The 144,179-nt window shown below is 40.6% G+C and overlaps 1 protein-coding gene and 1 pseudogene across 2 annotated transcripts; one reads left to right on the top strand and one right to left on the bottom strand.

The window, feature by feature from the left end:
• Positions 1-92,425: 92,425 nt before the first annotated feature.
• On the bottom strand, positions 92,426-142,272 carry HACE1 (HECT domain and ankyrin repeat containing E3 ubiquitin protein ligase 1). Of its 2 annotated transcripts, none has more exons than XM_072998370.2 (24): positions 142,080-142,272; positions 138,462-138,516; positions 137,192-137,281; positions 134,929-135,033; positions 133,288-133,363; positions 132,763-132,894; positions 132,058-132,140; positions 131,234-131,330; positions 130,093-130,194; positions 128,481-128,587; positions 127,359-127,509; positions 125,612-125,949; positions 122,342-122,410; positions 118,332-118,419; positions 116,993-117,104; positions 116,808-116,905; positions 115,898-115,985; positions 113,666-113,815; positions 112,894-113,090; positions 104,803-104,934; positions 101,558-101,656; positions 101,245-101,315; positions 94,106-94,219; positions 92,426-93,596 (listed from the first exon to the last, which is right to left on the bottom strand). In XM_072998370.2, the coding sequence occupies exons 1-24, from the start codon at positions 142,153-142,155 to the stop codon at positions 93,494-93,496; spliced, it is 2,733 nt and encodes a 910-aa protein (XP_072854471.1). In that variant the 5' UTR covers positions 142,156-142,272; the 3' UTR covers positions 92,426-93,493. The 2 variants fall into 2 exon arrangements, with proteins under 2 accessions (XP_072854471.1, XP_072854473.1); XM_072998372.2 differs by having other exon boundaries at positions 141,994-142,130.
• LOC140703399 (U1 spliceosomal RNA) lies at positions 103,841-103,995 on the top strand (annotated as a pseudogene).
• Positions 142,273-144,179: the final 1,907 nt, after the last annotated feature.

Below are 144,179 nucleotides of genomic sequence, written 5' to 3'. Positions count from 1 at the left end.
CAAAAGCCCGCACAAGAGGTGTTCCTCTGTTCACTAATTTCGAACACATATAGGAATGGTATACAGAGAATCATAAGGTATGAATCAATATTGTGGTAAGGCAAGAAATATTTGTGGACTAAATAATCTACTAATTGAGTTCTACTAACTCTCTCTCTCTCTCTCTGTGTATGTGTGTGTGTGTGTGCGCGTGTGTGTGTGTAATTTAAAGAGAGAGAAAGCGAGAAGGAACAATGAAAAAAATTCAAAACTGCTCTTGTAAATTCTGAGGACATTGCAATAAAATATATTCCAGATCCATAGTGCAGTATTACAAGATGAAAGAGTCAAAAGAACGGAAAGTCCAAGTTGCCTTGACAGGTACCTCGGGAACAAAAAGCAGCTCCATCCTGAAATGTGCCAGCCCTTCCAACAGCAAGGTGGATTTATGGGTTTGTTTGCACAGAGAGATTTACTGATCATGACTGGCTGAGACTCTGAGCTCACCTTAAGACATTTTGGGAATCCTTGCAACAAGGCAACAGAACTCAAGCATACAAAATTGTGAAAAATATTGTCAAGGGACTTGGAGACCCAGAAGACCTCAGTGGAGGAAAAAAACATTTAGTGTGAAAACACAGAAGCGAGAGAGATTAGACTTCATCTTGCTTCAACTGAAATCAATAGTATAACCTCCACTGACCTCCACTAAAACATATGGTTTTAGGCAGAACATTTCTGAGTCCCAATGGTGCAATCCATCCATGGTCCATTTTCAGTACAGTACTTTGATTTTGAACATTTTCCTGCATATATCTGCTTTTGAAGATAAGAAAGCAGGATCTTCTTAGAGCTTTTAATCACAGCTTACGCCCACTACCATTATTTTCTAAATAGATCTTAAAATATAAACAGGTAAATGCTGTGAAAACAAACAAAAAACCTTTATCAAATATACAGTTTTTGTGTATTACAGAGATTAAAACATAACATGCATAAATAATATAAATTATAGGTTGATTTCTAAATTTGTAACTAAATTTGTTGATTTCTAAATTTGTGAAATTATGGGCTTCATAAGATGTTTTACATTATACTAGTGAAAAATCTAACTGAATTAAATATGTTGTAAAGTGAGAAATAAGTAACAAGTTGATTCTGAATACTCTTGAGAGTGGAAGAGGAGACAGACTCAGTAGGTTCTTTTCCCAAAACACTAATGGAGCTTTTACTGAAACAGCAATGTCTACATTGACTTGAGCATGTCATGAGAATGGCTGACGGTCGGATTCCAAAAGATCTCCTGTATGGAGAATTAGTGCAGGGAACTTGCCCCAGAGGGAGACCACAGCTGTGATACAAGGATATCTGCAAGCGGGATCTGAAGGCCTTAGGAATGGACCTCAACAGATGGGAAACCTTGACATCTGAGCATTCAGCCTGGAGGCAGGCGGTGCAGCATGGCCTCTCCCAATTTGAAGAGACACTTGTTCAGCAGGCTGAGGCAAAGAGGCAGTCCCAAAACCAGCAAAAACTAATGGGACTTTCTGCAAATCCCATTTCCTTAGAATATAGACTTTACTGTAACTAAATATCTGGAAAATTGGTGTGCCTGCTAATACTAAGGTTCATACAACATGAAAGTAAATCTCTTTGAGATATGGCTGTCTATAAGAAAACATGTAAAGGTAAGGGTAAAGGTTCCCCTTGACAATTTGTCCAGTCGTGTCCGACTCTAGGGGGTGGTGCTCATCTCTGTTTCCAACCCATAAAGCTAGCGTTTGTCCGAAGACAATCTTCATGGTCATGTGGCCAGTGTGACTAGACATGGAACGTGGTAGTACCTATTTATCTACTCACATTTTGCATGCTTTCGAACCACTAGGTTGGCGGGAGCTGGGACAAGCCACGGGGGCTCATTCCGATGCGTGGATTCGATCTTACAATTTCAGGTCTTCTGGCCTTGTAGCACAGAGGCTTCTGCAGTTTAACCCACAGCGCCACCACCAGAAACATGTGGTTCCTAGGAAATTGGGGGCAAAATTCAGCATCAATAAATAGGAAATGATCCAGTCAATAGGTTATTTTATGTATTTCATCTATTTACTAGGGCTGTGAGGAATAATTCAAGAATTATGGTATGTCATACCATGCTGAGCTTTCTCACTGAGAAGTCCCTCTGTCAGTAAGATTTCCCAGCTTCCCGCAGAAACAAGAACTTTGGTTTTGATCTCATTGTCCTTTTGTTTTGCTTTGCTTTTCACCCGTCATGCTGTGCAGGAAATTGCCAAATTCTGTTCCACTTACTGCCCTTTCCAGTGAATCCTGCTCAGGAAAGACACCATTCTATGCAGGAATTGTGACAATCCTGCACAGTTTTGTGTTTCTTCGGCCCAAACCAGAAGAACCTTGTGTTGGAAAGATACCATTATGCACAGCTTGGTCATTCTTCCAGAAAAATAATGCCATGGAATTTTCAAGGCATCCCAAGAGATTTCCCATAAGATTTCTCAGAAAAACACACAAAGAGACAAACAAAACAAAACAAAACAGAAACCTACACAGAGAAATCTCACTGTGAAGAGAAAAGGTTTTGTTTCGTCACTTCTTCACAATCCTACTGTTCACAACAATATTTTTGTTCTTTTTTATGTACTGTTTGCAGACAAATCTACAAAACAAACCACATCCATCTTCAAAGAGGTTAGGCTTTCCAAAAACTGCCACCTTTAGCCCGGAAATGGGAGATAACACGTTTCTTTAGTTTATGAGTCATTCTATTTGAGAAGGCATTGAAAATGTCACTCAAAATGCCAATTACTTCACTCGTATGATTAAAATACTTTAAGGCAGTAGCAGGTTCATTTCTTGCAAAACAACTGGACAAAATAGTGGCTCAATATTTTCCTTCATAACTGAAGATTCTAAAAGGGTGAGAAAGTTTTTCAAAAAATAATAAAAGCAGGAAATCCATACCATGGACCAAACAGGCATCAACTGGCATTCCTTAAATCCAACTAAAATCCATCTTCATCCGAGTATTTCTGTCTGTTGCTACTAAATTCAGTTCAGCATCAAATTCATTTTACTCATTTGAAGAAAAAAAAAAACAAAGAGCTTATATTAAATGCAGTATATTCTGTCCAGGGATATAGATAAAAGGTTCAAAAATTATTGAGACAATTTGTCAGGACTGGACAAGACCCAATACAAAAAAAGACCTCTGTTCCTTACAGGGGAATAGCAATGAAAATGCAGATTCTCTGGTACTTCCCATCTTTTCTACAATTGCTAACAATAAAACCTCTACTTCTTCTTCAGCAAAGGTAAGCAGTGTCAGATGGTGGAAAACATAGCCCTGTATAATAATCAAATAATTAAAGAACTCTTGTTGTTTTTAAGAGCTCTGAAAGGCAACCATGGGTCATATTAGCAGCATTTTAGGGTCATTTAATTTCATTAGCCTGGGTTACAATAGCTTCAAGTGATTTTTAAGACACAATTCGTCCATAAAATGTATGTTTTCATTAAACGCGTCATTAGGTTTATGGTCTCGTCAGTCAATCTCCATTTCATCCTGCTTTAAAGGAAAAAGAAATTCAGAAATGGGTGCAAATGTTTCTGTTAACATGTTGGTTAATAAGTTTGAGTGTTTGCTGAAGGGCAAAGATTGAGATATTTCTTCTTGCCTTTATGTGATTTCCAAACTTGTGTCACTGGCTCCCCCTTCTATTGTGCAAAGAGGATCTTCTGTTGTAGCTAAAGTGAACCATTAAAGTTGTTTTGTGTCTACATATGAGCTTGGAATTCATATAGAAACTGGGAAACAGACTACTCTAAGTAAAATGTATAAAAGCAAGGAGACATAAAATCTCAGATCTTGCTGGAGAAAATAAATACAGTGGTGCCTCGCTTGACGACATTAATTCATTCCAGCAAAATTGCTGTAAAGCGAAAACGTTTTAAAGCAAAATAAAAAAGCCCATCGAAATGCATTGAAAACCGTTCAATGTGTTCCAATGGGCTGAATAACTCACCGTCCAGTGAAGATCCTCCATAGGGGTGGCCATTTTCGCTGCCTGTAAAGAGAGCAATCCATCCAAAAACACAGTGGGGAGCCATTTTGAGCAGCTGGCAGCCATTTTGAAAACCTGACGATCAGCTGTTTTGATCGTCATAATGTGAAGAATCGGTTCCTGAAGCAGGGAACCAATCACTGTAAAGTGAAAAAAAACCATTAAAACACCGTTTTGCAATCGCAATTGCGATCGCAAAAACATCGTCGTGAAGCAGATTTGTCATTATACAGGGTAATCGTTAAGTGGGGCATGACTGTAAAGCCTATATTTTTAAAGCACGTGGATCCCAGGGAAATTATTGCTGCTTTGAAATTACCACAAAAACTTCTGTTTATAGTGTTTTGTTTGTTTCTTGCTGTTTATAGCAAGAAACAAATAAGCCAGCCAACTATCAGTACTTGAATCACAATATAAGCTAAGCATGCTTGGACTTCTTACATGGGTTGAAATCCTGTTGCACAGCTCTGCATGCACAGAGATGATGATGTCATAGTTAAAGGCAAAGCAATGCTGATGAAAGGAAACTTTAGAGTGCAAGCAACTCATACACGGTGTGCCAAAGTCTCCTAAACTTTGAAATACAAAGGAAGGCATTAATCAGTGATGTATTTTTGGTGCTGCTGATGTCATCACTATTATGCACATGGAGTTGTGCAACAGGATTTCAGCTATTGTATGATACTTCCCATTGAAGTTTTTGCAAACTCACATGTTGCCTTTAGTAGTATGGCTGGAAGGGACTCCTCTGGTCTGGGGTGACTGTTACTCTGTCCAGCACTAACAATAATTTCTTCCATGCCTCTGAATTCAAAGTGAGCACTGCTTCTCAGATTCGTTCCCTTTCTCCCTCTTTTCTCTGCTGGCAGTTAGTAGTCTGTTAGAAGCAGTGAGTCTGTTGAGCCTGTTCCTGATAGCAGCCATGTTTTTAGCTCACTGTTATCTATTCAGTGTAAGTAAAAAAAAACATTATTCCTTCTCTAACTAATGTTTCAGAGTGAATTATTAAGACTGTAAATGAGAGCTCATAAGAAAGGGGGTATGCTAATCCCAGAATTTGAAGCTATTCTGCTTTGTGAATCCTTGCACTTCTGCTGTGCAGCCAGAGGAATTTAATCAAAATTCAGAACTCTGCAACACTTCCTTAAGTACTTCTGCTTGAAGGCTATGGAGATATACAGTGGTGCCTCACTTAACGAGCACACCGTAGAACGACGAATCCGCATAGCGAGGGGGTTTTTTCGATCGCAACTGCGATCGCAAAGCGATGGCCCCAATGGGTGAAACTCGCATAGCGAAGGACGGTAAGCTCCAAAATGGCCGCCGGAAGCCCTGAAATGGCCGCGCCCTTGGTAAGCGAGGGGAGGGCGCGAAAATGGCTTCCGGCCATAGGAAAACATCGCTGAACGGTGAGTTTTCAGCCCATTTGGAATGGGTTTTCTTGATCCGTTCAGCGATGTTTTCACATAGCTATGCGAGGCACCACTGTAATTTTAATACATTAGGGGAGAGTCAGGGGCAAGAAGTGTGAATTTAATTCAGGAAGTGAATTGGCCCCTGGTTTCAATGGGACAATTAGTATGATGGTGTGCCAGCCTCCTTCTTTCTTACAGACTACAGATGGGTCAAAGAGGACATACTTTGCATGCAAAGGGCCCCAGCTTCAGTACAGGATGTCTCCATGAAGGAATGGGATGATGATGATGATTTCTTTCTCCCCATAGAGGAACCATGATGGCTCACAACAAGTAAAACTATATTTAAAAGTTTTAAAATATTATATAAACACATTTTTTAAAAAATTAAAATATATTAAGATTAAAAGCCAAGATTAAAAACAAATTTAAAACATTTAAAATCTGTAAGTTGATGAACAAACATTCCTGAGACATTTACTGCTTAAAAGCCTGCCTGAAGAGGGAAGATATTTGCCTAACAATGAGTTCTTGGGACAGTGCACCTGAAAACCTGAGAGCTACCACTGAAAAGGCCCTATCTCATGCCTACACCATACCAGCTTGAGAAGGAGGTGGAAACAAGAGAAAGTTCTCCTCAGAAGAGATCAGAGGCCAAAATGCCTCTTAAAAGCCAAGAAGGCTCGTATGAGTTGAAAGAATCCTTCAAACACCCTGGAGCCAAGCTGTATAGGGCTTCAATAGACAATACTTGGAAAATGCTATTACAACCAAGGTAGAGAGATCAAAAGACTGATATATGGCAGTTTTCTGTGGCTGAACAGAAAACACACAGAGGCAAAGGGATAGGAAAAATGTGCAAATGCCTTTGTTCTTGATTAACTCACTGCTGAGGTCTTTGATTTATATGCTGTCTCTGGATTTTCTCCATTTGTTGCAATAATATATTTCCTTAGCTTTCATCTGAAGAAAACACCAAGTCTAATCAGTGCATAGTTTGGTACACTGTTCATTTGTCTCAGGAAAGCATGGTCAAATAGCAACAGGTTTGCACTGATATCTGAATAACACAACATAGGGGCATATAAAATCCTCCTCCCAATATACTCTGTCCTAGAACAAAAGGCATTCAGATCAGGTTCAACCAACACTGAATCCTTTAGAAGACATTCCAGCCTGCTCCAGCCTGAGGTTCATTATATCATCTCTGCATCTCCAGATCTCTGGTAAAATAAATAAAAAGTTGAGAAGAGTTGGCTAATTTTGGGAAGACTACGAAACACTATTTTTGTAACCATTGCATGTTAATCATTGAGGATGAGAGAGAATGAAGTTTAAGCAGAGAATTGTGGTCTGCTCGCTGCATAATACTCATTTAGGCAGCCCTACAAGAACACCCGGGATCTTCTCTGAATGTCTTCAAAAACTGCTCATCAGTCTTTGGTCGTATGCTGTACTTCAGAGTTCCATTTCAGCAGTGCTTGTCTCTTAGCAACCATAAAAGCTCTAATTAACAAAAGTACTTTGCATTCATACAGATTTCGCATTGGACATGGTATTTGTCAGACGTTTAGTTCTGCACTGAGGTTGGAGTTACACAGTCTTCTCAGGGAATGATTTACATATACACCAGCACTTGCTGAAAAAAAAAGAGTCCTCTTTGCATAAATACTGGCAACAGGCAAAACCAGCCTGTGGATGGCAGCTGAGTGTTCCAAGGTTGGTGCAAAGGGTGATAGTCACCATTCTTTATCTCAGGTTTTCTAAAGCAACACCCGTTCCATTGCAAACAGGAGCAGAGAATGGGTATAGAATGAATCTACACTCTGTATCTATAGTAGTTCAATATCATTTTAAATGGCATGGCTGCATCTGGAATCCTGGGAGTTTAACAGCATTGGCATGCCAGTACTGGAGAGCAGGGGGAGGTAGGTCTCACTGAGGGAGACAGAAGGGAAGGGTTGGCGTTTGGATCTTCACCTTCAAGTCCAGGAGATGGTCTCCAACTTTGTGGGGGATTTCTAATCTATTTTAAGATCCCTGGGATTTTAGGGTTGCGGTGTGATATAGTTGTTGAACAGAAGTCAGTTTTTGTATTACTGGAGCAAGATGATAATGTGGAAGGAAGGAAGGAAGTGCTCAATGAATGTAGAGTTTAAAACAACAGCTTCTTCTGTCTTCTTCTTTCAAAATCAATTTAGTAGTTAACCAACAATGGACAATAGATTCTAGCTTTCTGTCTAAGCCACATTTTACGTACTTTAATTAGAATAAAATTATTTTACATGGTTTTTGACAACTAATATCCAGTTGTATATGTAAAAGTATCCCTTATAGAAAACAATGGCCAAAATGCCAAAATACTGTTGCTCAGCTTAGTAAATCACAATAGAACAAACCCATTAAATCAATGTTAAGTCGTTCGTAAGTTACATTAACTCAAATCAGCCTATGCTAATTAGCATAGTAAGTCAAGAGACCTAGGTTCGAATCACCACTTAGCAATGGAAGTTCACTGGAGGAATGAATGGAAATATAAAACCACTCCTTAAATATCTCACTTGCCTTGAAAGTCCTCTAAGGGTCACTATAAGCCAGTTCTGACTTCATGGCACATAAACAAAAAATAATAGGGAATGCAGACAACTAATGAAGGAAAAGGTGACAGAAGCAGGGTCAGAACCCTAAACGTAATTTTTCAGTGAATGTTTCGTAGAGACAAAAGCTTTTATCTTACATGGAATGAGAAGTGCCTGATGTCCAAGCTGGACTTCCAAAAGGAAGAGGCACTCAAGATCACATTCCAAATATCTGCTGGCTACTGGAGAGCACTATAGAATTCCAGAAGAAGATCAGTCTATGTGTTCTAGACTACAGCAAAGCATTTGACTGTGTGGATCATGAGAAACTATAGGTTGTTCTCAAAGAAATGGGTGTGCTGCAGCACTTGATTATCCTGATGATGAACCTTGTATTGTGGATAGATATGGGGGTATTCTTATTCGCATGCATAGACAGTTAAGTCCAGCTGCATGAGGATATTCATATTCGTATACAAATATGAATATCCCCATATAGCTGGACTTTATGATGGTCCAGCTCCTGGGGCCAGACCATCCATGCATGCATCTGCCAGAAGTGGTGGATCTGCTCATCCTTCCAATCATGTCCAGAGCACCACTCTCTTCCTGCTTGGCTAGCCACTCCAGGCAGGGGGAGAGAGGATGAGTCTCCCTGCACAGCTGCTGAGTGCCAGCCAAGCAGGAAGAGATCAGCACTCCCGGCATGATTGGAAGGATGAGTGGGGGCACCGCCAGATGTGTGAGTAGACCATCCAGCCCCAGGGGCCAAACCCTCATTAAATCCAGCTGAGTTGGTGTATTCCTATTTGTATATGAATACTCCCATCTCTAATTGTGGACAAGAAGCTACCATTAGGACAGTATATAATGGCTTCTTATAGGCAAAGGTATCAGACAAGGGTGAATTTATCCCATTATCTGTTCAATCCATATCCAGAACATATAATACAGAAATATGGACAGGATTCAGATGAAGAAAGAGTGAAAATTTGGTGGAAGAAACATAGTAATTTAAGATATGCGGATGACAGCATCTTAATAGCAGCAATGACTTGAAACAAGTGTTAAGGAAAGTAAAAGAAGAGAATGTCAAAGCAGGACTGCAGCTGAATATTAAGACAAGAATCATGACTACAGAAGAACTATACAAATTTAATGTTGGCAATGAAGAAATTGAAATAGTTAGAGATTTTATCTACATTGGTTCAATCATCAATCCAAATGGATTCTTTTGAAATGTGGTGCTGGAGGGGAGCTTTGTGGAAATCCTAGACTGCCAGTAATACAAACAGGTGGGTCCTAGAGCAAATCAAGCCTGAATTCTCTCTGGAGGCAAAAATGTTGAACCTCACACTGCCCTATTTTGGGCACATCATGAGAAGACAGGATTCCCTGGAAAAGACAATAATGCTGGGAAAGTTCGAAGGCAGCAGGAAAAGATGAAGACCAAAAGTGCAATGAACAGACTCGCTAAAAGAGAACATGGGCTGCAAGAGCTGAGCTGAGCGACTGAGGATAGGACATTTTGAAGAATGCTCATTCATAGGGTTGTAATGAGTCAGAGGCGACTTCATGGTACAGAACAACAACAATGAAAGAAAATATAGTCAGGGTATGTGAAGCTACAGTTTACTGCTAAGCACACAGTGTTTCACTGAAATTAAGAAACTCTTTCACAGAACATAATTATCTAAGATACCAGTTTGAGGGAAAGGAAGCTCTGGCATGGACAGGGTAAAAGTTACAAGCACAAAATACTTCAAGGGGGGAGGTTTGACGGTTTAATTAAATTAAGGCCTTGTCTAATGGCACTAAAGAGTGGTGTCTGGGATTTTAAATACTGAAAGGTATAAAATGGTGCCTGCAACTACCTGAGGAGTGTGCGACCCAGGTAGTGACAAGGCCAGTGGAAAGGCCAGTGCCTCTTTGTGTACTACCATTGCAGTAAATGAACTACTTCACTGTTTAAAATTCAGTAGCTGATACACACTTTGGTATAGTGTCTTGTGGCGAGAAATTGGTAGCTTTGAGGAAATTGTTGATTTTCTTATGAGATTTGCTCGTTCAAGCAGCACCTTCTAATTAAAAACAAATTATTTAGGTATCGTGGAAAGTTTTGTAAAGAACCAGTGGAAAGTGTCATGAACCATGTCCCGTTTAGCATCATTTGTAATCAAATATCAATATTAAGTACTTTCACTCTAATGCACACTAGCTAAAGAGTGGTTCAAATATCTTGTGAGGCATGTGGTTAGACAGAATCTTTCTCTCCTTTGGTTGTCTTTGGGCCCATATCTTTGTGCCCATATCTCTAGTCAGTGTTCTTTAATCCTGAGACAAACAGATGTCTCTCGCAATCAGCAAGTTCCACTTTTAAACACAGGCTGTGTCCTCTAGTTTGGCTAGTAAATTCATGTTATTATTATAAGTAGGGTCATCTAACTGCTTGTTGTTATGATCAAACAGTGACATGAATAGGCACAGACCATGATCCAGGTTGCACCTTCTACTGACTACCTCAAAGAAGACTATTTGTTTCTCTTTGCCAGTGGCAAGACATGCTTAATATAATTTGCAAGCTTCTTACTGTTTGATGGATTCTGAAGTTTTGGGCTGGGACCGATTAACATCAATAAGTGTAAACGATGGTTACCTAAATTACAGAGAAACGATGGATTAACAAATCACCCTATATATGCAATAAAACCAGTTACTTCTTAAATCTTTTGGATACATTGATATATAGGCATGCCAAGCACAGCTGAAAGAGAATTGTTTGTGCCTGAACAAAGGCTACGCCGACATAAATATGCTCAGACAGTAATTAAAGGGTTTTTCTGCAATTGCAAATACAATAGCAGCATATAAACCAGCAGGAGAGAGAGAGACAAAAAGCTTTCTATAGTCAATAAATGAAGGGAGAGGGCTGAAGCCCGGACTGAAATTGCATTTAATCATTTTTTTATTTTATCTGTTGATTTGAAGTATGCATGAGTTTGAGAGAGCATCCTAGGCAACCACCAAGGTTATAGCAACACCAATAGTATTACCCCCAGATCAAATCTATATCACTGCCACACGGATGGGGGGAAAAGCCTGCTTCAATGTCCTGCAGATAATGGGTAAAATCCAGCTGATGCAAATGTGCAGGAGTGAACAGCTGTATCTGCCTGTGATGCTACTCTTTAATTTAATTTAAAGCTTCCTATCCTGCCACAGTGTGGTGTAGTGGATAGAGTGATGGACTAGGGCTCTGGAGAACAGGGTTCAGATCCCCACTTGGCCATGGAAAATCACTGGGGAAGTAGAACTGGTAAAATCACTCAAATATCTCACTTACCTTGAAAGCTCTGTTAGGGTTATCATGAGTTGGTTCTGTCTGGACAGGACAGAACACACACATCCTGCCACATCAGGTTATGAGGCTCCATGGGCATCCCTTTTGACCTGGGGAAACCTTTGGGACCTTCGTGACAGGGAAGGGAGGGAAGCTTTTCATATTATAAAATTGTCAGTGGATTGCCACGGGTGGTCACAATCCTACTAGCACCAATCCAGTAGCAGTTTTCTGATATTAGAGCCTCCTGTTCCAAGGCTTCCAAAGGCTTCTCAAGGTCATCAGACAGTGATGGCAAACCTTTTTGAGCCTGAGTGCCCAAACCTCCAATACCTTCATGGGACACTCCCCACTCTGCCTCCAGCTGCAATCCTTAAAGATGGAGGCAGCAGGAGGCGGGTATTTCCATGCCTGGTGTGTGTGTGTGTGTGTGTGTGTGTGTGTGTGTGTGTTGGCTGTTGCCATGCCTGGTGTGTGTGTGTGTGTGTGTGTGTGTGTGTGTTGGCTGTTGCCATCTTGGCTCTCCCTCCCTTCCCAAGAGTTCTATTCAAAATCTGGGATCAGAGGACAGGTATGTATTTCTCAATGGTGACTTATGGCTCATGTGCCCACAGAGAGGGCTCTGCGTGCCAGGTGTGGCACGCGTGCCATTGGTTCGCCATCACTGTCATAAGGGATCTTTAGGGAGCGTTAGAACCTGAAAGGGAGGGGCATAGACAGCTTTCAATTAAGTTAAACTAAATTAAATGTAATTTTTACATTAAAAAGTTACATCAGGTCTGATAACATCATCAGCCCTTTCACTCTTGTAGTTGCTCAACACATTTGAACAATATTTTTAAGAGAAAAACTAAGCCCAGCAGTCTCTGTGCAAAATGGAGCTGGAGTGACTTGCACGGCCTCTCCGCTAAAAGTCTTTGTGCAAAGAAAGACCCCCAACAACTATCGAAGGCTTGGATGAACCATCCATCCTGGGGGTACTTACAAAGATTCCTGTCGAACAAAACACACCGTGAAACAATTGATTAATAAACATGAAAAATAACAAAAACTCCTCCTTGGTGCAAGGAGGGCTCACTTTTCACTTGCAACTGACTGTGAGATGAGTAGAAAGAAGTGGATTTAAAATATAACGACTTAGCTGTCTGTGTTTGCCAGTTCAATAATACAGCCTCAGCTATAAGAAGAGGGGAAAACCCCTCCTTCCACCAATTATTTCATTTCACTGATCATTTCTGTGTTTCATTTTTGCACAGAGACAGCTGGATTCTGGTTTTGCTAGAATAACATTATCTTTCAAGCATTCTTCATGGAAGACTGAAGCCAGCATTCCCCCCCCACACACACACACACACTTTCTTTCTTTCTTTTCCTTTTTCCTTTTTTGTGGGGCAGTGCAAGTGGTCTGATTTGGATGTAAGGGGAATAGGATTGCTCTGACAGCTGTAGCTGTGTGTGATCAGATAAGCCAGCAGCTCTCCAGAGCACCTTTTAATGAGGCCTACACTCTCAAGCAAAGCTTCTTTTCCTCAGTACAGCTTCTTCTTACCATTTTATGCTAAAGAACTATGCTGGGGGTAGATTTTTAGAACAATAGTTCCCAACCCCTGGGCTCCTGATGACCTTAGACCTTAACTCCCAGAAACCCAAAGAAATAATGTTGATTGCTAACTGTTTTAATTTAGGTTTCTGGATATTGTTGTCTTAATTCTATTTGTAATTCCAAGGTTAGATTATCTCTTATAGGCCTAAACTCTTAAATGGAGGTGTAAGAGTTTTGCTCTTTGAGGAAACTGAATGTGAGTGACATGCACCTCTACAAAGAGCCCATTAATTTGTTTATTTATTATATATTTCTTTAAAATATTTCTACCCCACCTTTCTCCTTTAAAAGGACCCAAAGTGGCTTACATATTTAAAGCTAACTACAGTGACCAAACACTAAAAAAGATCAAAGACCACACTGAAAAAAAAACATTAAACAAAAGCAACACTGAAACACATTCAAAGCAGTAAGCTACGACTCTCTATTTAAAAAAAAAAAACACTCTGGCAGCCAGCTCAGTAAGGAAAAGCTTGCCTGACGAGAAAGGCCTTTACCCGCTTGTGGAAGTGCAGTAAAGACAGGGACAGCCAGGCCACCTGTGGGAGCGAGTTCCAAAATCTGGGAAAAGCAACTGAGAATTTAAGGAGAACATCTTCAGTTTTAAAAAAATTGAAACCAATGAGTTAATGCCCCAATGTGTAATTTTCTAATTCAATGAATTATTTTTAAACTATTTTTTAAAATTAATATTCCTATTTAGCTCTTCCTCGAGATGGTTGGAAATCACCCCCATACAACTGCAAACCAGGCTGGACCTTACATACCTTCTGAAATCAGATGATCACTCCCAATCAAAGAACCTGGTAAAACAAACCTTCCTTTCCCCTGTTCTTAGGCCTACAGATAGGTATGTTGTCCTTTGTTAGTTCTTTCACACCAGCGATTCCATAATAACAACTTTTTCACTAATGGCAGAAGAAGAGTTTTTTTTTTTTCAGGAAGAAGAGCTGTTAGCGATAACTCTGTTCTTAGGGTGTGAATTAGGATTTGTGGATTTTTTTCTGAGATACAGGTTAAAATCCTGTTGTGCAGCTCCTTGTGCACAGCAATGATGATGCCTTCAACAGCAGCCAATCACCACTGATTAAAGGCTTTGTTTTGCAATTTCAGAGGGCATGCAACTCCATAGCACTGTGTACAAGTCATGTACATCCAGAAAATGCCTTTCAGCAGTGATTTGCCACTGAGAATGAAATAATCTCTATTGTGTATGCAGCGCTGCACAACAGGATTTCAGCCTTAGTGGAAAATAAGTAGTAGTTTGGGAAGAGATTTAGATCAAGCTGTTGAACTGAGTCTATTGAACCACTGGCATAACCTGCTAAGACCAAAAATCTTCTTTGTACACATATAAAATGTAAGATATGAATACTAGGATCCATTAAACCAAACTTTTAGAAAGGCTGTTTAGAAAGGCTGCTGCAAGGCAAGAGTCAAAGTGAACATGTTGACAGAGAGAAGATGTTTGATGAAACTGGGCCAACAGAATGAGGAAAAAGGAAAACCTCTGGGAAAACATCAGTAATAGTCTCTTCACCATGAGAGTGGTTTCATTATCCATCTGCTTTTCCTTCACAACTCTGTTACCTGGCAGTCAGGAGGAGCATAGTTACTGTACAATAGAGGAATGCAAAAAACTAAGATTAATCCAGGATACCAAGTTAACCACAGTTAGTTCAAGCCCAGATTCAGTTCCTAGTTTCTTGAGCCCAAACGAACTACGGTCAGATTTAGGCATACAAACCAGCCAAAAGTAAGCTGACCTATGACTTTTTATATTTATGACTGGTGATCACAGTTAAGCACTAGTGTGTTCAAATTACAGATCACATTATAAATGCAAGTAGAGAAAGCAGATGATCCTGTCTGAATTTTGGTGTGAAAGAAAAGGCAGAAATTGTACAGCTAGAGCACAAAGTTGTATAGTTCAGTAAATTCCTAACCAGGTATTTTTTGCGGGGAGGGGAGAGTTGCTTTGCTGTTACCACAATTTCTGACTGTGACATAAAGAAAGTGCTACGCATCCATTAAATCTTCATCAAAGGTAATGGTAGCTAGCTTTCACAAACAAGGTTACTCCTTAATGGAAATCCATTTGCTCCTTGGCATAGCAATTTCTTCGTAATAAAACTCTGCACTGTACCAGAGCCAGCATTCTGTAAAACTTCCATAATCCTTTCTAAACAAAATTTGCTGTAACAAAAGGATTTACCTTGCTGTTTGGTGCATGTAGTCCTCTGGGACTGCCACAGCAATGGCATGGAGAGGAAAATTTCTTTGGCCAACTTTGCATCAAGCATGCAGGCGTTTTAAGAAGCGGAGCTAAAGATTCTGCTAGTGAGCTGTTAAGGATCGGAATCTTTTTGGAGTTCACCCATCTTCATTTAGAACGACAGGAATAAAAACTATTCTTTTCTTCCTAATTAGAGTTGGCTAGTGGATGAAGCTTGGGGAGATAAAGGCTAGAGCTTAAGAGTTCGCACAGAAGATGAAGCGGTTAGTGTGGAATGAATGCTTCAGTGAATAACAATCACAACCATATAATGAAATCTTTTTCTTCCTCTAATATGCTATAATGTGAGTGTATGCTGCACTAGAAGCTTTTTTCATATATAATTATACTCTCAAAAAGCCAATTTGTTTTTAGTAAACTCTGAAGGCCACAGAAGGACAGATAAATGAATGGCAAGTCCCACTGAGTGTTTTATCAGCTTCCTGCCATTCTCTGAACAGAGCCAGAGAAAAGAGTGAATAAACCACCCTGCAACTAGAGGTCCAGTGAAAGGCCATCTATAGACTTGGAAAAATAGGTTATTAATTCCATCCAGTGTCACATTATTTCCAATTCTGTGTCAACAGATGTCAGAGCGCTGATAGTCAATTTGAATGTAATGCTGTGTTTACCTATGGTTAATGAGGAGGAGTCAGAGTTTTCACATCTTATTATGAAACAGATTGGTCTCTGAAAATTTACTTATGAGGGAAGTATTATAATTTTGCAAAACTGTATAGTAATCTATCAGTGTTACTCTTCTGCAGACCTTGGTCATCCCTCTGTCTGCTTCTTTAAACAACCTTGTAATCCAAACAGAACAGAAACTATGTGTTTGTGTTAGACATTTACTGTTCACCATGATGGGGGTGCAATCTCCAGCAAATGCCACATACATAGAAATATTACATAAACTCCTGAGCACACGTTACCTATGTGACCCAAAAGCGGAAAAATCTTTTTCCATCTTTCAGTATTTAGCCTTAAAATGTATGAGGTAGCTGGGAAACCCAGAGCATGGGAGTGACTATTTCCAAATAATTCCTTTTGGCAATTATTAACATGCATAAATTATATTACAATCTTGAAGTTTTTAAAAAATTCCATTTCTACAGTGCAACTATTTTTGATTGCTTTTTACAAGTGGTGTGATCTTTCTACTTAGGTGTCTTTTCTACCCCAGGCCAGATGCTTGTAGTATTTTAAAATTATAACTGAAAATAACTATTCTAGTTCATAATGGATGCAGGCGAACCAGTCAATATTGTCTGCCTGGATTTTCAGAAGGCATTTGATGCGGTCCCTCACCAAAGGCTGCTGAGAAAACTCCACAGTCAGGGGATAAGAAGCCAGGTCCTCTTACGGAGTGAGAACTGGTTGAAAAGCAGGAAAGAGATGTGGTGATCGCAGAACAAAGGAAAGGCTACAGGGATAAGCAGTAAGGTAGCCAAGTTTGCAGATGCCAACATTATAACACCATTGTACAAAACGCTGGTAAGGCCACACCTGGAGTATTGCGTACAGTTCTGGCCGCTGCACCTCAAAAAAAACATAGTGGAACTGGAAAAGGTGCAGAACAAAGTGACTAAAATGAGGACTGGGCTGGGGCACCTCCCTTATGAAGAACGGCTAAAGCGTTTGGGGCTCTTTAGTCTAGAGAAAAGGCACCTGAGGGGGAACATGATTGAGACATATGAAATTATTCTGGGGATGAATAAAGTGGATAGAGGGAAGCTCTTTTCCCTGTCACGCAATATTAGAACCAGGGGACATCTACTCCAATTGAGTGTTGGGAGAGTGAAAACAGACAAAATAAAATATTTCTTGACCCAGCGTGTTGTTAGCCTGTGGAACTCCTTGCCATAGGATGTGGTGATGGCATCTGGCCTAGATGCCTTTAAAAGGAGATTGGACAGATTTCTGGAGGAAAAGTCCATCACAGGTTACAAGCCATGATGGGGATGTACAATCTCCAGGCTTAAAAGGAAGATACATCCAAATGCCAGATGCAGGGAAGGGGTATCAGGAGACAGGGATCTAGTTGTCTCGTGTGCTCCCAGAGGCATCTGATGGGTCCACTGTGAGATACAGGAAGCTGGACTAGATGGGCCCTTGGCCTGATCCAGCAGGGTTCTTCTTATGTCCTTATGTTCGTTTTGAGCAATGAGAAAACAAAGAGTTGTCTTTGCAAGCATAATGGCAATTACTTAGAGAAAATAATCAGACACTAGAACTGTTACCATAACTTTTCAAATACAGCATTTAAAGTTCTTCATAAAATTATTCACAGGAAATATCCCTTAGTCATCCCAGTTATCTACCTCAGCCCAGAGAGAATGGCTTATAGCTGTATTAATCAAATGCCGACATACCTCTGATCCAACCTCCAGGTTAAATTCTCCTCTGTAAGTACAATATTTGCCATTGGTTCATGTAGAACTACTGGATAGCTCAGTAGTTTAGATATCCAGCTGTGGAGCCAGATGTTGGGAGTTCAGTTCTACACTGTGTCTCCTTGACAGGGGCTGGACTTAATGATCCATGGGGTCCCTTCCAGCTCCAAAGTGCTAAGATTTTTATACAATATTTAAACCAAATAAGGCAATTCAATGAAAGATATCTCTATTAGGCTGCAGTGTGTACACAAGTATCTGGGAATACGTCCTAGTGAACATAGCCAAATTTATTTTTGAGTAGACGTGTTTAAGATTACGCTGTTAATTATTATTTACATGACAGCTACAAGGAACTCCACATTCAGATTCTGTCTGTCTGTAATCACTAAATACTGGGATAAAACAAGCAACCACTACCACATCCTGTTTGTTAGCTTTCTGGGCTATTTAGCTATGTTGCTTTTGGAAAGAGAATGCTGAAGTAAATGAATTTTTATTTCATGCAACCAAGATAGTTTTTAGTGTCTTGCCTCACCTGTCTTCTGGTCTTCCTGTCCCAGTGTCTCATGAATCTAAGCATACATAATACAAAATGGCTACCACATGACAACAAGCATATCACTGCCATAGTTTTTATTAACAGCTGCCAGTGTTATGAAAGTATATGGAGCAAAAACAGCTGGAGAGAATAAGAGGAAAAGGTTTTACAAAATGGTTAGAGGAGGCATACAGTGATATGGCCCACTGAGAAACAGAGACACGAGTGCTAGCTTTTGGGGGAAGGGATGCTTGGTTTGGTTTGGTTTCATTTTCCCCATAGCATTTAAAAACAGAAAATTGGTTTCCATTTTTGTAAAGTTTTTATTATTTATGCTGTTGTATGTATGTATACTTTTATTATCTGATTATGTTAGCCGCCTAGAGTGGTCCTGAGTTGGCTAGATAGGCAGGACATAAATAAAATAAATAAATAACATATAAAATTGGGTTAATCTTCAAAGTTCTGATTATCGACATAGAATCAACATATGTTGCAAAGTCTGTGAGGACTTTTGAAAAATGTTGTGATAGAATGATGGGCTGATGTCTTTCTAAAGTAGATTAAGATAGCCAGTGTCATTTCATATCTACACTATTCATGACGTCAGCACTCTGACCCACTCTGTTCTGGAAGACATATGATACTCACCTGATTTATAGGAAACGTATGTAGAGATAACAGCTGCTCAGTCTCATGTAAGGAGTTTCCTGAACAGAGGCATTAACTAAAGCTCTTCATCTGAGCAGGTGGCCAGCACACCTATCTCTGGCAGAGCTTACGTTCTCAGCTGTTTTTATGATAATTAATTTGCTTATATTTTAACACACACCTTTTCTTTTTGCACATTTAACATTTTGTTCTTTTCTTGGAAACTTTGCTGAGCTTCACTATTTCCATGTTTGAGGCTTTTAATATTGCACCAATTAATGATGGTGGAAATGCCTTGAAATTAAAAGGAGGAGAGTTTAATAAAGTACTCTCCCAGTCAAGAAGCCCCAAAACTATTATAATCTGAATTCAGTTTCTTCTCCTAACTTTAGACCAATTTTGGCCTTATTTGCAATCATTTGGCACCTGCCTTCTCAGCTCTTGCTTCCCCTTCTTCTCTCTTTCTCCATACATAAAAATTCTAGTCTACTAAGTCTCAAACAGTAGAGTCCTCCTTCACATAAAGATTTCCAGTAATGGACAGGATATGTTTTCTAGATGATTCAACATTTAGAAAGCATCACTTACCACAGTCTTCCATTGTCAAGACCAGTTGAAGATAAACCATATGAAAGTGCCATCACCTGAACCAGAGTCTCATTCTGCAGATATCTTATTCCTGAGACAGTGACTTTTCATAAGCAGAAAAAAAAGCATGATATAAATGTGCTTTCAGAGTAATCTCTTACTCACCTGAGATAGTGCTGGCCCTTGAGAGGCTGTATGGTCTTGCCTTTCAAAATATTTTTCAATTCTTACTATAGCAAGGGGTTCCTATGTGTACAGGCAAGTGCCCACATGTGCACTGGTATAGCAATTGTATGCCAAAGCATATGAATAAAGATAGCTTATTATTTCTAAGACTAAGTGTTATAAGGGACAAATACAGGCACAGCATTATCTATTTCAAATATAGTAACTTGAATATTTTTTCTCATGAACAGACTCCGGCAGAGTGTTTAATTTTATAGAATAGCAGAAAAGGAATCTTCATTGTCTAGAATGGGTCTGGACAACTGTTAATAACTGTGAAGGGAGGGTTACATCATTTGTTGGGAATTCTGCACTTGAGAATGGTGGGACTGACAGGTTGTGGAGTGTTGACTAACATCTCAGGGAACTGTTCTGCTTTTCCATGTCTTGGGAGGCAGGGGAGACAAATCTCAGGACCAGCAGCACTGGAGGAGGGAGAGGTTTGATCTTTGTTTGTGAGGGGCTTCAAAGAAAAGATGAACAGCATGTACCTCATGGGCTAAAAACAGCCCTCAGAGGTCTTTTTGCAGCCCCCAATGCCCCTCATTGACCCATATCTTTTTTTAAAAAATGGAAGACATCTTGATCAGAAAGTCCATGTTGTGCCCACTGGGAGATTGGGGACAATTTTTCCATGTTTTCCGGGCCCCTAGCAGCCCTACAGCCCCCTAATTTAAAAAAAAAATCACCACTAAAGAACACAAGAGGGCTTTAAAATGACTGTTTTTTAGTTATACTTAGTTTTCAGTTAACAAAAAACTTCCATAACAATCTTAACAACAACATATGCAGATTAACCTCTTTGGCCACACACCTCGCTTTAGCCCCTACCTCTTTGGAGTGCGGGTCTTTGGCTAGTCGCACGGTTTTTTAAAAAATGGCCCTGCTGAGATTATCCACTCCTGTTTTAAAGCCCAGACAGTCATCTCTAGCCATTCTTGCCTGGTGCCCTGGCTCACTAGTTCAATACCTCAGTGTTTTTATTTGAGTTGTGTTTGTTTACCTCCCAACCTTTGCCTGCCCTGCCTCTGTGACATCACGGGGATACACACCTATGACATCACAAAGGCCCACATTCTGGTTGTTTGGCTCTAAAATCTCAGGGAATGGGATGCTGCTGATCTGGCAAACCTAGAATGAAAGGCTGAGGGTCCTTCTAAATTTTTGTCCCTAACCATGTACTGTGTAGAGTAGACGATGTCTAGATGGGCAGGGTAATAATCGAATGAATGAATGAATGAATGAATGAATGAATGAATGAATGAATGAATAAATAAATAAATAAATAAATAAATAAATAAATAAATAAATAATTTTTAAAAACTGAGGTCTTGTTTTTAAGGTAGGTCTAAACATGAGAAGATCTGGACTTCTCATGTTTAAACCTACTTACAGCATTAGCAATTTTCCAGCAACAGATCCCTGCAAGTTGTCACTAGGCCTGTCATCTCTTTTTTTCTCATTGAGAGGTGAATGTCCTTTATAAACTGCTGCAAATGCATAAACCATTCAAGGTAAAGTGGAATATGATTTCCTAGAAAAACATGATATGATTTCCTGGTTTCTATTTATCATTCTGTTTATCAGATTGGGAAGAGTGATATAGTGAAAGCATGAAGCAATAAGTTTTAAGATACCTAAATCAAGATTATTCTCTGGTCTGTTTGATAAACTGGGCTGTGATTTGTGGCTAGGCTGAGATGTACCTCTTTTGAACTAAGAGACAGAAGAAATCTTGTCTGTAATTCAATAGCTTTTGTCTCAATAAACAAGAAGGTTGCGAGGGTACTGCTAAAATAGAAGTGAAAGTAAATTGCTGAAGTTTTAGCAGTCGCTGCCAATGACATTGTTACTGTATATTGTCTATATATACTTTGGATTGCATGATAAGATTTTTATGTCCATAATTTTGCTTCATCTGGGTTTTTAAAGTGTGCCCAAAGTTAAGCTCTGTGAGAACATTTTTTTTCACATTTTTTAGTAATTCTGGAAAATAATTCTGTAGTCTTGCAGTTTCAAGGAAAAAGTTTGGCTGCATGCTTGTGATATCTTAATAGTAAGGTCTTATGATATCACATGGGAATTAAGGTGGAACAGGAAAAGGAAGAGACTTAGAACTGCTTCTGGTCCAACTGATTGTGGAAATAGGCATGAAGAAACTCCTCTAACCAGGTAATATGGCAACCCGGCATCAGGAAAACATTTTTGGGAGCAAAATGAACCCAACAGTTGCAGTGCTTGCAGCCATTCTCACTCGCTCTGGCAACCTCGTCATTTAGTCGTTCAGTCATGTCCAACTCTTCATGACCCCATGAACCAGAGAACGCCAGGCCCTCCTATCTTCCACTGCCTCCCGGAGTTGGGTCAAATTCATCTTGGTTGCTTCGATGACACTGTCCAACCATCTCATCCTCTGTCATCCCCTTCTCCTCTTGGCAACCTAGAGGACATCATAATGGCCTATGGGTACTTTTTCCAGCACTTCTGCTCCTAGAGCTTACACTACCCCACCCACATAAACTATCTCTTTTGTTCTTCCAGCACTGCTGAGCCTGGGATTTGATGCAGAGCCATTCCCTAACACTCCATCCCATGCCTTGATAGGCAGCCATAGCTCTGGATGCAATATTCGGCTCAGAGCCCAATTAAATAAAAAGAATCTAAATTGGCTATGACCACTCAATGGGCACTCAGCTTAACTTGGCAAAAAATTCAAATCTCCAAACTTAGAAACCCAAAGGTTTATCTCCTCCCATTAAGGGAGGAAAATGAATTAAGTGAAATGAAAACTGAATTAAGGGAAAGTATATTAGTTACCGGTTGAGCTATTTAAAATCTTGAAAGATGATGCTGTCAAGGTGCTACATTCAATATGCCAGCATGTGTGGAAAACTCAACAGTGGCCAGAGGATTTGAAAAGATCAGTCTACATCCCAATCCCAAAGAAGGGCAGTGACAAAGAATGCTCCAACTACCATATAATTGCATTCATTTCACACGCTAGCAAGGTTATGCTCAAAATCCTACAAGGTAGGCTTCAGCAGCATGTGGACTGAGAACTCCCAGAAGTAGAAGCTGGACTTTGAAGAGGCAGAGGAACTAGAGACCAAAATGCTAACATGTGCTGGATTATGGAGAAAGCCAGAGAGTTCCAGAAAAACATCTACTTCTGCTTCATTGACTATGTAAAAGCCTTTGACTGTGTCGACCACAGCAAACAATGGCAAGTCCTTAAAGAAATGGGAGTGCCTGACCACCTTATCTATCTCCTGAGAAATCTGTATGTGGGACAGGAAGCAACAGTTAGAACTGGATATGGAACAACTGATTGGTTCAAAATTGGGAAAGGAGCACGACCAGGCTGTATATTGTCCCACTGACTATTTAACTTATATACAGAATACATCATGTGAAAGACTGGACTGGATGAATCCTAAACCGGACTTAAAATTGCCAGAAGAAATATCAACAACCTCAGATATGCAGATGATACCAGTCTGATGGCAGAAATTGAGGAGGAATTAAAGCAGGGGTCCCCAACCCCTGGTCCACAGCCCAGTGCCAGTCCGTGGGCTTCCTGGAACTGGGCCATGGAGATGGATCTCCGCCCTCTCCCGCACACACTCATGGTAAGTGTGTCACACTTGCGGGTGGGCATGTCATTCAAGAAATGGTCTGAAGCTCAACATCAAAAAAACTAAAAGCAAGGAGACTAAATATTTGCTCTCCTCAGCTGAAGCAAAGGTCTGGAACAGTTCTCCTGCTTCCTTTCACTTAGCTGGAAGGAACTAGAAATCCACTCCAGATCTTTGCTCTCTTTGGCTGAAGCAAAGATCTGGAGTGGATTTCTAGTTCCTTTCAGCTAAGTGAAAGGAAGCAGGAAAACTCTTCCAGATCTTTGATTCAGCTGAGGAGACCAAAGATCTCCTTCCTTTTGCAAATTCTGTAGGGGCCTCATCTGTCACTGCCTCCATGTCTTCCCCTACTATTTGCCAGGAGGTGATGGGACCAGTGGCCATGATCTTAGTTTTCTCTGCTTCAACAATGGAAAATAGCAACTAATGATGAAGAACCAGTTCCTGATCTCCCAAGTACATCTGCAAAAAAATGAGAGTAACATATCAAATCAAAATATTGAAGGTGATCGATCATCACATCCTACAGATATTCAAACATGGACAGTGAAATACCATCATGTGATCCAGACCCAGCCATGTGGTTTCTTGTCAGAGAAAAGCATGTGTCCTTTTGGTCAAAAGCGGCTACGATATGTCAAAACAAAAAATGACCCTGAGTCCTACCCAGCATCTGAACACGATTATCAATCAGGTCAAGGCAAACTGGATGGGCATTGTCATTATTTCACGAATTCCATGTTGTACACTACTCATCATGACACTGCAGAGCAGGATTTCAGAAAGTGGCTTCTGTACAGCCCATCAAAAAGTGCTGTTTATTGTTGGGGGAGGTAGGTAGGGAAAGGATAAAATTCCAGAGAGTGAGATAGTACATTTACATTAACTTAGACAATTATACTAGAAAAAAGAGATAAAAAGAGAAATTTTTTTACTAATATTTACTAATCTATCTTTTCCCTAATTGGGCATTGGTTTTATTGCACTTTGATGTCCAGATGAGGATGGCTTTAATGACTGGAAAAAAACAGGAAATTTTTTTTAAAAAGTTATGAACAAGGCCAAGGCCATAGAGATACTGTGCTGAAGTTCAATTCTCGATGTAAGAAATCTCGTGTTGACAGAGAGTTGGAAGAACAAGTAATACTGGACTCAAGTATTGTGCCATGTTGTGGCAGTGAATTTTTTTTTAGCTGAGAGAGGTCTGGCATTTAGGAATAGGAAAATAATCATAGAATCCAACTATAATGGGACTCTTTTAGGAATTATGGAAGCAATAATCCATTTGATCCATTTCTGATGTGTCACCTTAAAGAATTTGGCGATCCTACAGTGGTAAGTAGTCATACTTATCACCAACCATCTGTGAAGAAATTGTTCTGCTGATGGCAAAATATGTTAAGAATTAGATTGTGGCAGAACTGAAAACTGCAAACTACTTCTCAATTTCCATAGATAAAACACACTTCCCTGGCAAAGTAATCTGGATTTGCGTTTACATAATGGAGATACTCTTTTAAACATCAGTTCATTTGAAGGTAAATACGATTTAAATAATGTTTCTTTTGCCTTTATAATCAAGGCCTCAGATTGGGCATTTGACATGTAAATTGCCATTACAAATTCTATACAATCTTGCTTAAGCCTCTCATGCTTAAGGAACATTTATCAGTATTCATGTAAGACTTTACTCCTCTATTCTGTCCTGCTCAGCCTTGAGAGGAGGAGGGGTTTCCAGTCTACATTTCATTGTTTCCATTTAGCAAGGCATAATGATCGACTTCTGTGACATGCTAATAGCTCTGATACAGTACTTTGTTAGGACTTCTTTGAAAGAAGGTTACAGTACTGTTTAACCACTCATGGGGACTTGGTTCTTCCTCCATCTTCTTCACAAACAGAGGATAACTAACAGGATTTTTTGCACAATACTTGTTTCAAACAGAAAATATTAGGGAAACATAATAAACCAGGGATGGTCACTGAAATACAAAACAGTAGTATTTGCAATTCCATCACTGGCCATTTTTGTTATTCTGCAGATTTTTGAAGTGGATTTGGAAAACATTCAGAGTATGCCCACACAGGGGAATTTGGAGCGGTTTTCTTTGTCCTTAAAAGGTTCTTATATTTAGTGCAATCTGTTTTAACTGTCACTTGAGCAATCCTTCTGTTCACACTGATGGATGTTTTTTCCTCCCATGAGAAGGGTCCAGACAGGTCTTTGGATCACTGGCTTTACTCATGAGCAAGGTTTACCCAGTTTACTCATGAGGGGAAGGTTGGGGAGATGGAAGTGAAGTAATTCTCCCTTTTCCTACCTTTCTCCTGGGCTCTGCTGGACTGTGCTACATTGTGAGGGCAGAGCCCAGGGACTCAGTCAGTCCCAATCTCTGCCTCTGTGAGGTGACAATGAGGAAGCAACAGAGGCTGCACTGGTGGGCTTTAAAAACCTGAGCTGATGACCCAAAGACAGGTGCTTTATTCCTCAGGTGTGTGTGTGCATGTGCGTGATTGTTTTCAAGGAAAGCCAGTCTACAATCCAGCTGGTTTGCTTTTGTTTACTTTCCGTTCATCGCCCCCACCCAGCAACCACTAAGCCAAAAATAATGGGGGACAGGGAGAGATGTTGTCATCTTTAGATTAACTGGGGGAAGCAAAATAGCCCCACTTTACCACCTTTTCCCATGGCCATCATTCAGCAAGCTGTGGTGACTTTCCTTTTGTTGTTACAGTATTAAATTAAATCAGTGACACAGCAAAACAGCATTGCATCTACCTAGCATGCTACACATAATACTGCCAATGCAACTCATTTATCTAGAATAGCAATACATCAATAGGAAAATACATTTAAAAAAATTAAATGGTAAAGTACATGAATATAAGGGGGGGGGAGAGTCTCCATTGTCCTTCTCAATGCCACAACTCACTAAATCCATCACAGTGTTGTCTCCTCAGATAACACTGCCCACAGCTCTATTTTAGTGAGGTGAGGACTAACTATCTTCACAGACTACATAATAGGCTAATTAGGAGCACTCTGAATCATTCTCCCTCCCCCCCCCAAATGGAGCCCTACCACTGTAACAAAAAGAGGCAGGATACGTCAAGACACATGTGAACTCTATAAACCAAAGAAGCACCAAAAGCAATCCAAATAGTAAGTTTCTTTGCCACTGCAGATGTGCCTTAAGATGCAAAGCACTTTATGCCAGTTAACTGGCAAGGTCATTAAATTACAACAAGTGAGCAATAATTAGTGAGATTTGTTCTAATTATGTGGCATTTGCAGAAAAATCAGTATTTCGTATGGCATAGTAGAATACAGCATTATGGAGTAGCAATAAATAAATAAAATACATGTTTAGTTATACTTATTCCCTGAATGTGTAAATATAGTCACTAAGATCACACCATTATCCTGTATAAAAACTTGGAGCATAAAGCATTCATATCCATACCATTTCACATTTGCTCCAGTGATCTCTGGCTTGCAGTTATGCAAACCAGAGGTCACTCCATTGCTTTGAACATGGATTCTACTCACACAAGAGGTTGCTGGATTGCCCCCTGAATGAATGGAGCGAGAGATGAACCACACACAGGCTGTTCTGCAATGGATTTCCAGGCAAGAGGATTATTAGCCCTACTTTGAGTAGACCCATTTTAAGCAAAAAAACCTGAGTTAAATTATGACTGTCAAGATCTATTCATTTTAATATTTCTTCTCTAAGTAGGATTAATGTGATGTGTTTGTATCAAGCCTACCTATAACAATCACTTAACAATTATATTGTTTGATATTTTTAATTTAAAAAATGATAATTTAAAGATCTTCGCTAGTATGCAATTCAGGAAGCATAACAATATCATGACAGGACAATAATATAAAATAGTCCATACAATACTGTTGCTGTTGTTTAGTTGTTTAGTCGTGTCCAACTCTTCGCGACCCCATGGACCAGAGCACGCCAGGCCGTCCGGTCTTCCACTGCTTCCTGAAGTTGGGTCAAATTCATGTTGGTCAGCTTCAATGACACTGTACAACCATCTCACCCTCTGTTGTCCCCTTCTTCTCTTGACTTCACACCTTCCCAACATCAGGGTCTTTTCCAGGGAGTCTTCTCATGAGATGGCCAAAGTACTGGAGCCTCAGCTTCAGGATTTGTCCTTCCAGTCAGCACTCAGGGTTGATTTCCTTTAGAATGGATAGGTTTGTTCTCCTTGCAGTCCAGGGGACTCTCAAGAGTCTCCTCCAGCACCACAATTCAAAAGCATCAATTCTTTGGAGGTCAGCCTTCCTTATGGTCCAGCTCTCACTTCCATACATCATTACTGGAAAAAAACATAGCTTTGACTATGCGGACTTTTGTTGGCAAGGTGATGTCTCTGCTTTTTAAGATGCTGTCTAGGTTTGTCATCGCTTTCCTCCCAAGAAGCAGGTGTCTTTTAATTTCATGGCTGCTGTCACCATCTGCAGTGATCATGGAGCCCAGGAAAGTAAACTCTGTCACTGCCTCCATATCTTCCCCTTCTATTTGCCAAGAGGTGATCGGGCCATGATCATAGTTTTTTTGATGTTTGTGGGAGTTATTGAGCTTCAGACCATTTTTTGTGCTCTCCTCTTTCACCCTCATTAAGAGGTTCTTTAATTCCTCCTCACTTTGTGCCATCAGAGTGGTATCATCTGCATATCTGAGGTTGTTGATATTTCTTCCGGTAGTCTTTATTCCAGCTTGGGATTCCTCCAGTCCAGCCTTTCGCATGATGTATTCTGCATATGTTGAATAAGCAGGGAGAGAATATACAGCCTTGTCGTACTCCTTTTCCAGTTTTGAACCAATCAGTTGTTCCATATCCAGTTCTAACTGTTGCTTCTTGTCCCACATACAGATTTCTCAGGAGATGGACAAGGTGGTCAGGCACTCCCATTTCTTTAAGGACTTGCCAGCCTCCTCCCGAGGCACCTTAACCCTCTCACTTCTCCCTGTCCAGGGATCCTCTACCCAAATCCACTCCCATCCCCCCGGTATCTTGTCTCTCTCTTGCTCCACCTCTCCATGCCCCGCCTCCCTTAACAGTCTTCTCTCTCCTCCAATTCCCGCCTTTTCCAACTGGGTCTGTGTAGCAACAGACATCCTCTGTATCCCCTGTTCCAAGTCTCCCGTGTCTACCCCCTGGTGTCTGACCACGACGCGTGAAGTCAGAGATGCTGTCTGAGTCTCTCGTTCTCTTTTAACTGAGGACGACACTCCCGCTAGGACTTCTATTGCCTCGCTTCTGGTCTCACACTGTATTTTTAGTAATTGCTTAAGGATTCCCAGTGAAAGCACCAGGTGGATTTCGGGTGAGATACCATTCCACAATTGTGGGGCTACCTCCAAGAAGGCCCAGTTTCTGGTCACTGTTTTCTGAACCTCTCTCAGAGTCAAAACTCTCAACCACCCAGCCTGGGAAGATCTTACAGGACAGGGAGATCTGGTTGGAAGGAGAAGTTCTGCCAGATAATGAGGTCCCAAACCATTTAGGGCTTTGTATGTTAACACCATTACCTTGAAGCTGGCACGGAAATGAACAGGTAGCCAATGCAGGGCGGCCAGGGTGGGGGAGATATGTTGATGTCTTCTCAGTAATCTGCCAGCTGGGTTCTGGATCTGCTGAAGTCTCCATGACAACACCAAGGGCAGCTCCATGTAGAGAGCATTACAATAGTCTAATCTCAAGATTACCAGTGCATGGGCCAGCGTGGTGAGGGACCTGGTGTCAAGGACACAGCTGAGCAATTCACCTTAGATGGCAGTGGGCAGCTAATAGGTTGAAGGGGACCAACAAGGACATTTTGCCCTTGTTGGCCTCCCTCAAGAGGACATCTTGCAAGGCAGCCAATGATGTCTCCGTGCCATGACGTGGCCTGAACCCAGACTGGAATGGATCAAGGGCATTGGTCTCCTCCAGAAGAGCCTGAAGCTGATCAGCCACCTCTCTCTTCACCAGCTTGCCCACAAAAAGGACGTTGGCAACAGGTCTATAGTTGTTTATGTCATCCGCTGACAAGTTGGGCTTTTTTTGTATCGGTCTAATGAGTGTCTCCTTGAGGGCAAGGGGCACCCCGTCCTCCAGGAGAGACCCATTCATAATGGTAGTAGCCCACTCTACTGTTATAGGTCTGGCGGCATTCAGCAACCAGGCTGGGCAAGGGTCTAGTGATGAAGTTGTGGCCCTACAGTGTTCAAGTACTCTGTCAACCTCAACTGATGTCACAGGCTGAAATTGTGTCAAGAAAAGAAAGGAAAAGAAAAGAAAACAAGTCACAATGATGCAAAACAAAAGAGAAAAGCCGGCTCAAGTCACAAGGATAAAAAACAAAAGAGAAAAGCCCGCTCAAGTAAATGAGTAAATAAGCACAAAACAAAATGGGCAATGTTACTTATTGTGGGAAAGAAAGTATACTGTAATGAATTACAATTACTGTTGTTTCCAGACTAATGTGAAAACAATTTCTCAACCTTCTGTTGTTGATTAGACTAGTTGCCTTTCTTTATTATTATAATTATAGCATCTCTCAGGTGTGATGACTAAACCCATTAATATAAAATGTGAATTGGGAGTAAGTGCTTTTAAAAAGTGAAATAGGTTCGCACACCTTTAAAGAAGTTGATCTCTGCAAGAAAAGAGCTGCAGCCTGAAATGGTAGAGGCTATATGGAAATAAGGGATTAGGTATTTTGTTGGCATAGGAATATGGATGTCTGGTTTGTCATGTTATTGGAGTGGAGAGCTTGAAAATAGTTGTAGTTTAGAAGAGGTAAACATGTTAGTTTCTGCTAGCATATCAGGCCAAAAACAAAAGAAAGAAGACATTTTAAAAAGTGGCACCTTAAAGACTAACTGCTATATTTAATGTGAGCTTTCATGGAAAAGTCACCTGAGGAAGCAGTCTGTTCATGAAAGTTTTAACTGCATTAAAATATAGCAGTTAGTCTTTAAGATGCCACAACATTTTTTGTTTTTTTATTTTATTTTATTTTTTATGAAATAAAATGCTAGGAAAATAGTTGGTGATTTTTCCTAAACCAGACCTGGGAACAACTCCCTACGGGACTACAGTTCCCAGAATCCTCCAGGCAACATGGCCACCAGCCATGCTGTTGCTGAGAGGAGGATCCCAGGAGCTGCAATAAAAAAGGGAACTTTTTCCAAACTAAAGGAAACCCATCCAGAACCCATAGAAGCAGATGCATCCTATTATAACGCTAGCTGAGGATGAACACAGGAAAAGCCCTGCTGGAACAGAGCAAGACTGATCAAGTCCAGCATTGCATTCCCACGTTCCCCAGAGATGTCCACGGGAAACCCACAAGCAGGAGAGGAGTGCCACAGCTGGATGGGTATTTGGTAGAATAGCCACTTCCATATCAGTAGAAAACATGCCTCACTAAAAAGCAAGTGCTGATTTACATGGGCAGATGCAAAATTAGAAATGAGTTCTATAATTTAAACAGACTTTCAGTTCATCTCTCTGGAGTGAAGAAGATTATGGCCAGGTGATTTGTATGTCTGTTGAGTCTGCTTTGCAGGGCCTGCCACCTAGTAGTGGCCAATCTCAATATCCCTGGTCTCCCTTTCTTTTGGTTCTTTGTCTTTAATGAAATTTTCCTTCACATAGATGACACCATCAATAGGACAATTAGCCTCTAGTGACCCTTCAAATGGAGGATTCTCCTGCTTCAAAGAGGTCATATGATCACATGTGTGTGCATATGTATACATGTTCATGCACATTTGCATATTGGAACAATAGCAGTGCATTGGGGAGAGATACGGAGCTGAGACTGACAATGATCCTGGAGTGTCTCTCTGGGCAATTTTAGTGGCAGAGGAGTGAAGGAACTATTTGTGGGGATTGTATACTCTTACCACAATCTATGCTGTTCTTGTATATTGGTGAATAAATCAAATAAATAAGTCTTATATCTCTCCAGAATCTCACCTTCCAAATAAAACCGTATCTTAGCACTATCTCTACAATTTCTTATTGCTCAGGAAGTGAAGAATGAATCAAAGTAGGTCAATTTTGTGTTTAATGGAGTCCTTATATACATCAATTAAGCAAGCTACAAATGCATTTTCAATTACTGTGGACTGCTTCAGCAGTGGCTTATAACTCAGGCATTAACAGCAAGTCCTCTTGCTCAATTTACTAATATTGAATTATGAAGTGGATTTTTAGTGCTGTGCCTGCCTTACATCATTCAAACATAGTTGAAAATATTTTAAATAAACTGAAATGCTTTTTCCAATTTCCCTGACATTCCAAAAATATGACTAGGCCTTAATAAATAATGCTAAATACCTTTCTTTTCATCTCCTGTTCACTCTCAATGCCAGATATTACTTTTAGATCTCCTTGCATACTTAGGCACATGATCGGGGAACCATGGCACCACATTCAACCTCGCTTGGCTTTCTTGCCTTTTTCTATTCATCTTTCTTCTTTATTCGTATCGAAGCATTGCAGTATTCAGAATCACGGATGCACATGAAATGTTTAAATGTCAAGACAATCATGCTATTTTTGTCCAGAGCTTGAGATGTATGCAGGTACTTTTCTTTGACTTCTGTCGTCCATAGGGAGTCAGCGTCCATGAAATGGGTGGGTTTGGTGCTGTTCCAGTGGATACTTCTGGAAGTGGAGGATTTGCCAGCTGCATGCTGTTGTCCAGGGGCCACCCAAGTGTACTCACAATACTCTTCCACTCTTCGAAGAGACTCCTTCTATGTCTATCAATGTCCCTGTATTATCTGTGGATGTCTGAGCAGGGGAAGCCTATGAAGTCTTCTGTACAAGCTAAACCTTGCACACTTAGGGTTCCAGCTCTGTAGAAGCCTACACACACAGTGGACTATGGGGACTTGTCACAATGAACAGTTGCATTTCCAAATTTGGCACAACACCACCATATTTCTCAGATGTCCTCTAGTTTCTGCTATGCTTAAACATTAAATTATGAGGTTTTGTTTTGTGGAGCCCATTTGTTATTTGGAAATATGTTGGGGAGCACATTTAGTGTTGGTTCTAAAACAGTGGCTGAAATCCAGTTGGGCAACTAAACATGTGCAGTGGAGGTGACAGCAGCAGCAATAGCTGCAGATCACTGCTAATTAAGGGCAAATTAGATGTACACTCCTATCACCCGATCTAGCCAGGATGGGTGACTGAGGAGCCTAATGCTGAGGGAGGCCTGGAAAGAAAAGACAAGACACCGGGCCTTCTCAGCAGTGGCTCCCAGGCTCTGGAACAAGCTCCCCCCTCCCCGAGATTCGTCTGGCCCCCTCGCTGGGCACTTTCAAAAACCAACTCAAGATCTGGTTATACAGACAGGCCTTCCCCCTGGGCACTACGTGACTTTCTCTTTTTCTCTATCTTTCTCTACTTTGTTCTGTGTAAATGTTGTAAATTGTTGTTTGATATTAATTGTTTTTATTCTGCATTTTGTGAGCCGCCCAGAGTAGACTATGTCTAAATGGGCAGCATATAAGTTCAATAAATGGATGGATGGATGGATGGATGGATGGATGGATGGATGGATGGATGGATGGATGGATGGATGGATGAATGAATGAATGAATGAATAAATAAATAAATAAATAAATAAATAAATAAATAAATAAATAAATAAATAAATAAATAAATAAATAAATTGCAGCTGATTAAAGGTGATTTCAAGGTGCTTGAGACTCATACTCAAGGCAACAATGTTGCATACAGTCTGAAATCACCAAAGGAAGCCTTTAATCAACATAGTAAGTCTGCACCACTCCATAGGGAAAAAGTTAAATAAGGTCATCATATGAATCTTGATTCAAATTCACTAGAGGAAAAAATCATGACAACCAACCTACTGATCATCTCTGTGCAGCAAAGGTGTATTCTATGCACTGTCAAAACACATCTAATTTATGGCAACCCTAATAGGGTTTTCAAGGTGTATGAGATATTTAAGGTGTGGCTTTACTATTGTCACTACCTCCTCAGTGAATTTTCATGGCCAGGCAGAAATTAAAATCTAAGTCTCCTGATTCCTAATCCATCGCTCTATCTATTACACTACACTGGCTCACAATATAGGCAATGCACTGGTAGAAACGGCAAGTTGCAGCATCACATTGTTGGGGTACATCTAATGTTAGCCTGACCAAAATGAATAGAACTTGTTAGCAATAACTACCTTAAATCCCAGTCATTTCAAACAATCTAATAACGGGGGGGGGGGGGGAGAGAGATACTGTCATATTATTCTCTGTCCCACTTAATGCTCTCAGTCAAGTGACCTAGCAGCTAGAACAGTAATTTAATTACTCTAATCTTCTCCTGTTTTGCATCACTGGAAAATATTTAAATTAAGAAAAGAGTGCTAAAATAACATTTTTGTAAGAATGGAGGGGGGAGAGATGCTGTAACTCTTGCAACATTTTAAAATGGTCCTAATTTAGTTTTTCCATGGAAAATATATACATCCACTTCTTTTGTGGGGTTATTTTGCCACAGCAAGACCTTGGTGCCTTTCTTGGAGGGAAGGAGGGATGGCTGAGACTCCACCAGGCAGTTATGCTCCCATACAGTTTACAACATCCAAATTTATTTTGGCTTGAGGCAAATTTTAGTTTAAAGAGACATGGCTTGCATGACTCCAAACGCTCATAAAGCAGTAAACCATTCCCACAATAAAATGTAGAACTTAGGATTCAAGCCATCTAGTGTGTGTTACAACAGCCTTTTACTCATTTTAAAATTCTGCTTGTTACAGATCCATTCCCTATTTGCAGCTGAATAACCTTGAATCTTGGCAGCCCAAAGTATTCCTTATTTCTTTGATTAATTAATGACTTTACAAATTCATACACCAAGGGTACAAATTCACAAAGCCACCTCAGAATTTGCCCCTCTCTGATCTTGGTTTCTCACTCATGAAATGTATAACAAAAACCAAACAAAAATAAATATTGTGACATTTCACTGTTGCATTATTTTTTGTTTCAAACTTATATACCACCTCTTTAAGAGTTTACAACATAATCAGGGAAACAGCACTTTGCCTTCCCTCCCCCACCCCAGAGCTGGGTACTCATTTCACTGACCTCAGAAGGATAGAGGGCTGAGTCATCCTTGAACAAATCTAACTCAGGTCATGAGCGGAGACTTGACTACAGTACTGTAGTTTAACCACTGTGCCACAGGGCACTTCAAGGTTTAACAGATCTATTTCAGTCAGAACTTTCATGGAAAACAATCCACTACCTGAAACACAGTGAACATAATAGCTAGGCTACAGGGAAGGGCTGAGTGAGACTGGGGTGGAGGACACGATAATGTATTCAGGAATCTACTTGCTCGCAAAAAGCAATGAGGTATTTCAGAAATGTATAGCTTCATCTACATCTTTATTTACTTTTATGCTTATTTACGTAACTCTGCTAAAGGTTATATCCGCAGGTTGGAAAGAATGACTGATGTATTCATCCAGCAACATTTCAGATTTACGAGAGTATTATACAGATGGATACCTTGGCCTAGCTGCTGCTACTTTTCATTGTAATTAAGATTTCAAAGAGCTTATTTGCAACACTCAGCCATTTTAAAAGATGCCAAAGTGGAATTATTTTTCCACAGTTGCCAGTGTCTAAGGCCCACACAATAGTACAATTAAAGATAATGATGATGCTGAAAGATTCAACGTGTTATTCATTTGACAACAGGCAATTGAAGAAGTCTTATAAACCATGGACTACATGTCAGTAATTATATACCAAATCTTCCTGATGACTATTCAGAGATTTCTGTTGAAATACACTATTGAAAAATACGTAAGATTTATACAGCTGGCAATTTGAGTAGATAGATGGACATGTGTATTGAAAGATCACAGCCTTGAATGACTTGCTTCTCTGATCTTATGTTGAAATAGAGCATAGAAACATATATGATAATTCCAAATTTTAATAGGCAAATATATAGTCATAGAATAATTGTGTTAGAAGGGGCCTATGTGGCCATTGAGTCCAACCCCCTGCTTAATGCAGGAATCCAAATCAAAGCAGATCTGACAGATGGTTGTCCAATTTCCTCTTGAGTGCCTCCAGCATCGGAGTGCTCACCACCTCTTGAGGTTGTTACCTTTGAAATTAAAGTTTGGAATCTCCGGCAAGGAAAACAGGCTAAGACACACAGCTGATACTAAAGCCAATCTTTATTTAGAAAGTATAGCTGGACTCTTCGTCTTAAAAGCAGAGAAGAGCCCCGATTAGAAATTGCATAGGCATTTTATAGGGTTTTACACAAAGAGCAATAAAGCAAAACATTCCCTTAGTGGTTCCCTGAATCCCAAGTTTGGATCCTGCTTCCAATTGGACTAAAAATGCCAATTAACTCCAACCATTGGTTATGCATAAATATGCGTTGTGCCCCCGTGTTCCCTTGACCTAAAGTCAGAATGTACCCAGGGTGTGCAAAAATGTTGCCTGAATGTCTGAGGAGATATTTTCCCAGATGTTGATTTCTCTTATTGCTGGTCTGGCAAGGATCAAGGTAATTGTGGTATGCAGGAATGCAGGAAGATGTTCTAAGACTACAAGGGCATTATAACAGGAAATGTAATCTTATAGCATGGAAAGTTACACAAATTTGTTAGAGTTCTGTTACAAAGGTTACAAGGTATTTTGATTACAGACTACATAACCCATACAGTGCTTAAGACTCATTACTGAAAAATCTATCATAGAAAATATACATCAAGCATTAACTATGAATAAGAATAAAGCATAATATTGCTTGTTAAAATAAGGTTTCATCCTGGCCCCCTCACAAGGTAATTGGTTCCATTGTCGTATTACTCCTACAGTTAAGATATTTTTCCTGATATTCAACCTAAATCTGGCTCCCTGCAACTTGAGCCTATTCTTACGTGTCCCACACTCTTGGATAATTGAGAACTGATACTGCCCCTCCTCTTTATGACAAGTATTTTAAAAGTGCCACCAAATATGTCCGAATTTTTATCAACAGCAGTATACAGAATAGTTGATGAATAGAATTCTGATTAAATTAGCAGCCTTGCCTTTTCAGTTTGCCTTTCATTGACATATTTAAGGCTATAACTAAAGTATTCTACACAAACAGGTGACTAACTCATATCTCCAACCTCAACTCCTTGTTACCATGTAAACAAATTGTGAAATGTAATATCACCATGTTGCAGCCGTTCTTAATGCCATAATGAATCTGTAAGTCTTTATGATGCAACAAGATGCTTTGCAAACCCTCTGTTTGACCCTTTCATTTCAGTTCTAAAGACAAAATGAATATACTTCATGTGGTGAGACTGCACATCTTGCTTAATTAGGTACCATTCATGCATTTTATTGCCTATTATTTGTGTGCCACTTTTTGACCTTAAATGGGCCATTCAAAAAAGCCCAGTTAAAAACAACAGGGAAAGGACAATAAAAATAAGATAAAATACAATAAAACTCAGAACAGAATACAGCTAGCCTGATCAAGAGAGCAGTGTTTTACAGATCAAAATCTGTGCAACTTTAAATAAAATGCAATTGATTGCCTAAAATATAAAAGAAAAATAGTTAACCCCTCCCATTCCAAAGATGGGTTTCCAGATTTGGGTACTGCAAATGAAAAGGTGCAGTCTCATGTCTTGTACCTTTAAAGGAGGAGAGAGTGAGGAGTTTGATGTTTATTACAGTCAGAATTGTATATCAGGTACGAGTTATTTAAATATCCAGGCTTACCCATACTGTTTAAAGCTTTATGAGTAAGCATTGGTAGTTTAGATATTTATCAGAGGCATGGGGAATGCTTTGATTCATACAAAAAGATTTCAAGAGCTATATTCAACTCTCATCCATGTTTCGAATGAATTCCAAAAAATGAGCTTTTTATGTTTAACTGTGTCTTCAATCTTACAATTTAGATCCCATCATGTTTTTTTAAAAAAAGTTAGGCATGGCACAATCTCCCAAAGCCTACATGATTCCAAAGGTTTTATTCAGTTCTGAACAGAAGCAGCCAGGTATATTTAAAATGCAATACATTTTTATTTATTTATTTATTTATTTATTCAATTTCTACCCCGCCCCTCTAGACAACGTGTCCGACTCTAGGGCGCAGTGCCCTATTTCACATCAAATTAGCACGAGGTCATCTGAATCAATTCTTAATCATACAGATGTATTAAAGGTTTGCCAGAATAAATATACGATATTGAATTTGATTGATTAAATGCATTTTGATTGGTTGATTGATTAACAGATTGATCGATCACCCTGTCTAATTGGACAGTTTAGTCATCCTTCAGTCCCGAGAGACTATGGTAATGTGCTCTGTATGGAGGATTTGGAACAGCATCTAGTGTGGCTGAGAAGGCTGATTCGAGAATGACAATCCCTTCCACACTGAAGACAAATACAACCTGTCCCCTGTTATTCAAGTTATTCAACTTCATTTTATTTATCATGTTGTGTTGGTTTGTATTATTTTAAACCAATTTAGGATTTGCTATAAATTTAAATAATGTAAAGTGGGATAACAATTTCTAAGAAAAATAATAAATGAAGTTTTTTGTCTGTAATAAATACAGTGGTACCTCGGCTTACTAATTTAATGCATTCTCTGGAACATTTCGTATTGCAAAAAATTCACAAACCGAAAAGCGGTTTCCCACAGGAATGCATGCACAGGGGGGGTGCTATAAACCTCCCAGGTGCAATGCATCCTGGGGAAAGTTGCTTTATATTGAAAAAAAAAATATTGTAAACCAAGGCATTATTTTCAATGGATTTTTATTTGCAAACCAACAATTACGTTAACCAAGGGGTTTGCAAACTGAGGTACTAGTATACATGGTTCCTGCCATCACATCCTGTAGCTCACTGGTTCTTAACCTTGGGTTACTCAGGAGTTTTGGACTGCAACTCCCAGAAGCCTTCACCACCAGCTGTCCTGACTGGGGTTTCTGGGAGTTGCAGTTCAAAAGCATCTGAGTAACAAAGGTTAAGAACCACTGCTTGTAGCTGATCTCATAAGTGAAGCTGTATTTTCTCTAAAATATAGCAGTAATGAAAAAGTGGCATCCAAAGTATTAATATGGCAGCCTGCAGGCTAGTAACAAAATGTTGGAATACTGCAGAACTCTTTACATTAAACTCGTATTCAGAACTGTGACAAATTGTCTTGGAAATAACATTGACACATCATCTTATCCAAAATACCAGATTTCTGTGAACCATGGCATGAATTTATTTTACATTCAAATGAAAAAGATAGTGATCATCTACCTAAGCCTTCCTCAGATTATGGAGAAAGAATTAAATGCAAATTGTGATATAAAGAAACATAAAGAAAATCCCCAAAACATTCATGATTCCTCTTGCACTTGTAAATACAAGGTAAAATGAAAAATGTGTTAAATGCCAAGGCCTCTGTCAATGCAATTTTCAGTTTACGGTATGTATTTACTTGTTTTGTTCTCTCAGTCACTCAGTCTGTTTATTGTTACGGTCTTTAGATCAATCACACAGAAAATAAATATACTTTTACAAAATTCCAGACACTTCTTTAAAAGATTTGGTGTTAAACGACAATTTAAAATCTAGTATCTAGTTACCACAGAATTTCTGGGGCCTGACAGTCACTATACAAAAGCTGACTACTTGGTAAGTGATCTCGGGGTCTGTATCAGAAAGAAGAAACTGAAGTCTGATTTTTTCCAAACCGTCAGGAATTTTTTTTAATCGGTGGGGTGATTCTTTCCTTTTTTTCTTTTTTTTTCTTTTCTTTTTTTCTTTTTTCTTTTTTCTTTTTGTTCTCTTGCTCTCACTGTGTGTTTCAGTCTGTGTGTGTTTAATGGTTTTTCTCTGTTATTTCTGGGTTTTTTTGGTTATAATTCTGTGCTGGGGAAATTTAATATAATGTGTATGCCATTATACCAGAGAGAGTTGGCTGGATAGCTCGGTGGTTTATCTGGCTGCACAGCCAGAGGGTGGGAGTTCAATTTCCCACTGTACATCACAGAAGAACCAGCCTGTGTGGTCTCAGGATGCCCCCAGACAAAGTGAATGGTGAACCACTTCTGAGCATTCTTTACCCAGAAAACCCTGAAAACGGTCACCAGAAGTCAGAATTAATTTGATGGCACATAATTATTATTATATATACACAAAGAGAGAATAAGAGAGCAATGTCTTACTAGTTGGCAGTGCTATTGATTTAACAAAGCAAACTGTATAGTATTACAAAGAGAATAATGAAATTGGGCTACAGAATTACCAAACTGCCACTTAACCAGTTTTAGCCATTCAGCTTTCCTAGGCCATAACTGCACATATGGGACAATGTGAAGTGAATTCACAGCAACTTTGGTTAAATTGGTCGATTGCTAGTGCAATTTAAAAATTGTGCCATTGCATACTTTTGTAAACTGAATCATGGTTTCCATCAAAGTCAACCAGTAATAATATGGGTTGAGGTGCAATTGTTTATCTGATGATACTGAAACCCATGTCTCAGTTAATAAACAAAATCCAGTGCAGATGGACTGTAAAGATGTAGCAGGATCTGTTGACAATTCTTTAAAGTAAGCAGTTCATTGTTGCACACCATCAGTTGTCAGTTATATATTCATAATAAATAGAGATTACATATGAGCTGAATCTATCCAGAATCACAGTGTGGATTTCAAGCTAATAGATCCACTACCGACATGGTATTTTCCCTCAGACAGTTGCAGGAGAAATGCAGGGAACAACAACGGCCACTCTTTGTGGCCTTCATAGATCTCACAAAGGCCTTTGACTTGGTCAGCAGGGACGGACTTTTTAGAATACTTCCCAAGACTGGATGTCCACCTCAACTCCTGAACATCATCAGGTCCTTTCATGAGGATATGAAGGGCACTGTAGTTTTTGATGACTCAACATCAGATCCCTTTGACATACGAAGCGGAGTAAAACAAGACTGTGTCCTTGCGCCGACCCTGTTTGGGGTCTTCTTTGCTGTCATGCTGAAGCAGGCCTTTGGAACTGCAGCAGAAGGTGTCTATCTCCGGACTAGATCAGATGGAAAGCTCTTTAATCTCACTAGATTGAGAGCAAAGACCAAAGTCCAACTGAAATGCATGCGGGACTTCGTCTTCGCCGATGATGCAGCCATTGTTGCCCACTCTGCTGAAGACCTCCAACAACTCATGAACGTTTTAGCAAGGCCTGCCAAGACTTTGGACTAACAATCAGCCTGAAGAAAACACAAGTCATGGGCCAGGGCGTGGACTCAACTCCCTCTATTACTATCCCCACACAAGAATTGGAGGTTGTTCATGAATTTGTGTACCTTGGCTCAACAATCTCTGACACTCTCTCCCTAGATGTCAAGCTGGATAAATGAATTGGGAAAGCAGCTACCATGTTCTCTAGACTCACAAAGAGAGTATGGCTTAATAAGAGGCTGACTGCATACACCAAAATCCAGGTCTATAGAGCCTGTGTCTTGAGCACACTCCTGTACTGCAGCGAGTCCTGGACCCTTTGTGCACGGCAGGAGAGGAAGTTGAACACCTTCCATATGCGTTGTCTCCGACAGATTTTTGGTATCACCTGGCAGGACAAAGTTCCAAAGAGAGTAGTCCTAGAACGAGATGGAATTTTCAGCATGTATACATTATTGAAACAGCGCTGTCTACGTTGGCTTGGGCACGTCGTGAGAATGGCTGATGGGCGGATTCAAAAAGATCTCCTGTATGGAGAATTAGTGCAGGGAAGCCGCCCCCAAGGGAGACCACAGCTGCAATACAAGGACATCTGCAAGCGGGATCTGAAGGCCTTAGAAATGGACCTCAACAGATGGGAAACCTTGATGTCTGAGCATTCAGCCTGGAGGCAGGCGGTGCATCATGGCCTCTCCCAATTTGAAGAGACACTTGTACAGCAGGCCGAGGCAAAGAGGCAGGCCTGAAATGAACAAAACCAGGGAGCTGGGCAGGGGACAGATTGGATTTGTCTTCAGTGTGGAAGAGATTGTCACTCTCGAATTGGCCTCCTCAGCCACACAAGACACTGTTCCAAGACCTCCATACAGAGCACGTTACCATAGTCTCTCGAGACTGAAGGATGCCTACAACATATATGAGCTGATAAAGCTGCCATAATGCCCAAAATCCTGTTGCTTAGTGTAGAAAATCACAGTAGCATAGGTATCAAATCAATGGGAATTTGGTAAGTCAACTCCTCTAAGTTCCATTGATTCAAATGGGCCTACTCTAACCACAACTTACTTTACTTTATTAATTGTTAATCGTTAATTGAACCTAGCTGTAGCTGTTTGAATAAATATTACTGTTGTTGTTACGTGCTACCAACTTGCCCTTGACTTATGGAAAGTCTATAAATGAGATATCTCCAGAATGTCCTGTCCTTAACAGCTCTGCTTAGCCCTTTTAAATTCAAGCTTGTGGTCCCTTTAGGGAGTTAATCCATCTCACATTTGGTCCTGCTCTTTTCCTGCAGCTTTCAATCTTTACAAGCATTATTGTCTTTTCCAAAGAATCTTGTCTTCTCACGATGTGCCCAAACAGCTTGAGGTTGAGTTTCATAATTTTTGTCTTCAGAGATTGTTCAGGCTTGATTTGATCTAGGACTCATTAGTTTGTCTTTCTGGCAGTCTAGGATATCCATAAAGCTCTTCTGCAGCATCAAGCAAATCAGTTTTTTTCCCCTGTCAGCTTTCTTCACTCTCAAGCTTTCACACCTATACATGGCAATCAGAAATACAAGAGCATAGATGATCTTGGCCTTCGTATCCAGTGGTACATCCTTACACTTTATGATCTTTTCCAGTTCCTTCATTGCTGCCCTTCCAAGTCCCAGTCTGTTACATACAGCACTGATGTTACCTGTCTGTCATGGGTTTGGAGGGAAAGTTCCATCCTATGGGGAGTGGAAGGCGGGACATCAGGAGGAGGGGCTGTACTGTATATATATGTGAAGCCTGTGTGGTGAAGTGGAGACACTGGGATGTGACGAAGCAGCAGCTGGGAAGAAGAAGCTGGTGTGGGAGTCTGTGTGTCAGACAGGGTACTACTGTGTGTCAGAGTACCAACCTGATAGGTTCAGGTGTCTGTTGGTTAGCCAGAACTGATAGGTTCAGGGTCTGTGCTTCAAGTTAAGGGTTCTGTGTGAACCAAACTGTGTGTATGTATGAGTGAAACTAAGCCACGTTACTATATCTTATTCACATAATCCTTTTATTTTCCCTGTGTGTGTTTTAAATAAACCTTATTCTTTTATTTGTTGAAAATCCATCCCTGGTCTGTGTGACTTCTTAAAGGGAATGGTTGGTGGCAGCTTAGTGTAACGTGTGGCAGATCCCAGTAGGTCTGGGTTTGTCACATTGATTGGTGTCCAGCGTGTGGGATACGACTGGTCCAGTTGTCCAGCGGTCCAGCAAAGCCTTGGCAAGTGTGCCCAGAGCAAGGGGGGTCTAGTCAGGGACAATCTGAGGTGCGTAGGTAATCTTCTAGGTGTACCTCACGGGGAGGTGCGCTAGTAGAAGAACGTGCCAACTGGGGAGACTAGATTAGGGTGCTCTGGGGCAGCCTGTTTTTGGCGGGAAAAAAGCTGAGGCAAAACTGTAAAGTAACAGGGATCTAGCTTGTCTGCTGAGAGGCCCAGCAGAGGGGGGTAGACTCCGGCTGGCTACAGTTGCAAGTAGTGCTGAAGGACAGCAGCAATCTATAGGGAAAGCTGGTTCTGAGGCAAAAGAAAAAAAAAAGTGGTTGTTTTATTTTGAGGCTTGACTTTTTAAAGCAGCCTGTTCTGGGGGGGGGGGGGATTATGCCCTTGACTCGAAGCCAAATGGCAGAAATGGGTGAAGTGAAAGACCCCCAGGTAGACCAAGGTTCTGAGGATGAATTTGGCTCAGTGCAGGGTGACAGCACAGGAGAGCAGAACCCAGAACTCAGAAAGATACTCCTAGCCCAACAGCATGAACTGAGGGTGAGGGAAATGGAGGAAAGGGAAAGAGAGAAACAACGGCAATTTGAATTAGAGAGAGAGAGAGAGAGAATGGAAAAAGAAGAAAGATTAGAGAGACAGAGAATTGAATTGGAATTGGAGAGAGAGAAAATGGCGTTTGAATTAAGAAAATTGGAAATGATGAACCAGAACAATAATAACAATAGGGATTCTGAGGGAGGCCAATTGTCTAAAGCTGACCTGAAGAAATTCCCTGTGTACCACAAGGGAGATTGTCCTGAGGTGTTCTTTTCCTTAGTGGAAAGAGCGTTTGTGGACTTCTCAGTGAGGGAAACTGAGAAGATGACCATCATGCGATCTTTAATCAGTGGTAGCCTGGCCGAAGTCTATTCAGAGATGCCAGAGGGACTGATGAAAGATTTTGCAGAGTTTAAAAAACTGGTGTTTGCAAGACATGGGATAAATGCGGAACAGCTGAGGCAAAGATTCAGGTCCCTCACAAAGAAACCAGAGCAGACTTTTACCCAAGTGGGGGCCCAATTGGTGAGGCTGCTTGAGAAATGGCTATCTCAGGAGGGGACAGAGACCTTTCAGCAGCTCAAAGACTTGATAGCGCTGGAACAGTTCTATTCAGTCCTGCATGGGGAACTGAAATTCCAGGTGAGGGAAAGGAAACCAAAATCTGTGGCAGAAGCAGCCGAGATCGCAGATTTTATTTCCCAAATAAGAAAGCCCTTGGGTGAGGGGAAAGCGATGGGGAAACCTAAAGAAACCTACAGCAAGTACTCTCAGGGACCAGGGAAAAGCCAGCAAGGGGGAGGGGCCCATGGTGAAGGGAAGCCCTCAGACATGAAACCAAGACCTCAGATTTTGGAGGGAAAACCAAAACAAGATGAGAGAGAATCAAAATACACCAGAAAACGTTATTTCTGTCAGGGAAAGGGCCATCTAATCTCAGAGTGTGAGAAATTAAAGCAGCTAAAAGGAATTGTGCCTCAGGATTCGAGTGGGACCAAGCCAAAAGCTGTGTTCTGTGTCCAGAAAGAGCAAGGCTCATTGTCACTGAGGGAGCCTGTTGCCATGGCTACTCAATCTGGAACAGCTACATCTGCTGATCAGGCTGAGGAAAATGGTCCTCTTGTAGAGGTCAGGCGCTGCCTACTGGTGAGAACAGATTCCCAGTTGTTTGAAACAGCAGGGGTGGACATAGGAATACTTGACCGTCAGTATCGGGGGCTGCGGGACACTTGTTCTCAGGTGACCCTGTGCCATCCAGATATTATTCCTAGGGAGTATATAATCCCAAATGAGAGCATGAAGGTGGCAGGGATTGAGGGGCAGGTGATCTCTCTGCCAGTCGCGGAGGTACCTGTGAACTTTCAAGGCTGGAGGGGAGTTTGGCAGCTAGCGATTTCATCGACTCTGCCAGCAGCCGTGCTCGTGGGAAATGACCTGGCTGAACATGTGAAACGGGTGCTAGTGATTACACGTTCACAAGCCACCACGGGGACAGTTCAAGGGGGTAATGATGAGCCAGAGACGGAAGCAGGTGGGGGAAGTTCAGAAGCTGTGGTGGAAACCTTAACCACAGACAGCCGATTTGGACAGGAGCAAAAGGCAGACGCCACTCTCCAAAAGTGTTTTGAACAGGTGACTGACGCCCAGCTAACACCTGAAACCCCAGTGAGATTTCTGGAGAAGAAGGGGATTTTGTATAGAGAGACCCTGAGGAATATCTCAAAAGGGGGAGATGGGATCAGAAGTCAGCTGGTGGTACCTGAAAAGTATCGCCCCATGATCTTACAAAGGGGGCACTCTGACATGTTTGCTGCACACTTAGGGGTGAACAAAACACAGCAGAGAATCACACAGAATTTTTACTGGCCTGACATAGGGAAGCAGATCAGGGAGTTCTGTAAACAATGTGATGTGTGTCAAAGGCAGGGGAATAGCCGCGACAGGACCAAAGCAAAGTTGTGCCCTTTGCCTGTGATTGACACTCCGTTCAAATGCATAGGGGTGGATATTGTGGGACCTTTGCCCAAGGCCACAAAGAGGGGGAACAGGTTCATTCTCACCATTGTGGACCATGCCACGAGGTACCCTGAAGCCATACCCTTGACTAACATTGAAACTAACACAGTGGCAGATGCCTTGGTGGGGTATATGTCCAGGATGGGATTTGCCTCAGAAATAATCACAGATTTGGGCGCATCGTTCACATCAAAGCTCATGAAACGCTTATGGCAAATCTGTGGAATTAAGCACAAGGAAACCACTGCCTATCATCCTGAAAGTAATGGGTTAACTGAGAAGTTCAATGGGACTCTAATGCGCATGATTAGGGCTTACTTGGCAGAGAATCCAAACAATTGGGACCAGAAGCTGCAATCCCTTTTGTTTGCTTATCGATCAGTGCCACAAGCCAGTACCGGGTTCAGTCCATTTGAACTTTTATTTGGGAGGAGGGTGAAAGGGCCCCTTGATTTGATCAAACAAAATTGGGAGCAGATCACCCAGGATGACCCACAAGATGTTGTGACATACATAGACACCTTGATGAATGACCTAAAGAGAAACCTAGAACTGGCAGCAGAAAACCTGCAAGCTCAGAAGGTCAGACAGAAAACATGGTATGACCACAAAGCTAGAGAGAGGCACTTTGACCCAGGGGAGGAAGTGCTTTGGCTTAGGCCCTGCAGAGGGAATAAACTGCAGCTCAAATGGGCAGGACCATATAGGGTCATTTCCAAGATGTCAGACCTGAACTACCTTATAGAGCAGGAGGAGAACCAAGCAAGGAGGGTGGTTCATGTGAATGCCCTAAAACCCTACTACAGAGGGGAACAGAGGGTTTTATTTGCGATAAAAGCAGCTGAGAGTGAGGAAGCGGAATTACCCTTCTGGGAGGGTAGAGGGGAAGTAAAATACAACCCAGAGGAGGTAAAGATCAGTCCTGCACTCACCCAAGACCAGCAGCAAGAACTAAAAATGCTGCTTAGTAAATATCAACAGGTGTTTTCCAACAAGCCGGGGATAGTGAAGGGAGTGATGCATCGGATCCACACAGGGGATGCACCCCCGCAGGCAGTATCCCCATACCGAGTAACGGGACCCTATAGGGACAAGGTGCGGAAGGAGCTGGACGAGATGCTTAGGGAGAACATAATTGTCCCCTCTTCTAGTCCTTGGTCCTCTCCGATAGTCCTTGTGGACAAGCCTGATGGGAGCATTAGGTTTTGTGTTGATTACAGGAAATTAAACCGCGTAACCACTCCTGATGCCTACCCGATGCCCAGGCTAGACAACCTGATTGAAACCATAGGGGGTTGTCGGTTCATCTCATCATTGGACCTGGTAAAGGGATATTGGCAATTAAGAATTGATCCCAGGGATCAAGAAAAGACTGCCTTTTGCAGCCCTTTTGGTCTCTATGAGTTTCGAGTCCTGAGCTTTGGTCTCAGAAATGCACCAGCCACATTCCAAAGGCTGATGGACCAGACCTTGGCAGGGCTCAGTGACTTTACAGTGGCCTACATTGACGACATAGGGATCTTCAGTAATACCTGGGAAGATCACCTGATACACCTGGAATTAGTGCTGCAGAGGTTAAGTGCAGCAGGGCTAACAGTAAAGGCCAGCAAGTGTCAGCTGGGTAGCCCAGAAATAAAATACTTGGGTCACATGGTAGGGGGAGGAGTGATAAAACCCCTAGAGGCCAAAATAGAAGCAGTTCGTGATTGGCCCAGACCCAACACCAAGAAAAAAGTCAAGTCATTTCTTGGGTTGGTGGGCTACTACAGAAAGTTCATCCCAAGGTTTAGCGAGATTGCGGCTCCGCTGACCGATCTGACGAGGAAGAAGGCTGATGACCGCATCCCGTGGACCAGCGACTGTGAGGAGGCGTTCCAGAGGTTGAAGCAGGCGCTCATCAACTATCCAGTGCTGCGGGCTCCAGACTTCGACCGGGAGTTCATCATCTACACCGATGCGTCTAACAGCGGGGTAGGAGCAGTTCTGTGCCAGGAGGATGAGAATGGTGACCAGCATCCAGTGTCCTACCTGAGTAGGAAACTTCAAAAAGGTGAGAGACATTTGGCAACCGTGGAGAAGGAGTGTTTGGCCATAGTCTACGCGATCCAGAAGGCCAAGCCTTACATCTGGGGAAGACATTTTGTTCTGTGCACTGACCATTCACCACTGCAATGGTTAAAGACAATGAAAACCCACAATAGCAAACTTATGAGGTGGGCTTTAAACCTACAGGACTATGACTTTGAAGTGAAGGTGGTCAGAGGGTCAGTGAACTGTGTTGCTGACGCCTTGTCAAGAAGACCTGAAGAATGAAGACGGCGAAAGAACATGGACTATGTGTATATATGGATGACAAAAAGTTAAATGTACCTATTTTTTGAATTTGGTTTGTAAGAATAAAGGTAAATTGATGTAATGTATATGGTAAATGGTTAAATGCCTAATTGATATGGTTAACTTAGAATGTAAGTATAAGTAAGTATGATATTGTATGTATAACTGTTGTTGTGTGTTTTATCCAGGTTGTTTTTTGGGAAAAAGCACCTTAGCTTTCCCCCTACAAAACAACTTATAAAGAGGGGAGGTGTTACATACAGCACTGATGTTACCTGTCTGTCATGGGTTTGGAGGGAAAGTTCCATCCTATGGGGAGTGGAAGGCGGGACATCAGGAGGAGGGGCTGTACTGTATATATATGTGAAGCCTGTGTGGTGAAGTGGAGACACTGGGATGTGACGAAGCAGCAGCTGGGAAGAAGAAGCTGGTGTGGGAGTCTGTGTGTCAGACAGGGTACTACTGTGTGTCAGAGTACCAACCTGATAGGTTCAGGTGTCTGTTGGTTAGCCAGAACTGATAGGTTCAGGGTCTGTGCTTCAAGTTAAGGGTTCTGTGTGAACCAAACTGTGTGTATGTATGAGTGAAACTAAGCCACGTTACTATATCTTATTCACATAATCCTTTTATTTTCCCTGTGTGTGTTTTAAATAAACCTTATTCTTTTATTTGTTGAAAATCCATCCCTGGTCTGTGTGACTTCTTAAAGGGAATGGTTGGTGGCAGCTTAGTGTAACGTGTGGCAGATCCCAGTAGGTCTGGGTTTGTCACACAGTCTTCTTCTGATTTCTTGGCTGCAGTCTCCATTTGGATTGATGACTGAACCAATGTAGACAAAATGTTCTGTGTACAGATTGTACAAGGAGATAAAATAATTTCTTGTTTGACACATTAGCATATAGGAAACCATTCTTTGCCTCCATATTCTGTCCTAACAGTAGCTTCTTGTCCACAATGCAGATTGCACAACAGGACAATCAAGTGCTGAAGCACACCCATTTCTTTTAGAACCAATTTTATTTTTTCATGGGTCAGTGGCTTTGCTGCAATCTATAAAGCATAGATCGATCTGCTTCTGAGATTCTTTGATATGCTCACTAGCATAATGGATCCTTGTCCCATTCCCTAACCCTCACATGTTTTCCCAAAACTGGGTCTGATATGAGGTTTGCAGGTGGAAGAGCAAAATGAAGTAATCTTACATTGGATCTCATCCCAAAGCTTCAACACTAGATGTACCTCCTCTGAAGTGCACAACTAAAAACCATGGGACTTTGTTTTTACCCAGTTGGTTGAATCTCATGAATTTACTCATGTTTGCAGTAGTCACACTGAAATAGTTGATTATTTGATTTCATTGGATCTAATTTAAGCATGACTCATTCCAGATCCACCCAACCTGTTTAGGATTAGGATATACTTGTATCACTGCAAACCATTTATAAATGCAACTTGATTTCTTACCTTTCTCTCCAACAACTTTCACAAGTGCAGCTACAATAAACTCCATTGGTAGAAAGAAGAGTGGTGTTATTCCTTCCATTGAAATAATTAATCATTAAACATCATTAGTTCTGAGAGGTCTATTTAACCTATCAGTAGGAAAAGGTGAAATCGAAACTCACAATTTCTATGTTAATTTGCTTTTCACATTTCTCAGCTTAATGAGATATAATTGATATAGGCTTCTTTGACTGAGGTGGGGGGATCAGGGAGAAGCATTTACTTAATGATCCAACATGTGTTTTTTTATAAATCAACAGAGGAATTCAAGATTCAGTCCAAATTCAGTGGGAACAGACACATTATAATAAGTTTGTGAGCATCAAACTCCATTCTACTGTGAAAGCACATTAGTTTTAACCCATTATGAGGAAAGTAACTCTTCTCTTTGCATCCCTTTTCTCCATTAATTGAAGAAGACATGTCATATCATGATATTATTCTAAGATCTCTTCCCCTTTGCAAGTAGCATTTAAAGACATGGGAAGAGAACAATGAAAATCTGAAGACATTGTGATGCATTTTCAGAGAAGTGATGTTCACTTGTTTCAGCAGCAAGAATGAAAAGTATTTTGGCATCTTCAAGACTAACAGATTTGGTATTGAAGATGCCAAAATACTTTTCATTGGCATCTTCAAGACTAACAGATTTGGTCTTGAAGATGCCAAAATCTTCAAGACCAAATCTGTTAGTCTTGAAGATGCCAATGAAAGTATTTTCATTGGCATCTTCAAGACTAACAGATTTGTTTCAAATGCAAGAGCAGACAATATCTTCATAGGTTTTCTGTGTCATCTCCCCTCCCTGGCCAAGCAGGAACATGTCCGTTTCAAAGAAAGGTCAAATGGGAAGCATTGTGAGTACATGGCCTGTGCCTCTTTGTTTTGAAGAAATACAGTGCGTTGTCCAATCCACATCTGCCACAACTGCAATTTTAAAACAACTCTGCTGTTGCCTGCATCTTTCCTGACTTATACCTACGAACAATGTGCCTGGCAAAATCCATCTTGCCAAGAACTTTACATCTAAGAGTAACTTTCTTGACAAAATCCATCTTGCCATGAACTTTTGAACTTTAAGTTCTTCAGACTGGTACAAGCCTGCTGAAGTGGTCTTGATCCACAAAAGCCTGCAGATTGTATGACAATTTTTTAGTAGTCTATAAAGGTGTCACCTACTCTTAACGTTTGTATTTTTATTGACCACATGGCTCCCTTTTATTTCAACAGATTTATTTCAATATGAGATTTCATGAATCCATCTTGAATCCACTTCTTCAAACCCATTGTGTTTTTGGTTTTGTATCATGAAACTGCTTTAACTAAATGTTACAAAAAACCTGGGGGGGGTGGAAATAAGCAAAGGTTGGTAATGTAATTCGTTAGCACCTTGTAGGAAAAGCCATGTGCTTCAGGGTTGAGTTCACCTGGAAAGGATTTCCCTCAGTTCAGTGAAAGGAATCCCTAAGAAATTTATATGAAACAAAATAAAAGTATTAATTAGTAACAGACTCTGTTTTATTAGAAATACTTAAATGAGTCATTACTGGTTTCTGGTAGTTAGTCTTCTTATATCTGACAAGAGATAACACATTAATTGCCAATTTTATGAAAACTAATTTTTAACAATAATCTTGTCAAAGCTTCTAGGCGATTGTACGATATGCTTCATAGAATAGCAAACATGGAAGTGAGTGTATAATATTGTATTATAGCAGCTAATTTTTTTCTACTTAGGAAATTCCATTTAAGTTTATATTATCATTGCTTTTTACAATTTTGTTCACTACAATTTTCAACACTTGTTTCATAATATTTCCATCCCACTGGTTTTTTTTCCTACTATATTGTGAGTGCCACTGCTACAGGGGTGGAAGGCAGTCCCTCCTCAATCATGGTCTCCATAAGCTTCAAACTTTTGAGAGGATGACTTTATTAAAAGTAGGGGAATATGGTACAGTGAAAGAAGGGTACCAGCTGTACTCTGTTCTGCTGTCGGTGGGCTGAGGGCCTGGTCACACAGCCAAAAACCTGGGCTTTAACCCATGTTGAAAACCATACAGTGGGGTCTTGACTTGAGAACTTAATCCGTATTGGAAGGTGGTTCTCAAGTCAAAAAGTTCTCAAGTCAAATCTGCATTTCCCATAGGAATGCATTGAAAACCATTTAATCCGTATCTGCTCTTTTCCGTCCATAGAAACTAATGGGAAGCTGCTATTCCGCCTTCGACCACTAGAGGGGGATATTTTGTTTCTTTTTTTCTTAGGTCAAGAAAGGTTAAGGGAAGGCAGAGAAAATACAGTCCAGGCAGTACAGTACCAGGCAGTCCGAAGACTGTCTCCCAATCCACTCTCTAAACGCTAGGAGGAGTGAGGAAGCAGACAGGCACCCTTTTCACTGGTCAACAGTTAACTGAAAGTTCACTTTTTGCACTTTCCCTGCCTCCCACGTGGGTTTTTTTCAGTTCTTAACTCAAATCTAAGTACTTAAGTCAAGTCAATATTTTCCTATGAGAGCGGTTCTTAAGTCAAAATGTTCTTAACTCAAGCCGTTCTTAAGTCAAGACCCCACTGTACTGAGTTCTACATTCACACAATGAATGCCAAAGTGCGTATTTATTTTCCTCTGACTAATATTATTTTCTTAGGAAGTGAGTGAAAATAAATGGCCACCAGAGAGCTGTTTATTTTAGCTCACTGTTTTCTTAAGCCCCTTGTAAACCTTAGAGCTAGTTTTAAAAGGGAGCGTTGTCAAGATTTGGGATGTGAGAAATGGTTCTCAGACAAGTAGTCTTCCAGGTTCACAGCAAAGTGACTCACAGAGACAGTAGGTTCCTTCACCAGCTGTGTATTTACAGACTATGTACAATAGAACTATTTACATTAGCCAGCAGACTCAATAATACACTCCCACTAAATAAACAGACAGCACTTCGTGCAGCAACTCTCCAGTACAACACTCCACACATCACCATAGTGTATAGTACTTGTATCGTTTGAACAACCAATCACTGGGCACATCACATGATGTCTTCTCCCAGATATTACCTCATGTCCAATATACATTTCATGGATTGCATCAGCTTCATGTGGCTGCACACCTGTTTTAAGATGGATGCCTGTTAGCAAACTTTGGTTCATGTACAAAAGAGTAAATTCTATATTGTGGGTCATAATATCCTGACAAGCATTTCAATGACTCAGTAGGAATGCAGGAAACAACTTAAAAAACACATGACTTGCATCTGCGAAAATTAAAATGCTATATATTGTTGGTTTTTTGAGAAATGTAGACAGTTTCTGAGGCAGGTCCATTAGCCCCCACCTCCCATCAATTCCAGTCTCTTCTAATCTCCTCCACCACAGTCTAGTGGTGGTGTTAGATCTTCATCACAGCCCTAAGTGACCCTACCCCCTTCAATGAGGGTTTATATTACTGGCTTCTCACTAGTAGGCTTAACATAGTCTGTGTATGGCTGCCTTTGAAGACTGTTCAGAAACTTCAGCTGGTTCATAATGCTGTAGCCAGATTACTGACTGGCACTGGTTAAAGGGACCATATAACTCCCTTATTACAAGAGCTTCATTGGCTGCAGGCTATTTCCAGGCTCAATTCAATGACTTGTTTATTATGACTGGACAATAGCCCAATCATATATTGGTGCAACTTAAAAGAAACCTGTTCTACCAGGTATTGCTAACAAGGGTGGCAGGCCAAACAAAATGTTCTGACCTAAAAACTGGGCCTTGAAGCAGCACCAAATTTGCTAAAGATGCAGCAGAAGGTCTCCTCTTGCTCTGTACCAAACCTTTGGGAATGGGTTTATGACTTGTGAATTTTGTAAAAGTAACACTGTTTTTACCACACACAAATGAAAGTGACTTTCAGCTACAGCCCTTCGGGGTGGGGGAGTAAAAAAAGAAAACAAGATAAAATTTGCATACCTGAAAAAAGGTGGCTCTTTTTTACTCTTTTTTAAAATTATTTATGATTACTGAGGCACTCATGGCTCTAAATTAAAGTTCTTAATTAATTTGAGAGCCTCTGAAATTGCAACATAGCTTTCCAGTCTTCATTGAGGAGAGCAACCGTGACAATTGCTTTGTGTTTGGGTGAGAAGTGGTTAACTGGTTAAAAAAAGAGTCAGCTTGAAATTGCCCGGGTGGGGGGGAGGCTGGGTAACCACACACTGAGGCCTGGGAGACTGGGACAGGGGCCTCCTGGAAGATCTTAAAAAGCAGGTTGAGTTGGTTGTCATCAACACAATGGTGGTACCAGATCACAAAATTCTGGACAACCTCTGGCATGTTTTTTTTAATGTATATATGAATTAGTAAAGGGGAATCATGGAACCCTGAGACACTCCACAGGCTAATGGTCAAGTGGAGACCCCCAGCACTACTACAGTTCACAGAGTGACACCATACAAAGGAAAATTGCAGAAGCTGACTCCTTTTTTTCATCAGTTAACCACTTCTCACCCAAACATAAAGCAATTGTCAGGGCTGTTTTTCAACAAGTGTGAGTGGTAGTGAGCACAAAAGGATATTCTATAGACCATCTTGACTGCTGACACTGCTGTCGTCAACATTCAGGTGATGTAAAACATGGCATTCTTTTTCTTGCTGGCAACGTGGGCACGATATTGCCATATTGGCCCACTTCCTGGCTTTTTGAATTGTGGGTACAGAAGCACAATATCTCACATTCATAAACCTGAGGTTTTCTTGAAGAACTGAATTACCTATACAGCCTTATGTGGCTTAGGTCCATTTGAAGGAATTGTATCAGTCCATATGAGCCTGCTAGGCTTTTAAAATCTTCTCAGGATCAATTAGTGTGGACACAAGAGAGGGTTTTCTTAATGCTGCTTCCAGGCTTTTGAAAGTACTGCCCCGAGGAGCCAGTTTGGCCCCTCCCTCTTGTCCTTCTGTCCTCAGGCGAAGATCTTTCTTTTCAGGCAGACATTTAAACAATAAGTGAGGGTCTAGGGAATGTTCCATTAATGAAATTTAGATTGTTTTTTTTAAAAAATGGTTTTTGACATGTTTTAAACATTATTCTAATCTTGATCAACGGTTAATTGTTTTTAATATATAGTTTTAAATAGCATTTTAATTTGTTTTTATTGTACAGTTTTAGCTGCCGGGTCCATATGGGAAGAAAGGTGGCATATAAATAATTCAAACAAAATTACAAGCAAGCAAACAAGCAAACTAATATTTCTATCTTGCCTTGGGTCCTTTTGGGGATAAATGTTGGATGGAAATATTTTAAATAAATAAAAATATGTATATTTTTTAAAATTATGTGCTACTATTTTTATCTGCTCTCTCAGAATGCTGTACTGTTGGCAATATCCAGTAGGTTTATAGGCTGCCTTTCAACACAAAAAGTTGCAGTTGGGGAGCAACAATTCAGTGCACCCATGATATACAAAAATCATGGAAGCAATGGCCATTAAGTCAACACAATCAATCAATACAATCAATAACACACCATTAAAAAACCTGGTCAGACTAGTTCAAAAATATGCTGTAAGACCTGAACTAATAAACTCTTCACAATGTATCTTCAAGACTGGTGATGATGTGCAAGATATTTTGGGGAAAGCATTTAATAAATTGTGTTGTAACTAGGAGGGGGAAGAAACATCTCCATGGTCCCCAAAAGGCTATTTTAAAAATACTTTTTAAATGGTTGTGCTGGATTATGGCCAATTTAATCCAGCCAAAATGGTCAATCAGATGCTCCTGGAAAGGCCACAAGCCTGATATGAGGTAATAATTCTCTCTTACTGTATTATCCAGAACTTGTATTCAAGGTATATTGTAAAGATACTACACAAATGATGGCCTCTAAAGAAAAATGAACATTTGGGACAGAAAGGTTTACTATAGGAAAGTAGGAGACCCAGGAACCGATGAGAACTCCACTTTTTGGTGAGAATTTCCGAAATGTATTCATAAAAGGGGCATAAAGGATATAATATTCTTCAAAACTATTATTATGTTGCAGAATGAAAACTCTATCTCATTTGTCCAGCCACTCAAAGAACTTTGGGATTTAGTTTGTAAAATCTAGATTTAAATCCCTATGTATTCACCTCTGCCTACGGTTTATGGAATTGGCTTTGCTGTCTTCCCACCCCCACCCGCACCCTGAGTTCCAAAAGACTTTAAGAGCTCTGCAGTGGTGGACAGCATTGCTGAGCCAGGGAAGAAGAAAAGGAGTAAGAAGCAGAGTCCGAAAAAAATCTGACTAAATGGGTGAACGTTTACAGTCTGTCACTGAATGGAAGCTCTAAAATGGACCATGCAAATTTAATCTAAGGTGTGTTGGTGTTACCAGATTTCAGCTCAGTTGATGCTGAGTCATCCCATTACATTTATCTCTATTAAAAAAAAACCAGGATGCCAGTCACTCAATGAATTCTCCGCTATTCTACATCAAAGCACAAGGCTCCTGCTTTGGCTTGGAATAGAACAGTCAAAAATCAGAGATTAAATCTATGTTACTTTGGAGGATGGGGGTGGGGAACTGAGGAAGAGGTTTCTCAGTTCAATGCAGCCATCCTTGACTGATGGTTGATCTCCTTGGTGTTCGAAGCCCATTAAAGTTCTGGGGCTTCCCCAAAGGCAGATTTATTTATCTGGAATATTTATATGCAGCCTTTCTCCCATAGGGGACCCAAGGAAACTCATGACAGTTAACATGACAAATTTAAAAAGACTTTATAAATATCACAGTTACAAAACAATTAAACATACACTAGGATTAAAATAATTAAGTAAAAAAAAACCACAGTTTGAAAACTTTTAATACTTGTAACTTAAAAACCAGCATTTCAGAGATAACTTTCTGTTTAAAGGCCTGTCTGAAGAGGGTCTTCGTGTGAAAACAGAAGGACAAGAGGGAAGGGGCTGACCTGACTTCTCAAAGCAATGCATTCCAAAAACTGGGAGCAGCCACTGAGAAAACCCTCTATCATGTCCTCACCAAGAGAGCTTGGGAAGGTCAAGAAGGCTCATATGGGGTGATATGATTCTTCATATTGGCAGATCTTTTGTCTGTAGAAAGGGGAAGAGTTTTTAAATTGACATCTTTGTCTCCTTCCATTTGGTATGGAGCTAGTCTGGCATCAGAAGCCATGGGCATCCCATCTGGCCCAAAATTTGAACTATTTGCTTTAACTCCAAGTTTTGTACCATCTTCCTCTAATGAAGAATTCTGGACAACGTGAAAGTTCACCTTATTTGTGACTTCTTAGTCATCCATTACTAAGCCCAGAGCAAGAAAACAGATCATCAGTCATGACCATCCTCTATTGGAGCAAGGTCCTTGATACTTTCCATGGCCTTTTTTTCTGTGATTGCAGTTGTTTAAAATTACACTTCTGCAGTTAATCATGTTCTTTTTACCTCAATAAGCAAAGTAGCCCTTTGAATGCTTAATTATGCTACTAATCAATCTTTTCCATTAAAATCTGGTGAACCAGACAACAAAGATAATTACTGCAGAATCATCTTAATTAAAAAATTTAACTTCTAATTAAAAGTCATTGTTTACTTCACCACAGTGCTGTTAGGATTCAGAACACATCTGACCTGTTCTCATGGCCACTACTTGCTGCTACTATTGATAATGATGATGATGTATTGATTATGATGCTACTGTTACTATATCTGAAAAGGGAATTGTGTTTATTCTCTGGTCTAGATAACGGAGGAAGAGTTTTGCAAGTAAACAAGTAGTTTAGTACTCCTTGTGGATCTCTTAATGTTTCTTCTCACATTTTATTCCCCTCCCCACAGCTGCTTTGCGCACATGTGCAATGCCAGCGCTGGCATGGGCACTCCCTCACACCTTCATGCCTGTGCCCGCAGGTGCAAAGTAGTTGTGGGGAGGGGAGTGCGTGGGGGGGTGGGAGGTCTGTCTTCCTGGCTGGCAGTGCCAGCGGTGGGGGTGGCCCAGAGTCGGGAGGCTGAGCATGGCCAGGTGCTCCAGCTGCTCGTCTCCTGGCGGGCTCCAACAAGGCCAGGTCGGTGCTCCTTGCCGGCCCTCAGCCGGCTAATGCCGCTGCTGCTGCCACCAGCACCAGCGGCTGCTCACCGGGGCAGCCATGTCGGTCCTTGGCACTCTTCCCTGCCCTCCATCATTTGAATTTCCCACCGTTGAGGGTGGTGAGGAGCCCCGACCCCGACCTCGTTGGAGCCCGCCAGGAGGCGAGTTGCTGGAGGGAGGCCCCCGGCTATGCTCAGACTCCCAGACTGCTATCGCCGCCGCCACTGGCACTCTCTCCCTCGCCCCTTCAAGCATGTGCACGCGCACAGGGGTGGGTGCGTGGGTGGGCAGGCACTCCTGTGCATGCATGAAGTGGTGGGGGAATGCAACTCGGGCACCAAGCACTCCTCTAGGAAGTAAGCGTCCACCCGATGGGCACACAATGCTGCCAGCCAGAGCGGTGAGCCCAGCCAGAGCCACTGGGGCTTCATGGACAAGAAGGCGCTGCCACTGCTGCTGCTGCTCCTTTTTTGCTTAGCCCTCGGACAGGAAACCCTGCCTTCAAAGGGCCAGGCAAGCAACCCTTGCGACCCCTGCCCTCCAACAGAAATGAGAATGCTTCACATCAGGGAAGAGTGCCTGCGTGTGGCTTCCCTTTAAAGACAATCTTTATTCTGATTTTTATTTTACTTTTCTTGCTTGCTAGTAACAAAGTAGTGAGAGGCTGTCATCTGAGGCACCATCAAAAAGTGCCTGCCTTGCCCTCATTAATGAACCCTAAAGACATCCAGAACTTCTCAGCTTTTTCCAGATTCCTGCTGTCAAGCTTTTATTTATATGTAAATAATGCCCCATATCAGGCCAAAAGCCTTCTGAAACAACTTGTAGACAATAGTATGAAAGACTTCAGTGAGGTAGGGTGGGGGCACGGTTGTGCAGGCGCTCCTGCACATGTGTAAAGCAGTGGGGGAATGCGCTTGCGCACCTATGGCACACGCGCTCCCCAACCACTTCGTGCATGCATCAGAGAACGCAAGCACGAGGGGCCACCCCACCTCCCTCAGAGGCTCTGCCAGTCCGCATTACAAAAAAGGTTGATGACCTCTGCCTTAGAGAAATGTTTGGTAGGGCACAACAGAGAATTTTCTTTGTATCTGCTTCCAAAGTCTAGAGGCCGGCTACTATGTTTCCTTTTACTATTTTGTTCCATATTGCTTTTTTTAAAAAATTGTTTTCATCATACATATTTTAGAAAATGTGAACTCCATTTTTGGGGGGAAAGGGAGGACAGAGACCAAATAAATAACACATTTTCAAACAACAGGTAAGAACCATTGTTCCACTTTGAAACCTGCTGTGGAGCCTCCCTACCCTCCAAAATGAATGTCGTACGGTAGAGATGGACAACCTTTAGAGGGCCAAAGTCTGCATTCATCCATTCCTGGACCTTGGAGAGTTGCACATGCTCCCATGACACCTACCAACAGGAACGGAACTGCTTATGAAAATGTTTTTTTGTTAAGCTGAAAAGCCTCCTTGCGCACTCTAACAGCCCCAAGTCTTTACAAAACAATCTTGAAGTCTGGGAGATCTTGGGGTGATAGTGAGACCGTAAAACATAGCAGAATTGATCACTACATCATCTAGGGACCACAATGAAATTTAGTATGTAATTCTTCCTTCCTTCCTTCCTTCCTTCCTTCCTTCCTTCCTTCCTTCCTTCCTTCCTTCCTTCCTTCCTTCCTTCCTTCCTTCCTTCCTTCCTTCCTTCCTTCCTCCCTCCCTCCCTCCCTCCCCCTCTCTCTCTCTCTCTCTCTCTCTTTCTTTGAAAACCTTTAGGTGGCGAGATGCACGTGCTGGGGGTACATTGGGCCCCTGAGGGTCTGCATGTGAACTGTGGGCTGCCCACATATGGCATAGGGTCTCTATGGAGAACACGTTTACCACCATTTGGGCTCACTGACTTTTGGAACTGACTGCTTACTTGTTTACCTCAGTGGTTATAGTCCTGCTATATAAGATGTTCTCGGAGCACAGCTCCCTCCCAAATGAAGCCATCCCTGTGGTTCTTCCACTGCCAGGCAAAGGTCTTTCAAGGGAGCTATTGTACTTCTCAGCTTTTCTAATGTGCTTTTAATTGTTTCAAATTATTTTTATTCACTGGCTGTTTTTAACACATTCATACATTGAATTATTCTTTTTAATACCGGAATTGCTATGATTGGTTATATTTCTTAGCTGCATTTGTACTTTAAATATTTTGAATATTTTATAAGCCACCTTGAGACTCTTCATTTGGAGTAAGCTAGGATATAAATAGGATGGATGGATGGATGGATGGATGGATGGATGGATGGATGGATGGATGGATGGATGGATGGATGGATGGATGGATGGATGCATGGATGCATGGATGCATGGATGCATGGATGCATGGATGGATGCATGGATGGATGCATGGATGGATGCATGGATGGATGGATACTGTTGTATAATGTGTTGCAGCAATCAGAAGATGCAACATAAGAGCTAAAACATATTTTTGAAGGCTTTAGAAAACAGTAATGCCAAGGAAATTTTTTTTAAAAAAATCTCCTGATAATGAAAAGACAATGAAGTTGACTTAAGGTAACAGGGCATTGCATGGCAAGGGTCCTAGTTCCCCAAAGGCTCTTTCACACTTTCAGATTATTGATTCTTAGGGAATTGAAAACAGAATTTTTGTCTGAGTAACTATAGTATCCTTGGGATGGCAAGCATTCAAATCAGGAAGATTCAAGTTAACCATAATTCCCTGTTTTATCCAAATCAGGTCTTCAATAGATTTCAAGCCATGCACAAAGATCCTTGCTTATTTTGAAGCTGATAACCACAGTGAAAATATGATTAATTCAGTTATTTTAAAAACACAAACACAAAAAGATGGCAGGCTTCACATAGGAAAGGGAAGCTTGAATGTTGACAACACCAGTGTCAGCAGTCAAAATGGTCTACAGCAGTGGTCCCCAACCTTGGGCCTCCAGATGTTCTTGGACTTCAGCTCCCAGAAATCCTGACCAGCAGAGGTGGTGGTGAAGGCTTCTGGGAGTTGTAGTCCAAGAACATCCGGAGGCCCAAGGTTGGGGACCAATAGTCTACAGGATACCCCCTTGTGCTCACTACCATTCACAAAGAGACACCATGCAAAGGAAGATCTCAGAAGCTAACTTCTTTTTTCATCAATTAACTACTTCTCATCCAAAAACACAAAGCAATTGTCAGGGCTGTTTTTCAACAAATGTGAAAAACTGTGAAGAAAGACGGGACAAAAATCAGCTCACTTGAAAATTGGTGGTGGAGGACAACCAAAGACTTCCAGGAAAGTGGGTGCTCAATCAAGCCTGAATCTGAATTCTCCCTACAGCAAAAATGAGCCAACTGAGGCTATCCTATCATGCACATATAAAAAAAGATATATAATTGGCCAGAAAAGTCAATGTTGATGGGAAAAATGGGGGGAGGAAGTAGGAAAAGAGAAAGACCTAACACAAGACAGATTGTCTCAATAAAGGAAGCCACAGCTGTTAGTTTGCAAGACCTGAGCAGAGTTTACTAGAAAAGACAGTATTGCTAGGAAGATGGGCGGTACTAGGAAGAAAAAAGAGCTTAACATGAGATGATGCTGGTTTGCAAGCTCTGAGCAGAGCTGTTAATGATTTTGGAGGTCATTTATTCATATAGCCAATGAACATCAGAAGTGACTTAATGGTACATAACATCTTTGGAGTTTGTTTGCTTTTTAATTATCGAACAACTGTATAGTGACAAGATGGTTGGAATGGCTGGAACTATGACAAGATGTAGGTACCAAATCTCTGCTAACATTGAGTAAGACCATCCCCAGACACAAAGAACAAAAACTGCATTTTTACAGCTTAAATGAGTGAGATTCTGAATACAGTGGTGCCTCGACTTACGAACTTAATCCGTCCCAGAAGATGTTTGTAAGTGGAAATGCTTGTAAGTCGAAGCACCATTTTCCATTGAAATGCATGGGAACGGGATTAATCCGTTCCAGCATTTCAAAAATAAAAAAAACCAATAAATGAATAAATAAATAAAAATAAGCAGAGCAAGTCCCACGCTGGGACTGCAAAACACACACACACACACACACACACAAATAAACATTGGAGCAAGTCCCACGCTGGGATTGCAACAAAAAAATTACCAAGAAAAAACAACACAGAAACATAATCCCACCAGCCCAAACCCACCCTCCAAAACCCACCCAGAACATCAGCATCAGCCCACTGAGGGTGGCGAGGGGCGCCGACCCCGGCCTTGTTGAAGCCCACCGGGAGGAAAGCAGCCGGAGCACCCACTCATGCTTAGCCTCCTGGCTCTGGGCCACCTTCGCCGCCACTGCCGCTGGGAGGTGAGCAGCTGGAGCACCCACTCATGCTCAGCCTCTCGGCTCTGGGCCACCCCCAAATAGTAAGACTGTCCCACGTAGTTTATTAGAAAGTCACACTGTTTTACTTGTTTGAAAGGCCATCTGTGAGAATCAATATTTCGCCCCATGCAGCCTAGATTCCTTCCAAATTAAAAAATATGGCTTTCAAGGTAAAATAAGTCTCTTTCACAGTAAGCAAGATTGGTCTATTCAGTTTGTTTGATCTGTTTTAAATATGCAGACAAAAAAGGGTTGTTTGTTTTTGCAGAGGGGGGTGTAAAAATGTTTTACTTTTAAAAAATTGTAACTTGAAAACTGCCCAAATTTCTCCAAGGTCAGCACAGAGCAAGAGTGAGACTGTCAAATTTGTGCCAAAATTGGTGGTGATCTGAAGTCCACTTTCAAAGTTATGTTTTGTTTGTTTTGTTTTAGAATTGTCTTGTAGAATGTTGATTTGCTCTGCCAGACAATATCATTTCCTACACTCCAACACAGCAATAATTAATTGCAATTAATTTTTTTAATTGGGATTCAAGCTAAGGGAGGAGTAAAGGGACTACATGCACAGGGAACCAGCTGGATTTATAAAGTGAGATGCAATTATATAGACTGCAATATATTAATCCCGTATCAATTGACTTACTGTTTTTGATTTATAATCTTCAACCAGGGAGAGGAAAGGAAGAGGGGAGATTAAGGACCACGTAGTTTGTGCCAGCAGAGGACATTTACAGACAAAATTATTGTTATCACTGGAAATGAGAAGCATATGGCAATGTAGCTGGATGAAACCTAAACACAGTATAGTATCTCTCCAATGACACCCTATAAAATATCAGGCTTGCTTTTTTAATTGCCAGAACTAACTCAATTTATCACTTCATTATGTGTCATTTGTAGAGTGAAGTGGCTTCTGATTTGCTTAAAATTATACAATTACTGGAGGTCTGCTAAGTAATCTGTTAGAAGTATCAATGCACTGCACCCACTGCATTAAGAAAATACATGCTCATTTCTTAGCCTGTAGCTAACATTCTAAGTGAACTGCCAAGGATATTTTGTGTGATCAGTAAACAAGAGGAAAACTGATCTAATCTAAACTTTACAGGAGCTGTACAATATGCTGAACCTATTTGAGGGATAGGGTTCAGCACCATGGACAATTCTGCTAAAGTTCAGAGTAAAACCCAGAGCAGATTCTCTGCCACCACATCAGAATCATGGCCCTCAGCTATGTCACAGGAAGGTGCCCAACGTCTATTCAGAGCAACAGATCATCTAGTTCAGAACTGTCTATACAGAATGGCAAGAGCTCTTCCCAGATATTTTCCCAGAGATGCAAGCTGGTGCAACAGGGACCATTCCCAGGTTCTTCTTCTGAATTCCAGCCTGCTATCAGTCCTCATATGGTTTATTGAGGTTAACCGACACTAACTGCTAATCAACATCAATATGAAGCAGGACACTAAAAAGCAAATCTGAGACCCATGAGTAGTGTGTTTCATCAACTATATCTGAACATCTGACTGTGTATCAGGGCCTAAACAATACAAGTAAAGTATCCCTTTAGTGGGAAAAAAAAACCCAACCTCCTTAGGAAAAAAAAAAGATTGTCCTGAACTGAAATCATTTGCCATATTTGAAGGTGTTACTCTAATTTGACCTTAACATCTTTTTTTAATTAAAAGTTTTCACCTAGAGATTTATTTTGTACTTAACTGCACTACATTCAGTGGGATTCCTAATGGATAAGCTGGCATGGAGTTCTAGCTTCAGATTCCGAATTGTAAGAGGTACAAGTAAATCCAGCAGAGAGACAAAGCTTTGGTAATCTTACATAGTGTATTCATAATCCCTATGAAATGCTTTTATTTTAAAAAATTAACTTCACAAAAGTCATTTTAAAAAATTTGGAGTTAACATGTAATTATAATCCAACAGTAAAAAAAGAGGTCACGTTTAGTATAGAAAAAGCCAAATGAGCATCATTTTTAAAATTTATTTCAAAAACTGTTTCTGGGCATGTTCCCCATGTGATTACTGTAGTTGTGTATTTTTCTGACTCTGCCTTTTTAAAATTTAATTTAATTTAATTTTTTGGAGAAAATAGGCCTGGCTGCTTAGCCATATCTTAATAACAACCAAGCATCAAAAAAGCATCCAAAATGTGCAAAAAAAGCTTCCATTAGAGTCTTGGCTAGAAATGACTCAATTCAAGATTGATTGATTGATTGATTGATTGACTTGCATTTGTATACTGCCCTATTTAGTGCTGTGTTCTACTTAGGGTAGTTAACAGCAAGCATAAACAATACACCCATCCAGTTCATTACAATTCAGTGATAAAAGCTAGACACACTAAAATTTAAATAATAAATAACCTCAAAACACCCAAAACAATAATGATGGTGGTAGGGCAGAATAAGCCCAAATCACAGTCACCTCAGAGAAGAATGTCTCTAAAAGCTTCTTTGAGAAGCTCACTTTGACAACATTTTCAATATTATCAAAGCAGGGTCTGATGGATCTATCTCCAGGGGGAGCCTGTGCCATAAGGATGAGGCCACAGTGGAGAAGGTTCAATTAATGCCATGCCTCTCTAGGTATGGCCACTTGCAATAACAAGCTTTGAGAAGACCATGAGGAACAAGCAGAGGTTTTTAGGTGGTGGTGTTCTGAAAAACAACAAGTCCTCAAACCATTAAGGGCTTTGTACATAAGTACCAGTATCTTGAATCTGGCTCAGAGAGGCACAGGGCCGACGCAAACAAGCTAGAACTGGCACAATATGGTGAAACTTCTGAGAACCTGAAATAAGTCAATTATAAATGTGATATTTATATAGTTTTTAAAATTTCTTATTTTATCTGTTGTGAGCCACCTTAGGTCTCCTATGGGGAGAAAGGCAGCGTATAAATAATTTAAATAAAATAAATAATAAATAAATCAGTCTAGCTGCCGCATTCTGCATCTGCTGCAAATACTGGTTCTTGGTGGTAAGCAGCTGTGAAGTCAGGAACCAGACATTCTGCATTCCTTCATACATGTCCCAGAGCTGGGGAAATGTTACTTTATTGACTACGTATCTCAGAATCCCCAGTCAGTATGGCTAATGGTCATGTTATATGGGGAATCTGGTGAATTGTACTCCAACAATTTTAAGGTTGAGTAACACTGTTATTACATTACTAAAATGTTATTAACACTGCGAGCTTTCAGGTTCTGCTGGAACCCTTCATTAGGTCAGATGATACAAAATTAAAGGGAATGTGGTCATTAATTTTCTCAAGCAACAATATGCTTTGTGTGCATACCCTTCAACAACTGAGATCCTGCTACAAGTGACTCTTAGCAATTTGGCAAGAGTTCACTATGACTCATTGGTGGCTCTGGTGCTGTGGGACATCCTCCTGAGAGAATCCCACATGGCCCTGTCAATGTAACCCTGAAGTCTGAAGAAAGCAAGCTTCTGCTATCCATTCCACATGGACAGCCCCCACAGATAGCGGAGGCCCTCCCTCTGCACAGCCATTATCCTTCACATAGAGGACAACAACAAAACCAGAAATGGAGGGAACCTGTCTAGAGCGGGCTCCTCCCCACGTGACTAGTTCTGATAGTTTATAACATCCGAAGAGGACTTGCATGCCTTTAGGCAAAACCTGGCACCTTATTTTTTCCAGGGAGCTTTCCCATTTGGCTGTAGCAGGTTTGAGATGTGTTTTTCAGGAGCATGGTATTGATACTGTCTTGGTTTGTTTCCAATGCTTTTTGGAAGAAGAGACATTGTCCATGCCAATGACGCTATAATGTTGGTTTACACTTCAGGCAAGCCACTTTGAGTTTATTTATGAAGAAAGGCAGGATGAAGATTTTAAAGGAAGGAGCAAGTCAGTGGACTGTGCTTAAGTTTTGAGCAATGTCTCCTCCATCTATTTATACTCATGTTCACATTATCCTTCCCATGCTCACCAGCTTGGAGGAATCAGCTGCTGCCTATGGCTCAGTAGTTCACACATGTCTACAAACTTATGTGTGTACAGGCACACTTAATGAATCCTGACACAGAACATGAACAGGAATGGTTCTGGAAGAGCAGATGGACATGAACTCAAAGTATCCATACAAGATATCATACAGTATTATTATTTAATTATGGAGGAAGAAACAGTTTGTTTTCCTAGGCACCCCCCCCCAACAAACCCTTGATTAAAGTACCAGTAGTCATGCTGGAAGGTACATAAGCTGTCTCGACTGTAGTGTGGTAGCCAGCAGAGGAGAAAAGCGACTATAGCTTTCTACTGTGCAAGGTGTGTGTGTGTGTCTGTGTGCGCCCGCACAGGTAATTGGAAGGGTCAATGGCTGTATCAGTCGGGGAAATATCTTCCCCTGAGAAGGAGACTGATTGTCCTGCATTTATTCTGCAGCTAACCAACACTTAGCAAGCTTCCCTTTGCATATTATTGGTGCCAGCCCAATGAGGCAGAAAATTGGATTGTGTCATTTAATTTCCCAATCTTTGTTTTCATTGTATTAATCTTTTGGCTTTGCTTCACTTCATAATTTGAAGGCTCAGCTAGAAGCAAACCAAATGGAAATTCAGCTTACTTCCCTGTCTAGCTGAATGTGTTTGGTGCGGTTTGGGGAAGTTTAATTCTGCGTAATCCCACCCATGAATAATAATCATCCAGTTTTGTATGCAGACATATTAGTGTTTATTAAGCTTGCCTTAAAAGTCTTGGGAAATATGCCCAAAAGTCAGTCATCAAAACGTGATTAACAAATAGGTTACAGGAAGAGAGCTGATAGTTGTTTTTTTTTTAAAAAAACAGAAAGACATGCATGACAGGTACTGGGAATGGAATATGTTTTTAAAGCAAACTCAGGAAACTGACTTTTAGCTGTCAATTGTTGTTTTCAAAATCTGAGGTTATTTAAAGTGATATTAAGCTACCTAATATTCAAGATTTACCTTTATATAGGGATTATTTATACTTACTTGTTCAATTGAACAGTGGTAGATTTGTTCAGAGAGACCTCTGTGTAAGATTACACCAACATTCAAGCAGAAAGCCCAACATTGCCAAGTTCTTGCAACATTATCTCCTTCAATTATAGGTAACAGCTCTTCTTTTTGCACCTGTTACACCACGTAGAAGACAACGGTGGCTTATAGTTTAGAGGTTTCTTCTAAAAATAAACTGCTTTAACTCCATATCAAGATAGTGCTATCAGTTAGCTTTTGGAGGTTATATCTTGGCAGGTTCCAGCTGAGGGAAGGACTAATCTGGTAGATGAGAAATGTGGCATGCAACAGACTGCTGAATAGGTTAGATCAAATCCTTTTTTCATCCTCCTTTAAATGACTGGTTTAGGTCTGATACCACACATGTGCAACTTAGCCAGCGAGTGGACCTATGCTTTTCAGTCAGGGATATACCAACCTTTCTATAGAGTCATGGCTGGGGGGAGAGAGAGACTTTTGCCACATGTTTTCCTCCCTGTGAAAAGAGGCATCATTACTGGGGGGAGGGTTTCCCATTGCCTCATTCACAAGGAAAATTTCAGAGACCATTTGCCATTGGATAGTAGGAGCAGGAATATGTCTTCCTCGAGTCAGAGGTTCAGCCAACAGTTCTTCACAATCTTCAGATGACTCCTCGAAATACTGAGGAGGTCACATGAGCATCTCAAGAAGTGTTGCCAGGCTGAAACACTGTCCGTGAACAAGGCTTCTCTAAACTTCTCTCTCTCTTTTTTTCCTTTTTCTTTTTGTCATTCTGCAGTTCAGTCTTCAATGCATGCAAAATTAACCCTTAGACCCTTGCTGCAAATCTTGTTTTATCCGACTCCATGGAAACCACCTATGACTATGGAAATAATGTTAAGTTGAAATTGTTACTTCTCTGTTAAACAGGAGAACAAGCAAATTGATACATCTAATATTCTAACCATACTTTGAACGCTAACAGTTAGTACTCTCAAAACATTATTTTTAGACTAGATGTACCAGGTTATTTGTCCTTGTGTTCAATGCAAATGTATCCATTTCAATGCCAGTTCCTTATTTCAAAGTTCTGTGATAGTGATAGTTCCACATTATATTGATCATCAACTCTTCCATTGTGGTTGGCCTCCATACTACCGCAAAGCATGCCAGTTTGTGATGACACAGGTCACCGACATGACAAGCCAGTTCTCCAGGTTGCCTAGTGGAACAGCGATCCAGCAGTCTCCAGGAGCGAGCGATACTTGTCCTATAGTAAAGTTGTATTCAAGAAACATTATAAAGTAGCTGTCCAAATTAGGAGAAACAGAAAATGCTGCATCAAAATAATTAACAGGGATTCCTTGTTATGTACCATCAAGTCAGAGCCAAATTATAGCAACACTCGATATGCAAGATATTCAAGGAGTGGCTTTACCAGTTCCACATCCCCAGTGAGTTTCCGTGGCCAAATGGGGACTTGAACCTCAGAGTCCTAGTCTGTCAATCTATCCATTATACCACACTAGGTCCAGAAGGGCTTCACACATCACTTCTTTGGGATTTCAAATTAAATTGTTCAAATTATTTCTCTTGTATTTCAGGACCTTTAACTCTAGCAACAGAAATCGTTTCTAAAGTCTCTCTGTTACAATTGCCAGCTTAGCAGCTGCCCATGCTTTGCTGCTTCAGTCCCCAGATTTCAGGGCTAGAGTAGGGAGCTTTTTATGCCACAAAGATGCAACAGCACTAACAGAACAAAACAAAATATAAACCCATCAGCTCTGTCACGGATGCTCTGCTCTCTATCATGCTCCAAATGGCACCAATGCCCATCAGCCACCTCCCTATTCCCCTACCCTCAGCCCTGGCTTGTTGGTATGCCAACATTCAGCAAGTATAGCACATAAATACCTTTGTGCCAAGAAAGTGAGACCTGATGCCAGCAGGGGGTGAATACCCAGGATTGTTCTGAGATTTATCTCCCTGCCAATGGAACTGGGGAACTATAGTAATTCCCTTAGGCTTCATCTGGAATCCTGGGATCTGCTCTTTATTGTTACGATTTTATAGGCAATTTTTCACAGGGCATTGCCAAGCTCAGTTTTGATCCTCTGTTTCTCTATGTCACAAGTAGTTCTATATCACCAAATAACACTACGTCTGCAGTTCCTTGAAGGTTTTCTTGAAAACAGTACAATACAAGGATGCTGCAGATCGATTAACACAACCACTTTTATTTGGCTAAAATGTGTGGTCCTCCACCCACCCGAAAGTTTCTGCCATGTTGAATTTGTGGACTTCCTGCCATGAGTTTGGATGGCAAGTCAACATATCCTGGAACATCTTCCCACCAAAACAATTGTATAAATAAGACACTGAGTTCTACTTTTGAAAAGTTGATTTTAATCACTTATAAAGCATTCTAAAACTCTACCACACCTCCAGACCTGTGACTAATTGAAGCACAGCAAATACTCACGTACATCATCTTCCACAAGCTACTGAATCCTGCAAGTTATATAGGTATGCTGGAAAATCATATTTAGTAAAGGAACTGGAACTGTATACCTTTTACCTCTGGACTCCTCATTTAGAAATAGAGAACTTTTTTATCCGCTTCATTGTAAACCCATTCAGTGGATTAACTTTAGTCCTATATTCTGGCATGGCATAAATTTTAAAAGGTTCCCCCCAACACACAAAGGGTACAGGTGACTCTGAAAGTTAATTATTTGTGCTTTAGCCAGAATGACAGGTAAATTTCACAGCTAGAAACTGACATGAATATGCTCCTAACACTTCAGCACAGGGCTAATAGAGATAAGTGGGAACATATACATCATCAAGACAACCAAATTGCAAATAACAATTACGATTAGTGGAGTTAGAATTTGCATTTGCTTTCCTGGATGGCTTGGGAGTCTTTTTTTTTTGAAAAATCAATTCATGTAAAATAGACAGAATATTCCTGAATAGAGACTTTCCAATACTCTGACCAATAGTCCTCTGACGAGAGACAGGAGGTGAAAAATAATAGAAATACAGGAACAGGTGATACTTTAAATTGACAATTAAGAACATAAAATAAAAAGCAAACAGTGAGCTTTCAATGGCAAATGATCTTCAAGGCTGTGCATCAAGTTCTTGTGAGTAGCTGAGGGGATGGCTTGAGCGCAGATGGAGGAAATATTGCAGCAACTATGACCAAACACAGCTTAGAGCCTATTATCGGGCCTACTCAGTGGCAATACGGCTAGCAAAACGTCAACATTTCTCCAGTCATATTGCTTCCTCGGAATGTTGTCCAGCAGAGCTATTTCAAGTGGTCCGGGACCTTCTTCAGCCTGAGGGTTCAGTGGAGGTCCTGGGCTGCTCAGTGGCTCGCTATAACAGATTTGTTACCTCTCATTCTCTACCAATCCAGGTGTGGCAGTCACCGTTCTCAACTCGTGCCTGAACTCAATAATGGACTGGATGAGATTAAATAAACTGAGGCTCAATCCAGACAAGTCAGAAGTTCTGCTGGTAGGTGCTCTGCCAGATAGGTTAAAGGGCCATTTCCCTGCCCTAGACGGGGTTACACTCCCCCTAAAGGACAGGGTCCACAGCTTGGGGGTGCTCCTTGACCCGGGTCTGATCTTGGAAGCCCAGGTGGACTCAGTGTCCAGGGGTGCCTTCTTACAGCTGTAGAGAATATATCAACTTCACCCTTACCTGGATGAGCGGAGTCTGGCAACAGTCACACATGCAGTGGTAACAACCAGACTGAACTACTGCAATACGTGGGGCTGCCTTTGAAGATAGTCTGGCGACTGCAAGTGGCACAGAACTGGGCTGTGCAGCTGGTAAGTGGTGCTGTCTCACGGACTCATATCACGCCAGTTCTGAAAAATTTACACTGGCTGCTGGTTGCTGCTTAGGCCCAATTCAAAGTGCTTACTTTGACATATAAAGCCCTAAATGGCTTAGGACCTGCTTACCTAAAGGACCGCCTTCTTCCATACAAGCCTGCCTGCCTTCTAAGATCAGGCCAGGAGGCCCTTCTGAAGGTGCCATCCCTGAAAGAGGTGATGGGGATGGCATGTTGAAATAGGGCCTTCTCAGCTGTTGCCCCCCAACTTTGGAATGCGCTCCCTATAGAGATCTGCCTGGCTCCAACACTTTTGGCTTTTCGGCACCAGGCCTTTATGTTTTGTCAGCATTTTAATTAAATACTATCCTTTAGTATGAGCAGCAGGATTTATTAATGATAAATTGACTGTTTTAATATAGTGTATTATTATAGTATTGCCTATTTTTAATAGTTTTAATATTTTCTTAAGTTTTAATATTGTTGTACACTGCTCAGAGATCATTGGTAATGGTGTGGCTAAAAAATCTTGTAAATAAATAAAATAAATAGTTCCAACTTACATGTTAATAATGTCCCAAATTCATATGACTGATGATGTTGAAGCCAGGTTCGCACAGCATACAAGTTGTTTTCAAGCTCCTCCTGAACTAACAGTTTGGAATCTATGGCCCATCTCTTAAACGAGAGGAGAGTCAGGCAATCCCCCCCCCATTCCCCCTTCTCTGCCTTTTTGAAACTCAAATACAGTAATTCTTTTTTTGGCTAGTGGAGGAAAGAATGCCCAGGAGCATGACCTGCCTCTAACAGAGTTGGGATATAAATTTCATTAAACCACCAGCAACAGTCAATTTGAGACTAATTAAACCCAAATGACTAACTCCCTGAATGGTCATGGTGGCTATGGGGTTTTGATAGTTGTATCCCAAACAACTTTAAAATGAATTATGCCTTACCAAATGTGCACCTTTTAAAAAAAAAAAGCCAGCAGCTTTTAAGAGTCAGCAAGTTTAAATGCTAGCTGATCAGATGCAACACATTCAAGGAGATAAATTCAATATGATTTATTTTGTTGTTGTTACAAATAACATTAGAATAACAGAATTTATAATTTTCTTAAAAAATTAATTATAAATTATATATATGTTAATATCATGGCAATAATATATAATAGCTTCTGATTCCTCCTATAGTTCAAAATTGGTCCCAGAGTATGACAAATAACTCCACTGAAACACGCTGAGAAGAATGAACAGCTAGATTTTTCTTCCACGCATGATGTGATCTCTATCCCATCATGACTGGACAGTGCAGTTGTTTTATAAGCATGTGCGTATGAAATAGTCTTTAGTTGTTCAAATAACCTGCCTGATAGCTCAGGTTGCCTTCTAACAGTCTTCTCTCAGTGCCATCACCCAAAATCAAAGAACTATCTCCATAGTCCCCATTCCATTTTTAGGAATGCCCTCCCAAGGAATTTCTGCCTGTTATCTCCATTGCTAGCATTTAGTTGCCAAGCTAAGGCCTTTCTCTGCCTTGATGCATATTTCCATCTCTGTTAAAACGGATACAAAACAACAGCAAGAAGAAAGAGGAAAAATTTTAAAACAGGTTCCTTTGGGTGTGAGATTTGTGGCTTTAAATCAACTTTTTCAGAGACAGTAGCTAATATCCTACTGGCTGATAGAAGCTAAACGTAGAGAATGAGCAAATGGGGCTCAGACAGGGTTCAGGTTGAGGCACCAGCAATGTGAACATTTTGCAACATGTGACATATAGACCTATTTTCATGGGTGCCTACCAAAAAGTGACCACTAATTACTCCATCCAGTGGTACCAGAAGAAATTAAAGAACATCAGGGAGAACTGTAGGTCTTCAGGGCTGTTGACCAGGTGGCCTCTAGGAGACTTCTTACCCCAAAGGAACCTGCAATGTTGGTGGCTGCCCTCTGCCTCCCCCAACATACAGACAGAGAAGGCAGGAGAGACAGCGCTGGTTTGCTCACACTCTTGCTGACTACTCCCACTCTCCTGACGGAATGGGCAATGGCAACTAGGAGCAACAAACACCCGCTTTCTAGAGTTACCAAGAGCAGGAAGGATCAGGGCATAGGAAACACCCCTTTGCTTCTGCGGCTCTCCAGACAGGGAGATGCACCTCAAGGTGAGCATCACTGGAAGAGGAAAATGTTTGATTTTGCATTTGTGTGCATGTGTGTTGTTTTTAAATCCTGGGCATCCAAACCTACCATTTCCTAGCTAGCAGCAAGGTGTATTTTCCCTGCCTGGCTGGCCACCAGAAGAAAAAAAAAAGGCTTTTTCCCCTGGCTCTGGGTTCCCTGGATTTGGGGCCCATTTATCAGGATTCCACTGGCACACATTTCTGCAGTCAGGGAGATCAGAAGCAGCTCCAGCTTCGTCCCAACCTATGCTTACTTTGACCAGAACCCTGGTCTCAGAGTTTGATCAGGTAGGATAATGCTGCCCTAAAAACCCTACCAGGATGGCATGGAGACAAGAAGTAGATTCCATGTGCCGTCACTAGCCAGAACATGGAAGAAAGAGGAAGAGGAAATAGCACCAGCAGACATCTGCCCTCTGTCCTTGCCTGGAGAAGAGTCGATGCTCCCCATGTTGTTGGCCCAGTTCTAAGAAAGCAATTTTCCTGCTTATGCAAGAGTGTCCATGCTCGAGGGCAGCAGCTACTGCTCTACAGTGGTGCAGTGGTAAATCTGGAACTTTGGGCGCTCACCATAATAGTCCCCACCACTCTCCACTCATAAGAAGAGTCCGAAATAAAGGCAGCTAGACCAACCTATACAGTATCTACAAATGAGAAGTGGGGTTTTTTCGTAAAGTGAATGGCTTTTAATTGCTTCATCTAGGCCAAACTACTCTCAAATACTTCTCACTGTAACAGAGACAATTTGCAACAATTTATTGCCCCTAGTAAATTCTGTTCCTCTCCCAGCTACAGCAAGGACTGCAGCAACGTTCAGATAGAACAGGGAAGCTGGGGAAAGTGGATGGTGGCATAGTTTTTTGCTACACAGGAAGTCCCAGGACTTTGACCCTGGAAGGCCTGTCTCTACAGTAGTAGGTCAGTGAAAGACTTTGCAAAACACCCTCAGATTACTCTGATAAAACATAACAGAGGATCATAAGCACAGTCTAGAAATGTTACTTTCTAGACTTCAGTTCCCAGCATCCTCCAGCTGGCATGGACAATGGTCATGTGGGCTGGAAGAATCTGTGAAATGAAGTCCGAGAAGTAATGTCTCCAGGCTCTGATCATCACATACTTAAAAACGAGTACTCCATTTCGACTGACAACTACTTATGGAAGGAAGAAACAAAATGAAGTCATTAGGTGCTGCAGTTAGAATAAGTCAACAAAACTGTATAAATGTTGTTCTTGACTGATCTCATGTAGCTGTTAGCATGGTCTGAAAGGCAGGGGTGGTGAATAAACAGCAGGCAGCAGCCTGACAAATGAGTGCCTGGAACATTTTTTTTGTTTTTCTTCTCTGTAATGATGGTCTATTTTAAAATAAGTATCAGTAAGTCACTGCACCTGTCAATTCAGATAAATCTTGAGGTCATCATGAAAAAACTGTCACCATTAGCGAGCAAAAATCAAACTCTCTGTGATGGTCACAAATTTCACATTAGAAGTACAAAAATGGCTGTTTTCACATTTTAAAAGGTCACAAAGCACTGTAGCCCACTCCAAGCACAACTGTTTCGATACACAGTCAAGCAAAACGGTTATACTGAGTGCTCTTTTCACATAGGCCTTGACCCGGAGCAATAATCACCACAAAAACTGTCCACATCCTCATATTGCTAGATGATATAGCAGCATACATCTTTGTAAACAAATGTTCACTTTATGCATCAATACTTTCTACCTTCATTTCACTCTGTGCAAAATAGGTTTGGAAATAAGCACCAAGCCCAAGATAGCAGCGGTGGTTGTTTTTAGTTCTCTTTCCATCATCTAAGAAGTAGGATGGCTGTATCCAGATCTCAGTGTGGAAAATGATTCATATCTCCTCCCTGAGGTACAGATTCTTAACTGAGCCAATGAACCAGCATGAACTGTTGAATGAGTGGTTTGTGCTTTTATGAGCTTTCGAGGAACATTTATGAGCTTTCGAGAAAACATTTATGAGCATTTTGCTAATGATCAGAGAGCCAGGGTAGTATAGACTGGAACTCTGAAGAACTGGGTTCAAGTCCCTGCTCAGCCGTGAAACTTAGTGGGTGGGGATGGTACTGGTAAAATCACACCTCAAATATTTCACAAACCTTAGAAACCTAGCATTGCAATAAGTCAGAACTGATGTGATGCAAATAATTCATGCAGGTAATGATTGTCCTACCACAATTCCTAGGTAAGTATTGAAATTTGGGGAAAGCCTTCTTCTAGCTTGTTTACAGGCAAATGAGGTGGTTTTGCAGAGCTGCTGCAAACCTAGGAAGCAATGAACCCCAAGCAATAAATGTTTATGCAATAAAACAGAAATAACTGTGCAAAGTGGAATAAAAACTTGTAGTTTATACAGTGTTTTCAAGAGAGAGGGAAAGAAGAAAGATATAGACATACTGAGCTGGTTCTTGCTATGAACATTAGATTTCTGGAAAGACGTTTCAGATAATGACAAGAAAATAAAAACATTCATTTGGAAGGGCTAATTCTACTTATCTAGCAAATATGGTATGGCCTTTTGAACTATTTATCCAGACTTATGACTTATTAACTGTGTCTTATACCTACCTAACTGACTGTTTTGAACTGCTTATGCAACTTCATGTCTTACTCTAGTTAACTGTGTCTTATAACCAACTGAATATACATAGGTGAGTGGAATCCTTGAATTTATCAAGAATCAATTTATTTATTATTTATTTTAATTATTTATATTTCAACTTTCTCCCCACAGGGGACCCAAGGCAGCTCAAAATTAAATCTGTATAAGTTAAAAATGCCATGCAAAGCTATTTAAAAACAATTAAACATCTATCAGGATTAAAAATAATTTTGAATACATTTTAAAATATCTAAATTTCAAAATAATTGAGTGTTCCTAGACATACATGTGTTCCTGAAAAGAAGATCTTTGCCTGACAAGGAAGGATAGGGGAAGGAAGAAGGGGACCAATCTGGCTTCTCAGTGCAGTACATTCCAAAACCTGGATGCAGCCACTGAGAAGGCCCTCTCTTGTGTCCTCAGCAAACAAGCTGGCACCCTGCATTGTTGCAATGGGGTAGCTACATTCTTGGACTACAAATCCCAGAATCCTCCATGCCCATGCTGCTAGGGGTTTCTAGATCAGTGGAGGTATATCCTATAAAGTTATAAATTTCTCCCTTGTTCTATATTTCTGTGTGCGTGTTTCACACTTGTAACATGAGGCATTTTAAGTGATGATTCCTAAAGCCAGTCACACTCTCCAGCATTTATAGCATGGGATGTCTCTCTCTCCGTGTGCGTCTACATGTGCACACATAACTATTGTAAGCTGCCTTGGGTCCTTTTTAGGGTGAAAGGTGGGTTAAACACATTCTCAATAAATAAATAAACTAACAAATAAACAAACAAATGAAGGAACAGATGGATGGATGAACAAACAAATGTGTAACTGCTTCTGGATGCAGCAGAGCAGAAGTAATACATATAATGTATTTTCCCAGTTTATTTATATGCCACTTTCTCACAGGAAGTGAAACAATTGGTCAGGAGAAACAAAAGAAAAATCTAAATGAGTTCAGCAACATTTTCAGATGATACAAATAATAATTAGGATTTTAAAAGGGAGCCGGAGATCATGCTATGTATAGCATTTGCTAGAGAAATATATTTCCATGATATCAATACCACAACTGATCACGAGAGAGAGTGAGAGATCACGGTATGTATACTACTCACAATTACAATTGCATGTGCTATAATGCAAGTTTTTCAGCATATGCGGTGGGGGGGGACTTTCCTACTGTACAATCTTATGACACAGACATAACCCTTTTACTGTATACTCTTTCTCAACAGGGCCAGGAAAGCATTACCTAAGTCTACCAAGTCTACCAATTAACACGTGGGGTTCACACTGTAACCTAATAAGGACAAAGGACATTTTGAGCAATTTCAATCATGAGCAAGGCATTTGTTAATGGTCCACTGCGCATGTCATTCTGACTGCTGAGGAGCCAGAATTTATAGCTAATCTGCTATAATACAGGAATGCCCAGGCAAGCGTGCAACATCTATTTTCTGAGCAGATACAGCAAATTAACAAGTTTTAAGAAAGAAATCTTTAAAAGTGTATAAAAACTTTATTTTGATTTCCAGCAATGCTGATTAAAATATCAGTATTCCCAAGGAAGAAAGAGGTGTTTTTCAACAAGAAACTTTTCTGTGATTTTTTTAAAGTAAGATGAGCAGGAGAACACTCTTCATTGCTACATTGCATTTGACTGGAAAAGATACTTCAGTAATTTAAGCAGATTCCTGAAGGCTCTTGAAAATATATATGTATAAGTTTTCATTCCTGTAACAACCATGATTTATCTTTCTCTCTCCAAAACATATACTTGATATATGAAACTTTGAGGGAAAGGCTACTTCTAAGATGTGAGAGAAATTTAATAAATTATATCTTGTATGCAAATCTGTCTCACATGATAGCTCTCTCAGGTCTGCTGTATTCCTTGTCCTAATAACAAATGATATTTTACTCACTGTTAGGAAAATAAAAATACCCTCGAGTTTTTAAATCTCACTTTTCACCCTGACAGCAGCCTCTTGTTTGATTATGTTATTAGCCTCCCCACTACCATGGAAAACAATTACTTGTTATTGCAGTATCAAAGTCTTCTGTATTTCAGACAGTACTAAGACTGATACTTACAATGACAGGAAATATATCATAGAATTTTTCCTGCTGCAGCATGTACAAGCAAAAATGGTTCCTCAAGGCTGTTCAGACTCTGAGCTAAACAAGCTAGCATCTGCTGCAAGGACTCTTGAGTGGGATGTACTCAAAACAAAAAGGAAAAGCAATAGCCAAAAGTAAAATAATTTTGTGTGGTTTCTCAGTTGAACCAGAATTTTACTTTAGGCACATATTATTTACCCATTTTAAAATATTTTTCTCCCACCTTTCAGCCTTCCAAAGGCTCGCAACTAAAAACACAAACATACAGTAAAAATAACAATTAAATCACAGAAATCGCAGCACCAGGTACAAAACAACCGGGGTGGTTTCCATCAATATTTCTGTAGAAAAAAAATGTCCTGGCCCTACCGGCAGTCACAGTGAGAAGATACTTCTGGCAGTAGATTTTGGATTGTCATCAAAGGGTAGCAGTGTTGCTTTCTCAATTTATTGTATTTTTACTAACAGGAATGGCACTTGTGAATTTGTGTCTTAGCTATCAAAAAAACCAGGATCACTGAGTCACCGAATAAGTGCGGGCGGGAGGAGGTTGAGGAAAGATAGCAAGGACATCATTTGCTTTTTTACATGAAGTACCCTGTTTCCCCCCAAAATAAGACCTAGTAGGATTTTTCAGGATGCTTGTAATATAAGCCCTACCCCAAAAATAAGCTCTAGCTAAATGAAACCACACCAGCCACCATTGTGCAGCAACTAGAAGATGACATGACTGTATTTGAATAAATATAGATTGTTGTACATGAAAAAAAATCCCCTGAAAATAAGCCCTAATGCATTTTTGGAGCAAAAAATAATATAAGACCCAGTCTTATTTTCGAGGAACCAGGGTAGCAAAACACTTTCAACTGGAATGACAGCTCCCAGCTAGCAGCGGGGCAGGAACAGGAAGTTTGAACAGAGCTTGGCATAGCTGAGTCTCAAAGCCTTTATCCCAGGTGCATACAAATGACGTGTTTGTAAGGTGTTGATAAAGTAGGTAGAACTCCCAGAATTATGGTATCTGTAGTCCAGGAAATCTAAAAATCCAGAAAATCCAAAAATACCCTCTCTACTGGATGAATCTATAGGAGTCACAGCCAGGTTGTTGTTTACAGAGGATGATGTAAACTGAAACATTAACACCTTCCTCCATCACTGAATTGGCAACTTCTCTCTTGCAGACTGCTTACAAAGATGGTGGCTTTGACACCTGGTAATATTTTTTTAGTTTATTGCATCTTTTCCAGTTCCCCATAATTTTGCATTATCTTCAGAAGACACAAGTAGACCATATTTATAATGTTCTGGCAATCCAATAAAGATATTGCTGAGCTCAAAGTGTTTATACAACACTTTTCATACCCACAAGCCACACCAGTTGTGAAATTTTGTGAGGTAATCCATTACAATTTCCCCAAGCTCTGCAACACAATGGGCAAAATCTTGTTGCACAGTGTAACCCAGACTGCGCATTAGAAGCATTTAATTTAATAGTAAAAAAAAAAAATCACCACTGGAGTTCCAGCAGTGGTCCCAACCCCAACAGCAGTGATTCAACAGTGACTTTTTTTTTTACTGTTAAAGGCTTCCACCATCACCACCCCTGAGGCTCCCAAATCCTTCCCCAGGGCATTCCTCCTAGGGAGCCTTGGAACCTAAAAGGAGAGTCAAGCTATGAAACTTCTAATTATTTCAAATTAAATGTTTCTGGCACCTGATCTGGGTTATGCCAGCAGCGTCCCATTCTTGTGAGCAATGTATGTTTCCCTGCAGAAATCTTTTGACCTTCCCGACATATATTCATCCTGCAAACCTACAGAAAAAAAATATCTGCTTAAAACTACATTTTAGGAAAAGCTGCCTGTGAAGAATTTTAACCAATGCCAGCCTTCTTCAGCAGTCAATTATAAACGCAGAAATGTAATGCTCAGCAGATGTCTTTTAAAATGTTTAGACATGTGTCCTAACACTGAACTTCTCACTAACAGGTGTGATAAAACAAGAACTACTAAAGGGCATTGAAATTGCACTGGAAATGATAGTCATGAAGCCAAGGGAAAACAATTTCTTCCACAATTATGCTATGCTCTGCAGAAAGGCTGTCAACAAGACTGACCTCTTTAAGTTGTCATGCAAAAGAAAAATAATAATACAGTAATAGTAAGCTTGATTATGGCTGTTTCCCCTCTGTGGCATTGATGAGGAAGACAAAGCTGTCAAGGATCCTTTTTTATTCTTGTCACTTGATACAGATTCAACCATTTTGCAGAGTGAATAAAGATTAACAAACAGAAACAGCTGGCCTGCTCCATCACTCTCTTTTGAAGGTGAACAGAACGGCAACCTTGATAAAACCTTGTTTTGCAACTCAGAGGGAAGTGTGTCAGCTAACAACCGCTGTTAACTGATGCAGAAGCATTAACACCACCATTGCTTCTCCTTGAAAAGCTGTCACTGGCACCTACTGGCAAAAAACGCATGCCGTTACTAGAGAATTATGCTTCTTGCCACAATCCTTCTCAGAGTCTTCTAGGCATAAATTACTCAGGAATGATTTATCATTCTCTTCTCTTGGGCACTTTGGGACTTTGTGGCTTACCCGAGGCTACACAGGCTGGCTCTTTTCCTGAGAGGGGCAGTGGAAAATTGAACTCCCAACCCTGGTGAATAAACTAGTGTTCAGCCACAGTAAGACAAAAGCCCTATCCAAGCTACTCTTTCATGACAACCCATAGAGAACAATAACAAAGGCAAGCAGAGCTAGTATGCATCCCTCCTCATGCATTTGTTCCAACCCCTTTTTACCCTAGCACTGTTGGTAGATGGCTAGAGAGATAGAATTTTGGCTGGCATTACCACCAGTGGTGATTTTTGGTAATTACATCCTTCCTCCTCCCATCCCACAATTTCCATTGCTTCTATATGATGAAAGGGGATACAGAGAAGTTGTGGAAGCCACAGGACAGAAATAGAAAGTGTTTAATTTCTTAAAATTGCTACCACTGATGACATCATCAACTGTCCACAGACATAGTTATGCCAACAGGATTTCAGAAAGCATTTGAGAAGACTTCCACTTCGCTTGCAACACCAAGTTCAAAATTTCAGATACAGTTTTCATCAGCTGAGCTTCAGAATGCTCCAGGCTTAAATATGGTAGCCTTTCATAACAGGAACACAACCTATAGCTAAAAACACCCAGTATTACCAGCTTCTCCTTTCACTTCTGAATTATCATGATGCTTTAGCCACACAGACTTATTCTTTATTGTTTATAAACATGTATAAACATTTTAATTAAATAGTATTCTTTAGCTGGCCATATGAGCAGCAGGATTTATTAATATTAATGTTTAGTGATTATTTTTCATATAGGATATTATTATAATATTGCCTTTTAAAAATGTTTTAATGTTTTTAAAGTTTTAATGTTGTTGTACACCACTCAGAAACCACTGTTAATGGTGTGGCTAAAGAAAAATTCTTGTAAATAAATAAATAAATATCATTTTCAAGGAGCAACTTGTCAGCCAGCTTGAACAGGCACTTGCAACTCCACTGGATTTGACTCCTTATAAATGGAACATGTCATACATTGATTCATATTACTTGTATCAGAGTTGTATGTTTATCTTGTGTCTTTTCTATGTTGTCTGTACAAGAATAAACACTGAGATTTTAAATCATATCCATCCAAGGGAGGCAGGAAAAGAGATATTTCAGATATAATGATAAATACTCATTGGGTGCCCCTCTAGTTCTGTGAAGAATATAATGCTACTGTCAAAAATTCCCCAGTCCTCTGAATAATTACTTTATCTATTTCATCAAGAGCTTAGAGAGCTCAGCAACAAGGTGATCAGAAAACAGTTTAATAGGGTGCCATCCAGCATTGCACAAGCAAAAATCCATTTGTGCATCAAGGCTTAGGCCCTTGTATCCTAACCAACTGTGTCTGCTCTTTAGCATTTTCAAACCATTTTTTATCAATCCATTAGGTTGTTAAAGCCGCCAGAAAGTTTGAAGTACCTTAAGGCTGAGTCTGAAACAATATGTGGCAAACATGGGATGGTGTTAAGTGATCCTTTTAGTGTGTGTATATAGAAAACTACCAGAGACAATTATTTACTTATCTTTTAAGGATGATCCTATGAAAAACCACCTGCAACTCCATTGGATTTGACTCCAAATAGATGGTATAGATATTCCAACAGGGAGAGAGGTGTTGGACTATTACTATTCCTTTAAGAAAGTATCCTACTGCTTGGGAGAAAAAACATTTAGGAAGTCTTTTTAAAACACTAATGAAACTGGAAAATGACTGCTTCCTCTTATGCTCAAAGGGTGTTTATTGATAACTGCCTTTTGCTACTATAAATTAAGGAAGTCCTGTTTGTAGTGGTCTCAATCAAGCACAGAGCAGATGGTTGACAACACAACAACAAACAACAACAACAACAACAACAACAACCATCATCATCATCATCATCATCATCATCATCATCATCATCTTTTTTCCCTGATACTTTCCACTTTCACATCTTTTTCACTTTCCAGCTTTCACATCTTTACATCATCATCATAGGTAGGGCCTTCTTGGCGATGGCTCCAACTTTATAGAACCAGCTTCTGGAGGAGCTCTGCCCAGCCCCCTCCCTGTGGACTTTCAGGAAGCAAGTAAAGGCATTGCTTTTCAGGGAGGCTTTCTACACCAAGCCCAGCTGACCATCTTCCCCTCTTTTTCTTTCTCCTCCTCTTCTTTTCTCCCCTCTTTTCATCCACTCACTCTGGGATTAGTTGGTGCCATCTTGTTTTTGCTCTGGAAGAAATCACAAAGGTCACCTCACTGAAACCTTTTACTGCATAGCTAGAGAGCATCTGCCACTCCATATGATGCACTCCAGCTTCCTTAAGAGCCAGACACGTTAGTCAGTGGTTAAGTAACATGGGAGTTTTAGTTCAATAACTATCAAGCCATAGGTTCTCCCACCCTATTTTACTGTCTTTTAGCCTAGCGATATTGGCTGTATGTCTTTCTGTCTCAACTTATAATACGTAGCACTGAAAGCCGTTCTCAGGCATTTTTCATAAATAAGTTTTCCTCCTCCCCATCTTCAAAACTCGATAAAGAGAATATAGATTATGTTTGTGGAGCTTATTTGCCACTAAAATTAATAGGACTTTGCTTAGTTATAACTCTCACATTGATTCCAACAGAACCTAAGTGAAATTATCTTACTCTGCATCTAAGATGGATGGCATTCCATATTCTTCCCCGTGAGTACTATTCAGTTGTTCTCTTGAGCTAAATACATCAAGTAGAATATTGAGCTAGCCTTGCCCCTTCTGTCATTGCTTTGCTCAGATGAAGTGACAGGCCTGAAGAGGGGAAACCCATCAATCTAGGAAAGCTCCTCATGTGAGTCTGAACGTGAAAATCAAGGATTTGGATCATGTGAATAGCATTCAGAGATGGATAGATCTTCCCTCTTCTGACCTGTCACTTTGTGTGAGCAAAGGAATGACAGTGCCAGAAGCCCAGGTCATTCTCCTTCATTATACATTTAGACCACCTGGATGCTGTATTACTGAATAAGACTATGTTCTGCTTAACATCTAAGCCTTGCTCCAGATGTCACAGTTATGTAACAGTAGGACCTTTGTCTGTGACAGCTCCCACGCTGTCTAATTCCAGACGAACTGTCATCATTACGTTCTTTTATGTAATTTGTTATCACATGGCTATTTGAGAAGGCATTTAGACAAACGATTGCTTGGTCTTGGAAAGCAGCTGTCGAAATTTCAATAAGTGCTTAGGAATCTAGAGTATGGAAATTAGCATAGATGGGAAACCTCACTGCATGCTTACAATTAATGTACCAGAGTTCCAATAAAGAATCATTTTGCAAAACTTTGCTTCCTTTTATTCAGTACTGTAATAATTATACCGATTCCTTCAGTGATCCCACAACCTTTCATGTTGACCTATGGAGAGATGTATTAATTTAATTTAGTAATACCATCTGATGCTCTTGATGTGCATGTTATTTTAGAGAATTATGATTTTATTGCTTTTGTATAGCATTTTAAAATAATTTTTAAAAAAGCTTTTAGTTGAATAGTTCTTAGCTTATAATATTAATATTCTTTCCTTTATGACATCTTCTTTATATGCTGTAGATAATCTGATGATTTCTGTGTTCTTAGACAGCTATATTTTCAACTCACCTGCAAACTTCAAGCTTTAAGAAGCAAGATATAGGTTTAATGGGGAGGGGCTGGAATCTAATAAAAGCCTTGAGACACACATTCATACACAAAACAAGTCATGTCCCTTTTTTTGTAGACAGTGAACTCATTAACTTGTGTATTCAAAACAAGAATCACATACCTAGATATCATTGAAACCACATCACGGTTAAAACTTCTTGCTGTAGCTCATTTAGCTGATGTGTCCTTCAGACCCAGAAGTGAACATTTGCTGTATGTTTCCCAAGTATCTAGGGGTAAAAGCTTTTCCCTAATGCTAAGAAAAGCAGATGTGTGGTATAATTTCCACCTGGCTAACCTACTGTGTGATTCTGCTGGCTCTCAGCTGCAGGCAGTAGAGTTTGTTTCCTTAGGTAATTTGCTGCCTCCTATAACTTACATTTTCCCATGAATAAGCAAAAGTCTTCCTGACCTTGTCAACTTTTTGATGGCTCTAGAGAGAAAAGAAGCAAGGTACATTTGCAGCTGCTTGATAAGCCTGTAGTATCTCCCAAATAGCTCCGTGCTTTCTATAAATCTTTACAAAGTAACATTGATTCACTACTTCCTTACCTGCGGCAGTAATTCTTTGAGCGGTGATCTTGAACTTCTGCACATGAGTTTCTTCTGTACCTGTGTAAAGCACTTCACAAACCTGTAAAGCTGAGTACGGGCATTCTGGTGGTAGATTTGACCATCCCTAGTGCATATGACTAGGCATGCCTTCCATATTTTAGTTCATTTCCTTGGCCACCAAAAAGCAACAGTTGCAGCAGAAACAAGAACATGCAGCAGTGACAGCAAATGAAGGAAGAAGGTGAATCATGAGTTCACTGATAACTATTCAAAGAAACTTAGTTGGAGGCAAGCAACCTATTTTGATGTTTAGAAATTGCCAAAGGCTAAAAACTTTACCTTATCACTAATACTACTCTAAAAGAGCTTATGGTGATGCACAGTCAGTATCAATGCTCCTGTTGTTATATACCATCAAATTGCTTTGAACATTTAGTGATCTTATAAATTCCTGACCTCTAAATGTTTTCATCATTAATAGCTCTGCTCAGGTCTCATAGCCTCAAAACTAAAGCTTCTGTTATCAAATCAATCCATGTCATATTTGTTCTTCCTCTTTTCCTCCTGCCTTCAACTTTTCCTAGTATTACTGTTTCAGTGAGTCTCACGATGTGCCCAAAGTATGCTAGGTATTTTAGCTTCTAGAGGGAGTTTGGGATTGTTCTGATCTAGCACACACAAGCCCATCTATTTTTCTTATTGGTCCATGGCATCCATAAAACTCCCCTCCAACTCTATATTTTAAATGAGTTTTTCTGTTTTTTTTTCTTGTTTCTTTATGTCCAGCTTTCACAGCAATTAGAACAACCATAGTATAGATTATCTTGAGCTTGATATCCAGTGATACATATTTACTCCTGAGAATGTTTTCTAATTCCTTTATAGATACCCTACTCATTCGCAGTATTCTTCTGATGTCTTGGCTGCAGTCTGTTTTGATTGTTGATGAAACCAAATCATACAAAAATCTTTAACAAATTTGATTTCTTTATTGTGATGTAATTATTGTAGAGTTGTGATTTTTGTCTTCTTAATTTTCAACAATAATTCTGCTTTTACACTTTTTTACTTCAGGAAGAATAAGATTCAGGTCCACACTTCAAAGTCTTTTAAATATAACTTTTCATTATTGATTACAGAAATTGATAGTGATTCATGAATATCTTCTTTAGGTAAATTTATAATTCTATCTATTTGATAATATTTGATAATACACTTCTATTTGATAATACACTCCTAACTAATCACCTCTCAGATTTCCCCAAACTCCACACTCTATCCTCTTCTCCACTTTCTCACACTACTTGTACTCTCCCCCTTACTCTCTCTCAGGCTCCACCTCTTATCACATCTCTCCTGGCTCTGCCTCTCAGCAACATAAATATGCATGAACAATTAACATAACAAAAATGAACCATTGACATAATAAAGGGAAACACTACACCAGGCTTTCTTGAGATTTAGACATTCTTTTCTGTTGAAGCTGAGCTGATGTTTGTGGATTTCAATGGCTTCCTGTTTAGTCTAACATAATGATTGCTGGTGTTGTCCAGTACTTCTCTGTTTTGAGATAGGATTCCATGTCCAGCTTGTTTCAGGGCAGGTTCAGCTACTGCCAATTTTTACGGTTGTTTTAATGTGCAGTGTCTTTCATATTCTTTGATTCTGTTGCGGATGCTACATTTTGTGGTACCAATATATACCTGGCTACAACTGCAAGGTATCCAGTGTACTTGTGCAGGGGTCAGAGGTCCCTTTCATCCTTTGCTGACTGTAACATTTGTTATATTTTTATGGTGGGCCTGAATACTGTTTGTAGGTTGTGTTTTTTCAAAAGTTTCCCCATGTGGTCCATGACACCTTAGATGTATGGCAGAAATACTTTATTTGTGGCTGGCTGTTTTTCTTCTTCAGCTTGGTGTTGTTTTCTCAGTTTGATGGCTCGTGATTTCATTTTTGGAATAGCCATTTGCCTGTAGGGCTCAATTCAGATGGTTGAGTTCGATGCTGAGAAATTGAGCTTCACAGTTCTGATTTGCACAGTCTACCAGTGTTTGATTATGCCTCTTTTTGTCGTGGGTGAAGGTTGGAGTTTTTGTGTAGGTACTGGTCTGTGTGGGTGGGTTTTATGTAGACCTTGTGTCCCAATAGGAGGTCAGGTTTGCTTATTATCATGACATCTATTAAAGGGAATTTGCCCTCTATTTCTTTTTCCACGGTGAATTGTATATTTGGGTGGATGCTATCGAGATGGTTTAGAAATTCTTCCAGTTTTTCTTCACCATGGCTTATTAATGTCTTGCATCAATTTTCACTCTTTAAACAACTTCTCACATTGTCTATATAAGCAGCATATTTTGTTCTGCATACAGATTGAGTACATTGTGAGATAAAAACCTACCTTTGCCTGATACCTGCACACATGGGAAAACATCCTATTGCTGCATGTGCTACCATAGTGTCTTGTCCAGCATATAGGTGGTGCATTAGGACAATCAGATGTTGCAGCACTATTTCTTTTAGAACAATGCACAGGTGGATTTTCTTCTGGAATTGTTTGGTACATTCCAGTAATCAACATATATTCACAATATGATCTCTAGTGCCTCTTTGTTTTTAGAATCTAGCCTGAACATCTTCTATTTCTTACTTCATGTATGGTAAAAGTCTTTGCTTGCAACATCTTAAACATTACCTTTGCATGCATGGAGAATTTATGGAATTGTCTTATAGTTACTGCACTTTGATCTCTCCTTTCTTTGGGACTAGAATGTATATTAGGAAGAAACAGGGCCTTCTCGGCAGTGGCCCCTTGCCTTTGGAACAACTTACCAGTAGAGATCCACCTGGGTCCCTCTCTGGATGTTTTCAGGAATAAACTTAAAACCTGGCTATTTGAGCAATCTTTCCCTCCTGCCATATCTTAATTTCGTATACTTTGCCATCTTGCACCTAGAATATATGTTTTTGGTTTTATTTTTAAATTTGTAAACTGCCCGGAATAGACCTTTGCTCTAGATGGGCAGGATAGAAATCCAATCAATCAATCAATCGGTCGGTCGGTCGGTCGGTCGGTCGGTCGGTCGGTTAATCAATCAATCAATCAATCAATCAATCAATCAATCAATCAATCAATCAATCAATCAATCAATCAATCAGCATTGTGGCTATTATGGAGTAGATCATGGATATGACTATGAATATGCAGCTTCTCCAATACAGTAGGAAGAAGGGGGGGGGGCAAAAAGTGAAGCTGCTTGTTCCGAACAGCTCCAACCTCCATGGCCTACTGAGGTTTCCAAGGAAAATGGAGGTCCTTCTTCCTTTTCTGTTCCAATCATGCCAAAGAAGTTGATAACACTATAAAAAGTACATTAACAAAATATGTCCGTATGCACCTTGTGCTTGTGCCATTTCCACACACCCAAGAAGCTCAAACAAAGGAAGGGCACTACTTGGGAGACAGCTGGCGAGTCACACAGTTTGGCTGCTATTTGGAGCAAGACAGAAATGGAGCACCAGTATCAGAACTTTCACGTCTCCTTATGGCACGAGCCATGGCAGCTTGTGCCCTCAACTCTCCCATTTCGTAGAGCACGCTGCCTAACTGGTGCACAGATGGTGGCCCTAGCAGTAACTGGAGCATGGCTATTCAGCATCTAGCCATATGCTGACTAATGTTTGCTACCGTGATGCAGCTTCCTCTTAAATTCTTAAGCTTCAGCTTTAATGTACCAATTAAGATAAAGTCTATCAGATAATTTGTTTCATTTTTGCAGCTATTTGTACTAGAACTGGCCTAATCACTGTTGCTTACATGCATGAGTCTATAACTTCTGCCCTCTTAGATGTTCTCTAATTAGAAGCAAACACAGACATGTAAGTGATCCTTATGCTGTGGTTAAAGGACTGGGGTTCAATTAGTAGAAAACAGTGCCAAAGGTCTAGGTTGACAGGGTAAAGGGTAGCCTATTGTAATCACCTATTGTAATCCAGCAACTGAGGGCTGCACTCAGTTTGCCCATCCCGTCTCTGGGTAGCTTCAGCAATATGAAGAACAAAGCTAGTTGCTGTGCTGCTGCTGTTCACGGCAACACATTTGCATTTTGAGCAAGTTTTTTTTAAAAAAAAAAAAAACCAACCCAGAGCAAACGCTGATTATACTATAACTGAAGCAGGGATACAATCAGATGTTCTTGAGCCAGAATACACCATATGAAACTGTCCTGGAAACAGTTTCAAGAGTACTTGGTCTGTGAATTTGGATTTGCCTCTGCTTTAACCCCAAGCAATACAACAGATGCAGAAACTCAACCAAAAGCTTTCTTGTTTAAATGGGCTTTAAAGCTGGGGCCAAATAGAAATGGATGGTTTTTAAATCTAATCAGTCTAACCTTATGTGCTCTTTTTAAAAATCCTATGATGTTTTATCAGGGGTTTAAAGCACAGGGTTCTATCCAGTACTATATGTTCCCTTTGAATCCAGTGCTTGCTTTCACAGACAGTTTTCATTGATTTCCTGTTTCTCCACATGTACCCCCCACCATCATCCCAATCTGCTTCAGAGAAACAGTGCAAGAGATAGTATTGAGTTTGTAGGGGAACGGGGAGAATTAGAATCATAAAATAATTGAGTTGGAAGGAGCCTATAAGGCTATCAAGTCCGTCCCCCTGCTCAGTGCAGGAATTCAGATCTAAGCTTTTTGTAATCCAATTTGCACATGTCCAGTAGATCAAAGAGCCTGCCTACATCCCAATGTTCTCCATCCTGGACTAACTGAGATGATAAACTAAAATTATTAGTATATGTCCTTGAAAAGCAGCACCAAAGTATTTGAACAAATCTTACACACTCATCAAAAAAATTTTACTGAGTGATTAGCAGGTGTTACCATTAAATCAGTTCTCTTTCCAGCCATGTATAATGTGGTAGGGTGCTTTATATATGAAACTGTTTCTAGGGTTCTTTTTCCTCTCTCTGAAGTGTTTAAAATTCAACCAGACAGTAGCAATTTTCTTTTAATCTAAGCAAACTGATGTGTCAAAGGCAATCAGTACATTGAAGCTATCCCCAGAGAATCCTAATAATCCTGATGAATAGCTGTGCTCTCCAGAAAACTCAGCCACTGAACTCTTGGCATCAACAGTCACAAGTACTTAAAGAGGAGATGGGCAGAGCAGTGAGGTCTTATACCCACAACCTGTAGAGGCAACCAGGCTTCGATTAAAATACCACAGAATGTTGCCAGAGTTCTGTGCCCTGTAGATTTCAGATGGGAATTCTGGGAGTTCTGGCAGGAAGCAGTATTTGGCTGGCAGGAGATATAGAGGCCTAGAATTCCATATTCAGTTTTAAAACCAGATTAAGTGAGTCACACAGACCACAAAAAGGAGCCATCTGGTGCCCACGCTGATGTGCTGTATCTATGTCGATTAATACCCAAAGACATGAGCATGTATCACAAAACTGCCACCAGGGTGCCAACTGAAGTCTTACAGCATTTTTGTTCTTCCCCAGGTCTCCAGGTGAGGAAGCAAAACCTGAGTGTGCACTTTTGAAAAAGACAGTTGGATGATTGTGCTGTTATGTCCAAGCTCTCCCCACAATACCTTTTCCATGAATTGCACTGGTTTTAAATCTTCACAGCAATGGAAGGAACCACACTGTAGTTGCTTCTGTGCTCCACAGATAATAGACAGAATCCAGTGGTGGACATCAGCTGGATCTCACCGCTTCTGCCAGAATCATCCTCTGAAAGGCCCTCCCCCTCCCTCCTGCCATGGGGGGGTGGCCTGCCCCCAGCACCACTTTCAGATGTCCCCCGCCAGTCCTCCCATGGTGCTGGGAAGACTGGTGGGAGACCTTTGAAAGCAGCACTGAGTGTGTGAGGGGGCGGGTCTGCCCCCCGCCACCACCCCCTCCCCCCACAGCAAAGTGCCGCTTTCAGAAGCCTCCTGGGGCTTGCTCAGCAGGTAAAAAGACATTCATCTTGTGAAGCAGGGCCATAGGAACATTTGTCTTGCGAGGCACAAAAAACCCTAGCCAGACCCATTCGTCTAGCGGGTTTTTCGTGCCACAAGGCGTTCGTCTTGCGAGTTACCACTGTATACCAGTAGCTCTCGACCAGTACCATAAAAAGCCTATTTGGTTTCTTTGCCCTGCATCACTGCTGCCAAGGCTACTGCCACAAGAAAGCTTGTGAGTTTTGACACTGGTGCTCCACTTGCTATTTTGCTCCAAACAACAGCCTAAGTGTGTGCATCCACTAGTTCTTTCCCAGAGTATACAAGAGGATCAGACATTGTGCTACCACACAGTACATATTCCCCAAAGCCCTGCACCGGTTTGATGAATGAATCTATCCACTGACTAGTCATCTTTCTGTTCTTCCTAGGTTATTCCAACTAGTCAAAAAATAGCTTCACAAAGAATTTTATCAGGCAACAGATTATTTTATCCAAGCCTTGATTCTTTCTATTCTGGCTGTTGAAGGTTTTTCCGTGTTTGGCTATGTTCTGGAGGTTTTTCTTCTTAACGTTTCACAAGTCTCTGTGGCTGGCATCTTCAGAGGATAGGAGTTAGAATGCTGTCTGTGTTCTGGTGTAGTGTGTGGGATAGCTAAGTATTTGTAGCTGTGGGATCAGCTTTTTGTCCCTTTCAGAAGATTAGGTGATTATGGTGATCAGGGTGTTTTCTGTTATGGGTGTATTGTTGTGATAAGGGGGAGATGATCCGTCACTGTGATTGATGGGTATTGTTAGCTAGTCTATTGTGTGTAGTAATCACCAGTCCTTGTGGCTAGGTAGAGTTCACTGACCTTTTTGCAGACTGTATTTTTCAGTGCTGGGAGCCAGGCTTTCTTGAGATATAGACTTTCTTCTTTTTTGTTGAAGCTACGCTGATGTTTGTGGATTTCACTGGCTTCTGTGTAGTCTAACATAATGATTGCTTGTCCAGTACTTTTATATGTTGAAACAGGATTTCATGTCCAGCTTGTTTCAAAGCATGTTCAGCTACTGCCAATTTTTCCGGTTGTTTTAATGTGCAATGTTTTTCATGTTCTTTGATTCTGGTGTGGATGCTGTATTTTGTGGTCCCAATATATACCTGGCCACAACTGCAAGGTATCCAGTATACTCCTGCAGGGGTGAGGGGGTCCCTTTCGTCCTTTGGTGACCATAACATTTGTTGTATTTTTATGGTGGGCCTGAATACTGTTTGTATGTTGTCTTTTTTCAAATTCCTATAGAAGCAGTAAGGTTGTACTTAGTTTTCCCACACATGGTTTCTCCATTTTGGTTTCGGTTTTGTAAAATAAATCATGACACGGTATTCATTAGAGGTTGTATTTACCATATTTTTCCGTGTATAAGATGATACTTTTCTCTAAAATATTTAGAATAAAAAATTTTGGTCATCTTATACACAGAAGTAACAGGGAGGATGGATCAAAGCGCTTTGATACCTGCTTTCCCCCTCCACTTTCTTCACAAGAAAATGGAGGGGGAAAGCAGGAATCATCAAAGCACTTTGATTCCTGCTTTCCCCCTCCACTTTCGCAAAAAAGTGGAGAGGGCAAGCACTTTCCTCACAAAAAAAGTGCTTTCTTGCGAGGAAACTGCTTTCCCCCTCCACTTTCTTCTGAATAAAGTAGAGGGAGGAAGCACTTCCTTTGCAAGAAAGTGGGGGGGGGGGAAGCAGGAATAAAAGTGCTTTGATCCCTGTCTTCCTCCTCCACTTTCTTGCAAAAAAAGAAATTCTGGGTTAGAAAAGTGGGGGAGTGCATCTTATACGTGGGGGCGTATTACACACGCAAAAATACATTACCTAGTTTTCAGACCTGCTAAGGACCAGATGATTTTTATTATGTCCTGGTATATTAAAACCATAGAATTCAAAGATTTCTTTTTCACATGACTGTATGTGATGGGTTGTTTCTCAGTCTGACCCTAAGCTTTTCAGAAGAAACTTATTTGGGCTAAAACACTTCCTTGTAAGTATATTTTACTATAAAGTGAAAGGGGAAATGTCCAACAGCACTCACATCCTGGCCTTAACACATTCTCCACAGCACCAATGAAAACCACTATGCCTGCCCCGGTTCAAAAAGCAAATGTGTCTCCTCACATACTGCTAGAAGGAGCACTGAAAAAGGAATGACAAACACAGCTTATCAGTAGCATGTTAAAATAAAGTATTTGACTTTAATGTAAAGTTTCCATACAGCTTAGCATGAGAAAGTGCATTCCATAAACAAAAGGATTTATTCCTTTAAAAATAAACAAGTCTAGAAGGAATGTTGAATGACAAATACTTCAGAGATGTTCAACTATGATATACATTTGAAATTATTATGAGGAATTTCCCTCCCCATCAGAAGTTTACTTCTTTACCAATAAAGGAATAACCTTAAAAAAATGTTCGGATAGATATTAAAATACTACAAACCTAAAAAAATTCTTGCAATTTTTTTTCTTTTAAGAGAAGCAAGAAAAAATACATAATATTTTGTATTTTGCATACTTTCCCCCCCCCCCGTTTGTACAATGTTTTCCGAAGGATAAATAAATAAATAAATGGCACTTTTTTGCATGCAAGAAGACACATGGTCAAAGGCAGCAGCTGCACCTTTGCATCAGTTACCAGTGCTTGCTCTTCCTTCCTACCACTTCAGTGGAAGAGATACTTCTTCCATCTACCCAGTGGATTTCAAACTGTTGTTTAACCATGGCCATAGGCAAGGCCAAGGAATGTATAGACCCCAGTGGAGCAAACCAGTGATTCAATGGCAGTACTGAAAATTTCTGGTGGCCATGCCTAAAAAATCCTGATTTGACACATGGTACAGAGTACTGAACTGCAATCTCTGCTTGGAAAGGCAAACACAAAGACGTACAGCTGTTGAAATAACAACAGAATTACACTGGGAGAGAGGGGGAAAAAAATCTGATTTAGAGATGGAAGTGGGACACATGCCGGGTTTAATACAGAACCATCATTTAAAAACTGAAGGTACAATGCGTCTTGAATTTATACCATGAAACAGTGTCTTAGACATAGGATGACATAGAGAAAGAAGAAACACTGAATCCTTTCCATCTTGTGAAAGCTGACCACGCCTGCGGAATGCAAATCAAGACTATTTTCTAATCATCACCTCCGTCTATTGACAGGCTGCTAAATTACTTCTGCCACTCTGAATTGGAATTTCAGCAACCAGAGATGTTGTCCAACTTCATTATGCCATTGTATAACCATAGCTTCCGCAATGTAATGCCACAAGAAGCCTGTCCTTCAGGATTTCTTTCTTTGGATACTCTGGAAGCTTCAGCATGTTGATACTGAAAAGGGAGGGGGGGGAAGTCCCAATTTAAGATATGACTAGCTTTTTTTTTAAAAAAAACTGTTTTACTTGTACTTTCAAAATTGCACTTAGTTCCCAAATCTGCATTCAGATCCCTGGAAAACGAAGTATACTAGAAGAAAACACGCTGCTGCATTGCAGCTCCTTTTACTATTCAGAGAAATATATTCCTTCCAGCTTAAAATAAAAAGCAATATAGCAATTTAAGATGAAGTGTCCTTTAGCGATGCTACATTGCTGCACATTAAAACTAGACTGCAGTACTTCGATTTTTTTTTCAATGTCATCACTATGGAAGAAATAATTGAACTACATATAGTTTGTGACTGAAGGCCAGTTCTGTACTGGCTAATGATATTGACCAGAGGCATTTCATGATGAGATTATGCAAGAGTGTGCCTCTGTTCTTTGAAGAGCTCCTACCCTCTCTCACAAAGAAAAAAAACAATGAAAAGTTCTGTTCTTAAATGAAGCTGTTTCACTTACCATGTACTTGATGTGGGCAAGAGGTTTGGTGTATATGGCACAGCTGCAATGGTAAAATTTTGCAGCCCACTACCCCCCATTATATGGGCAAAGCCACCATGGGGTACCCTGGAACTGAAAAAATTTTAGAAATAAGACATAAATAAGAGGGGATACATGTGGTTTTAAGACATTAGCATGCACATTTAGACTTCCACCTAATGTTTAAAAGGAATTTCATCAATGTGTACCAATCTCTTTTATTAAAAAATCCTGCTGAGCCAGATCCTCTGCACTCAGACAAAAATCAAGCAGAGATTTTCAAATGGAATGTGCAAATAACTATAAAAGAATGCAATACCAATTGCCATTCAGCAAGCATTTATGCTTTCATTTTTACCTGTAATACTCAATTGTGTCAGCCTTTCTTTCCTATCTTAGATTCTGTAATCATTAATCTAGTTACACAGGAAAAGCTAGCCTTGCCCCTTCTTTCATTGCTTTGCTCAAATGACCACCAATGAACCATAAAGAGAGAAGTTTTGGCTTGGATGTAGGTTTTACGTGTGAGAAAAATCTTGGAAACATGAACATGTGCATAGCCTTTGTGTGACTAGAAACCTTTTCCAGGAGCATCACTGTTCATATAAGCAAAGCGACAAGTCAGGAGCGAAGCTAGCTGTTCCTCTCTAACCAACCTGGATTTTAGATTACAGAAAAACTGAGTAATACTTTTCTTTTTTTAAAAAAAAAAAAATTAAGTTCTGAATTTTGGACTGAAAACATACTTGAGTTGCCAAAACATACTTGAGTCACCAAATGAATCTGGACAAGTTTATCCTTGTCCCCTATTTATAGCTCATGATACAAGACCATGACCAGACCAAGGTCAAGACTGAATGGAGGTTTGAAACCAGTTCTCCTGAGTCCTATGCTTGCTGCTACTCTGCAATGGCCTAATAATACCTTAACACTGAGAACTGTGATGAAAAATGAATGGCAATAGGTATTTAAGTTACTTTCAAGCTGACTGGAGAGCTCAGCGGATTGGATGCCTGGCTGCAGAGTCAGGAGTCAGAAGTTCAATTCTTCACCCTACCTGCTGGGAGAAGAGCCAGCCTGTGTAACCCTGGGCAAGCTGCAGAGGAAGGAGCGATAGACCACCGGAAAGAGGCAATGGTAGACTACTTCCAAGGACTTTAGGGCTAGGAAACCCAGTGGCATCAGAATCAACTCCGTGGCATATAATTATTACTGTAAATTACTTTCAACCTAAAGAAGTGCTTCAATCCTCCTCACCATCTTCATCAAAATTTATTTTTCTGGAAGATTCACAATATGTAATATGGGGTTTTCTCAAAGGCAGCAAGTTAATGAATAGCATTCAGTTTAATGAATTAGATTATGGGGTAGAAGGGAGCAATATAGGGCCTCCAGCCTTCCTATTCCATTTTCCTGTGTAAGAACCAAACAGCTGAATGGAGCTTGTTTCCTTTCACAGTGTCTGGATGAAAGCAACCAGAGTTGCAGGCAAGAAAGGCAACCCCATCTCTAGTTTCCTCTTACCATCTCTACTATCTCTTTTTGACATCAGTGTTTGCTTCAAAAGATGAACATTGCTAACACTTTATTCCATGGTGTGTTTTCCCATCCCTCGCCACAGTATCACTGTTACTAATGCTGGTAGTGGGGAAACACACAGTTGACAGTTCATTTCTCATGGCAAGATGCCCCAGCCAAGAAAAAGAAGAAAATCAAAATGCAACTAATATTGCTGGCAATCCTGTATGTTCGTCATCACATGCAGGTACCCCATTTCCTCATTGCATAAAAGCTATTTAGTAGCCTACTAAGTTGTATAAATGTCAGAGAATCCGAGACTGGTAATTGCTATTAGGTGAAGATCTCCGTGGCAAAGCAACACATTCAGTTTTAGACATAGCTAACATACTCATTGCAGCATCTACTGAAACTATTAAAATGAATGAAACATACAGCTCACACATGAAAATACCACACAGGAAAAGGCATAACTACCAAGCTATACTCAATAGAAATGCTTTCTACACAATATAAAGAGCACCAGATTCCAAGTTTATATTGAACTGCTAAAACCCTGCAACATCAATATGTAACAACAACTTTGGAGTAAATATGGAACTCATTTTTAGTTCTGCTTGTTGAAATACTCTACCTTGCAAGATAAATTTAGGAAATGCTACTCATGGAACATCAATACTCATTACTGGTTTTGTTTGGAAGACATATGCAGAAATGCATCATCACTTTCGTGTGAAAGGAGAATACCATTAAGAAAAGAAACTGCATTAACTATCTTCCCATCCACGGTTAAGATGATCTATTAAGATTAGGAGTAGCAATAATTTCCCGTTTGTCTTTTAAAATTGGTTTCAGGTAAATGGCCACACTACATTTTGATGTAATAACAAAGGTTTTTATTTATTAATTTATTTCAAACAAGTTGTATGCTAACTGAAAGTAATTTGTTTTCACCAAAACACAGCACTAATTTTTCACTGATATCCTTGCCTACTCCAGGACTTTAGTCCATGTCTATTTCTGTTCCAGGGGGTTCCACAACCCTCTATAATAGCTTTTAGGGAAAAACTGGGTATCCCCACTTTAATAATAACAATATGTCATCAAATAATCACAAATTATTGTGAACTTTTCCAAGATTTTTCAAGTGTGAAGTAATCAGAAGTGGTTTATCATTCCCTTCTTCTGTGGGTAGCCTGCTTTGGGTTTCTGCCCAAGGCTGCACAGGGTGGCTCTTTCTCTCAGAAGGAACAATGGGTAATTGAACTCCCAATTTCTTACTCTGCAGCCAGGTGTTCAGATACTGAGCTATGCAGCTAGCTAGAGTAATAGTTTTTTACCAAAGATGAGAAAACTTGCAGTATGTTTCAGATGCCTTCCCTACTTGGACAGCAAGGAGACAGATCCTTCCTCGTCAAGGTGGAAAGACAAGATAAATAACATTTTGCAAGTCTGGTCCCAGATAGATTGGTGCTTCCAAAGTACAGGAAGAGACAACAGTTTGAAAACCTATGACCAGCCAGATAATCCTCTCTTTGTGTATGAGGGAGAGGAGGAGCATGGTGCATGTGTGTGCATGTCTGTGTGCGTGTTTGCACACACACAAGGGGAGGAAAGCAGGTGTTGGATTTTGAGAGGTGGTAGCTCTGTCCCCTGAAACCTGAGGCTCTCAGACATTCTCCTGAAGGGAAATCTGTACTCACTCCTGATCTGCACAAACAAAAGCCCAATAATAATCAAAGTGCCATCATTTATCTTCTGCTGATATTTTTCAGAACATAATAAAATGCACATAACGAATGTTTGAAAAATGAGTAATTTTAAAAAAAAAATTAAGCCACAATAACCAGGGAATTGACAGAAAATATACTCTGCAATATAAATATACAGCAAAATGAGTACAAAAGGAAGAGCATAAGATAGAGATAGAAGACTTCTGAAAAATAATACCTATACCAGTTATTTGTTTTACTGGATCAATAACATTAATTTGATGGTCTCTGGCTGAAAAATGAGTATTTGATTTTTCATTCCAAGTGGCACTAAACATTTACACAAGTTTTAGAAGAAGCTTATGATCCGAATTCTGCACACTATAGAGACATGTATATGAGGAGCTAATATCAGCCTGTGAGAGAATATCAAATATGAATAAAATTAATACAGCCACATGTACCTTTCAAAAAGCAGTGCAGCTGGGTTATGGAAATGCAAGCCTAAGAAGCGGTGAGCAGAATACTTTACACAGAAGTGATCATGATAACAATAACTTGCAAGTAAGACAAAACGCCATTTTTAATTACACATAACATAGAGAAAGTCTAACCTCTCTGCAGACAACTTTGAATCTCCTAGTTCATGAAGGTGCTTTTAGATACTAAGAGATTATAAATTCACTTCTAACTGATAAAGCCACAATGGTCAGAATCCTTTAACTGAATTACTTTTGTTTAAAGGAAGTCCCCAAAGCCCTGGCAGCAAATGACCCCTCATTCATGAAGTGCTGGTTGCATTCCCGAGGAAATACCTGACTACATCACACGTGTGCCCCAGATCACAAGTGGCACCTCTTTATTGAGGGACAAATGGATATTTGCCACCAAGACTTATGCAGCTTACCATAGGCAAGCATAAATCAGCAATATGATTCCGGGAAGTACAGTAATTGGTTCTCCTCAAGTGTAACAAACAGCCATTAGTATATAGCCGCAAGGGTAAATTTAACATGCAACTTTAATCCCTGAAACACAAAATGATAGCTATATATTTACTGAATAAGAAACTCTGATCCTGGTCAGTCCTTGGTTGGGAGACTTATTCTGCTACCTTCAGTTCCGTAACAGAAGAAAGGTAGGGTAGATCAACAGACGGCTGTAAGTTCCCCCATGCCTCCCTTCCATGTCAGGGACTGCAGGATTCATGTCCTTCTTCCCTGAGGGCTGTGTGTGCCAACAAGCCCTCACTCCACTGTTTCATTTGGGTTCATTTATGGCGTTTTAAGCTGCTCTCAGTTGTGAGCCACCTGAGGACTGAATTGAGAGGCAGCTACATCCCACAGCAAGGCACCCCCCCTTATTCTCTCTGGCAAAATCATTCTAGGGAGTTTTTCTCGGAGCTCACTTCTCTTGGATCAATAATGTTACAGAATTGGCGGGAGACTGGGGAATGACTAATTTACACAAGACTAAAGCACTTAATTATAGAAAAACCTTTCATAACAGAAGAGACAGAGGGGAGGAGAGAAAAAGGGATAGGCGCTTCAGATTTGACTAGTATTTTAAAATCTCTTTCCCTCTTCATTTACAATCTTCTACATACATGAGGGGCTGAGCAACCTATAAGCAGGCTTATGTTGTTATGATTTTGTTCTGTGTTACAGAGATTATATCAGGAATGGGTGATCTCAGTGGTACTGATATTTGCAGATCAGGCGGTAAGGAGCTGTGGCTTAAAGGGAGAAGTGTGAACAAATAAACTAACAGGTATTTAATTTTATTTTTCAATTTTTTTAAAAAAAATCATCACTTAGCGGCATAATGTGAAGGTTGTAACTTCAAAAAACTTTTAAAAATCATTTGTATTAGTATTTCCCCTCAAAACAATAATAAATCCTTTCCCCATGAAATACTTAATTTACTAATTTATAAATTCACATGTTGTTTGGCTGTTTTTAAATTAAAAACTCTCCTTGCATGTTCTAGTATCCAAAATACTTTCTACCTTAAAAAGCAGCTTGGGGTGGAACTGAGGTTCTCCAAGCCTTACAAACAATGCAACAAGGCCCAAGATAAGTTTTTAAATAAAAGAAAATCAGTATAAAAGTAAAATGGTGTCCTAGTAGTGCTGGGAGGTTCACAATAGGGCCACACGCAGCACAATGTTACAAAGGACAGGTTGATTACCTGTAACTGCAATACTTTGAGTGGTTATCCATAAACTCACACAAAAGCATCTTACATTTGTGCAGATGAATTCTGGCATCTATTGTTCACTATACAGTGGGGTCTTGACTTAAGAACGACTTGAGTTAAGAACATTTTGACTTAAGAACCGCTCTCATAGGAAAATATTGACTTGACTTACATACTTAGATTTGAGTTAAGAACTGAAAAAAACCCACGTGGGAGGCAGAGAAAGTGCAAAATTTGAACTTTCAGTTAACTGTTGGCCAGTGAAAAGGGTGCCTGTCTGCTTCCTCACTCCTCCCAGCGTTTAGAGAGTGGATTGGGAGACAGTCTTCGGACTGCCTGGTACTGCCTGGACTGTATTTTCCCTGCCTTCCCTGAACCTTTCTTGACCTAAGAAAAAAAGAAACAAAATATCCCCCTCTAGTGGTCGAAGGCGGAATAGCAGCTTCCCATTAGTTTCTATGGACGGAAAAGAGCAGATACGGATCAAATGGTTTTCAATGCATTCCTATGGGAAATGCAGATTTGACCTGAGAACTTTTTGACTTGAGAACCGCCTTCCAATACGGATTAAGTTCTCAAGTCAAGACCCCACTGTACAAGATTACAACAGATGACTTCTGGAATGACAAGCTGTTTTGAACTGGAATTGAGCCCACAATTATAACATCAACAGCCAGGATTGTAGGGCTCACAAGTGAAGGTGAACAAACGGATTGGTTGAGACTGTTGATGACCATCAAACTAAGAAGCCATTGGTCAGCTGGTATGAAAGAGACACGGCTAAAAGACACTTGAAATGCTAAAGATAAGAATATCTGCACCTTGAATCTGAGAACTATCCCTGTGTACTGTATGATACAAGCAGGATGAAACAGGGACTGACATGGAGACAGATTTTGCAGAAGGAAAGGGCGAGCTCCAGATCTTTTTGAGTATGCTACCAGCAACCATTGTTCAAAAATTAGTAATGCCTCATACATGAAAACAGACCACCACTGGAATTGAAAATATTTATATAGCTCTTTCGTGTAGTGGCTAACTAGAATGGGGGCACCTTAAACTCAGAAAATGGTAGCATTGAGGGCAAAATGGAGATAATAACAATGAGCCAGGTGGAAGAATATATCCTTGAGAACTGTCACCAGGAACCAATCACATTTGCACAGCAACACGGAACTGGAGCCCAGAGTTACCATGAAGAACTTTTGGTATCAATGTACTTGTTGACTCCTCTAAGATCTCAAATAGAGGATGATGGATCCTTATCTTGTTTTCTAGTTGATAGTGTTCGCTGTATTTTTCCGTGTATAAAATGACACTTTTTCCTAAAATAATTAAAGGAAAAATTGAGGGTTGTTTTATACACGGAAAAAAGGAGGGTGGAGGGATCGGGGGAAAGAAGCTTTTTGGCAAGAAAGTGGAGGGGGAAAGTACTTTCCTCAAAAGGAAGTGGAGCGGTTTAGACATTAATGGCTGTGTGTTGCGTTATTTTTAAGGGACAGCACATTTACACTGTTATACACGCTGTATACCCACTGCTTTTCATTGTAGCCAAGTGTCATTTCTTCAGTGTTGTCAGATGAAAAGATATACTCAATATTTATGAAATATGAGGGGTGTACTCACTTCTGTAATATACTGTATATACCTACTACAAAGCTCCCCACGATTTTTAAAAAGGATACTCACCTCCCAGTGACAAACTGCAACAGCAACACTCGTTCTTCCTGTGTTAGTTCTTCTACAACTTCCCAAAACCACTAGATAGAAAATAAATCAGCTTGCATTTTTGGTGAATATTAAATACTAATTAAAGATGAACACGTTTAAAAGAGGAACATGTGATTTAATTTATGGAGATTGTTTTCTATTTCATTCAAACTCTATTGTGCTTCATTCCCATGGTCCAAGAGTCTTAAAATATAACCAGTTTTGCTTCCATCTTAAAAGAAGAAGTCTCTGGCATACATAATTGTCTACATACATCCCATGGAAATATTACCTGAATAACTGGGTCATCTTTGTCATAACCACTTGTGTATTCTGTATTTTTTCTCCAGTCACTCACATCGATTTCTGGCATGCCTGAAAGCAGCAGTTCCTTGAAAATGAAGACACAAAACCAAGACATTAAAGATGACAGATAAACTCTTCAAATTTTTTATTTCAAACCAGTTGGGGGTTAATCTGACAGGTTCCCCCCCCTTTTAAATACGCTTCAGTGTTATTTCAAAGAATGTTATCACAATCTAAAATAGTAGGAATTTCACATCAAAATGGAACCTTCCCATCTGGATATAGAGAACTGGAAGTCACCTACAGTCATCCAACTCTTGGTCCCTGGTGAAGGGCCCCAGCTCACTGACAGACCATCCATTTGCTTTGTACCCAGAAGGTTCCATAAATATTCCTGCCTGAAATCCTGGAAAGCAGTAGTCTAAGATTAGCTGGATGAGTGGTCTGGTCTGGTGTAAGGCAACATCCTGAGTTCCTGGGTCTTTCCTCAGAAACAATTTATTCTACATTTTCACTTCTATCTTGCCTTTGTCTCAATTAAAGGACCCAATAAAATAGGAGTAAGTCATAAACACTAAGGGGGAGGAGAGCATGTAAAGCTACAAATTTTTGGATAAATGCTCTAAGAGTACCCATATTTTTTGCTCCATAAGACGCACCTGACCTTAAGACGCACCTAATTTTTAGAGGAGGAACACAGGGAAAATATATTCGGAACCAAATAGTGTAATAAAATATTTAATAAACTATAACAGAATAATATTTGAACCATGTAAAGTGAACAGCAGTCAACAGTGGCATTAAGAACCATTACCACTGTCATTAACAAATGGAGAGACTTAAAGGTTTGTGTACTCTAGTTTATGTACCATAAATTTGTGTACCATAAATTTTAGTCAAGTACATATAGACCATCATCAGCCAGTGATAAGACCTATACCACTCTACCTATATTTTACATTTCCTTTCATCCACCTCCTCCCCATGCTTATAAAAATGTCTCAGTGACAGATGAGATTGTTGTGCAACTCTGCCCAGCTACAGCTCAAGCCTACTGTATATTAAGTTAGAAATGGTTTGTCTGATTTGGCACTGCCTTGAGAGGTCCCTTTTAGTTGTGAAAAGGATAAATAGTGGAATTAAACTATTTAACAGCTGGTTTTCCTTATTTACTTTAGGTTATGCAAAAGAACAGCAACACAAAGCTTAACCTGATCCCATTCACCAGCAGTAGCACATGCTCAGCATAAGACCAAATCTCCATTTTCTGACATAATTGAACATTTATAGCATGCAAGGCACAACAGGTTAGGCCACACAAAGCCATGAACAATGTTCTTGATGAGCCAAAAAAAAACCTGAATACAATAGCAGCTGAAATCAGGAAGTAGGTGCTGTAATCCAGTTAGAAGTCACGAGGCACAGTTAGTTTCCTTGCTATAACACCCTTTGGAAATACATCCTCTATTAGATGCCCAGAACTAGTTGAAAACTTTGCAGGTTGAATCCAAATTGTCCATAGAAATGCACTGAAAATTAATTAATGCATTTTTATGGGGGGGGAGGTCAGAAATTTTTATAAACTTAAAAGAAAGTTATTTACCAGGTACTGTAGACTGAGCCTGGTTCTTCACAGTGCCTTGGTAGACCCCAGAACAGCCAAAAAAGAGCCCCAAACAGCTAAAAACCAGCAGGCAGACGGCAGCCATTTTGTGCTCTTCTCCACTCGTGCTTCTGCTCCTTTCCCCTCCCCTCTCCCCACCTAACAGCTGATCGGCACTGGTCTGAACAGCTTTCTAGGCAGCTTTTAAAGCAAGTATTGGTATGCATGTTTCTACACAAGCAGGTTTCAACTCAAACGGAGCACCTTTTCACTAACCCCACACAAACAGCTTTTAAACTAAAATTTAAATTTTAAAATGACAATTCCAGGCAGTCCCAGGTCTCTCTCCCAGCTCTCTAACTGCTTGGGCTAGCAAGGAAGCAGACAAGCAGCCTCTTCACTAACTGAAAGTTTGAATTTCCCCACTTTCCCTGCCTTCCCCGCATATTAGGTATGCTAATATCTGTGCACTGGAGGATTGTGGGAGGAACATCCAGCCCCTGATGGGGGTCCTGTGGGGCACCCCAAAACACTGAGTAGCTCTCTTGGCCTCTTTCAAAACTGGGGCTGTGCAACCCTGTTCTGATCAGGAGGTGCAGCCGGGGGGTCACCATGCCTTTGGGGGACAGGGCGCAGAAAAGGGCAGGAGGTTCAGGGGTCATTCTAACTCATACCTGGCAGGGGAGATACCATGATCATCAAAGTGGTTTTCCCAGGGTAAGGCTCATCTCTTGCACTTTGGATGTGCTGGCCCCTGTGATTTCCCCAAATGTGAGAAAATCAACTGCCTAAGTGGGGGACTGTGTTTGTGGTTTCCCCTGGTCTTTCTAGAATCACCCTTTCCCCTTTGGTCCTTGGCTGTTTTCACTGCCTGCTGCCAGAGGCCTGTTGGCCTTGCTGGTTTTCCAGGTGGGCTCCAGGAAGTAGATCCTGGAAAGCCAGCAGTGCAGAATGGTGAGGTACAAACAGCAAGCAGTCTCTGGTGCCAGTTCAGAGGCCTCCCAGCATGGCAGTGGGAGGCTTCTGGGTGGTGGTGGTTGAACCCTATTTTACTGTATTCGCTCCATAAGATGCACATACTTTCTCCCCCACTATTTGAGGGGGAAAAGTGCGTCTTATGGAGCGAAAAATATGGTAACTCTCCAGAATATTCATTTTAATGCTGCAGATTTGACAGATACAAATAAGATTACCAACAACTTAAAAGTAAAATGTAACATAAGAGTAACAAAAAAGAGAATATGACATAAAAAAGAAATATCAATAATTATGCACCCTAATTTTGCGTAATTAACACTATTTGTTCAATTCATCCAAACTATATGGATGGTTTGTTTGGGCATGAAATCCATGCAAAATGGGCAAAACTTTTGACCAAAATATCATTCTCACCAATGTGAGAAATATATTGGGACTGCCAGAATATTTCTAACCATCTTTGACAGCAAGGAAAATAACTCTCCATCTTTTCGTTCTCATGAGGAAAAATAATGCAGGAAAAGATGTTGGAACTAAACAGGATTTAGGCCATAGCCACGAGATGTTGTACCATCTAGTTACATGAATCAGTGGCAGTTCTATCATTCTTAATGCTGTCTGACCTAAATTAGGCAAATCAATTTACTTACCAGCTCATACTCATCAAATAGCTGAATCAGAGAAGGTGGAATGAACATATGGAAGCCTTGTAGAAAAGCATTTATCTGAGGCTGAATGGCTCTGGTCATTCGAAGCTCAGTCACAAGTTGGACATATTCTGCCTGAAAAGATATTATTTTAGCACATTCACAAATCCTGCTTAATTATTCAGCCTGAAAAAGATAATGTTTTAGCACATTTACAAATCTCACTTAATGAGTGTTCCAGTGCTTTATTCACACATTTAAAACTGTAACACAGAAACAGAAGAACAAAAACATGAGGCTTGGCATGAAACTTTTTAGGGGAGAAATGAAAAATATCTAAATAAAATCTTACTGGGTTTCTGATTTGCATTTAAAATACATTTTATATAGCTATTTTAAGGTAAACATTTAATAATACAATTAATAATGAAATAAAGGCAGGCGGTCATGCTATCACACAATCTGAACGGTAAAGTGGATGATTCTTTACTTGTGTTTCAAGAGAAGGGGAACAAAGCCCTCCAGATATCTGGGACTGTTAAGTCCACTCAGCATGGCCAGTAGTCAATGCCTCTAGGAGCTGTAGCCAAAAATACTGAGAAGGCACCAAATGGTGCTGTTTTTCTGTGTGTACCCGGACTCCTTCTCTGTTATCTCACACACAAAAGCTGGTCATACACACCAGTACATACACACAACCTTCAGCCCAATAGAACCCCAAATAAGTCTTCCCTAGGGGGCAGTTATTTCACACAGGAAAAAACTAGTGTCTAAGTAAGCAGCAGTTAAGCTTTTTTTTATATTTAGATATGAAACAAACAAACAAAGCTATAAGAGCCACCAACTGTTATAGGACTCTTTAGAGTGCTTAGAGTTTGAAGCATATTTTCTATTTCTCATATTGTGCTCTTGCATAAACATTTACAAAATGTGAAGAGGCAGTTAAGCTTGGGCACAGACCTTCCTGTTTGTATAGACAAGCATTCCCAACCTTACTCTCTCTTCAGACATGTTACACTACAACTTACAACATATTGTAGCAAGACTGCCTTGGGGGGATATCAGTTGCCCTTAAACCAGGGGTGGGCAATTAATTTCTATAGGGGGCCACATGAAAAATCTGAACTGTGTTCGGGGGCCGAACCAACTTTACTTAAAAATAAAAGATAAGCAACTGATCAACTTTAGACCAAAAGCCATAAATGGTTTTGATGTTCAACTTGTTCAGTGAGAGAAATCCAGTCTGTCTTGGGCTTGAACAAGTGCTTGAACACTGGACTGGAACGACGACCGTCGGGCCGGACAGGAGCAGCTTGCGGGCCATATGTGGCCCTTGGGCTGCATTTTGCCCAGGTCTGCCTTATACCCCTCTTGGGGGAGGGTGGGAATCTGACTGGGGAAAACTAGTAAGAGGCAACTTTCTCGTACAATGAAAGATGTCCAAATCAATGTAACAATGTACACGAGTCACTAATTGTCCCAATTTGTATAACAGCCACATTCAAAACCCAAATTATGGTTATTATTATTTATTATTATTATTTATTTAATTTATATGCCGCCCACACTATCCAGAGGTCTCTGGGCGGCTTACAACAATTAAAATTCAATACAGTAAAAGATAAAGTAATTAAAATACAATTAAAATACAATTAAAATTGCCATCGGGCCATGGTTGCAGCATATATAAACTGAATTATTACAGGAGAGAACTTATTGTGTTCCCCAATAACATATTTGCACAGGTGTTGATTTCATCTACAATTAGGATGAAACGATTTTCCCTAGAGCCCTGACCTCAAGATGTGCCTGCTGTGATTATCACCCGCTGGTACAACCCTGGCATGTAGCATTTATGGCATGTTCTCTGCAAATGTGTGAAGAACTGCCATACTGTGAAAATGGTTGGCTAGAATCAACTAAGATGAAAGTCTTTCACCTCTTCCCACTTGATAACCTGCCCCTTAAAAGCAGCACCAAACTGAAATGAGACTTTGCCGCCTTCTCTCAGGTACCAAGCAAAAAAAATAAATAAATAAAAATCTGTTTCCTACTTGACAAGAGATCACACAAATCACCTTGCTATCCACACTGCGGAAGATAAAATTGGCATATGCTTACACTGGTGCCAAGTATTTTCCTACTTCACCTGCTGCACACTGTACAGTATGCTAACACACAGTAGAGGCTTTCTACAGGGAGATCTGATCCACTGCCAAGATTTTCTGAATCTTAAAAAGCTGCAGATCTATTTCTTTATTTAAAATATTTTCACCCCATCCTTTTCCTTAAAAAAGGACCCATATGGATGACAAAAATTATGATGAGAAAAGAACTACACAACTTTAACACTGACAATGAAAAAACTGAAATTGTTAGAGACACTGTATACAAGAAACATCAACCCTAATGGAGACAGAACCCAAGAAATAAAATAATTGAGACTAGGAAGGGCAGCAATGAAGGAATTAGAAAATATCATCAAGTGTGACAATGTGTCACTGAAGACCAAGGCCAAGATCATCCACACCTTTGTATTCCCAGCCACTATGTACGAGTGTGAAAGTGGCATAGTAAAGAAAGCTGACGGGGGGGGTGGCGGTGGTGGATTTGTTTGAAATGTGGTGCTGGAGGAGAGTTTAGAGGATACCCTGGATTGCAGGAAAGACAAACAAGTGGCTCCTAAATCAAATCAAGCCTGAACTACGGTATATCTCTGGAGGAGAAAATGTTGAGGCTGAGGCTGTCCTACTTTGGGAACTTCATGAGAAGGTAGGATTTTCTAGAAAAAATAATAATGCTGGAAAAGGTGGAAGGAAAGAGGAGAACCAAATATGATACCAAGTACTAAGAGTACACTCAAAGCAACTCAGAATACATGAACATGGCCTTTTTCTTTTCACAGCAAGGGCCAAATCCAACTACTAGTCTAAATTAGAAAGGACTTGATGAAGTGCTACTGAATGATAGGTTAATATTAATATAAATCCCACTGATTCAGTAAGGCTGCTTTAGTTGAAAATTTCAGCACTTAGATAAATCACATTAGTTCTAGCTCAAATTAAAGTCAAAATGTCTTAAATTGAATTTTAATCCAAATGCCAATCTCTCCCTTCCACAGGATAGAAAGGCTAATAGCACAGACAGCATTGTTCTCTTCATGACTGAGCAGCTTTCTCTTTCTGAAAAGTCAATATCCCCAAATTCCTGAAAACAACAAGCATCCCACATTCTCACAAAGAAAATTATTTCAGTTTTCTTTCTTCCATGCACTAGCTCTCATTCACAGAAAAATTTCCCAACAATCCTCTTAATGTATTCTCGAAGGCTTTCATGGCTGGGATCTGATGGTTGTTATGGGTTTTTCGGACTCTTTGGCCGTGTTCTGAAGGTTGTTCTTCCTGACGTTTCGCCAGTCTCTGCGGCTGGCATCTTCAGAGGACAGGAGTCAGAACCAAAGCACAGAGTTCTGACTCCTGTCCTCTGAAGATGCCGGCCACAGAGACTGGCGAAACATTAGGAAGAACAACCTTCAGAACATGGCCAAAGAGCCTGAAAAAACCACAACAACCAATCCTCTTAACATTTGCCATTTAGGTACTTTTTTGTCACAGTCAATGCATTATGTACTGGAGCATACAATGCCCCATGCCTATTTTTGTCAAACCCATGAGACACAAAGAAGCAGAAATGATATATTCTGATTGTCAGTGGTTGGCCTTATTCAAGGGGAATCAACATTTCTGCCTCTTGGGGAGATAATGGTATTCATCTGGGTCAAAGAAATTCTCTAGAACACATGAAACTGCACACTTGCCTTTCCTTTTATTTCTTCTACATTTTCTGTTCTGGGTGGAACACACTTGATGGTGCCCACACAAAAAGTCATTTAGACACCTCTATGTAATTTTTGTATTCTACAAAGACCGGGGTTCTTATTGCCCCCAAGAAAGCATGTTTTTAACTTAGTGCATGAGGACCAATAAACCAGTCTCAATTTTTTTAAAATGTGAATCAACTGAAGACACACCTGAAAAGAACTTTAGTGTATTTTATTTACAAACCTAGAAAAGTATTGGGTCCTTCATGAGCATAAATATGTGCATGTCTATACATATGGATCAACATATTTGTAAAACTCAGTCACATCCCTTTGTTTTGACATAAAAACACTCCATATTCTGAAAGATATATGGAGAAATCCCAGGGGCCTACTTCCATAATCAACAGGATGTTCACATTTAAAGAACAACTATATCTAAAGATGCATGAAATGGGAGCAGTTTTAATACCCTAACAGATTAACTGGTACAGAGGTAAGCTATTTAAAGGTATGGAGGGCTTAATTTTAAAAAATACGGAAAAATCCCTGAGGTGGTACAACTGTGGCTTATGCTTTTGAAATATTTCTATTACTACTACCATGCCCCAAAGCATAAAAAATAAATTTTTAAAAAATCACAGAACAAAGAGCTCAGAAGCCCAATTAAAAGCTTGGGGGACTATCTCAAGTTTAGTTCTGAGGCATTGCTACACCTGACCTATATGTGATGAAGTTAAGTTTTATCAGAAGAAGGCAAATAATAAAGTAAGAGCAAATTGTTCTCCCAAGCTGCTATTCCCAGTGTTATACACAGTAACCTTGGTTCTTCATGTTTTGGTTATACATATAATTCTAACTGAAGCTGATGCGGAAACTTCAGGTGGTGCAGAATGCAGCGGCCAGACTCCTTACTGGAGTGAGAAAATACCAACATATCTCTCCTACTCTGGCCATGCTGCACTAGCTGCCCATCCATTTCCACATTGACTTCAAAGTGTTAATGCTTACATATAAGGCCCTAAACGGTTTAGGACCCCGATACTTGGCGGAATGCCTGCTCCCACCTAGATCTACTCGGATCACCTGCATGAGCCAGGAGGTGAGGCTGAGGAGCCTAACGCCAAGGGAGGCCCGGAAGGACAGGAGACGAAACCGGGCCTTCTCAGCGGTGGCTCCTCGTCTCTGGAATAACCTTCCTCTGGTGATTCGTGCGGCTCGTACGCTGGGCACTTTTAAGAGTCAACTAAAAACATGGTTGTATGTTCAGGCCTTTCCTCCTGTCAATATTTAATTCTTTATTTATTTTTTCTTTCATTTAATATTTGTTTTATTATTGTATGTGTTATGGACTGTTTGTAAAATCCTTATGTTTTATCGTATACACTTTATTGGAAGCCGCCCAGAGTGGTCGACCAGACCAGATGGGTGGGATATAAATCAAATAAATAAATAAAAATAAAAGCAATTAATGGAATTTATTCAAGCACTGTGAACATAGCTACTATGCTTTCCCATCACACAATGACACGGCAACAGGCATCACACCAGAGAAACTGAACAGTTTCAAACCCATAAACACACTAAAGCAGAGACTCATCCACCCAAAAGATCGGACGGCAAAACACGAGGCACATAGTATATGCGGCCCAATGCAAAGAGGAGTGTTCGGAGATCTGCACTGGAGAAAACAAATAGCCACTAAACAGGATAATTGCCCAGAACAGGAGGGGCAATGGCCTAGGACCACAATCAGCAGTGTTCCTTCATTTGAAGGACAAAAGGACACTCATTTGATGACCAAGATGTACTCATTTTGGACCCAGAAGATAGGTGGTTTGAGAGAGGGGTCGGGGGGGGGCATACATGTGCATATAGAAAATTCCTCACTCAACAGGGGTGGAGGCCTTAGATACAATCTGTCTCCTATTTATCATGCTTCTCATTCATCCGTCCCCAGAAAGATCAGGACCACACACCAGAAAGACCATTAACAACCAATGACAATGGGTGGAGAAGGACTGGAGAGGTAGGATTTTCACTCACCCCCAGTCCTTTGTCCTTCTAATGAGCCTGCCTGTTCAGACCATGGGGAAGTGAAACCAATGTGGAGGATATATCAGAGGTTTCCTACCAACTTTCCTCAGACTGAAGAAGCTAGTTGGATGACTAGCGAAACATTTCAACCTAATAAGAAGTCCATTTGCCATGACTCAACTTCCACATGTATAAATTGTCAAATGAACAGGCTGTTATAAAGCTCTAGCTAGACTACAATCACTACATCTGTTTCTTCAAATTTAAGCAGATTCCCCCAATCATTGGCCCTCAACTCTCTGTGTAGAACCAATAACCTGTGGAGACAATAGGGAGCCCTATACAGAAAACAAAGATGAATGCTAACAGTATAATGCAACTTCTCCAGAGCATGGGGAGCAGGGGGAGAGCTTTTATTTATACTATCTATATATTAACAAAGTATTTAATGAAAAGGACAATTGCTCTCTGATGCTGCAAGGAGGAGTTATTAATTCCAGGAGAAGAGCAAATAATATAAGAGTATGTCCTTTTTGTTTTACTTTCTCTGTAGCCCTTTTCTCATCAGTGTCTCAGACCTATGAAGAGCTAAAGATAAATTATCCAGTCCACAGTGGACACATCTTAAGAGCAATTCTGAATTCTGGCTGTTACATGATGCAACATCCACTTCACAAGCAATTGTATGAAATGGGAAGCAACTACATTTTTGTTAGAGGCAAACCAACATACACTTCTTTAATAACCTGGACTTCTCTGCATAATTGGATACTAACAACCACAAATCATTAGAAAGATCAAGAGTAAGTAACAGAATATCACAAGCAATTTCTTATTTGTAAAACACTTTCCATGTTGCAAAAGTGCAAAAAGGGAAGAAGCAAAATAAAGTGACATCAAGTGGCCACTACCTAGCATGGCAGGTTTTAATCTCCTAACAAGACCAATATATACAGGACAAAAAAGGGTCTCCTTATGTAATGATTGTCCTGAAAAGGACATGAACGCTGCAGTTCTACACATCTGCCCGGAGGTCAGGCATACTGATTTCAATGGTGCTTATTTGTCTTTATTATCATACCAGCACAAAATGCCCCTAGCCACACCAACGTAACTCTCTCTCTATACAGTCACCCCCTTCGTAACTTACACACTTTCTAAATATGAGTTTTTAAAACTTGTAAGATATTTACTAAGTAATTTACCCATGGAGACCGTAAAATTGAAAAAGGAACACTGGGTGGGATGCAGACTTACTGAAATGTACTGCAGATCTACTGGAATCAATGAGATTTTACATAACTCCTGAGTCTTACATACTTACATTTGTTTATTCTAAGCATTATATATACAGCCTTACTTTCATACTTTCATTGGCCCTTGCAGTACAGAAAAGCAGCAAAAGTACACACAATACAGAATCAGTGCAAAGCCCGACAACACTCCATTAGACACACAGTTGTTCTTCCTTATTGATGTCTAAAGTAAGGACACATCCTGGCTTATTTTGGGAGGAAGCAGTGAGTGATGGGACATATCAGGATCCATTTTCATGGTAATACTTGTTATCTAATGTGTTTTATCAGATTATAACCATATGCTTGAAGTCAACCTCAGTGCACAGAACACAAAACATTTAATGGCTGAAATCCAGGAGTAAACTAATCCCCACGGATCCAGTGAGAATATTCTAGTGGCACCTTAAGATTTCAGCCAATATGCAGCATGCATTTCTTTTTTTAAAAAAAATCAGTGCTATATTTCAGGACATATACTGTACATGTCAAATTGTATTTGAATTATACTTATACACTATACTTCCTAATAAAGCTTGAATCAAAATTTCAGAAAATTAAATACACAAGCTACCACACTTTAACATGTTTAAAAATATGGAAGTACACACACACACACACACACACACATATACCATAAGCAAACAACAAAGAGTCCCTCTTTTAGGCAGCGGGGGGGGGGGGGGGCAGTTTCACTATAAGGAAAGTTTGACCTGGTGTCATTGTAGACAATATTCTGTAGAGGTCTAATAAGATGTTCCAGATGTCACTTGATTTTGCTTTCATTTTTGGAGAGAAAGAGAGAGTTGGATGAGCAACAGAACCATTTTGATGGTGAGTGTTTTATTTTATGATAAAAAAAAGGATGCTGTGAGAGGTCTTGATTAAAAAGGGTTACTTCGCAAGGTGAAAAACATGCCAACGTAGTCTGAAACAACTCACTTTGTTTTCCTGTGTGACAAGTATACTTGCACCCCCTGGTTTCAAAGGCATTTCCTCCATTGCTCCAAATACATCAGTCTCAACAGAGAAAGTCAGTTCTAGCCCCAAGTCACTGATATCATTATCTAGAATCCACTGCAGGTTCTTGCCATACTCTGGATCAATAGATGCCACATCCTGATAGTTAACAGGAATACCTTGAAGAAGATACAGAGAAAGAGTCTTCACTCATATTAGTTCAGGACCCAGTTTGCCTTGCTCTATTTGTGGTAAACGACTGCCCTCTAGAGACACACTGAGACAATGCAGGGTGAAGTGGGGGAACTGGCAGTCCACAAAAAACTGTGACTGGCTAGGAGCCCTTCTGTTGCTTCAAAATTATGTGTGCCTTGCACACCAAAACTAATAAAAGCATGTGTGATGCTGTAGTTAAGACAGGTTTTCATTTCAAATCTTAACTAAACCTTCAACTTAGGGTAGCCTTATTAACATAGGCCTGTCGAGCGTTGCTGCAGTACCTTAAAAAGGAAGGAGAGCTGTATTTAGGCTTTACACTCCCCATAAAAACACTACTCTAATTCTAACGTGTAGTCTCTTATGCTTTCTCTGCAGACATACTACAAAGCAGAATCTTTTTGCTTTTAGAAAACTGTATTCTCACTTATGAGTGGCTGCAACTGGAAGAAATTCAAATCATATTTTTAGCTGCCCTGCATGATATATTCCTTGTATCCCTAACAGAAAAAAATTGTAACCATGAATAGAGCCCTACCAAGAATATGCTTGTAGAATGATCTTGTGAAGTAAATGTTGACCAGTTGTCTGTGATTCAGGGCTAAACCCAGGATCTGTCCAGCAAATCTAAAGTAGTTCAAGTGATCAGGATTTACAGAAGAGTTGCTATTTGGCTGGAATGTAGTTCCTGAAACAACAAGGAGTACTAGTTTCACTTACTTATTTTCAAAACTATTTATAACACTAACCCGTGGTTTGTTTTCTGTGATTCAGTATCACATTCAAGATCAAAGGCATCAACAATTCTTATTCCCAACATCAAAAACACAACGTTAAAAAGGAAACAAAATCCATTTCAGATATGCAATGCTAAAATTAAACTTTTAGGTTCCAAGAAACATTTTAATGTAAAGTGAGAGTTATTGCTAGCACAGAATTCTATTTCTACGTCTTCATTTGTCACAAGAACTAACTATAATGTCAGAGGCACTTATGAGGGGGAAAATCACTGTTCCAACATTCCCTATTGTTTGCTGGACCATTTGCGCCTCTTAAATATTATTAGACACAAAACAAGACAGAAAAAGGAACAAGAGGGCAAGCCCATTTTCTTAATTTATGTTCCTGGTTTGAAACTCCAATGACAGGAACCTTTGGCATCAGAATATTTAAATATTGATGGCTAAAAAGAAATGTTGATGGTCAAGGATCTTTACATAATTTAAATCTTTTTCAGAGTAGAACCAAAATATTAATAACATCGTTTTAACAAATGAACTGGCTAGCAAATCATACTCAGCAGAGTGGAACCTACATGTCCCAAGTAAACATGCTCAACATTTATCCATAGACGTTTGATAATGAAACATTTCTTATCACTTCCAAAAAGATAACCATCTAAATTTATATAAATGAAAAGGAAAAAAAAAACTCTCTTAACATATATGTAATGGCCTAAGCTTCCATGGGCCTGAGTTCATTTCATCAGAATTCTCCATGAAAAATGATCCCATTTTGGCATGCATATGCATATGCATAGGTGTAAGGAGAATAAAAATGTTTTGATAGCAAAGTCAGAGGAAAATGAGATGTAAGAAATTCTGACACCAAATAATTGTGAGAAAGCTTTGGTTTTCCCAGCAGCGGGGGGGGGGGGATGACAGTGACAACTCAGAAAGCAGTGTTGATAAACAGTGTGGCTTTGGCAAGCAAAGTCTTTTTTGGACTTTACAAAAACATGTCACCTAGCCCTGCAAGGAGGAACAGAACACTGGCGTACGTGTTTCTCACATTCTATATATACAGAGGAATGTGTTTTTAAAAGGGAAAGAGACTGCTAGATGAAAGAAGACTTTGAATTTCAAAACTTAGTCAAAGTCTGCTTTGTGAAAGCATACATAAAATCAACTCAAGAGGTCAGGTCAATCCATAATCTGTGCTAACATCATTTGGAAATGAAGCCATAGTTTGAGTTTTTTTTCTTTTGAAACTTCATTGAAAGAAAATGGAAAAAAACAGTAACAACATAATAGCACAGGTATTTCACTGGTACCGTCACACCATTGAAGTCTGTACCAGATTACAATATTGCACCAAAGGTGCAATACTTATTAACATAATTAATAAAAGGAAGCCACATGTTGAAAAAAAATACATCTTGGGAATGTGATTTAGTAATCTGATCTGGTGACTTAATTTTTCCTTTAGGGTAATATGCCATATTCTGTTTCTCCATGCATGTAAAGTTAATTTACAAGTTCCCTTTCAGTTTGCGTCAATTTCCAAATGTGCTGCCATACAGAAAAAGACAAACAACTGTTTATGAATTAGCTGTTCATTATTGCCTGAAAAGGAGGACAAAAGAGCTAGTGACCTAGACCAGCCTACTTTTTGAAGTGGTGAGCCTTATGTGATTTTCCTATATTCTGAATCACCCGGAGAACTTCCACAGAGAAAAAGGTCACTAGTCTTTCCCATGAGGAATGCTACCCAAACAGGACTTCAGTTGCCTGTCACAGAGCAATTAAAAAAAAATTAAAACTCTCAGTACAAGACATAAAGTAAAAGAATAACAGACTTTAAGGATTTAGAATTCCATAAGATTCTCTTTTTAAAAGCTTTTCTTGATCTGTTGCTTTGTAAATTACATGTAATTTAGGTTCAAATACAGAACCTTTAGAGTAGGAAAATATTTTGGGCATGGAAATCATTTTGTTCTTCCACATTAATTCTTAAGATTATTATAACACAAATGGAGATATCAACATACCATCAGCTGACTGAGTAAAAAGAGCATAGTCTGGATTCACTATCTCATTCGACAGGATATCAAACCACTCACGCACCACACCTTGACCCTAGATGCAAAAAAGGAAAGAAGGGAGGGAGGGAGAAAAAGCAGAGCAAGACAAGTTATAATTCCTTCAAGCATATATTCAATCCTTTCCAAATGACTGTACAACATACAGTGGACCCTTGACTTACAGACGGCTTGACTTACAGACTTTTTGAGTTACAGACTTCTCTGGCCGCAAAATTTAGGTTTGACTTGCAGCCTGAGAATTGACTTACAGACCAGAAAAAAAACAAAATGGAACAAAAACGGCCTGTTACAGGATTAATCGATTTTCAATGCACTGTAGGTCAATGGAGACTTGACCTACAGACTTTTTGACTTGAGAACCGCCTTCCAATACGGATTAAGTTCTCAAGTCAAGACCCCACTGTAATATGGAATGCGATTCCTACAAGGGAAAAAAGCCTCATGAAAACTGAAGTAAATTATTCTAAAGAAGCCAGGTTCACACATTACTTATAAACGGCTGTTCTCAGCTTTGCGTGTTTCTATAGTTCATTAGAGAAGAAACACGATATCAACAGGCACAGCATTTTGACAAAAGTCATATCCAAATGATGTTCACCATTAGCAAAAACAACTGTGCAGTCACCACATATTCTCTTAGGCTTTTGGCTCCACCATCGGTTTTGCCTCCTGAATGATTTAAGTTACGATCTTATTTGACTTTGCCAATGAACAAAGAGGCCCAGGTAGTTTTTTTGCTTGTTTACAAAGACTTGCTGCAACAGCTTCAAAACAACTGTTCTAAACAGACTATTTTTTTCCATGCATTTCATTTTTTAAAAAACTATGTGTCATGTATTATGCAATAGGTAATTACCATGCCTTCTTCACCATGGAAACGTACAGCAATGCCTTGTTTTAGTTTTGCACAGTTTGCCTTAGATACAACTTCACAACTGCTCCTAAAAATAGAATCTGAATAAGAAAACCAATTAATTTCTTAACTTTATCAGCACAGAATAACCATTAGGCAAAGAGGATGGCATAGGTGAAGTTTCATACCTCTGTGAACCAAGAGGATGTCATTTTCATTGACTGGTCTATGAACCATGTCTGAGTCTGGCTGCCCAGAATGCAGGTGCTCATAAAACCATTCACAGCGATCTTTAAAAGGCTAAAAAAAGGGGGGGGGGACATGCATGAGACCAAAGGTGTCATACATATTATTACCCAGAACAGAATCAATAGACAATATGAGAAACAATAATGTGGTGACTGATCGACTAAGACTCGGGAGATATGGGTTTGAATCCCCATTTCTCCATGGAAACTCACCAGAGGGTAGCAATGGCAAAACAGCTCCTTAAATGTCTCACATACCTTGAAAATGCTATGAGGTCACTATAGGTCAGACACACATAGCATGAAAAGACTTCCTAGAGAAAAACTCATATCAGGCCTAAGTATTAAAACACAGACAAATGACCATTTTATTTTTTTTTTATTTTTTAATTCTAAAGTTATGGCCTTCTCTTAAAATGAAGCCAAATGTTCCCTGCTAGAGGAACAAGAATGTATTTAAAGAGGTTTTGAGTGGCATTTTGGTCTACCAGTAATTGTCATGAACATGGACCACATTTTATCACATATATAATGATTATAGACAGAGCAGTAACCAAGCATGATGCTCAAAGACCTCAGTGTGGACCTGATAAGACAATGGGTTAATAAAAGGTTGTTTTCCCTAACTGAAACAGTTCATTCAGGTTTTGTACCTTTTTAAACTATGATTCCTCACTGCTTAGTTAAGATATGTGTATTAACCTAATAGGTCTTTATAAGTCATCTTTGAACTGTTTAGAAGAACTAAAAACAGAATCTATCAATAGTTTCAAATTTTTAAACCAGATGTTCTGGGAGTCTCACGATCAGGCAAATAATTTGGAAATAAATACAGACCTAGAACAGCTGTGTGTATTTGAGGAACACAGGGTACTAAGGATGTGTAAGCTGAGTCTAGCACAAACAGAGTGTTGTAGATAGGAATCAAGATGTAGGTTCTAATCTCTACTTCACAATAATTTGGATATATAATTTATTTGTACACCTAACTCACACCCAGTGGGTTGGGTATACAAATAAATCTAAATTATGGTGAAAAGTAAAGATGAGGAAGATGTGGCCTTCCAAATGCTGCTGGATTACAATTTACATAATCCCATGGGATTAGTTATGCTTGCAAGAGCTAATGTGTGTTGCAGTCCAACAGCATCTAGAAGATCACACATTTCCCATCTCTGGTGAACAACACCTTTACTAATGTTCCCAAATGATTTAGAATATACAATTTAGAAACCATGTGTGATTCAACCACATATCAGCTTGAAAACTGAACACTCACCTGTGCTTTTATGATGTGCATGAATCTAGACATCAACTCAGGACACTCAAGAAGAAAGTGGAAATGGTCAAATATAATTTTTGGATTTCTACGAAAAGTTTAAAAAAAACAACAGAATCTTAAAACACAAGCCAAATATTTGATTCAGAAGGCATATCATAACAAACTCTGAAGTATATTCTTTTATTTGTCATTCATTGACTGGTCTACCACAATTATTGTTGTCCTGTATACAACAAACTGAAGATGCAAGCAGAAAAATATAGGGTCCAAAATTTCCTAAGAGTAACACCTCACAAATTAAACAGGACTATACAAATAGAATGAATTGCTTGATTGCATGAAATGTTTCTGGCTGGATACAAACAACTGTTCAGATTACAAGTTAATACATTAATTAAAGCTGATTTGCCCAACTTAATGTTAGTATGCATACTACAAACATGACATTCAATGCCGCCATATTGTGAGCTATACTGTAAAAATAGCTGAGAAAGATGAAACATGTTTTATGCATCATGCCATTCATGTTATATTAATTTAAGTATGTCTAAATCTCTAGCAAAGGCCCCCCAAAGTGATTTACAATAAAGTCAGATTAAAAGTGCTAGAAGTAACTTCAGTGTTTCAAGAAGTAGGAGAGATTTTAAAGCACAAAAAGAGTGTAGAAAATAAGATGTCAATCAGTAGAAGACAAATGAAACATAAATGCTTTGACTACCTGCTTAAAACTATCAGGGATGGCTTAAGCCACAATATCTATTTTGAAAAGAGAACAGATTTTTTTAAAAAGGGAAAGAGACTGCTAGATGAAAGAAGACTTTGAATTTCAAAACTTCGTCAAAATCTGCTTTGTGAAAGCATACATAAAATCAACTCAAGAGGTCAGGTCAATCCATAATCTGTGCTAACATCATTTGGAAATGAAGCCATAGTTTGAGTTTTTCGAATGACAAGTTTAGACCTGCTTATCTGGTTTAAGTTTGTTTTATAATGAGCCTATTCTAGTTGTGACTAGCAGGATTTTAGCCAATGATTCAACTTCAAAAAGGGCAAATTAAGGTACTACAACAACAAACAGCACAACTAAAAGTGTATTCGAAGGTCTGAGGGTGGGGGGGGAAGGTGTTTTCTTGATGCTAAAGAAACATCATCACAAGCACAAAGCAAGGCTCCCTGCAGGGCAAATTCTACAAGTGGGACAAACTCCCAGAGGAGACTCTCGTGTCATTAAATCCTGCTCATCTCAGAGAGATTGAGCCACACCTTTTTTGAATCATTGAAAAACTATAAATGAAATGCGTTTTTGCATTCTACAGAACTTTTCAGGGGTAAAGAGTGTATAATCATTATTTAAATCATCTATACCAGATGAAGAGTTCTGGGCAATTTGAAAGCTCATTTTGTTACATTTTGGTGATGGCAGAAAGTGAGGAGGAATTAAAGAACCTTGTAATGAGGGTGAAAGAGGAGAGTGCAAAAAATGGTCTGAAACTCAACATCAAAAAAACTAAGATCATGGCCACTGGTCCCATCACCTCCTGGGAAATAGAAGGGGAAGATATGGAGGCAGTGTCAGATTTTACCGTATTTTTCGCTCCATAAGACGCACCTCTCCATAAGACGCACCAAATTTTTAGGAGAAGAAAACAGGAAAAAAATATGTTTTCTTCTCCTAAAAATTGGTGAGCCTTATGGAGAGGTCTGTCTTATGGAACACAACCTAGGACCCTTTGGAGGCTCACCCAGACCCCCTGAAGGCCAGAGGGGGCAAAATCACCACATTCTGGGGCTCTTTTGAGGTTTGGAAAGCTTCAGAAGAGCCCCAGAAGGTGGCAATTTCGCCCCCTCTAGCCTGGTGGGGGGGCAGGGTGAGCCTCCAAAGGGTCCTAGAGTGTGTTCCAGGACCCTTTAGAGACTCACCCTGCCCCCCCGGGGGTCAGAGGGGGCAAAATCACCACCTTCTGGGCTCTTTTAAGGCTTGGGAAGCTTCAAAAGAGCCCCAGAAGGTGGCGATTTTGCCCCCTCTGGACCCGTGGGGGGGTGGGGGTAGCGTGGCAAGGGTCCGAGGGGGCCTTCCAGACCCTTGCCATGCTACCCCCCCCACGGGGCCAGCATGGGCGAAATAGCGACCTTCCAGGACCTTTTGAGAAGCTTTCCAGCCTCTCAAAAGGTCCTGGGAGCTGGCGATTTCGCCTGTGCTGGCCCCGTGGGGGCTGGGTGGGGGTAGCGTGGCAAGAGTCTGAGGGGGCCTTCCAGACCCTTGCCACGCTACTCCCCCCCCACGGGGCCAGCATGGGCGAAATAGCGACCTTCCAGGACCTTTTGAGAAGCTTTCCAGCCTCTCAAAAGGTCCTGGAAGCTGGCGATTTCGCCAGGGCTGGCCCCGTGGGGGGGTGGGGGCAGTCTGGCAAGGGTCCTGGGAGGCTCCCTTGGACCCTTGCCATGCTACCCCACCCCCCCACGGGGCCGGGGGGGTAAAATCACCAGCTTCTGGGAGTGTTTGGAGGCTCCCAAAGCCTCCAAACACTCCCAGAATCTGGCGATTTCGCCAGGGCTGGCCCCATGGGGAGGTGGGGGCAGCCTGACAAGGGTCCTGGGAGGCTCCCTTGGACCCTTGCCACGCTACCCCCACCCCCCCATGGGGCCGGGGGGGGGTAAAATCGCCAGCTTCTGGGAGTGTTTGGAGGCTCCCCAAGCCTCCAAACTCTCCCAGAACCTGGCGATTTCGCCAGGGCTGGCCCAATGGGGAGGTGGGGGCAGCCTGGCAAGGGTCCTGGGAGGCTCCCTTGGACCCTTGCCACGCTACCCCCACCCCCCCACGGGGCCAGGGGGGGGTAAAATCGCCAGCTTCTGGGAGTGTTTTGAGGCTTGGGAAGCCTCAAAACACTCCCAGAAACTGGCGATTTTGCCAGTGGGAGGAGCGTCGCAAGGGTCTGAGTGAGCTTCCAGGACCCTTGCAACGTTCCCCCCAACTGGAAGCTGGCGATTTCGCCTGCGCTGGCCCCGTGGGGGGGTGGGGGAGCATCGCAAGGGTCCTGGAAGGCTCCCTCGGACCCTTGCGACGCTCCCCCCTACGGGGCCAGTGGGGGCGAAGTCACCACCTTCGCACCATAAGACGCACAGACTTTCTACCCCCCTTTTGGAGGGGAAGAAAGTGCATCTTATGGTGCAAAAAATACGGTATCTTCCTGGGCTCCATGATCACTGCAGATGGAGACAGCAGCCATGAAATTAAAAGACGCCTGCTTCTTGGGAGGAAAGTGATGACAAATCTTGACAGCATCTTAAAAAGCAGAGACATCACCTTGCCAGCAAAAGTCCGAATAGTCAAAGCTATGGTTTTTCCTGTTGTGATGTATGGAAGTGAGAGCTGGACCATAAAGAAAGCAGACCGCCGAAGAATTGATGCCTTTGAATTGTGGTGCTGGAGGAGGCTCTTGAGAATTCCCTGGACTGCAAGGAGAACAAACCTATCAATTCTAAAGGAAATCAACCCTGAGTGCTCACTGGAAGGACAGACCCTGAAGCTGAGGCTCCAGTACTTTGGCCATCTCATGAGAAGAGTCCTTGGAAAAAACCTTGATGTTAGGAAAGTGCGATGGCAAGGGGAGAAGGGGACGACCGAGGATGAGATGGTTGGACAGTGTCTGCGAAGCAACCAACATGAATTTGACCCAACTCCGGGAGGCAGTGAAAGACAGGAGGGCCTGGCGTGCTCTGGTCCATGGGGTCACGAAGAGTCGGACACGACTAAACGACTAAACGAACGGTGATCCAGTAAGGATATGTCTCAACCTTGAACTGTGCTTCTATTAATGCAGCACACAGATACTTTTTATAATTACTCCTAAACCAGACACTTATCATTCATTTTAATATTTACGGTATGTCTAATGAAGCCCCAGGTAAGCAGGTACTGTACCTTCATCTTTTACCATGTACTGTAAATTAAAGTTACCAGCATACCGAAAGCATTTAATGAAATATGTTAATACCCAAATACATACCTGTTTACAAAGCATTTAAGGACATTGTCATGCTTACAGACAAACTCTATGAAGCATGGAGATGTCATTCTGCAATAGAATGTTCAAACAGTTTAAGTCATACAGTACAAATCATCATGGTGCTTTCTTCATGGAAACAATTCACACAATTTATTCTGGAATTGCATCATTAAAATTTTTTATACCAGATTAAGCAATCTGTCTACTAGCATGCCTAGCATTTAAAACAGATTAGGTTTAACAAGTACAGTGGTGCCTCGTATAACGAGTGCACCGTTTAACGACGAATCCGCATACCGATGCGGATCTTGCGATCGCAAAAGCGATCGCATATCGATGGCCCCTATGGGGAAAAATCGCTTTGCGATTTTTCCCCATAGGCACCATTTCCCCCCAGCTGGGCGGTGCTTGCCTCCGAGCGCCAGTGGTGGACGCTTCCCTGGAGGTTACTCTGAAGGCAGCACCGCCCATCTGGGTGGTGCTGCCTTCAAAGCAACCTCCAGGGAAGCGTCCACCACCGGCGCTCGGTAGGGCTTGCCTCCGAGCCCCGGGGTGGACGCTGAGGTTGCTCTGAAGGCAGCGCCGCCCATCTGGGCGGTGCTGCCTTCAAAGCAACCTCCAGGGAAAGCGTCCACCGCCGGTGCTCGGAGGCAAGCCCCGCAGCTAGGCGGGGCTTGCTTCCAAGTGCCACCGGTGGAGGCTGAGGTTGCTCTGAAGGCAGCGCAGCCCAGCTGGGAGGCGCAGCCTTCAGAGCAACCTCTGGGAAAGCGTCCACCGCCGGTGCTCCGAGGCAAGCCCCGCAGCTAGGCGGGGCTTGCTTCTGAGTGCCACTGGTGGAGGCTGAGGTTGCTCTGAAGGCAGTGCAGCCCAGCTGGGAGGCGCAGCCTTCAGAGCAACCTCCGGGAAAGCGTCCACCGCCGGTGCTCGGAGGCAAGCCCCGCAGCTAGGCGGGGCTTGCTTCCAAGTGCCACCGGTGGAGGCTGAGGTTGCTCTGAAGGCAGCGCAGCCCAGCTGGGAGGCGCAGCCTTTAGAGCAACCTCCGGGAAAGCGTCCACCGCCGGTGCTCGGAGGCAAGCCCTGCCCAGCTGAGGGGAGAAGGCGGCGAAGGTTCAGGGCGCCCACGGTGGAGACTTTGCCGGAGGTTGCTCTGAAGCCTGGCTTCAGAGCAACCTCCAGGGAAGCGTCCACCACGAGGGCTCTGAACCTTCTCCCCCCAGCTGAGCGGCGCAACCTGCGGGGAGGCGTCCACAGCCGAAGCAAGCGCCGCCCAGCTGGGGGAAAATGGCCGCCCGCAGCATTTTCGCGCCTCGCTTATCGAGGCGGCGAAAATGGCGGCCAGATCGGGATTCTTCGCTTATCGGTGAGTTTTCCCCCAATAGGAACGCATTAAACAGAGTTTAATGTGTTCCTATGGGTTTTCCCCTCCCGCATAGCGAAGAATCCGGATAGCGACGTTAATCCTGGAACGGATTAACGTCGCTATGCGGGGCACCACTGTATCTTCATGGTAAAACATCACAATACAGAGAGAGAGAAGTCACAATATAAAGAGAAAAAAAAATATTCAGCTGTAAAATCTGTTTTTACAAGGAAAGCACAGAAATGAAGAGTTCAGGGAAACATGAAACCATGCCTTAATAACAAAGAGATCTGATAAAGATAATACTCAACCCACAATTTTGTTACCCCACAAACTGACAAAAGAGATAGCATAAAAATATTAAAATCTTGAGCCTGACACTATCTCAAAATTTTACCTATCACATATAGTTTTCAATAGCACATAATGGGAAAAAGTTTTAGTAAGTCGCCTTTAGACTGTTTAGAAGAATGTGATAAACATAATCTATCAATAGTTTCAAATTGTTAGACCAGATGCTCTAGGAGTCTTTCATATACTAGATTAGTCATTCATGGGAGGGAGGGAGCATAAAGCACCTGGGAGGTCCAGTTACATTTGAAGGGAGCCACAGACTGGAAACAATTCTTCACACACCACCTTATAAGGTTTGTTATGCGACTTACACAACCCTGATTCGGCTTGTATTTCTTTCATATTGTGTTTATGGCTCTGGCCACAGAAAGGCTGAGAATGGCATTACTACAAATTCATCGTCTTCCAAATTCTGCTCGCCTATTAAAATAATATTTATTATTTATTTATTTTTCTATTTATTGTATTTATACCCCGCCTATCTAAGTCATTTCGACCACTCTAGGCGGCTATGTGATGAAAACATTGCCAGAGGCTCTCCCAGTTTGGGAAGATGGAAAATTTCAAGCATGATGAAAGGCCTAGTGTATGATGCTAGCGGTTCTCTAAAACCAAACTGGAAAAAGTATGCAAGCAGCTAATAAAAACTGCAAATAATGTCCTGCTACATTATTGCTACTGGGCACTTAAGGTATCTTCCACCAGCAGTTTACTTCAAAACTTTCCAGCTTTTTTAAATAAAGTACGGTAAGTGTTCAGGACTGACAGCTCATTTGGCATTATAAATGATGTCTTCTGTACGACATGAATTCCATAATGCCATGCTATTACAGATAATTGTTTTTCAATAATCTTCAAACAACTAACAAGTTTTCCTTCCCATTCCATGCAATTACCCTATAATAAAATAGTCTTGATTCATTAGTTTAGCTTTACTGGTAGGACTGTCCTGAAACTCCCATTTCAAAATATGTATAGTTGTGCAGGAACGCAATTCTTTGGGCTAGTAGGCATTTTATCTGAGGGACAATTTTTCCCCATAGGATCCTTCTTGGCTCTTAAGATCCTGAGAGGAGGTCCCCCTCTCAGTCCCATTGCCACTGGAGGTAACCCTGATGGGGACATGGGAGAGGGCCTTCCCTCTGTAACAGGTCCCAGACTGTGGAATGCTTTCCCTTGGGAAATTAGGTTGGGTCCCTCCCTCTTATCCTTCCACTGACAGCTGAAAGGCTTTTAACTATAACAAATAACCTCTAAAGTGAGTCCCTTGATGCTGGTTTTAGCTTTTCAGCTTGTCAGTTTGCTTTTAAAGTTAATCCTTTTAATCACTTGACATATTTTGACTATTATGATAGTTTAATTTGTCCTTAATATGTTGTTTATTGTGTTTTAATTTCATTTGTTTTAACCTTGTGAGCTGCCTTGAGTCCTCTTATGGGGAGAAAGTCAGCTTATACATGAGACTTAATTAATTAATTAACTTCAAATTCTCATTAGTGACGGCAAGGATGATGCAAAATGAGGAAAAGGAAAGAATTCTGAGAGAATCTTCTTACCCCTGAGGCATCTGACAGGAACAGCACATATAAAATGCTTGAATCACAGCACTCAGTCGATTTGCAGTCACAGAAATAACATCCTGGCAATCTGCATATGCTTCCTGTGTGCTGCCAACTTCATAAATTTTAGACTCGCCTACATCTGCAGGTAGGGCCCTGCTGTTTCCAGATGGAGCAACATCGAAGATATGCATAGGAGTGCCATCTTCTTGATCTGGTCCTCTCTGTTTCAGCAAAATGGAAGTAATATCGGCAGAGCTCCTTTTGTTGTTCATCAGTTCTGCTGATATTAATGCGAGCCACTCATCTAACGAGTGCCAGAGTAATTCCAGAGGCTGCAGAAGACAACAAAGAATGAGAAGATGGCATCTAGCAGAACATTAGACACACTTTCAGGACTGAAACTACTACCATTCAAATGCTACCTTTAAAAAATCAAACAAAACAGGCATTTTCCTCCATTCACTATCATATATTGTAAAGGGCAATGGCCTACTTGATTAAAAACTTGAACGCAGAAGTACTGACATTACAGATCTTCCAAATTTCATTTCATTTTGTTGTGAGCTATGAAAGAACAGCACTGATCCTCAAAGGCTTAAAACAACCTGTTTAATGGCTTGCTATGTTTTTTTAGGTGAGGAACCCATCTTGCACAACAAGATACCAAAAATCCAGCCACTATTATGGATGGTGCAGAAACATATTAGTATACAGAATTATACAGTAGTGGTGTAAAAATGTCGAGGGAATGGAGTCTATGAAGTAGCAGTTTCAATTAGAACAAGGAAAAGAATGAGCACAGCTCTTTCTGACTGTGACCCTCAACCCAATGTAAGCACCTGGCATGTAATGACACATGAATTCAATGTTTCACTTTACTCTGTGAGTAGGTGTCAGGTTTCATATAAGGAAAACTGGATCAAAGTTTTAGAACCAGTTATCTTGAAAAACTAAAAGAAAAAGATAAGCTACTAATGAAATAAGAGCGATACATAAATAATTGTATATCAAATTTAATAGCACTTTCTTCCTAAATGAAATCTAAACTAATTGGCACTACTTTTATAAACTCTAGCACCTGACCAGTTAGCAGAAATTAGCTGCAGCAAGTTACAAACTTTACATGAACACGAACAGGATTCTATCCACTGACCCTTTGATCATCTATGTAATTGTGATAGCCATTACATCCTGACCAGCATGGGATCATACGAAAAAGAAGTAGTCCTCACATCTTTTGGCAAGAATGTTTGTAATCTGAACATGTATGGAAGAAGGATCTTGGCAAAAAATTATGTGGGATGAAAGTTCACAGTTCAAGAACTGATAGCTAGGCACCCAAGTTTCATCCCCAACAGACTGAATCCCTTAGCCTCTCTCTATGTACAACACAGAAGTGTTTTTTTTTTAAAAAAAAAAATCAAACACACAAGATTCTTACATTTCTGAAAGAATGCCTATCATGCCAGTTGCAATTAGGTGGAACTGAAAAACTACCTCTTTATGCAATGTTTAAAAACTCAGCTTTAAAGTACATGTGATGAACTTAAGATAAATAACATTTTGAAAGATACAATAATCACTTAAGATAGTGCTGATCATAAAGATTTTTAAAAGACACAGCTTAAAACGAGTATCAACCAAATTTACATCCCGTTCATGAAATGCCCGATTAATGAATGCATGTTTTGTGAAATTCATCCCATTAAGATCTTCTAATAATGTTGATTACTTTCCTGACCTTAAACACTTGACTTCTTGGAGTTTTATTTCCATTGTACCCCATGTCATTTCCATTATTTGGAGTGGATGGGCAAAGACGAAAAAGGTGACAAAAAATCCTCACGATCCTCAACAGACTTTTCATCTGAGCTTCATAATTACTTGACAAGCTAGAAAGGACAGAACATGAAACAGCTTAACATAACAGGGATCTGCCCTGCAATCTGAGTTACAGTTACAAAATTTGAAATTTCTGAAGTAGCCACAAGCCAAACCTCCATGCAGTCCACTCTCCCTTGATGTATTGGACAAAATGCTACTATGAAATACTGAATACATAACAGCATGGTTTATGCAGTTTGTTGGCTGACAATCACAAACCCCATTGCACAATTAGAATACCACAGGCCATGGGCAGACCGATGGCAAACTGCTACTGCTTGCCCAACTGCTGTTACGTAGTGCAATGATCTTTTTGACTGAACAATGAACACATTATCCCACACACTACACCAGAACACAGAGTTCTAACTCGTGTCCTCTGAAGATGCCAGCCACAGACACTGGCGAAATGTTAGGAAGAACCACCTTCAGAACACGACCAAAGAGCCTGAAAAACCTACGACAGCCATCGGATCCCAGTTGTGAATGCCTTCGAGAATACAATGAACACACTGATTGATTATAAAAAAAACAATGTTAAGGGATTGTGCAATGTAATATACTTCGACTATTATCACAGTTCTCCTCCCTAGCTGACTAAACCCATAACAAGACATTTAGTTTTGTCATCTCAATGTCAAACTACTTTCTTTTTGGTAGAGAATTTATGCCATGAAGGGATGTATCACAAGAGAGTAGAAGCAGGGACTGTGTGGGCAGAAATCAATGCATATTATTTACAGATAAACATAAATGTCAACATTCAATTCATATATTTACTGCTGCTTTGTTTCTTCTTGCAAAATGAAGCAAGGCTTCTTTTACAAATATTTAATTAAAAAACATACTGAGAAAACCAAGGTTACTGTTGTTCTCAATACAGTTTTATTATGACAACAGTCCGAATATTGAATTCCATGCAGAACAAAAAGAGAAAGGAAAACTACAAAATCATCATCAAAGGTGACTGACCATTTACCTGAGCAGTTTATGACCATTTGTTGTAGCCACCTCTGCAAGACTAGTTAGGATTTTAAGATACTGGTTTTCGTTCTGTTGAGACAGGTGTTCCAAGACTTGCCGCAACTACATGCAGGAAAGATAGTCACTAGAATTTTTATTACATCACAAACACATTTAAAATACTAAACTCAAGACTATTGATTTCTAAACATATGTTGGGTTATGATCCCTCTTTACTTTTCGTGAAGTCCAAAGTACATGCACACACTCATTCATGTTCATTCGGGTTGCTATCTCAGATCTCCCTATCTGATGGGAAAGATAACCAAAAAACACAAACACACAACCCCCCCCCCAAGCCAGCATTATTAAAACAATTACTTTGCTCCAATATTTCATGAACATTAAAAAAGAAGTTCTAGATGGTGCCCACACTCACTGGGGCTGCATGACAATGCACACACATACTGCAGGAGGTATCACCGTCAAATACATGTACTGTATTTGAGAATCAGGAATGCCTTGTCTACCAAGGTACCTACAATCCTTAAGTCTTTCTACATAATTTGACAATATTTAAATCTGCTACCCTTACTGATGGAAAGGGAGCATTCTTTAATATTTATTAACTAAATATTGAGCCCTAAAAATGTGGGGGGAGAGGTTATAGTGGCAGTTCTGGTATTTCATAGCACTTAAAACTACAGAGTGAATTCCTACAACACATTATTTACAAATTACATGAATTTTAAGCCCATTTGCAGTTGTAGGACTTTAAAAAAAGATGCCTCTGCCTAGCACCGAAGCAACACCAAAACTGATGACAGGGAAGCTTCTTTGGAGCAAACATTCCACATCCATAGCTTTCTGGGCAGAAGTGGAACCACTGAAACAGTCACTGAAATCCTGTTCATAGTATAAGACCAAGCATAACTTCCTACCTGTTCCTCTCTAGTAAACAAACCATCAATGCTTCAAGTCTCAGGGGTGCACGCGTTTGCCCCCTAAGAATAGCAGCACCAGTGCTTTGTTTACCAGGGAGAAACAGAGAGGAAGTTATACTTGGATTTGTGCTATGAACAGGATTCCAGCTAATGTTTTCTGTTTTATACTACATAGTCTCTCCAGAAGTATCTCATACTCCACTGTATCAAAAGCTGCCAAAAATAAGAAATACTACACAATCTATCCGCTTCTCCTGTCCTGGGTCATCTTTTAGGGTGACCAAGGTAGTTTCCATACATAAAACCTGAAACCAGAATGAAAATCAGAAAATCAGTTTTGGAAATCAGATTCAGAAAATCAGTTTTCCCCCTGGATGTCTGAAGTTGCAAAGCAAATACAAACTCAGACACTCCTATCTGACCACCCAGAAGTCAGTCCCAATGAGTTCACTGAGTTTAGTGGGACTTGAATTCAGCCATACTGTAGAAGACTGCAAATAGTCAAAAATCATGCACTCTTACAAGGCAGTAGGTTTTATTGTAATGCACTTTCAAATAAGCATGCATAGGATCAGACTATAAATGTAGAGATGATCTATTTTTGAGCTTTTTGGAATTAGAAGAAGAATCTATTTAAATGGTCAGTATTAGTCTGGAGATTTGAAATATAGTAACTAAATTTACCATATTTTCTCGGAGATCTTCATTTTGTGTCATTTGAATAATTGTTTGGAAAAGCCTAGGATGATGCTGTATTAGGACTTCACAAGTCTCTCCATAGCCACCCTGAAAAAAATATATTTTGGTAAGCAACTATTCCAAACATACCCTTTGTAAACTTCCTTGAAAGCTGGAAGTATACTGAGTAGGTGAAGCATACATAAATGCAATTTTTAAAACAGAAACAATGGTAGCAGGAAAGAGCAATTAAAAACCCTAACAAGTCAGCCTGATTGTCAGCTACTTCAGCCGTCAACAGGTGTTTTTTTTCAATTGTAAAAGTTGGGTTAAGTTAATACTTGTAAAGAATGCTTAGTAGAAAGCAAAGTAGGAAGAGGGATGCCCCATTATGCTCCCAATTGCTCTAGTCTTCCACCATAGAAAGAATCTCCATGTCATATTACTTTGTAAATATGAAGCTTGTTTTGTTGAAGGAAGGAGGGAGGGAGGGAAACTTCATGCATGTACACTAAATTCAAATCCCACTATGGCATTTTACAAGGAGCTACTACTTTTGCAATTGAAGAGTAGATAGGTTTGGTGGTGGTTTAGCTCTTCTGAAGACAAACTAATACAGATTTAACAATTTATTTTGTAGAGTAGAGAAAATTACATTGAGACAGAACACTACTTACAGAAAATAGTTATCAATAACTGTCCAGATTCAACCTCTAAAAGTTCCTACTTCCAATATTCATAATCTGTTTAGCCTTAGTCATACCTCAGGTGCTGCATTGAACACAAGACACTCCTACACAAAGACATCTAACGCAACTGCAGCTTTGTGTATTATGCTGAAAGGTGATGCATAAGTGACTCATGTGTGACTCATGAACTTGCCAGACTAAAATAAGAAAGACGACACTGTGGACCTTCTTATAGAACAAGTAGTACACTTTTTCTGGATCAGTAGCACTGCACACTTTGTCTAGGCACACAGGAAATTAAAAAAATCCTTTGCACCAAGAGATGATACAGTATGACTTATGCATCCTCCATCAGCATCTTTGTACAATATAAGGTGACACCTGTAGTCACAAATATAATATTGGCTCTCCAGACCAAGGTTTTAAGCAACTCATTTGACCTAGAAACAAGTCTGTACCTGTACACAGAGATCAAGTGGAGTGATTCCATTCTTATCTGGCAAGTATTTGGCTCCTCTCATCAAAAGGATCTGTGCAGTGTCTCTTTGGCCATGACTATATGAAACATAGGGAAGTTAGCATGAGCTATTTGATACACTTTCTGCCACCAGTTAGTTCTTTCCTGAATTAATACATTTCATAGGCAAAACCCTTTCTGTTCAGAGCAATCAACCAAGCTCATGATGTTCTTAATGCTGCAGCAGCAGCAAGAAGACATCATGTACAGTGGTGCCTCGCTAGACAATGATAATCCGTTCCACTGAAATCGCTGTTTAGCGAAATCATCGTCTAGCAAAAAGTGTTTCCCCATTGGAATGCACTGAAACCTGTTGAATGTGTTCCAATGGGGAAGAAGAGTCGTCATCTAGCGAAGATCGGCCACAGGAAAGCCGCTTTGCAAATTGCTGATCAGCTGTTTAAATAGCTGTCTTGCGAAGCTTAGGTCCCGAAAACACTCGTTTTGTGAGCACGGAAGGAGCTGTCAAAATCGTTGTCTAGCGAAAATTGGTTTGCGAAGCAGGGACCAAACATTGTCCAGCGAAATTCCCCCATAGGAATCACTGTTTTGCGAATCGCTACAGCGATCGCAAAAGTCAATGTCTAGCGAAAAAACTGTCATGCAGGGTAATTGTCTAGCGAGGCACCACTGTAGAAAGATTCTTGTGCATCCAATGAATGGATTTTGAAAAGCTAAGTCAACACTCTCCCCGCTATAAATTTAATATGGGTAAATTTAATACATAATATTCATATAACAGTTTAAAAATGAAATAAACCAAACCTGCAAGCAAAGTAGAGTGGAGTTGCTCCTGAGACATTGGGCCTGTTAATATCAGCACCACTGTCTAAAAGACACTGAACTGTCTTTGGGGAAGAAAAAAAATGAATAAAATAAATCTACAATCACATACAACTTAGGCTGCAATTTTATAGGCACTTGACTGGGACTAAATCTCCCTGCATACTTTTGGCTATATATTTACATATAGGACAGTACTGTGAGCCTCAGTCTAGCTAGCAGAAAATATGGCCACCAATAAAGAGTTTCACATGTGGACAATACTTTACACACACACCCAATAAATCACTGAAGCTTAACAACTTAATTTGCCAATGTCCTACATTCTAAAATTTAAAACTACATACCCTTGCTACTATGTAAACCCAAGTGAAGTCAACAGAAGGGAAAATCAAAGAATGCCTTCATTTTTTGCTAGGCTTTTTGTAGGTTTTATACAGTTAAATACAAACAAATATGGATCTCTGATTAACTATTGTGAAAACATGCATAAAAAACATGTTGTCCTCTATAAGTCACTGAACTACTACAGAATCAGCAACTCTGCAGTGTTGGGACATTCCTATAAATGCACTATCCCTTGAGAATATGGTCAGTTATGATTCATAATACAATGACAGTTTTGATGTTTTCCAGAAATAGGCTTCCTTCTCATTATATGCTTACACTTCCTCATAAAATGTTTACCGTTTTGTGTCCATTTTGGCAGGCCACGTGAAGTGCTGTCTGGCCCATTGCATCTTCAACATCCACGTTAGTCACATGCTGTACAAGATCATGGAGCAATTCGGTTCGCCCATTAACAGCAAGCCAGTGGATCTGGATACAAAAAAAAAATTACTAAGAAGCAAAGCAAAACCAGTAATAAAAACAGTAACATTTACTATGACACACAAATATTAGAATTCATCTTACTTCAACATCACCAATATACTACAGCAATTAAGAATCACCAGCCAGGAAAATAAGTTTCCTGCCATTCTGTACTATTTTATTTTATTTTATTTTATTTATTTTTATTTATTTATTTATTCATTCATTCATTAGATTTCTACCCCACCCCCGTAAACAGCGTCTACTCGGGGCAGCTTACAAATATCATAAAAACATCATGAACATTAAACAATTAATGACCACAAATAAAAGATCAAGAGACAAAGAGATGTTTATAAAACACAACCCTTTAAGTGATAGTTGAGAAACAGAACATACTGCTGTTAAGCCTTCGTTATTGCAAATGTTGACGTCAGCGCTATATTCTAGGAGCTTGCTCATACATTTCTTCTGGCTGGGCAAGAAATGAAATGGGTATTAGCCACAGGCACAATAAAACAAGTCTTCCTGCACATCATTTGGCTGGATCACACACTCAGCAACAAATTCTCTCACGACAGTAGAGCTGACAAGTGTTCCTCCAACACAGACATGTAGTCGTGTGCATGTTAGGTACCCCACGTGGTGCTCTTTGCAAGCTTCGCTCTAAATCCAATCCCCCTCCCCAAGGTGCCTACTTCTGTTTTCAAAAAGACAAGGTTCTCAGAATACAGTATTGAGTTCTACATTCTCAGTTTCATGACATTCACATGTTTCAGTCCAGAAAGCTACACCAATTTCTGTGAATACAGACCCCTACTAATTTCCATAAAAAGAGAGAAAGGAACATTTACCAGAGAAAAGTAAGTTGTCTACTCAGAGACTCATGTGTCTGGGGCCATGATTTCCAATGGCTGCAACTGGTTCTATGACAGCAGTCATATTTCTTTATTATTCCAGCACATCACTGCGGCCACCACCCACCCTCTTCATTCCTGTCAGCCAGCGGTGCATCGCAGCAGGCTTCATACTGGCCTGTGCTACCTGGCACCACACCCCAACAGTAAGGGGACATGACACATTGGTGCCTGTCTGAGGAGTAACACCTGCCCATGGACAACAGTAGAATTCCCAGCTTCAGAGTCTGCAACATGGTTAAAGAACAAGGAGTGAAAGATGCTTTCTGAACCATGGTTAAGACCTCTGCAAAGTTCAGCTAGATGTTAATGAACCTGACTGCATTATTTAAGGGTTGTTACTACAGTTAATGACGAGGAAAGGAACAACACCAGAACATCCTGGGCCTGCCTCCATTTGTTGGCTCTGGCTCAACCTGCCATTTTCTTTGTTTGTGGCCAAGAGGTCCACTGTCACTATGCTTACTGACCAACCCCAGAAGTACAAAGGCTAGCTCTGTGCACTAACTAGAAATATATAATTTTTGCAAGCAGAGAAGAAGCTGTACACACCCTAGAGCTCCGGTGCCTGGACAGATGTCTGGACTGAGACAAAGGACTGGTAGCCCTACTGAAGTTTTTAGCAGTTCACCAGCACTGCTTTGTTTCGCAGAAGTGTTCAACAGAACGCTGGACTTATATTAACAAGTACACAATATGGAAGCACTTTGGGCCAATGTTGGAGCTGGAATAGACCAAATGAGATGCTACAGTTCTAAAAGCTTGCTCCTGAAGAAGGCCAGTTGAAACACGTCAAGCCTGAGCTTTTTAGATAAGAATAACGTCTGTGTTGTAAATATTTTTATACATCTTGAGACTCAGTTTCCCATTTTTATTTCTCTACTTGGAAATGACAGGGACTGAACCTAGGACCTTTTGCATGCTTGTAGTAGCACTGTTCTGTCTGAAAAGCAAAGAATCAAGGACGTTTCAATTCAAAAAAAGCATCTGCAGGGTTCCCTAAGCACCCTCCCCTCACCAAATAACTAGGCACTGCATCTATCATTATTTGTGATAGGTTAGTGAAGTTACCAAATCTTTCAGGAACGAAACACTTGAATGTACTAATAGCAAATCTACTTACCCATTTCTAGCAGCCAAATGAAGTGGGGTACATCCTGAAATATCTTGATAATTGGGGTTTGCACCTTTCTTTAGCAGCAGAACTAGACATTCAACTGACCCACAACTGTGGGGGAAAATTAGAAACAACAAGGTCAACAAAGTCTGAACCTTGCTCCTGCAATCTTCCTATACCCCGTTCACCTTCTCTCTTTACAGCTTTCCTTGCTCTAGCCTCGGTCTCACCACGAAACGGTGCCTTGACTGGTAGCTGCCTTCTCCTACATCTCTCAGCTTCCTCAGGGGGAATCTTTAGTCTCTCCGATTCCTCCAGTCCAGGGATTCTCCATTGCCAACCTTCAGGCAACACTCTCTCCTTCTGCTTCCCCTTTTTCCTTCCTTTTATTCCCTCCTGCCCCTCCTTCTCTTTTTCTCCTCCTCCCGGTCTTTCTTCCTGCTCTTTTTCAAACTGTTCTCCTCTAGTTGCTCTAACTCTCTCATTTGAAGTTGCTTCATCTTCTGTTACGGACATTTCTCCCAACCCCCTCCCCCATCCACAATTGAATTGCTGGCTTCAAACTCCACGAGAGATGACAGCACACTGTCAATAGGAAGACTGCTTTCTTCCTTGTTTTCAAATGGTTTAAGATACTTCCAGTGGCTTCATCCTGGAGTTCTATGGTCAACAATGGAGTCTTCTCTAATTAAAAAGGAACCACTGCTTCCAGGCGGTATCCAAATAGCCAGCTCAAATGCCATGTGCACTTGCAGCTTCAAGAAGATTCAAGCTAATTCAACTTATGAGTGGGCCATGAGTTAAATGGCTTTATAATATAAAAGGTCAACGAGGGAGGGATGTGCCTCATGTCTGTTTTGAATTTTATTTCCAAACTCACACACCATCTATTGTTTGTGTAACTAGGAGGGAGTTTTCTGGGCTGAGGTTACTGTATATCTATCAAGAACTAACTAATCATTCTTACAGCCTTTAATTTCAAAGAGAGCCCCTCCTCTCTGCTGAGTGTTCTCACTCCCTCTCTTTCTTTCTTTGGTTGGTTCAGGTTATTCGCTTGCTGTTGATTTATTCAGCTGGTTGGTTGCTAAGTATGTGTGCAATAAAGAAAGCTGTATACACAAGTCTGTAATTCCAAGCAACTGTAAGTAAAGGAAATGGTTTATTCTTTCTCTTACAAACGTCCCAGAATAAGTTACTGGGACTTTCAAGTGACCATTAATGAGAAAGGCGTGGACTCTGGAGAAGTTGTAGCTATACTCCTCTGTACTTCTGCTGTCAAAAAGAGAATTATATCAGAAATTCAATAGACTGCAACAATGCCAGCACTCCAACTGCCAGTGTAGAAGTGGTTGCATCCATTCTGTTTTGTTAGTTTGTGTCTGCTTCACATATTTTGTGCTACTCCCAACTTCATGATTGGACTACTGGTTTTGTCACATGCTGCATAGTCCAGGCTTATGCTTTCATGGAGCAGGACGCTTTTGCCCCAGAACAGGTGCTAAATAACTGTTTTCATAAGGTTTCTACCTACTACTATGTTTGCATTTGCTTTCTTATTTTACGTCTGTTTAAAATGTCCACATTGCTACTTTGTTTGTTTAATAAGCTTTTATGTTCTCCTATTCCAGCCTCCTTGTAAATAAACCCAACTCAGTATAAATTCTGGGATGCTTCTTTCACACAACCTCAAAACAAAGTCCAGTAACTCCTTCTAGTTCAGGGGTGGGCAATTAATTTCTATAGGGGGGGCACATGAAAAATCTGTACTGTGTTCAGGGGACGAACCAACTTTATTAAAAATAAAATGAAACAGTGATGTTATGATTGTTTTTATTTTAAGCTTGTTAATCTTCACAAATACTAAAGAGGTTTTTTGCGGTATGTTAAAGATAAGCAACTGATAAACTTTAGACAAAAAGCTATAAATGGTTCTGATGTTCAAAACTGTCCGCAGGCCAGACAAAAGCGGCTCGCAAGCCGTATGTGGCCCGCGGGCTGCACTTTGCTCAGGTCTGTTCTAGTTGCTGGTTATTAGTTTTCAGCCATTTTGTTCTTTGCAATACTGCTGTGGATTACTTGGGTTTGCAAAAGCTAACAATTTGAGTTTGTTTTATTTTTATTTTTTTAAAACAACTGACTAATGGTAGGACACCATTAGCCCCCCACCATCTGAGGGATAAGGATAATGAGCTGAAAACAACCTTCTTCAAGGAATATTTGGAAAGTTAATCTACATCTTTCATCACAAAACTTTCAAGGGTTCTCTTACTTAGCTGCAATATGAAGCAAACTCCTCTTCACACGTCCAAATGCATAATTGACATCAAACTTTGAATTTGACAGCAACTCTGAAACAGATCTAAAACAAAACAAATGTAAGTTATCAAGCAAGATGTGTATTCAAATACTTTTTATTGTGGGAAGTTGCCAGCTGTGTACGTTGTATTACCAGAAAAAAAAAAGAAAAAAGAAAATTCCAACTTACCAAAAAGTTTAAACAGACTTTAGTTTAATCCTAGCCACTTCAGTGGAAACTTTTCAAACAGGACGAAAAAATGAAGAGGAAGATGGTGCTTTTTTGTGCTTTATACATGCTCAGAAGAGGATGTTTCAGCAGCCAGATATGGTTGCTGAAACATCTTCTACAACCTACACCACTACGAAAGATGTAGCAGCATTGTTCTTTTTTAAAAAAACTGCACATACAAACAATAGGCAGAGGAACAGGATTTAAGCCTCCAATTATCTTAAAAGTAACAGATCATCTGAAGATTTGAAACAATTGTAAAAGAGACATAAATTGTATGCCTGCACAATCCAAAGGGTACTTCTATTCTAATGTGACCTTTGTTCATTTATTTTATTTTTAGCCTCTGTCCAAGAAGTCGGGAATGTATTATTCTGAAAAGAATTTTAATTTGACCTAGTTTGGAATGACATCCTCTTCTAAGTGCCGGGAAACAGCAAAATAACTCTTGACCTAGAAACTACTCAAAGTTATCTGTAGTTGTGAGCAACAATTTCTTTATTTTACACTAATGTCACAAAACATGGATATTTAACATGTATGTTTCTTCCAAAACAAACTTGGCCTAAAGGCTTTTTGGCTGCTTTGCAGATATTGAGCAAGAGGTCTGCCATCATTCTGAGTGCAAGGGGGGGAGGAACCTAATTTTAAAATAAACTCTAAGCAACACAGAACAGGGATGGGCAACTTTCAGAATTTGGGGGAGGGCAGGCATGTACCTTATTTACGGGTAGAATCTTGGTTCTCTGTCTATGGGTCAACTTCTATTAAAAGGTGTATATAAAGCACATGTCTTGTTCTAAGAGAAAGTGGTACTTTTTTTACTACACCCTGGGGCTGTATATCCCTCTTCTCATCACAGAAAATCAACATCTGCCTGCAGACCAAGCAAAGGGCCCTAAAAATAAACTTTGCACATCACTGTGTTGTACAACACTAAAAGCAGTACTTCTTTAGATCCATACTTAGATGTACTGGTCTAGCTGTAAATGGAATAACAGTGCATGCTCACCTGTGATGGTCAGCCATAACCATTGGCATTAAGGTATACACAGCAGTTTCATTATCTGTACAGAAATCAAATAATAGTTATTGCACAATTGGAGAGAAACAGAGCCTGATATTCTACCACTGTCATCACAGCTGAAGGTACAGACTTTTTTACACAAATAAATGACAAGATTCATTGGGGCAAGGAATGCTCATGCCAAATAAGTTACAGTTGACTGGATTAATCTGATTGATAGACAGATAGACAGACAGATAGACAAACAGACGGACAGACAGACAGATGGACGGACGGGCAGATGTTATATTGTTTTGCATTTTTTAAAACAAACAGAACTGCCTTGCAACTATTATTTCAAAGGACACATTCACTCGAGTCTTTCCAATTCTGCAGCTAAACACAATTCTCAACTCCAGAAAAGTGGCTCTTGAATGAGGTTTTTTAATATTAAGAGAATGGAAGTAAAAGTAGTGTAATTATTTAGTTACAATCTGAATAGAGAGAGATGCTGTGCAGATGAGTCACTTCTGAAAGCTATCAGAACACCTCTTCCCCTGCCCCTCAGCACATGGGGGGGGGGTGTCCACAGGAGGCCTTGGTGTCACTAAAACAGCTGTGGGGTGCACATATGACCCCAGGACCACTCTGTGGCCTTTCCCATAATATATCCCTAACAAACATAGATGCTCTCTCTCTCTCTCTCTCCCCTCTCCTGGTCAACTTTCAATTACATCCCCCTCTTGCCTGTTTTTACAACCAGGATTTACAACCGATTAAAAAAAAACAATAGCCATTCTACATGTTGTGTTAGAAGAAATCTGAACCATATACAGTAATTTCAGTCTCTCATTTTTGGAAATGGGGGGGGTGGAATGATAGCACTTGTTTTCTCAATGGGAAATGCTATGATCAAGCATTTCCTACAGCTGATAAGGAACTCTTTCCTCCCAAAACCAAATTAGTCATTACCTGGTGCTGGGGGGAAAAGGAATCTGCATATTACCAAAGCACCTTTTTAATATTTTTCCGCCTGACAATAAATCAGACCATCAATTTCAATGTACTTTATAGTAAACAAATATGTGGACCAATATTGCCTTATTTACTGACACCTAGGTATGAGCCATTTGGGTTTGGGGACTCCAACTCCCAGAACTTTCCAAGAATTCCCCAGGCAGAATTCTAGGAGCTCCAGTCCATAGGCCCACATTTCTAGAAAACTCTATTTTGCTCACCTTGAGAAGGGCCTATTCCCTCCAAGGCAGCATTCTAGGCCAACACTTTCTGTTGCAATGCTCCTTAGGAGGATACTTCCTGGGTGTCACAGTTCTTCGGGTGGTGCCCTCTAAAGAACCTAAGCTTCAGGAACCACTGTGGCAATTTCCTATCAGGAAGAACTGTAGGAGGAAATAAAGGCCTAGAATACGGCCTTTGAGGATAAGATGCTGCTCCAGGTGAGCAAAGTACAGGTATCTATAGATGTGGGTCTGTGAATTGAAACTCCCAGAATTCTGCCTGGGAGAATAGGCGGGATATAAATTCAATAAATAAATAAATAAATAAATAAGTAAAAAAAACAACAACACATCCCCATTCCTATTGACATGAGCCTGCTCTCCACAGTCCTTGTCAGAATTTCATCCCTCCACCCTTAATTTCAAAGGCAATCAATTCCAGGTATCCAGCAACTATACTCTGCCCCCAACACCACCACTTCACTTTATAAGGAAGAAAATAAAAGGTGTCAGAAAAAGAGACAGGGAATATGTATTTGGAAAAAGTGAACAGAAAAAGAAAAAAGTGAGGCTCTAGTCCTAATAATCATTGGCTTGAGTTCTGTCCCCCACCAAAACATAATAGTCCCATATGGATTATTTCCAATTAAATGTCACTCTTGTTGCATGGGGCAAAGGTCGAGAGTTTCACCATCACCAGCCTAAAGCATAATGGATTAAACCATTATATCATACCCTATATGAGATCTATCACTCAGCCATACGTATACATCACTAAACCTTGGCAAAAAGAGAGCATGTATCTTTTGTTATTACTGTAGCAAAAGAGGTGGGAAAACACATCTCCAGTCTAAATCCCAACCACCCTTACCCAACCTCAACCCTGAACCTGGATGCCCAGGTCTCGGTGGAGGCCAGGAGTGCATTTGCACAATGAAAAGTAATGTGCTAGCTACGTCCATTTCTTGAGAGACCTCATTTGGCCACTGTGATACACATCCTAGTTACTTCCTAGCTAGATTACTGCAATGCACTCTATATGGGGCTGCCAATGGAAAGTTTCAGGAAACTTCAACAGGTCCAAAAAGCAGCAGCCAGATTGCTGACTGGGACCAGTTATAAGGATCACATAACCCACCCCCACCTTGTTATAGCTCCTCCACTGGCTGCTGATCAGTTTCCAGGCACAATTTAAAGTGCTGGTTTTAACCTATAAAAACCCTAAATGGCCTGGGTCTAAGCTATCTCAAAGACCTATCCCCCCCCCCCCCCTTATTAGCTGACTTGGGTGTTAAGGCCTTTCTCTTGGTCCCACCACCTTCTCAGGTGTGGGACACAGGAGAGAGCCTTCTCTGTGGCTGCTCCCAGACTTTGGAACTCCCTCCCACAGGAGGCCAGACTGGCCCCATCTTTGCTATCCTTTTGCAAGCAGGCAAGACCTTCCTATTCTGGCAAGCGTTCCCTCAGTAACCAGCTATCGGTGTGTCTTTTAGATAGATTGTTTTGTATTACTGCTTTGACTGAATTTTTAGTACAGTACTAGTGTTTTCTATTTTTTGTGTGTTTTCCATTTCTCAGAGTGATGTTTTCAAAATGTTGGTATACTTATTGATCTTTGCCTTAATGTTGCCTGTTAATTATGCAAGATGCGTCCTTATTCATTCTTCATAATATTAAACATCACACTGTATTTTTAACCACCATGGTGTACTCATTGTTTTCAACTTTAAATATTGTCTTTCATTATTGTAAGCTGCCTGGGGTCCTTTCCAAGGAGAAAGGCAGGGTAAAAATACCATTAAATACAGTAAATAAACCCATTCAAAGGCATACATACACAATGACTTCAGCTCTGCTCCTATTTAATGCCCATGCCTCTTCCAGGCAGACTCAGTCACAGAAGTACCTCTGATCATGTCTAGAGTGCATTATTTTAACAGAAAGCAATGCCACTCCCACTTCTTTGTAGAGTCAGACACCAGAATAGAGGGAAAGAAAAATTCCCAGGAAAGAAGACCACACAACTTCCAGGAAGGCTGGAACACCAGCGACACTTCAGTTCCTTAATTTTAGAAACCGGACACGGCTGCCCCTACTTGCTGGTGATCGTTTGACGGGTGCCCCCCCCCCCCGCCTCTCATCCCACCCGGGAGGCTAACCTGGTCTTGCCAGCACCGGCAACCCGAAAGCCTTCCCGCAGGCTGACCCCCCCCCCCCGTCTGCCGCCGCCGCCCGCTTCCCTCCCTCCCTCGCTCCCTCCCCCGGCCCTTGCTGGCCAATGGCCTCTTCTTCCTACACACCTGTCGGGGAGGCAAGCGAGGCGGTCTCTGAGCAAGCACGCCTTCCTCGCCCACCGTCCCCTTTCGCGCTCGGACTGCCCGCTTACCCTCGGGCAGCTCGACCGTGCGGGCACGACGCAGGGACCGAGTAAGCCGGTTGAGCTGCTCCATGGCTCTCTCCATCCTCGGGGAGGGGGCGGGGGGGGAAGAGGGGGCGAAAGGGAAGGAAGGACGGAGACGACGCCTCTCCGGCTGCCCGTTGCCCGCCCGCCACGACGGGCTTCCGCCCGCTCAGCCCATGGCCACTTGATCCTCTCCTGCACATGCGTCAACCTCCGAACACCATAGAGCCGATAGGTACTCTACGGAAGGCTGCGCGGCTAGAGAAGGCAGAGACGCTGGAAAGGAACTTCCGCCCTTAGATGTGCCCGTCCTCTGCAAGCTTTCATATTTGAAAAATAGGGAGGTACGTTCTTGCAGATCACGGTCTGCAACGCCAGCCTGGCAGCCAACTGAAGGAAAGCTCTTTTCTAAATTCACTGTAGTTGTTTCTCAGTGCATGGCTTTGCAGTGGCGCAAAAACACGGATCTGAGGCACTGGCCCTCATGATTTCATAAGATTTTTAAATAGAATCCTTCCTAAACCACTGTCAGATCATAGATTCCATCTGTGTTCAAAGACTACAGTACAAAAACCATGAGTTCTTTTGGTGCATGACAGCAATGGCTCAAAAGTAGGCCTTGGAGGCAGGGATCCTTGTGTATCCACGCGATTTTTACATAGGATCCTCCCCAAGTCAATGAACAATTATAGGTCCCATGTATGCCACAGACTCCAACACAGAAATCATGGATATATCCGCTCATGGCTTTGTTGTGATGGAAAAGCAACAATTCAAGGTATGGATCATCATGAATCCAAATGATTTTTATTTGGGATCTCCAAACCCAGGAATCCCAAACCGGAATTAAGATTGCCGGAAGAAATAACCTCCGATATGCAGATGATACCACTCTGATGGCAGAAAGTGAGGAGGAATTAAAGAACCTTGTAATGAGGGTGAAAGAGGAGAGTGCAAAAAACAGCCTGAAACTCAACATCAAAAAAAAAAAAACTAATATCATGGCCACTGATCCCATCACCTCCTGGCAAATAGAAGGGGAAGATATGGAGGCAGTGACAGATTTTTGTTTCTTGGGCTCCATGATCACTGCAGATGGAGACAGCAGCCACGAAATTAAAAGACACCTGCTTCTTGCGAGGAAAGCGATTGACAAACCTCAACAGCATCTTAAAAAGCAGAGACATCATCTTGCCAACAAAAGTCCAAATAGTCAAACCTATGGTTTTTCCTGTCGTGATGTATGGAAGTGAGAGCTGGACCATAAAGAAAGCAGACCGCCGAAGAATTGATGCCTTTGAATTGTGGTGCTGGAGGAGGCTCTTGAGAGTCCCCTGGACTGCAAGGAGAACAAACCTATCAATTCTAAAGGAAATCAACCCTGAGTGCTCCCTGGAAGGACAGATGCTGAAGCTGAGGCTCCAGTACTTTGGCCATTCATGAGAAGAAAAGAGTCCTTGGAAAAAACCTTGATGTTAGGAAGGTGTGACGGCAAGAGGAGAAGGGGACGACTGAGGATGAGATGGCTGGACAGTGTCATCGAAGCAACCAACATGAAATTGACACTACTACGGGAAGCAGTGGAAGACAGGAGGGCCTGGTGTGCTCTGGTCCATGGGGTCATGAAGAGTCGGACATGACTAAACAACAACGACCAAACCCATGTCAAATCATAGGTCCCATTTTGCCCATAGATTATGGGACCGAAATTATGAAACTAAAAATGCATGCCTTTGCAGTGCGCAGAAACAACGATCCAAGGCACAGATCTTAATGGATCTACATTTTTTATGTAGGATCACAGATCCATCAGCACATGGTTTTGCAGTGGTGCATAATCATGGACCCAAGTTACGGATCCACATGATTTTTACAGAAGAGCCTTCTCCAACATCAAATCACAGGTCACAGCCCACAAACTAAACCATAAAAATCATGGATCCATTGGGTCATCACTTTGCAGTGGCCCAAATCACAGGATTAAAAAATGGAGCTCAGACACATATCCATGGATCCAAGGTTTCTGTGTTGTAGTCTGTGGGCACAGAGGGCACCTATGATTTGATAGTGGTTTGGGGAATTTCC

The sequence above is a fragment of the Pogona vitticeps genome, chromosome 1, assembly GCF_051106095.1.
Source record: "Pogona vitticeps strain Pit_001003342236 chromosome 1, PviZW2.1, whole genome shotgun sequence".
In the NCBI taxonomy this organism is placed as follows: domain Eukaryota; kingdom Metazoa; phylum Chordata; class Lepidosauria; order Squamata; family Agamidae; genus Pogona; species Pogona vitticeps.
The sequence above is the reverse complement of the archived record's forward strand: the minus strand, read 5'-3'. Positions and strand labels throughout refer to the sequence as shown.

Coding starts and splice junctions, on each gene's coding strand:
- HACE1 (XM_072998370.2), bottom strand. CDS start 142,155: ATGGAGAGAGCCATGGAGCAGCTCAACCGGCTTACTCGGTCCCTGCGT. Junction 132,895..133,287: donor ATAACGAAGGCTTAACAGCA/GTATGTTCTGTT, acceptor TTTTGTATCCAG/ATCCACTGGCTTGCTGTTAA. Junction 101,657..104,802: donor TATTTGATGAGTATGAGCTG/GTAAGTAAATTG, acceptor TTCATTTTCAAG/GAACTGCTGCTTTCAGGCAT.